Source organism: Quercus lobata, chromosome 6, assembly GCF_001633185.2.
Source record: "Quercus lobata isolate SW786 chromosome 6, ValleyOak3.0 Primary Assembly, whole genome shotgun sequence".
Lineage (NCBI taxonomy): Eukaryota > Viridiplantae > Streptophyta > Magnoliopsida > Fagales > Fagaceae > Quercus > Quercus lobata.
Genome location: NC_044909.1, coordinates 816,017 through 957,923, shown reverse-complemented (window position 1 = coordinate 957,923; position 141,907 = coordinate 816,017). Strand labels below are relative to the sequence as shown.

The window sequence follows — 141,907 nt, the reverse complement described above, 5'->3', positions numbered from 1 at the left end:
CTAGAAGCTGAGACAAGGGTATGATGCTAACGTCAAACCACGGCCTCTGGGGCCAGGTGATCTTGTAATGAGGAAGATTCTTGGCAGCGCAAAGAACCCCTCATGGGGCAAGTTGGGGCCCAATTGGGAGGGACCATACCGTGTCACATCCGTGGCCGGAATAGGCGCCTACTACCTAGAAGATTTAGATGAAAAAGCTGTACCTCGACCATGGAATGTAAATAACCTCAGAAGATATTATTATTAATGAGAATGGCTTAGCATACGTTTTCTTTCATGATTATCCGCTGCTTGCTGGGCTACTGACAACTATTCATAGTTTTAAACAGAACCCAAGTCCTGCATGGCTCCTCGGACCACAGACTTGGGGGAAATTATTACTCATAAGTTTTAAACAGAACCTAGTCCTGCATGGCTCCACGGACCACAGACTAAGGGGAAATTAATACTTAAGGCAACTATTCATAGTTTTAAACAGAACCCAAGTCCTGCATGGCTCCTCGGACCACAGACTTGGGGGAAATTATTACTCATAAGTTTTAAACAGAACCTAGTCCTGCATGGCTCCACGGACCACAGACTAAGGGGAAATTAATACTTAAGGCAACTATTCATAGTTTTAAACAGAACCCAAGTCCTGCATGGCTCCTCGGACCACAGACTTGGGGGAAATTATTACTCATAAGTTTTAAACAGAACCTAGTCCTGCATGGCTCCACGGACCACAGACTAAGGGGAAATTAATACTTAAGGCAACTATTCATAGTTTTAAACAGAACCCAAGTCCTGCATGGCTCCTCGGACTTGGGGGAAATTATTACTCATAAGAAACTAGTCCTGGGGACCACAGACTAATTATACTTAAGGCAACTATTCATAAGTCCTGCATGGCTCCTCGGACCACAGACTTGGGGGAAATTATTACTCATAAGTTTTAAACAGAACCTAGTCCTGCATGGCTCCACGGACCACAGACTAAGGGGAAATTAATACTTAAGGCAACTATTCATAGTTTTAAACAGAACCCAAGTCCTGCATGGCTCCTCGGACCACAGACTTGGGGGAAATTATTACTCATAAGTTTTAAACAGAACCTAGTCCTGCATGGCTCCACGGACCACAGACTAAGGGGAAATTAATACTTAAGGCAACTATTCATAGTTTTAAACAGAACCCAAGTCCTGCATGGCTCCTCGGACCACAGACTTGGGGGAAATTATTACTTATAAGTTTTAAACAGAACCTAGTCCTGCATGGCTCCACGGACCACAGACTAAGGGGAAATTAATACTTAAGGCAACTATTCATAGTTTTAAACAGAACCCAAGTCCTGCATGGCTCCTCGGACCACAGACTTGGGGGAAATTATTACTTATAAGTTTTAAACAGAACCTAGTCCTGCATGGCTCCACGGACCACAGACTAAGGGGAAATTAATACTTAAGGCAACTATTCATAGTTTTAAACAGAACCCAAGTCCTGCATGGCTCCTCGGACCACAGACTTGGGGGAAATTATTACTTATAAGTTTTAAACAGAACCTAGTCCTGCATGGCTCCACGGACCACAGACTAAGGGGAAATTAATACTTAAGGCAACTATTCATAGTTTTAAACAGAACCCAAGTCCTGCATGGCTCCTCGGACCACAGTTTTACTTGGGGACCACAGAAATTATACTTACTATATAGTTTTAAACAGTTGCATGGCTCCTCGGACCACAGACTTGGGGAAATTATTACTTATAAGTTTTAAACAGAACCTAGTCCTGCATGGCTCCACGGACCACAGACTAAGGGGAAATTAATACTTAAGGCAACTATTCATAGTTTTAAACAGAACCCAAGTCCTGCATGGCTCCTCGGACCACAGACTTGGGGGAAATTATTACTCATAAGTTTTAAACAGAACCTAGTCCTGCATGGCTCCACGGACCACAGACTAAGGGGAAATTAATACTTAAGGCAACTATTCATAGTTTTAAACAGAACCCAAGTCCTGCATGGCTCCTCGGACCACAGACTTGGGGGAAATTATTACTCATAAGTTTTAAACAGAACCTAGTCCTGCATGGCTCCACGGACCACAGACTAAGGGGAAATTAATACTTAAGGCAACTATTCATAGTTTTAAACAGAACCCAAGTCCTGCATGGCTTCTCGGACCACAGACTTGGGGGAAATTATTACTCATAAGTTTTAAACAGAACCTAGTCCTGCATGGCTCCACGGACCACAGACTAAGGGGAAATTAATACTTAAGGCAACTATTCATAGTTTTAAACAGAACCCAAGTCCTGCATGGCTCCTCGGACCACAGACTTGGGGGAAATTATTACTCATAAGTTTTAAACAGAACCTAGTCCTGCATGGCTCCACGGACCACAGACTAAGGGGAAATTAATACTTAAGGCAACTATTCATAGTTTTAAACAGAACCCAAGTCCTGCATGGCTCCTCGGACCACAGACTTGGGGGAAATTATTACTCATAAGTTTTAAACAGAACCTAGTCCTGCATGGCTCCACGGACCACAGACTAAGGGGAAATTAATACTTAAGGCAACTATTCATAGTTTTAAACAGAACCCAAGTCCTGCATGGCTCCTCGGACCACAGACTTGGGGGAAATTATTGCTCATGATAGATTGGGAGATTATTACTTAAAGGAAATCATTTTGATACGTGCGCGCAGTCTGGCACCATCGCAACTCTCAGGTGCGCAGCCCAAAAACCCATTTTATTTTGACCGTTTATCTGTATCTACATAGTTGCAAATGTTTAAATAAGAGCGCTACTAACGTGCATCCATAGTAAGCAAAACGAACATTTTATAATTAATATTCCGAGTACATTAGAAAGAGAGGTCCTTACAAAAGAACGGGAAAATAGGACGACTCTCGATCAAAAAAAAAAAAAAAAAAAAAAGATCAAAAGCCTAAAAGGCTAAGCCTCAGCAGGAGGATCTTCTTTCTGCTCGGGCTGAGGAGGCGGAACCTCGGTGGTAGAGTCTGCGACGGGATCCTTCGCCATATCGGGCACAAGGACAGCATCAGGCGTCGCCAGATCCTGCTCTGAAGCCATTTGGGCGTCATCAAGCTTCTCTCGGATCTCCGGAGGATAGAAGATGTTCTCGGGCAGTCTTAGCGCTGAATCCGCAGGAACTCCTGCAGCATCGAGAGCATGAGCCCATGAAATACTGCAGTAATCCCTGCACACCTCGGGGATCTCCTCGGATAGCCTCGCCTCTGTCTCTTCGGCCCCGAGCTGGCGAGCGACACTCTTCTCAGCCTCTGTGGCCTCCCGGATCAGCTGGGCCTCCTCTTTGACCCGCCGCAGCTCATCCTCGACCTTTTGCAGAGCAGTCTTGAGGTCCTGCACTGCCTGTTTCTCGGTGGCGAGGTTGATCTGGGTCGCGAACAGCTCCTTGCGTTGGTCCTCCGCCTGGGCCTCAACAGTCTTCAAACCAGCGTCTGCAGATTTGCGCCGGTTCTCCGACTCCTTGAACTTGTCTGTGAGTTCAGCATAATCGTGCTGGAGGGACCCCAAGGTTTTCTCCATCTCCGCCCGCGCCTGGATCTCGACCTCAGCCCGACTACTGTTACCGCGGCAAAATTCCTCAGCCACGAATACCTGCTGAGTAATCTACAAACGAAGCAAGATTGCTTTAATCTAACAAGGCCAAATAAATCAATGAAACAGTAAAATGATTACTTACCATCGCGAGATCCCTTTTAAGGGATAGGAAAATCTCGGGCTGAGAGAACCGCCTGTAAGCCTCCATATCCCGAGGAAGGAGTAGGGGCTGCTCTAAGGCCTCGGCCACGTATCCCGCCCGGCCTCGGTTGTACTCCCGGATCGAAGCATTGTAGGGGATGGCCACCCCATCCAGCTCCAACCTGGGGCCCCATACACGCGGGGCAGCGCGTACCTCTGCAAAATTCTCCTCGTCCCGACTCTCCGAGGAGTTGCCCCTTCTGCTCCTTGGCGCGCAAGTGGTTTTTTGCTGCTTGGTCGGCTGGGCAACCACCTCACCCTCCTCAGGAGTGTCGGCCAGCCTTTTCTTCTTTAGGTCTGGATTAACCTTAAGGCCAAGGTCCGAGGTGTCCGTAGGGGCCACAGGAGGGAGGGTCTTGCCCTGTGGTGGAGTTGGTGCCTTCAGGGACTGCCCTTTTGATGACTGTCCTTTCGACGACTTGCCTTTCCCTCGGGAGGCCATCAGCTCCTTTAGAGTTTTGCCTTTTCCTGCCATGGGCTCTATCTCCTCGTCCGAAGTATCGTCCGAGCAGATAACAATGGAAGGAACGCCAACTGCAGAATGTCGGTCCCGCTCTCCTTCGGGATCAGAAAATTCCACCAGGGGGGTCTGTTGAACTTCCTCCTCAAAATAAAACTCGTCTATCTCTGCCTTAAGGGAAAGACGAGATGATTCAGCTTCCTCTTCAACCTGAACGGCAGCACCAGGCTCGTTTGGCGGAGGTAGCTGCTCTGCCAAGTAGAGATCTCTAACACCGGGCAACACAACTGGCGGCAAATCGTGTTCAGCTAGGAACCCGTCCCTGGACACGTCAATCCTAGCCAACCTCGGACTACCAGCTCTTATGGCGTGACCGATAGCCTGGAAAGAGGTTGATAGCCCAGAACCAGATGGGCAGCACGCAACTGCCCGTCCTCGGAAACGTAGATCTCCGACCTAAGAAGGTAGTTCAGCGCTGGCACGTTCACAAAGTTTAGCCGAGGGGCGACGTGAATTTTATCTGCAAACAATCAAGGAAAAGGGGATTAGTCCACGAAATCTTCCAATTATAAAGAAAGCAAAAAATGTAACCCCTCAATGCTAAATCCTATCCCAAAAGGGACCGATCCTAGAGACGCCGCACTTGGGTTTCCTGCCCGAGTTGGACAATGAATACCGTCGAACCACTCCCCAGAAGTAATAAGGAAATCATTCTTCACTGTCTTATTGGATATTGGGAGACAAGAGATCAACCTAACGTCCTCGTTCCGAGATTTAAGATAATACCCCTCATCCCCGAGGCGATGACACTCGTACAGATAAGCCACATTGTGCCAAGTAAGGCCTAGATTCATCCGCTCGTTTAAGACATCTACACAGCCTAGTATCTTGAACATATTCGGGGCACACTGGTACGGCGTCAACCTATGGTTGAACAAGTACTCCCTTGTAATCCTACGCATGGGAAGTGTCATCCCTCCCTCTATGAAAGCAATCATGGGGATAACGACTTCTCCCTCACGCCTATCTGTCAATATTCCTTCAAGAGGACAGTACCGCAGCCCAACCCTCGGGGGAATGTGATATTTAGCCCTAAAGGCCTCCATAGCGGCTGGGGTGTTTACTAATTTCTCAAATCTACCCATCTGGACTGAACCGGGGAACAAAAGTAAAGACTCAAAAAAAAAAGTAGAGTCCGACGAGGAAATTGAAACAGCAAGATGAACGAAATGTACTGGTACCTTTACAAAACGTTCAATGAGACGCCTGGGAATCTCTCGTGGACGAAACGCTTCACAAAAACGGCTATGATGGCGTAACGGACGCAAATGTTCGTGTATCTCTGGGATTCGATGGAGTTCTCTGGAAGCCTCTAAGGTTTATGAAACGCAGATAAAAAGAAGGAACTGAACCCCTCTGACGTCTTAAATAGCCAGGAGGAGAGAGAAAAAATCACTCCTGCCTAAAAATACGAGAAAAAACGATGGCCGTTCGATCTACGCCACACCGTTGGATGAGGGAACATAACGCCTCCAGATGTTAATGGCCGCGCCTCGTAAATTGTAGCGCGTCAAAAAGTAACGGTTCGCACGCGCACCATACGCTCTCCTTATTTCCACCCTCTCCCAAATATCAAAACCCCGTTTTTTCCTCCTCGGAGGGAGATATAAACCGGAGTTTTGAGAGGCTAATGTGGGGCCCGGCCCAGAAATAATGGGCTATACCAAATTCAGGCCCGTCCGAGGAGCGTACTGTCCGAAGAGAAACCACGTATGAAGCATTACTCAATCCCAATAAACGCCAAGGAAACCTGTCCGAGGAGTAACTCCTCCTCGGACATCACGAAACCCAGACGAGGAACTCTCCCCAGCCACTTCAGTTCATCCTCCCAACATATAAAATGAATAAAATCCAAAATATCCCATGGAGAGCTACCGCCACATTAATTGCGCCCCAACCACCCTCTTGGCCGCATTAATGAGGAAATGACCCCTGAACAGTACCGCCTTGGCCTCTGCAACTCACATGGGGAGAGATGAAGGCGTCTGATGGGACAGCCACTCAAGTAGGTGCTTAGATGGTCAACAAGTGTAGGGTTGAGATGAGAGAAGGGAACTATATAATGTAGTGGAGTCCCTCAGAGAAGGGGACGAAAAATTCTGTATGAGGAACTAAAGAAATAAACTTATACGTGAGAGATCCATTCTGGTGTTTTTATTTTCTACAACAATGTTGTCCATGTATTAGACTGAATAGACTCACTGAGACCAAGTTCTTTGACCCATCCTCTACAAATATTTATTGTGGGTTGCGCTTTGGGCCAGGGCCTGATCAATCAAATTTAGGCCAGGAAAATCGTGCAACTACAGTAACTATCATATTATTATTAAAAAAAAAAGAAAAAAAAGAAAATGGGATTAGCTAATAGCTAGTAGGCCAAGTTTGTAATAATCTTATTTAATTTATTTGATTTATATAAAAATATCATATTTAAGTATAATTTATTTTTATCCACAATATTTTTTCACTAAATAATCCAATGAAACTAAACACATCATCCAAATAAACTCTAAGATCTTAAATATTAGAAATATTAGTAACCTTGAAATAATCCAATGATGCTGAGATCCTCCAATGGTTAGAGATTTCAATTAATAGTTTCTAGGGTAGTTGATGTTTTAATATTTTATTAATTCAAGACTTTCATTGTATTTTTAGATAAATTTAATTTATTTATTTCTTTTGCTATATATATATGTGTGTGTATATATATATATATATATATATTCAAGTGAATATTCAATCAAAATTTATCAAAATTTGTTTCTAATTGCACTTTGATTTTATGTCAAGTGCTATTTCAATTAGATTTTACATGCTCTAATTTTTTTGTTATGTATTATGCTAATCAAAACTTAATTATTTTAGCACATTATATTTCAAAATTATTTAATACTACTTCTAATCTATTTGAAACTAAACACGATGTTCTTATCAAAACTTATTATCAATTCATCAAGTATAAACTTAATCAAAAAAATTTATACTTAATTTTAGCTTGTTCTAAAAAATTAGCTATTCCTTTTTAACATATTGCCATAATAAGTCATCTTAATAATTTATTTGAGAAAAAATAATAAATTCATTGAAGTAAAAACTAAGTGTGATAGTTTTATATATATTACTTAATGTTTCTAATACTCGGACAACCCAACAAACACTTTGCTCAAAAAAAGAAATCTCAATTCGGACTTGAGCAAACTGGGTTAGCCAAGGAAACTAGTTAAGTAAGTAAACTATGGTAGGAGAAGAAGAAATGAAAATGGTATGAGTCTTAAAATGTGAGGTTGCATACCTTATTCAACATAACGGAGGAGTAATTTTGAGCATATATGATGTGATTTATTTGTTGGGAAATTGCCTTAAAATATGATAATTGACCTATTTGTTGAGATTCTTAATATTGGTTTGGATGAACTTGTGTTCGTCTCAAAATAGAAGGTACAATCTTGTAAAATATCATCTTTCAAAATGCTCTCATTCAATAAACAAATATGTGATGTTAGGGGTACTATAACTTTTATTACATAAGGTAGTCTTAGAGGCTAATGTATCACAAATCATTTTTAAAAAAAGCCCTCAAATATTCATATATCAAGTTATTGAATTAACACCAATTATATTTATTATCCGATCTAATTATTTTGTTAAAAAAATTTGTAATATATTTTTAAAGCAAAATAAATGGATGAAAATAAACTTTCTTCCAAATACACAGTTATTACGTGCAAGGACACTCTACAACCTTTTTGTCCTTGAGGTTGGACACTTGGACTAAATAAATGTGATAGTGTCACTGCCCAAATGGCTTTCCCAAAGGGGAAAGAAAGCAACACCTTCTCATCTAATCTTAGCCTCCATAAGCTATTCCTTACCCTTCTTCTTTCCAGGCTTTGTTCTACAAGGTCAGTTCATATTTATTGCTTCTCCTTCATATGTCGTTTGATATAGTGCTATATATTCTGATGCCTCCGTATATATAAATCAAATCTTTCTTTTTTCTAGCTGTTACTATCATTCTCAACCTTCATTCCAAGAACCCCATTTGGTAGAAACACAATTTTGTGATCTATAAATAGCTAACATTGAGAAGTAGAGGTTCAACTGCATTGTTCTTGTTCCACCTGCATATATAGTGATTAGGCACCAAAAATCATATCAAACCCAGATCACAGTTTATCCTCTTTGTGGGTAAATCATGAATCCTCAGGGCCGAGTGAAGGTAGCGTTTAGAGGAGCAAGCTCATCTTTTTCGGGCACGCCGTCCTCATCCATGGTTCAGCCTCCTCAACCGCTGGAGGGAATTCATGAAACGGGCCCTCCTCCTTTTCTTACCAAAACCTATGATATCGTTGAGGACTCGACCACAAATCATGTTGTTTCATGGAGTAGAGGGAACAACAGCTTTGTTGTGTGGGATCCTCAGGCATTTGCCATGATTCTTCTTCCCAGATACTTCAAGCACAACAATTTCTCTAGCTTTGTCAGGCAGCTCAACACTTATGTAAGAGTTTTTTTTTTTTTTTACCAAGAATGAATGATAAAGTTATCTTTTTTGAGAAGTGTTACAATAATTTTACTTTTTCATTTATCTTCACAAAAAACTAGAATGAATCTGCTATTTTTGTTAACTTTTTTTTTTTGGGTGATATTGTGATAGATTTGAATCATTTGATTGGTCTCTCTTTTTCTCTTTGTTTAATGGGTTACTTATTTTGGATATTTTGGTTGTTTAATGACTTTAAAAGCAAAGTATTATCAAGCTGATTTAGCATATGGTCATTGCTGCCTCAAAGAAGTTGTTAAAAACTTAGATGTTTCAGTCTTATTATGTCTAACTCTTGAAGGCTCTTAGATTTAGTACAACTCGCCATTGAATGTTACAATGAGCTTCTCGATGAATGTGACCATGAAGGACTTTGATTTATGTAGGGCTTTAGGAAGGTTGATCCAGATAGATGGGAGTTTGCTAATGAAGGGTTTCTTAGAGGACAAAAGCATCTTTTAAAGAATATTAGGAGAAGGAAGACGTTTCAACTTCAGGCTTCGCAGCAGGCTCTGGACTCTTGTGTTGAAGTTGGAAGGTTTGGATTAGATGGAGAAGTTGATCGGTTGAAGCGTGACAGGCAGGTTCTAATGGTGGAACTGGTGAAGCTTAGACAGCAACAACAAAATACTAGAACTTACATCCAATCAATGGAGGATAGACTGAGAAAGACAGAAGGGAAACAGCAACAGATAATGAATTTCTTGGCAAGAGCAATTCAGACTCCCAACTTTTTACAACAATTAGTTCAGCAGAAGGAAAGAAGAAAGGAACTCCAAGATGCAATAACGAAGAAGAGAAGGCGACCTATTGATCAAGGGCCTAGTGACCTTGAAATTGGCGTTTTAGGCCAAGGTGGAGAAGGAAACTTTGTTAAAGTTGAGCCTCATGATTTTGATGATATTTCTGAATTTGAAGTTTCAGAGCTGGACAGACTTCCTATGGACATGCATGGACTAAGTGGAAGCCAAAAAAACCCAGAGGAAGAACATATAGAGAAAGGAGTGGAACATGAAAGTAGAGATATGTTTAAGGACCTTGATGAGGGGTTTTGGGAAAATTTGTTCAACGAGAGTATTGAAGAAGAAATTGGTATAATGGGTGTTGATCAAGAAGATGATGAAGATACAGGTGTGTTGGCTGAGCATATGGGCTACTTGGCGTCTAGTCCTAAATAATAGAAGATATCTCATATGTAAGATATTTACCATCTTCCTTTTACAATATTTGAGTCTCATATATTTGTAGAGTCACATATTTTGAAAGGAAAAAATATATATATATTATATATGAGATATATTATATATGAGATAACTATTGCCTAATTACATATTTTGAAAAGAAAAAATATATATATATATATATTATATATGAGATAACTATTGCCTAATTACTAAATAGGAGAATGTACCTCATGCTTCAGATATTTGTATTCTTCCTTTTATGATGTGTCTCATACATTTGTAGAGTCACACACATTAAGATAAGGAATGCATATATCTTATGCAAGAGATAATTATTTCCTAATTACTAAATAGGAGAGGGTATCTCGTATATTAAATATATGCATTTTTTCTCTTACAATGTGTGGGTTTCATATAATTATAAAGTCACATGTTTGGAAAAGGAAAGCGTATATATCTTATGTATGAGATAAATATTGCCTACCCAGAGAATCAATATTTGTGCTGTTTTTATTTGTTGCTCCAATGAGCTAGGTGTCGTAGAAGTCCTCCCTAGCTATCTAATCTCACTATCCATTTTCTTCTTTGTTGTTTATTTAGGTATTGATTGCAAAATCCATGATAAATTCGATATGGAACGCCAATTCATTTACAGTTTGTAGAATGTTCTCCAATGGAGTAAGCAGAAACAATGCCATTCAACCATTGCTTGTTTTATGGAATTATCCACAATTTAATATCATTTAGGTTCCTTTGACCATCATGTCTATTTGTCTCCTTTCTCTCTTTTTTCCTAAAATAATAATTATTTTTTTGCTGGTGGTGATTAGTATGTTCGAATTGCTTGCTATCTTGATTTGTCATTCTTGTTCTCAATATAGATTAATTACTTTTTTTTTTTTTTTGGAGGGTGAATATAGATTAATTACTTGATTACATATGATATGACACTCAAATAACAGATTATAATTACTTCTATGCAAGCGATTTGTTAAGAGTATTACCCGTACTAAATTGTATTGGTATTACCTGTATTACACGTGTACAGTACTTATTACCATTACAGGTGTTATTCGTGCTTTCTATTTATATTATCTATATAAATGGGACAAAAGATTTCCATTTATATTAATATTACACCAGTAATTTTCTAAAGCTTCACTATGTATGCTTCGTCTTATTTCCTATATATAAGCCTTTAGTATGTATATATGTTGCAAAAATATAAGTAAATGTTAAAGACGTAGTCATTTATGCTTTATACATCACATGGATATAAGCCACCATAATCAAACCATATTAATCTTTATTCTTTAATGTGTTTCCTTTTCACTCCTTCCCTTTTTTTTTTCTTTTTTTTTGTCTATATTAGTTCTTGTAACTTTGTTATGGAGCAATCCTATGATTTGATATCATGAAAAACTACTATTAATTAATAATTACTACTCCAAAAAGTTTATACTATTAGAAATTTTAATTTAATAATTATTCTAACATTATCTCTTTATTTATTTATTATTTATTATTTATTGATTTATTTATTATTATAAACTTTTCAATGAGCATAACGTAAACTTATAGAAATGAATATTTAAATATGTAGTCATTTGAACTTTGCATGCAATAAATATAATGTTGTAATATAGTAGGATATTATTATTTAAGGTATATTCTCATAAATAAGTAACTATGATTTTGTAGAATACAAAGGACTATCATAATTTGTATTACAATATAGTTTTAGGGTTACCATATTAAACCTAATATATTCTTATATATACCATATATTGAGTTACTTATAAGACACGTACAATTTGTAATAATAATGATATAGTCGTCAAAAATATCTTTCTCTATGATCATTGGTTGTTAAGCCAAACCATGTTAATTCTTATTTCACTTAATCTTGTATTTCTTTTACTCAAAATCCAACAATTACTATTCTAATATGATATTAAAACCAAAATCTTTGCTCTTCATCAACCTTCATTTTTTTGTCACTTTTACTGCCAACATCAAAGCCCACACCCAAGCTCTAGGTCCATGAAAATCCCATCTAAATCTAGACTTTTCGGATTTGTATTTGTCCATCCCTTTAGAATTGTCGTTCAAGAGTTGTATGTCTTTAAGCATTGTGTCAATCCCAATTATGTGATTCATTGTGGTTACACACATATCGTTTCTTGCTCTGAAGACACCTCATGTGTCTCAAATGCACATAGAGCCCTCGCATGTCTGTTTTATCTTAGAGATGCATTGATTTTCCTTAATATTTGAATTCCATAGATTCTTGCTCCACACTTTACATGTGTTGGAGACGTGCCATATTAATTTCTACCGTTGTGTAGAGTCTCTATATTCAAGTGTTTTCTACATGTTTTTCTTTACCTAAGCAATATAAAATAAACACTCTTTAAGATTGTTTTTGCACATATTTGGCAAGACGGAGTCTTTTACATGTATCATGCGTTTCACAAACATCTTCATATTCGACGATGATCGTTTCTTCAAGCATTTCTTGGTGCTTCCCGGTTAATTCAACTATGATTTTGTATAATATTGTGGGTTAGCATAGTTATATCTAGTGTAGTTTTGAAGTTAGTATACTAAACCGAATGTATTTTTATATATACCTTTTATTAGTTTTCTTGTAACATACAATTCAAAATAATAAAAATATATTGGTCAAAATTTTTTTGTTGTATAGGTAAGCCGTCTCCCTCTGTCCTTTTTTTTTTTCATTCACTCACAATGATATCACATTTATTATGTGGTTTTCTTTTTCTTGAATTAGTTTGTATAATAGCAGGAAATCAACCTCTCTGAAAGAGGGTTAAAGCTACGTATGAACTACTTCTATTAAAATACACAAAGCTTTCAAATAATCAAATAGGATATCGATTTGACGAGATCTTTATGAGGATGAAAGTAGATAAGTACGCAGGCTAGAGTTGTCAACTTGAGGAGGGTTGGTTTGAAAGTTGAAACGGTACATTAAAACCATAGGCGCTCGGACGACACGTTTCAGATCATGCGGAAATTTTTGTCTCAGCTGACGGTTTTGTCGGTAATATTTTACTTTCTTTTTTTGCACTTTACGCTTTTCTAATAATGCAAAAATCACTTTTCTAATAACCAGTTTCCTGAAGGTTGTGGATTATGGATTGCTGGGTCTCGATCAGCAAAATGATTAAAAGCAAATTTTAATTAGTTGCGTTTCAAAACACGTTGTAGAGAAGTCGCTAGAAGTGTTTGGACTTTATTAAGTGCGTGTTTTTTATGTAATATAAAATCATTATTCTCGTGAGCTGTGTAGGATTATTAATTTTGTGTTTATCAACCTTCACAATCTAGGACATTCCGGGGGTCACAATGGACTCAAAAAGTGTTGACAGCGTTAATTTCTATTTTGAAAAGACCCAGTGACCAGCCAATTAGTGACAAATTAGGGTTACAACTTACACCGATGGAGAGAGAGAACCTAATTCCAGTGTGAACGTGTAAATTTATCCCCACTTGAGTCTATCTATCTGAATATTTTATACATTTGTACGACAGCTGAACTAACTAATGGTTTCTGTACATGTATCCCTTTTAGTTAAATTGTCAACTTAAGCCATGAAAGATATTCAAGTGTTTCAAAATAGTTTATTAAAAAAAAAAGAAAATCGTCCAACACTCTATGGGTTAGTTTGGATTGAGCTTATTTTTGCTGAAACTGAAAACTGAAACTGAAAATACTGTAGCAAAATAATTTTTAAATATGTGAATAGTATCGTGGGATCCATTTTTAATGAAAAAGTTGATAAAAAGTAAAATTTGTGGGTCCGTAAACAGTGCACGAATGCACTGTTCACAGTTAATTTAGTCCAAATGTGCGGTTAAAGTAAAAAAAAAAAAAAAAAAAAAATTTCAGAAAACGCAGCTTGGATTCAGCGAAAAACGCTGAATCCAAACGGCCTCTTAGTATCACTTGTTTGCGGTTGGGACCAACGACACAGCATAACACAAATGGAGCATATTATTGTGCTTAAAGAAGGTTTGGTAATCTTTTTCACCTTTTTATGGGCAAAAGAGAAAAGGTGGAATAATAGCTTCCTTTAAGTCGCATAGATTTTCATGGTGCTACTGTCACAGTCACCCTGCCTGAAATTGAGTTAAATGGCATATATATATAGAATGCTGCAATGTCTGCTCATCAGCTGAACCGATAAGGTTGCACATGCTGTGCTTGAGCATTGTGTAAATATCTGCCAGAGTTTTTTCTTTCCATTGTGTAAAAAAAAAAAAACTTGTACTCGAGCCAGTAACTTAAAAATTTTATTTAGTCTTACAAACTATGTTTTTTTTTGCTGGGTAGTTAGTCTTACAATCTATCAAAAAAGAAGTTAGGCTTACAAACTAATCTGTGAGAGAGAGAGAGAGAGACCTTTTAATTCCCTTAAACTCTTCTCTTTGTATAATAAAAAGAATAATTAAAAAGAAGAATGTTATAGTTATTATCAATTTTACTAAAAAATAAAAATAAAAAAAATAAAACTTAGAAACATAATAATGAATGTGGTAATTAGTGCAGCATACAACAACAACAAAGTCTTTTTTCAAAAATTTGGGATCGGCTATAGATTTTTGATAAATTAGATTAATGTCAACATAATAAATATAATTTTTAAAATACTTTTGGCATGTTGTGTTTAAAATTTGACACTTTATAAGACTAATGTAATAAAATTTCTAATATTTCTAATATCACTAAACATTTTGATTAAAAAAAACTTATTATTTAATTTATTTTCAATATAACATCAATTACATCTATTATAATGTCAACTTGCAAACTTTTTATATTAAAATTTGATAATATAACTTAAGCATTATCTTGTATAAATAGTTGTAATGTAAATTTAACAGTCAACTAATTAAGGCAAAGTTGTAATGTAAAATTTTAAATAATAATTTTTCATATTTGTATTCATAAATATTGTGGATTTCAGTTAACTCAATTAATAAAATCTAATAGTTGAATAAGAAATCTCTACTTATACTAAAAAAATTAAGTTTAATAATAAATAGCACAATCATTACAAACAATCGTCATAGGTTTAAATCCTATAAAAAAATAAAAAATAAAAAAAAATAAAAAGAAAATGTCGGTGTTCTACTTCTGCGTGTGGAATCATTTATACCTCCCCACAAAGTAGGCAAATGATTTAAATGTAGCAAATGGGCTGCTTGCATTATCATAGGAACCTTTTGAAGCGCAGCTGGACTAGGAAGACAAATTAGGATGAGCCCAATTGAATCCTATGAACCCAAGTTTAGATGTAAGACTGGCCCAACCATTTAATCAGCTGCAGGTCCAAGCTCAACAAAGTGAGTTGAAAACGTAATCAATATCAATAAGTTTATTTACAGTATCAAATTTCACAATTTGTTGAAGTAATCGACTGCAAGTAGTGGGTTCATGTAAAAATAGTTATGAATCACTTCAAAAAGTTTTGAAATTGAATATTAAATAAGGTTTGTTAATTGTTACTAGATTTATTGAATTGGCATCGGCTAATATTATAGTTACAAATTAGAAACTTAACAACATTATTTACATTTGTCACTTTGAAATGTAAGTCAAATAGTGTAAACAACACTAAAGTAGATTCTCAAAAAAAAAAAAAAAAAAAAAAAAAAAAAAAAAAAAAAAAAAAAAAACACTAAAGTAGGACTCTTCCGCATCAGTCATTTCTTCTTTCGTAAACTTCTGCACTATTCATTTATAAGCTTGTTAAATTTTCTTTCCAGCAACAGGGACTTAATTGTATTTATTTTCGGTTTATTTATCTTGAAGATCAGGGCAACAATTCAAGATCATTGATTGAGTAACCAAATGAATGTATAGAATATTTTCTTAAGAATATTAAATTCTTGCAATGTTTACTTGAATATATTAAATTCGTGCAAAGTTTTATAATTTTCAAAGGCCCATTAGCATTGCAACAAAGACTAGGAGTTGAATTTTGTCTCCATCTCATCATCTGAGTTAAGAACATTGAGTCTTAGGGAGAATAATCTGAGTCATGGCCCAACTTTTGAAACCTTTCACCATCTTTCTCCAACCAAAAACCCAATATACCAAATCAATTTGGCCAAAACAATTGAAAAATTCAGCTATAAGCTTAAAAATAATTTGTCTTGTACCAAATGTGGAGGTGATTGGTGAGTAAGGTTGGGAGTAACGGTGGGGTTGGAAAACGATATGAATTTTTGTTCTTTATATGTATATAGTCCAACCTTTGATCAAAGAGGTTGAATAAAATGTTCCTTATTAAATTAGCATATTCTTCATTTTCCACTGGATTATGTACATTGATATATTTAAAAAATGTCAGTTAAATTAGCATTATCAAATTAAAAATAATAATTGAGATTTTCCCCTGGATTATGTACATTGATATATTAAAAAAATGTCAGTTAAATCAGCATTATCAAATTAAAAATAATAATTGAGATGGTTGATAGTGAGCTTTCCAAAGTCCAACAGCCCATAAAAAGGGCTAAAAAGGACCCAGCATTAGATCAGCCTCAAAGTCTTATCTCTATCCACCGACAGCCCAACTCCAATCTCAATCCACTCGGAAAGGCTACTCTGTCCCGCGAAGTATCCAAAAATTTTGAATCGCTCAGCTATGCCCTTCATCAAGCTTTCTTCCTAGACTGTCAAAATGGCACCATAGCACTATTTATCGAAATATATATTAATTTATCATTGTTTCAAAAATACGTAGGGATCTACCACTTTTTGAGTACTCGAGTTCTGCAAAATCAAGTACCCAAAAAATGGTAGATCCCTACATATTTCCGAAACAGTGGTAGATTGATATATATTTTGGTAAACAATAGTATTGGGCCATTTTGGCCATTTATAAACACCATGAATTTGGTTTTATATATATATAAATATATATATATATAATTTTAATTGTGGCATTTTGTGTCTTTTGCTCTCTCTCTCTCTCTCATTAATTTCATAGGTAGAGCTTTCTCTCTCCAAAAAAAATCATAGGTAGGAGTACAACATTAACAAAAAAAAAAAAAAAGTACAAAGTTTGATAAAACCCATAAAACCATTAAATAGTAGAATAGAATATTGTATAAGAACATTAGGATTATGAATACATCAAAAGGCACGTATATGTAGAAGTTAATTTCTCTTTTTTGTTATTTTTTATAGGCTCTTTGTTGCTGTTTTTTAATAGACTAGATTCCCTTTTAACTTGATTTAAATGGTTTTGAATATGGTAAAAAAAATTTTGAGTAAACAGTAATACTTATTAGAACACACACGAAAATAGTAATAATAGTATTTTGAACCGGGTTTATAATACATTACATAACCAAAGAACAACTACAAAAGGACCTAATTTTTGTAGTTGTAGATTGGGGTTATAAACGACACTAGACACACACAATCAATGTGGGATAAACATCCTTATTTTTTTTGAGTAAATAGTAATACTTATTAGAACACATACGAAAATAGTAATAATAGTATTTTAAACTGGGTTTATAATACATTACATAACCAGAGTACAACTACAAAATGGCCTAACATTTGTAGTTGTAGACTGAGATTATAAACAGTGGACACTAGACACTAGAGCCTAACCTTTAATTAGTTTCTCTATTCATTGGCAACATATTATATGAGAACTTCTAAAATCATCACCTAAAAGAAGGGAAAATGTTATTTACACAATAATTTTATACAAAATTTCATGTATATAATTAATATTATATGTCCTTTTTTTTTCCTATAAATTTTATGATTATTATGATATAATTATAAAGAATATATCTTAGTAACTAAGCAAATAGAACGCACAAAACGTGTGAAATCCGTGTAAACAAAGAGTTGTCATTAGGAAGATAAAGCAAGTTGCACAGGATGGTGGGAAGACCTTAAATTTATTGGCAAAGGCTGAGGATAAGCCCTGCCAAGGACAATGAATCTTTTATGTTGGAACTGTCGTGGGCTTGGGAACCCATAGACAAAGCAAGAGCTTGGTGATATGATTCGGGCACAAGATCCCTCAGTCGTGGTCTTAACCGAAACATGGCTTGATAAAGCTAGGCTAGAAATAATCAAGGTTCGATATAAATTTGGTGGTTTGGTGGAGGTGTCAAGAGAAAATAGAGGAGGTGGAGTGGCTGTCTTGTGGAAAAAGGAGTGTGATTTTACTATGGATTCATATTCCCCTAACCACATAGACGCCATGGTGAATAAAGGAAAAGAAGATGAATGGAGATTTACAGGATTCTATGGCGAACCAGACACGAATATTCGTCATGAATCATAGGCTAAGTTAAGATGATTGAAGAATAAGCATTCACTCCCGTGGGTGTGTGCAGGGGACTTCAACGAAATTGCAAAGGCACATGAGAAACTTGGAGGAAGGCCAAGACTAGTAAGACAAATGGAAGCATTTAGAGAGGTTCTTGATGAGTGTGGGTTCAAAGACTTGGGTTTTGTTGGGGGCAAATACACGTGGTTCAGAGGCCAAGGTGATAACAACACAATATGGGAAAGGCTTGATAGGGCAATAGCTACTGTGGAGTGGATTGAGATGTTCCTAGCCACAAAGGTGTTACATTTGGGGTGTGGGTCTTTAGATCATTAGCCTATACTCATTCTGTCGAAGGGTATTCCAAGGAGATGAAGAAAACCATGGAGATTCGAGCAAATGTGGTTGGAGGATCCGAGGTGTAAAGAAGTGGTTGCTTTGGCTTGGGAGAGATCTGTTGGTGGGAGCCCAATTGATCAAGTGGAAGGGAAGATTAAAGAGTGTCAGGCAAAGCTTAAACAATGGAGTTGTATACACTTTGGGAACATTACTCGGGCTTTAAAAAAAAAAAAGGAGCAACTAAGAAGGGCTGAGGAGGAGGCAATTAGGAGTGGGTCAATGGATAGAGTAAACAGATTGAAATGGGAGATTAATGGATTGTTGATAAAAGAAGAAAAAATGTGGAAGCAAAGGTTAAGGGCATTGTGGTTACATGAGGGGGACCAAAATACACATTTCTTTCATAACCAAGCTTCACACAAATTTAGGAGGAACCGGATTGAAGAATTACAGAATGGTGAAGGCGTGATGTGCTCGGATGAGGAGGAGATTGCATAGATCCTAGTCATCCATTATCAAGAGCTCTTCCATTCGGCCAATCCCTCTAATTTGGAGTATGTTCTAGAAGCAATTCCCACATTAATCACACCGGATTTGAATGAGATGTTAATGGCAGAATTTGTGAGGGATGAAGTGGATGAAGCTCTGAAACAAATGGACTTGTTGAAAGCTCTAAGACCTGACGGACTACCTCCACTTTTCTTCCAACAATTATGGGCAACCACTGGGGAGGATGTCTCGCAAACAGTCATTAATTGTCTAAATACAACTTCTATTCCATCCACAATAAGCCGTACTTTTTATAACTTTAATTCCAAAAGTCAAGAAACCATCTAGAATTTTAGATTTTCGCCCTATTGCTTTGTGTAATATTATTTATAAATTGGTTTCAAAAGTTGTTGCTAATAGACTCAAAAAAGTTTTACCTTACATTATCTCTGACTCACAAAGTGCCTTTCAGTCAAATAAGGCTATTTCAGATAACATTTTGGTGGCCTTTGAGATGTTACATCAGATGAAGAATCAAAAATAAAAAAATGCAGATTTTATGACTCTGAAGCTGGATATGAGCAAGGCATACGATAGAGTGGAGTGGAAGTTCCTGATTGAAGTCATGAGAAATATGGGTTTTTGTGAAACATGGATAGTCATTATCTTTCAATGCATCAGCACAGTCTCTTACTCTATTATGGTAAATGATGAGCCGAAAGGAGATATTTATCCTACACGGGGAATCAGACAAGGAGATCCACTCTCCCCTTATCTCTTTCTCTTATGTTCTGAAGGATTGAATAGAATGCTTCAAAAGGCAGCAAGGGAAAACTTAATAAGAGACTACTTATTATGCAAGAATGGACCTCGGATTACCCACTTATTCTTTGCAGATAACAATTTGCTATTTTGCCGGGCAAGAATGGAGGACTTACAGGTCATTCAACACATTCTTGGTAGGTATGAGCAAGCATCAGGACAACAAATCAATCGAACCAAGACTACATTGTTTTTCAGCAAAGCTGTAGTCGAAGAGAAGAAAAGGGAGATTTTAAACTTCCTTGGAGTACCGAAGATCAAGAAATATGAAAAATACCTTGGCTTGCCAGTAGTTGTGGGGAGGAAAAAAAAGGCAAGCCTGAATTACATCAAAGAAAGAGTGTGGACAAAATTACAAGGATGAAAGGAAAAGCTTTTGTCACAAGCAGGTAGAGAGGTGTTGTTAAAAGCGGTGGTCCAAGCTATCCCAAATTTTGCAATGAGTTGTTTCATGTTGCCGGTGGGACTTTGTAATGATATTGAGATGCTAATAAGAAAGTTTTGGTGGGGAGAGTGGGGTGGTCAAAGGAGAATTCATTGGAAAAATTGGAAAACATTATGTAAGCCAAAATATGATGGAGGTATGGGTTTCAAAGATTTGGCTAAGTTTAACAAAGCTATGTTGGCGAAACAAGTATGGAGGTTGCTAACTGACAAAACATCCTTGTTCTATAAGGTGTTTAGCACGAAAAACTTCCCATTTGGTTCTGATTTTGACGCAAAGAGTTCTAAAGGATCCTATGTGTGGCGAAGCATTCTCAAAGCAAGACCGCTGGTGAAAGAAGGGATGCTTTGGAGGATTGGGGATGGAAGTAAAGTCCGTGTTTTTCATGACAATTGGATTCCAGGAGTATTTCCTTTGAAGGCAACAGCTCAAAACCTGGAGTTTGTTGATGATAGTACAGTGTCTAGCCTCATTGATTTGGAGACAGGGGGGTGGAATGGGCAGCTAATAGATCAGTTAATTTCCCCTTGGCTGGCTCAGCGTATAAAAGCCATTCCACTTTGTCAGACATTGCAAGAAGATTGCATTGTCTGGCCAAGGAGCAAGGATGGCAATTATTCGGTGAAGACAGGGTATTAGGTACTTGAAAAAATAGAAAGAAGAGAGGAAGCATCAGGTTCAAATTAGGCAACTCAGAGGAGTTTTTGGAAGGGTATTTGGAAGTTAAATATTCCAAACAAAGTACGAACCTTCTGTTGGCGAGCATGCACGGATTCATTACCAACAATGAAGAATTTGCATCTCAGGAAAGTTATGGCCTCTCCATTATGCACCGCATGTGGTAAGTCAGAAGAGACAAAGATCCACGCTTTATGGGAGTGCGAGAAAACACAGATCAGCTGGGGTTCGGAGTTTAATGGGCGGCGAAACCTTCACCACCGTCCTTGCTCTGTCTCGGACCTGATGTGCAAAGTAAAACACAAAGTAAAAAGTTTGGAGAAATTCTCAATCTTGGCTTGGTTTATTTGGTGCAGGAGGAATAAAAGTCATTTCTATGAACCTTGTCTTGCGCCTGAGAAATTGTTTGAAGCTACATCAAAATCACTTGCTGAATTCCAGGTGAAGAAGGCCGAAAGTGTACCAAAATAGAAACCAGCAATTTTGAAATGGCATCCACCATCGATAGATACCTATAAAATAAATTATGATGGCACCGTCTTTACTGAGTCAAATGAAGTCGGGCTAGGAATTATGGTGAGGAATGAAAAGGGGGAGGTAATGGCGTCACTAGAAGAAAAGATTGGGATGCCATTGGGAGGAGTCGAAGTGATTGAGGCCATGGCAACAAGGAGGGCAATTTTGTTAGCCGTGGAGTTGGGATTCTAGCAGTGCATTATTGAAGGTGATTCAGAAATTGTGTTCAAGACTTTAACTTAAGATGTTTCTAAACGTTCTTGTATTGGTCACATAATAAAAGATTGTAAGTCTATAATGGTTTCGCTACGAACATGTTCTTTCTCTCATGTTAGGCGGCAAGGAAATGAGGTTGTCCATGCTTTAGCTAGACGAGCAAAGAATTCTTACCCTCTCTTGGTGTGGATGGAAGCTGTCCCACCAAATATTTATTTTTTATTTCACATTGATGTAATTCCTTAATCTTTAATAAAATTTTATGCAGTTTTTGCTTCTCAAAAAAAAAAAAAAGTTTTTCCTTTTTCGAGAAACATTAATGACATAAAAAATTGTTTACAGAAATTCTTTTGCTACAGCTTTACTCTCTCTTTTATTGGTAAGTTAGAAAGTCTAAACGCGGCTGCTTATTTACAAAGCAAGTAATGGTTGTAAATGACAACAAAACTAGGATTCCCTTTCTAGCTAGTTGAAAGTTGATATTGCTTAGAAATTCTATTCTCTCTTTAGCAAATTCTAATTCTTATTGATGATTGCAATATTTTATTTTTAACAGTTTTACTGTAACAAGATCAAACGTGCTTTTAGATAAGTGTCAACATTTTGCGATGATGCATATGAGTGCAGAAGGTAAATGGTAGAAAACCAGCATTAATGGTAAAAATAAGGTGTGAACAAACTCTAAAAATTTTGTTGTCCAGTCTTATTTTCTTCTTGTAGTTAAATCTTTTGTCGACTTTGATGTATAATGTATTGAAGGTGTTAACCAGAACTGTTTCTGTTCTTTCAACTTCTTAATTTTATCCATTCTCAAAAAAAAAAAAAAAAATCTTAATTTTATTAATTTCATTTTATTTACCAAACAAAAATAATCCCAAGAATTTGCTTGATTTAAACATATGAAAAATAGTAAAATAACAAAACACCAAATTAATGCCACATCTATAGAAAGTAGAGCTGTAAATAGATTTTGCGATAAAGAGATTTTATTAAAAAGGGTTTTTTTTTTTTTTTTTTTTTTTTTTTTTTTTGTAACAAAATATTTCGAAGTTGTTACATCCAATTAGTAATGAAATTAATAAAGAGCTTTTAGATGTGAAAAGTGAAAAAAAAAATGACATAATAAAAGTGCTTTGTATTTTTATATTGGTTTATGATTAATTTAATTAACGATCAATGTTTATTTAATAATTATTATTATTTATAGTTAATATTAGTCTATATAATCATTGTTGTTGTTGTTATTGTTATTATTATCATTATTTTTAGGTTTTTTTTTTTTTTTTGAAAATTAGGTTTTCATTCTTGAAATTAATGGACATTAAGCGTTATTTTGAAAAACAAGTATCCGTATTTGTGAAAAAAAGAGATTTATGATTCATTTAAGAGGGGAAAAGGAGTGGAAATGAAGAATGTTTAAAAGTATGCACTTTCAATCTCTTATTTGTAAATTTAAGTTGGAGGGACTGACATTATCACAAAAAAAGATATATATATATATATATATATATATGAGGGAATGACCTGAGTAATAGAAACTCTTATTCCTAACTTTCCCTAAAAATTATATCACTCAAAAGTACGAGGAATTAGACCGAATGAAATGTTTTGTAATTTTTCTCACTTTTTTTTTTTTTGGTCTCATTTTACTCATTTCACATTTAGGCTCTCTCTCTCTCTCTCTCTCATCAGTTTCTTGTTGTGGCTTAGCACTCTTATTTGTCTTTAGCTTTGCCTACTTATGTAATTTTATGTATCTATTTGTTCTGTTCTCCCAAACAAAACCTTAAAACCCCTAAACTATGAGCCAACCAGCACAACAAACGTACAAAGGTATGATGGCCATGCCATTGGTTTTTAATGCCTATTTTTGTTTTTGTTTTTTACTTTCTTTTCTATTGGCCGGCTGGAGGTGGTTGGTCAAATTCTCATGGGATGACATTTTATTTTTTATTTCTTTCCATGAATATATTTATATATATATATACACACATATATTCAAATTGGTCTATTAAATCTCCCTGGTCACTGGTGACAAAAACGTAGTGCAGGTTTTTATTTTTAATTTTTTTTAAGGGTAAAATACTATAAAATCGACTCTATTTATTTCAAGTAGAATAGAGATGAACTGGGGTAGGGTTGTCAGTTGTGTATAAAAAAGCTTTTAAAATCATCCATACCAAATTCTTTCATGTGAAGTCTGTGGAGAAATGTTTTTTTTTTTTCCACTTGACATTTTGGAGTGATATTATGATATTACAAATTATATAATATAAATATTACAAATTGATATGTTAACTTGTTAAACAAAACAAAAATACAACTAACAAATTATTTATTAAGTATATTTTTTATTGTGCATATTTTAAAATTTATTGACATGTTAATTTGTTTTTTTTTTTTTTTTTTTGAGGAGATATTGACGTGTTAGTTTGTAAAGTTAACAATGTTTTAATATTTTTGGGGGGCATAACTAACATGTTAATTAGTTTTTAAAGTAACTTTAACATTTACCTTCTAAAATTGTTTAAGCTAATAACGTCATTGGCTGATGATCTATAATTTATTAAACAGGGTATGCTTGATTGAAACTCATACTTTTTTCTTTTTCATTTTTTGAGAAAAAAAAAAAAAAAAAAAAAAAAACTCATACTTTTGTTATTGCTCAAGCGCACTTGAAGTTTTAATAAATTTAAAAATGTTTAGTGTATGTACTATGTAACATGTATTCTTGAGTTTTTCTCCTCCTAGCAAATTCAATTCCTCCTTTCTGTTTGCCTCAATATTTGAGAAGTAGAAGTTTTATGTTCAATTTTTAATAATATATGATTACTTATTAAAAATATTCAAACAAAATCACCAAAACGAGACCTTTACTATAAAAGAGAATGAATTATACATTAAGTTCATCTTGGATAATTGCATATTTCTCATAACTAAGTATATAACTATATGATTCTTAAAAAAAAAAAAAAAAGTATATAACTATATATTTTTTTTCCAAAAAAGTATATAATTATATCAAATATATACATTAATGAATACACACACTCCTTTTTCTCATATGATAGTATAATGGATTTAATTTTTTTTTTTACTACTTTCCCCTATCATTTTTTTTCCTAAATAACACTTTCATTCTAATTATAAAAGTCATTTGCACAAAAAAAAAAAAAAAAAGACTTTTATAAATATAGGTATAGAGATTTTCCCGTCATACCAATCATCTTTATTTTACGCTGTATTCTATTAATTTTAATTATTTTATGATTTGGATTTTATTTTTTTGGATTTAGTAGAATAAAAAAATGCCACAATATTTAATATTTTAAATAAAGTTACAATTTGTAAGAGTTTATATTTATAAAATAAAATTTGAATTAAAAAAAGAAAAAGAAAAAAAAGAATGAAATGGACAAGAGTTTTGACATGGTGAGGAGAGAGATATTGAAGTGAAGGACAAATTGGTCTAAATCGTGGCATAATTAGGGACGGACGATCATATCCATATCGTGCCCGACACAAAAATTACTCAAAAAAAAGTCCTCTTCCATTCCTCCTCCTCCCCTCAACACTGTGTAATTCTAAAGTCTCCTTTATAAACCTTCATTCCCAAGCTCTCTCTTCTATCTTTTTTTAAATTAAAAAAAAAAAAACTCTCTCTCTCATATACACACAGAATTTCATTTTCAGTCTCTGTCAAAGCCAACCGATCCAAACTCTCTGAACCTCTTATCTTTCTCTCTCCGTGTGTGTAAATAATGCCATAAACGCCATTCAATTCCGAGTCGGAGATCAGAGACTGGAACAGAGTGCACACAGAGTGCGAGCGGAGTTAAAATTCAAAGGAATTGATTTTGGTTATAGTGACTGTCTTTGAATGGGGGCCGTGCCGTCAACACCTCGCGGCAGCGGTAGCAGCGAGCGTCCGCCAGACACGGCGGAGTACCTCATCGGAACCTTCGTCGCCGAGAAATCCTTCCCTATCTCCTCCGATTTCTGGAACAAACTCCTCCAGCTCCCTCTCAATCTTCACTGGCCCTCTCACCGTGTCAACCACGCTTGCCAACTCTTCGGTCTGTCTCATTTCTTCTCTTTAATTTTGCTTTCATAGCGTTTACGTATTCCTCAATTGTTCATTACTCTCACTGTTACCTTAGAATTTCATGCCTAATGTGTTAGCTATATATGACATTGTGTTTTTGTGTGTTGTGAATCTATGAATTAACGGAATTCACTGATTTATGTGCTATTTTGATTTGTGTGTATGTGTTTTTGGTCTGTGCAGCACAAAACAATTCATACACAAGGCATCTTGCAAAGATTTTGATCCACCTCTCATGGTGTTTACAAGAGTGTATATCGACATCTGATGCTTCCAATGATGTATATGACAAGGCTGTGAATGCCATCTACATCTCCTCGGTTTTCTTAAAATACTTAATCGAAAATGCGAAAGAAGGCAACCTTGAGGAGTTGTATTTGTCTCTAGATGAAAACGAACCTATTCCAAAGGATTTTGTCCTAGGTAATTGTATTGTAATTCACTCTTATATTTTATTTATTAGTTATTATGTAATTGCTAGTGTTAACAGTGACCTTGAGCTCAATTGGCACCTCCTCCCTTATAAGAATTAGCTTATGAGAATTCAGTGAGGGGGAGTATTGTTCTTTTGATCCTAGTTGGTTGGTAGTTAAGATGTTTGTATATTAATATATATTGTCACACCCCAACTCTTCACTGGCATGATGATATTGTACACTTTGTTCACAAAGACCTCACAGTTTTGTTTAGGGAGAAGGCCTCATGCCAATTAGAGTTCAAGGCCCCTCCATATAAGGCTTAGGACCTCCCCCTACCTAGGCAATGTGGTCAAGATTTGGTTCTCCCTCACCTCACCCCACTTAAGAGGTCTGTTGGCCTTTTGGGTCCCCACGATCTACCCACTTAAAAGGCAAAACGTCTCTGTGTGGGACCTATCCACCTTTCCGTCTCGAAGGCGTCGGCTCTGATACCATAGTCACCCCAACTCTTCATTGGCATATTATTTTCAGCTTTGGTCTGGCATAATATTTTCTGCTTTGTTCACAAAGACTTCAGCTTTGTTTCTCCCTTGAGGCTTGGTGTCACAAGGGGGAAACAAAACCGTGAGGTCATTGTGAACAAAGTGGACAATATCATGCCTATGTAGAGTTGGGGTGTGACATATATAATTATATATCCTTATCCATTTTGGTGGCACTATTAATGAGAGAGAGAGATAGAACTTTTCGTTCTCAATTTCAGTGTGCTGTGGCCTAAAGAATAGCCTTCCCAAGAAGAACAGTTGGCCGTGTGACATCATAGTGTTTTCTTTTTGAATCTCATTTGTTTTCCTTTTTTGGGGTTTTGAAATGTCATTGGGGGATTTTTGGTGAGCCGGAGTGGCAAATTGTTGAAAAAAAAAGCTGCTTTTCTATTCCTTTCCTCTGGGTTTGATGGCTATAATTTTCAGCCCTTGACAAAGAAGCAAAAAAGGACCTCAAGTCTAATGAATGTTTGAAGGAAACTTTGGACTGTGACGACCTTACTACATGATAGATCTTGGTTTACTTGAACATATCCCCTCATTTGGGTTGGTACTTTCCTAGCTTTTTTGGTGATTGGCACATGTCTTCTGGATAGGCTTTGTTTTATCATTTATGTTCTTCGGTGTTTTGGTTTGAGCCTTATCTGTGTAGTTTAGCTGCTTTTTTGATGGCTGTGTTTTTAGCTCTCAGTAAAAAGCGTTATCGGCCTCACATTAGTGTTTTTTATATGCAGATGAAAACATTGAGAATCTGGTTATGCATAGTATGCTTAGCTTTATCAGCTCAGTGGATGTGAGGTACATGTTAGGCCTCTCTTCTGGTTTGTGATTGTTGATAATATATTCTTTGTTACTTTTTTCTTTTTTTTTTACTCTTTGTTCACTATCGTGAACCCTATGTATTTTTCCTGCTATTCCATCTTCAATAATATTTTTTCTTACCTATCCCAAAAAAGATAATATATTCTTTGTTACCCTGATTATTTGATTATTTTTTCGCAAGTTCCAAGACTTACCTCCTACATTTGGAGCTGCTTAATTTCATGCTGATTGCAATGTCGACTCAGCTTCTTTGTGGGCCATCTCCAGGACCAAAAGATGTGAACCCATTCATTGATGCAGCAATGGTTCAGGTTGCAAGATTAAACTTTGGCTTTATGAGTTCACTTCAAATCTTCAGATCTTTTAAATTTGTTTTTAGTGTCTTAGATTGCCACTCCAATTTTCAGGAAAGCTCTTTGGTTAGTTTGGTTGTGCGGAAACTGCTGCTCAATTACATCACACGACCTGGTGTCCCCTTAGGAAGTGCATCTTATTCCATATTTTCTGAAGGAAGTCAACCTAGTGTTCTGCAAAGAGTTGGTTCTGCAGCTGGTATGTCAGCTCATATTCTGTCTATTTTGCTCCTATGTGCTTTCACTGGGTGTGTTATTGGTAACAGACGAAATTGCATTATGTTATGCTTTGCCATCCACCAATTGTCCTAATGATTCACATCTTATGCTTCTTTAGAATGTTATTAAGCTCTTTTCAGAAATGCAAGATAGCTTTTTGACAATGCTCAACTTACATAATTTACTGAAGCTTCTGTGGATGTTGTATTCTTTTTCCCTGCAGCAAATATTGTCTTGTTGCCATTCAGTTATTTGGTCAGCTCAAGTGGTGGAGGCTCAAGAAGTCCACTGTCAGACTGCAGTCTCCTTGTGCTTCTTGTTCTCATTCATTTTCATAAATGTGTTGTGAACAATGAGTCCATGACAGATAGAAGTATTGATAATGCTACTTCAGATTCTCTTCTGAAAGAAAATACATATTTTTCTGACAACCCTTACTGCAAGGCCTTGCAAAATGCAACAGATTTTGAATGTAAGATGCTACCTCTCATTATTATTATTTTTTGAATGCCAAGGTTGGCGTTGGTAAATCAGTGCCCTGCTTGCAGTTGACCGTATAGATGTTGAGGGGAATGCACATAGTGGTCCGCTTGTGAGGTTACCTTTTGCTGCTCTGTTCGATACTCTTGGCATGTGAGTATGAATTTTTTGTTTTGTATCAGTATTTAAAGTTTACACTTTTACTTAAGTTATTTGATCATGTGAGGGCACATTGATTCTACTCTCTAGGATTTATTTTTGGATTGAAATTGGATGCAAGCTTTGCTATATAAGTTTCACTTGTTTCTATATGTTAAGATTTAGATGATATAGCATGCAGTATGATAAAAAGGGAATATTCTTACATTTGAATGTGGTGTACTGTGATGCACCTATCATTTAGGCTGATCAGCTGAGTATATTTGACTAAATTAGATCAATTTCCTTTGTTTTCTTTATTAGTACTTATTACTAAATGAATGTTTAATTATATTTTACCCTGTGCAATATGTCTGCCGATCTATTTGATTTGTCTTTTATGCTTAGCAATTAGCAATGTAATTCAGCATTCTTCTTGGTTTTAGTAATCATCCCTATCTTATTAGTAATTTAAACTCTTTTACGCGTCCGTTTGGGATTCGCTTATTTTGTTGAAATTGAAAACTTTTTGTTGAAAGTACTATAGATAAAGCTAAAAATTAGCTGAAATAGTACGGGGGAACTCTTGAATAATACCAAAAAGTGTAGTGGAACTCTTGAATAGTAACAAAAATAATTCATGCCAAATGCACACTATATCCTTGTTTTCCTGCATCTAGGGGGTCAAAATTTTAAGTATGAGTATTTTTTATAGGGTCAAAGCCAAACATATGAGATCCAGGGTTCAGGAAGGAACGAGGATTTCTTCTTTGGGCCAAAGAATTAACCAAAAAAATTTCACTATTCAAGAATGAGAAACAAATTAAGATTAAAATCTAAATTAATAGGTGAAAAAAAAAAACCATTATTATTAACTAAATACGACAAAAGAAAAGACACAAAAAATTGTTTATCAATACATTTAATCACGTTGATCAACATGATAATCCCATATTTGTGGACAAAATCTGGGATCATGCTTCAACAAACTAATATCAATCTCATTGATTTCAGTTTTTTGAGATTTTTTATGAAGATTTTTTTAGAAATTGGGATATCAATTTTAGAGGTTGCCAATGCTTCATCAGCAACATTGACTTGTTTTATTTTCATTTTTTATTTAATTCGAAAATGTCAAATATCGTAGTTGGCTTTGCCATAATTTACAAATGGAATAAAAGTCATATTAATGGAAAATTATTAGGTTTTCCTAGAATACGGCGACATGGTGCTCCCTCCTCTCATATTCATAGTGGATTTCACCATGAATATAATTAGTTTGAACCCCCATGAATGAAGAGGAGGGAGCATCATTTCACCATATTATGAGAGTAGGAATAATTAATCCATATTAATTATCTAGTTAACATTCAATATCCTTTTTAGTAAAAAGCCAATTAGTATTTCCAAGTAAAAATAAATGGAGAAACACCCAAACACAATCAAAACAGCATTATAACATAGATATTGAGACAGTTTTATGTCCAAAATTCTTTTAAGTAAAAAGCCAAGAGCCTTGTAACTCAATTGGCAACTTCTGATGTTTCTAACGGAAATGTCTAGGGTTCAAATCCCCACTCCTAACTATCGAATTATCAAAAATATCCTTTCAAATAAAAAAACCAATTTGTAATTACCAAGTAAAAATAATAAAAAACAACGTTGCACCCAAACAAAATAACATACGTAGATATTGAGACAAATTTATGTGCAATATTTGAAAATTCGAAACTATTCAAGCTCAGCCTTTTGTTCTATAATATATCCAATATTCTTCGAACGAAACAACAAAAAAACTTGTTTAATTTATTAGCATCTAGAAGGGTAAACTATGTTTTTTATTTATTTTTTACTTGGCTGCTTTTACTGCTAGTAGTACCTGGATATATTGTGGCCATAACAATGAAGCTCAAATTATTTGGTACGTGCCAATGAGCTCTAGTTCAATTGCTACCTCCTTTGCTGATAAGTTCTAGGTGGAGGGTGAGGTTTTGGAATCAAGATTCACTAGGTGTGTGTGGTTTACCAATAAAAAAAAACGATTAAGTAGTTACTGGATGAAAGGAAAAATGTGTCATAACTTGTAGGGATAAGAATTTTGTTGTATGTGTTGTAATGAGTTACACGTTTCACTGCATTTTGGTAGCTCCTAAGAGTCATATTGGCTCTCTCCCCCCCCCCCCCCCTCCCCCTTTCCTTTTGGGGCTATATACTAACTGACTGAAAGTATAACAATGATAATCGTCTCTCTATCTCTATAATAATTTAGCTCCTGCATCACCCTCCTTCCTTTTTCCTTTCGGTGCAGGTGCTTGGCTGATGAGTCTGCTGTCCTATTGCTTTATTCATTGCTGCAGGGAAACTCTAACTTTTTGGAGTATGTTTTGGTGCGAACTGATTTGGATACATTGGTATGAAGCAGCAGCTTATGTTTTTTCTTTTTAGTCATTATGAAATAAAGAATGCCATATATCTATTGTATATAATTGGTGCAAAAATCTTATTGTAAAAATAGTTTTGTGACTTTGAATTTCTTGAAACATCAATTTAAGATATACCATATGTGTAATTTTCTCATCATTGAGCACAATTAATTTCTTAAATTGTTTTAATCAAGCAAGCTGGTGCATATTAACTACCAATGTGGCATAGCTGCACCACAGCCCAATTCTGATCTGTGTTTTTGCTATGAAATTAACAGTTGATGCCCATTTTGGAAGCTTTATATAATGCTCCTAGGAGGTCAGCTAATCAAATCTACATGTTGCTGATTATACTTCTGATACTAAGCCAGGATTCTTCCTTCAATGCAAGCATTCATAAGATGGTAAGAATTACATCTGTTTGCCGTTTGAATTTTACATTAAGATTGTATTTGACATAGATTGTGCGGACAGATACTGCCTGGTGTTCCATGGTACAAAGAACGCCTCCTTCATCAGACATCCCTCGGTTCCCTGATGGTCATTATTCTCATAAGGACTGTGCAATATAATCTGTCTAAGTTACGGGTATGACTTCATTGAACCATCGTAATTTTCTGCATATGTTCTACATTTATGGTTACTTTGTTGAAATTTTTATGCAAAAGTGCTATAGCATGCTGCTATCTAACTTGAAAATTGATGATGCCAATTATGATAAATTCCTTTTATAAAAATTTCCGCCATTTAAAGCCTCAGATCTTCCGATGAATTTTAATTTCTTTATTGTGAAAATGTAATATATCAACAGCCCATTCCACCCAACCTATCTTTGTTGGTCAGTGGTCTTTAAACCAAACACCCACCCCTAAAAATAAGGGTTGATGGGTTCAGTACCTTAATGGTGTGTGTGTTTTTTTGTTTTACTTACCTTTTCTTAAAGGTAAAGGTGAAAATAAATAACCGCTGATATATGTAAAGGTAAAGGTGAAAATAGATAACCACTGATATATGTCAGTTAATTGACAATTTGATGTTTCACAAAAGTAGCTGAAAATATAGCTTTTCATTGATGATTTTCTTATGAGCATTACGTTAAGATTTTGTTGATACGCAGGATACCTACTTTTAGCAAATTCTTACCGTTATCATTTTTATTAAATGCTTAAATGTACAGGATGTTTATCTCCACACAACTTGTTTGGCAACATTGGCAAACATGGCACCTCATGTCCACCGTTTAAGTGCATATGCATCACAGAGGCTGGTCAGCCTTTTCTTTATGCTCTCACGCAAGTAGGTCACCCATGTTCATTTTATTTTTTCCAACCTTTATATCTTGTTGCTTCATATTCATGCATAATGATCCTGTACTTGTTGCCCCTAATGTAACACTGTATTTAGGTATAACAAATTGGCAGAGCTAAGAGAGAACAAGGTGCAACTAGCCAAAAGCAACTCAATAGAAGGAAACAGTCTCTCAGACGATGTGGTCTGAAACACTTACAACTCACAATTTATGCTATTTGGATGGCACCCCTCTTTATATTTTACATCGCTAATTTAGATTATTTTTGTTGCAGTCAACTGAGTTGCATATATACACCGACTTCCTGAGACTTGTTCTTGAAATTTTAAATGCAATTCTGTCATATGCCTTGCCACGGAATCCTGAGGTATCATCTTTTGGTTTAGAAAGGATTTAAGTGACATAGATTTTTTTTCTTTAATTTCTCATTATCGCCTTTCATGTTTTCTGAATATCTATGAAATTGGGCAGGTTGTATATGCAATAATGCATAGGCAGGAGGTCTTTCAGCCATTCAAGAATCATCCACGCTTCAATGAACTGCTTGAAAACATTTATACTGTATGCTCCAGAGTCTTTATTATAAATTCTTTTTTTTTTTTTTTTTTTTTTTTTTTTCTTTTGCTTAGCAATTCTGCAAATTGTTATAGGCAAGGTTAGGTGGCTGCTAAATTATATGTAAGAGTCTCTATATATCTGATTCATACTATGTGTTTTGTGTGTGTTTGACTTCTATGGTCTCTTTGGTCTTTTGTAGGTATTAGATTTTTTTAATAGTCGCATGGATGCCCAAAGAATGGATGGTGAATGGTCGGTAGAGAAAGTACTACAAGTCATTATTATTAACTGCCGATCTTGGCGGGGTGATGGGTTGAAGGTAGAAGAAATGGAAAAAAAATCATAAAATAAGTAGTCCACTTTACATTGTGAATATTCTCTAGAGGATTAATATTCATTGTTTTCACGGTCTACTATTTTGATCTGTCAGATGTTTACGCAATTACGCTTCACTTATGAACAAGAGTCTCATCCTGAAGAGTTCTTTATTCCATATGTGTGGCAGCTAGTCTTATCCCGATGGTATTGTTCTTGCATTCCCCTTTCTCCTCAAGTATTATTTTATAGAACTCTACTCAACCAAAGCCAATGTCCCACTAATTTGCATTAGCTGAATTATCATGTTGGTTTTGAGCTTCTTAACCTTATGTGAATAATCATCACTGAGGTCATATCACATTGCTGATAAATTGAAGGTCACTTGCCTATTTTAATGATTTTTTTTTCTCCATTTGTCTGTGATATGCAGTTCCTATATGTATTACTGATTTCTTTGTTTTTTCTGATCCCCTTTATTCAGTGGATTCAGCTTCAATTCAGGAGCCATAAATTTGTTTCCAATTGATCCACCTGTAGAAGTAAGTATGTGATACATTTTATGAAGAAGATGCTTGATCAATCATAGCTAATCTAATAAAATACTTTCTTTTTTATGTGTTGGGTGAATGTATACATGTGTGTGTATGTAATATCATATTTTTGTTAAGTCGTTACTTCTTAATATAATTTTGGACATGGGCAGGACACTCTCTCCCCTGATTGCACTCCTGCCCTCAAATTGACTGTCCACTTTTCAACAATCACTTTCTCCTTCTCAACCACTCTGTATTTTTGGTTTTGTTTTCCTCTCTTGCTTGAAATTGTGAACTTTCCAAGCTTCCGAAGAAAGGAGGGAGGGAGGGTCCAAATAGTACTTATTAATAAGAATGAGGCTGTTGAGTCGCATGTTTATGGAGTTGTGGTTTGGTTGTGCACCTTTCTTAAATCAAGCTATTCAATTTCTGGTGAATTTCATGTAATACTGGTATTAAAACCAAACAGATCTTTCCGATTCAAGGTGAAAAAATACTAAAACATTATTTGTCCAGAGATTGTGCCTATTACTCATTTCATTATTCTTCTTTTCCATTATGGGGGCGTTAAACTGCCACAAAAGATGTATTTCTTGCCAGTCATATCTGATAAAATGCTCTTTATCTCCTAACCTTATATCATTAGAAGCTTCAAGTATAAGTGCAAAGAATTTTTTTCCCTCTTATTTTCTGATGCAGCATTTGTACCAGTTGGCACTTGCCTCCAAAGCATGTACCTCGAGCTATTAGTTATTTCTGTGAAACTTGTTAAATTAGTTTAGTCCAACCTTGCAGTTTTTAGTCATTAATTATTGACTAATGCTTTATGTCTGGTATTGCTGGTATTTAATGCATTATGTCTAACCAGTTGTTGCTGTGATTTATTTTCTTTAATGTAAGCTAATTTATTTCCTTCACTAATCAAGTGATTATAATTTCCAATAACACAATTCTTGGTTGCAGAAACAAGACACGGATGGAGGGGTAACCCATAAGCACCACAATGGTGACTTGAACATGCATGGACTTCTCCTTGATCCATGATGGGTGCAGCGCATAATGTTACAACTAGAGAGATCTATGTTCTTGGTGCATATGTAAATATATGAAAGAGTAAATGTATTCTTCTAATTCTTTCTGTTCATATGTTTGCTACACTGTAGAGTCCTTCCCATACATAAACTTGAAATATTCAATGTAATGAATAAGAGACGATGCTCAATTCCATTTTTATGCCATAATTTTCCTAGAAAAGCCACAACTTTACCATGTTCAGTAATTAATTTGGGTTGTCCTTTTATATTAAGTGATGATATATGGTTAATGAGGCACAAGTTGGACAAAGTCATTTGACAATGTAATACAGCAACGACAAGAGTAGACAAACATATTTAGAGAGGACCACTACTTTTGATAGACTCATTTGCATATAAGTTTCTATTCCTTTATAAAATTGAAATCTAATTTACTTAAAATAGATTACATGAGTTGCTTTCCAAATTTTATGGAAATTAAATATTCATTTACACAAGTTGGCTCGAGTTAGCACATCAAAAACCTTATTCCTAAATAAGGGTTCCACCCTTGACATACTCTGTAAAGGCTAGTGTAACCAAACCCAACATGGCAAACCTCCCATTCCACATCTCAGCATTTGAGGTGATTAACCCATCTGACTTGGACTCCATGCTTATTCCTTTAAACAGCGGAATTAGAGATGCAAGAGTGAGTACAATGCTAGTTCCTAAGAACCAAGGGATCCCACCATTGGATATCTGGACAAACACATCTTGGCCATTGGATAACTCCACTACTATTGCAGCAACAAAGCCAATTATTGCTAGCTTGTCGTTGATTCTCTTCGGTGCAGGCCCACTGAATGCTAACAAGTCAGAGAAGTTTGTGTTGACTTGTCAATCATAATGAAACACATGTAAAAAATTAATCTTAACTAATTTTATACGCATAACCGTCAACAACATTTTTTATAACTATTGTAGTTGTGCTTGGTGCTTAATAAAAGTAGGATCATTTAGTAGACCCAAGAATTATGCTACTTCCATATGAACAAGTCATGTTATTGGTTATAATTGTCTCTATAGTATTACTCAGAAAATAAAAAAAAATAAAAACTTAAAAAAAAAAAAAAGTTTTTCACAAAATCAAGGTGACATAATTTAAGTTGTGCATAATTAAATTTGGATTGATAATAAATTTATGTAAAAGTAATTTTGCTCTAGTTATAATTTGTTGAGCAAGTTGTGAAAAAAATTAATGAATAATTTTGTGTGCTTAAACTAATTGGTAAAAAAATGGATCTTCAAGAAATATTGTTATTGCATATTTAGGGTTACTGAGCGAAAAAAAGAGATGAAGTATCTCCTGGGTTAAGGGTAGCTACTTTGGGTGTTGGTTGAGGGGGTGAAGTTGTCACAGACTCTAGTTGCTCTTTCTGCAAAGTGCAAAGACAAAAAATCGTATGGTCATGAACTTTACTTAGAAATCATTCAGCATATCATAATAATATAAATGTTAAATTATTTCCATCAAACTTTGAATTTTCTACAAAAATAATAATAAAAATATCATGATGCATAGATTTCATTACCTTTGCCATGCAACGCACTTGGATGCTAGCATATCTTGGCAAATGTGGCTCAAACTAGTGGGAATAATTAGAAACTGGTTTACCCTTATAGACCTGTTTGAAACTACACGGGTCAAAGGGCTTGCCAAGATGGATTGCATTACAGATGAGGCTGCCATTATCAAAGAGCTTTTATAGGACTTACTAATAGGTTATGATTGATTCAAGTAGGTAGTAGAAAATGAAGTAGTAAGTGGTTGTGGCACGGAAGTACTGTTTACCGCGCATCAAGATTGTTTTTTGTTACAATAGGCAGCGTACGTTTGTTTAGACTCTAGACTTTAGATACAGTGTGTTTTCAAAAAGGTCATTGATTCACATGGTGGTGTCGGTACTTAAAGGATGTGGCACTTGGGCTCATCAGAATGAGTTTGCAAACAATGGTTTGAGGTTTTCACTCTTGATCTTTGAAGGGACTATACCATTCCACATTTCTGTGTTCTACTACTCACCTCTCACACTGTGCCACGGTTTTTAAATTTGACATCACTAGCAAAGTTTGATGCGCAATTGATTTGGTTAGACAAGCAACTTTTTTGTTTGATAGGAAAAGCTTGTAAGAACTCACTGTTTTCCTTTTCCTTTTTCTATTGGTTGCGTAACTCATAGTTTAAAATGTTAATGAATGTGCATTTTCTTTTATCATAGTGTCATCATTCTTAATTAGGCTTGAATTTGATTGTCTCAACCAATTTTGATTATGACGAGAATATGTTACAATTTTTAATTTTATTGATCAGGAGATATGTTATACATTTTGTGCATGGGGGAGTAGTGATTTGAATGTTATGGATTACTTAAGCAAACACATTTTAGATTAAATTACTGTGTTGGTCTCTAAAATTTGCACGAAGTTTAATTTTCTTCTTATAAGCTATTGAACCCGTTACAATTTTGTGGTAAATCAAAAGATGAGGCAGTCAAATCTTAACTCTATAATTCTAAAAGATTAGACTCTTCACATGCACTCTTTTGTAAAAAAGGAAAAACATTTGTAAGATTTTCGTAAAAATGTTGAAAAACATAAGGATGTATAGATATCTATCCAATATCTAAAAGTTGAGGCGTAACATTTATTGTTACTAAGCTCCTGTTAAGTTATATCCGTATAGTATTTTGGTCCATTTGGTCCATTTTAGTCCGTTCAGTCCACTTTGATGTTGCTTTGGGATGAGAGATTTGTGTAGAAAGATAAGTTGCTTCATTGACAATTATGTTATATTCTCGGTGTAATTTTGATAAATTCTTTATAAAATTATATTTTTCTTATGTTATTAAAATTTTGTATTTTTTTTTCCTAATATAAGTGATAGATATACTTATATATGCTTCATTTTTAGGTCATTCAAGAAATATAAAGGATGAATCATTTGTAAGGAGCACTAAAAAAAAAAAAAAAAAAAAAATTCCAACTACACATTTCATTATTTACAAAATATCTAACCTTATATAATAATTAAATATAAAATACATGATGTTCCTTTTTAAAAAATCTTACGAAATTTAAAACATTTTCTAGAAATAGCTTAATTTAACAAGTCTCAAGTCTTAGCATATATAAAACAACATTTACAATGTCCAGCAGACTACGAAGCATAATCAAAGATTCACATTGTTCACAATCCTTGCTCGAATCTCTCAAAACAATTAAAGGACCATACAACCATCAATAAAGGGGGCTAATAAGCAATTTCTTAGATTTGATATTTAGAAACCAAATGACTAGGGTTGTAAATGAATCAAGCAATTCATAAACAAACTTGGGCTTAACTCGATTAATTTGCTCATTCATGTTTGTTTGTTTATAAATAAGGCAAGTTTGAGCTTTGGTATTAGGCTTGTTTAATAAACAAGCTGAGCTTAAGTAAAAAAATTTGTTCATAAACAAACTCATGAGCTATAAGACTTGATATAAAACAAGTTGAGCGTAATTACCCATTACACGACTTAATAATGATATGGCTAACATGAGACCACTACCCATTACCTTAATTTTTCCCTTCACTCTAAACTAACCAAGCACCATTTTAGACTTTAGTTACATTTTTTTTCTTTAAATTTAAGTAGGCCACGTATGGTCCTTCCCCATCAATCATCTGATGCAAAGTTATGAAACATGTTAGTCCTTTCCCATTCATAATAGTACAAACAAGTATTTTTCTAGTTCTTCACCATCTAACGTGGATGTAAAAATTATATTTTGAACAATTGTTGAAATTATAAACAAGGAAGGATGAATGGATGCATTTAATTATGTAAAGTTGTAATTTGAACAATATCTAATTATATGTGGGACTACAAGCATGATAAAATGAATATGCTATTTTTTTAACTTTATTTTTGAAGATTTAAGAATTTGATAATGTGATTTTGTTAGATCTTAGGCTCAAAAGCTTGACCTAAGCTCGAGTTTGAGCTTGACCCAAGCCAAATTCAAATATTTTAGCTTTCCCACGAGCTTAAGCTCAAATATTATTTTAGGTTTGTTACGAGCTTAAGCCAAGCTTGAGTTTTTGACTTTTACTGGAGAACCAAGCTCAAACATGCATTATTCAACACAATTCAACTCATCTATAGCCCCTAAATGAAAACCTGTTTCCAATGTCTTCTATCAATGATAACCTATCTAACAAGGCTGAAAATTCTAACATGGTTCGTGAGGTGATTTATTATGCAACAGCTACATAGAATACATATAGGAATGATTCTCACACTTGTGAGGTCCATGCTCATATAAGAGGAGGACACTATCATATATGCAGCCGTTAAGTCCTTGTGTATTACATGGGTTGCACTTGTATTACTAAAAACAAGCCTATTACATATTACTAGTCGCAAACTCAAGTGATGTCTCGGAAAATGTAATATAATTATTTTATAAGAATATATTTTAAAATTAGTAGGTTAAATAGTGCATGTGTTATTTAAAAGTATTTTTTATTTTTATAAGTTTTATGTAATGGAACCTAAAATATATTTTGCATTAAAAAAAATATATAATTTAATAAAAAGATCTAAATTACATAATTATAATGTCGTTTTATATAAATGGAGAATATGTTATTAAAATGATTTTTTTATAAAAAAAATTATTATAATCAATTGACAAATTTGAACATATCCATATATATATATATATATATAGATATATATACACCCATATTCTATGAAACACATGTAACATGCAACATTATGTTTAAATTATTATATAAGTTTAGAATAGAAATTGTGATGTGCCTTTGTGTTAGAAACTCTTTCCCTTTTCCTTGTGTGTGTGTTTGTTTCTCAAAAATAAAAAAAATAAAAATTTAGAATTGCAACTTTCTTTTTTTTTTTTCTTTCAAAATATAGGTATAATGTCTATACTATTGAACTTGAACTTTAAGGTCATATTGTGAATGTTTGTCATTCTTATTGCTTTTTTAGTACTCAAATTTCTAATTTCTGACGCCTAAATGATTTGTTTTTTTAGTAAAAAACTAAAAAGTTTGCACTAAATAAAATAAAATTTCATATTTTTCAATTCAATAATTAAGAAAAATAATATTTTGAGCACACAAAAAGAAGCAACTTAGGGCTAAATTAGTTTGAAATGGACCAAAATAGATTAAATGGACTGAAATAGACCACATTAGACCATAGTACAATAGACTGAATGAACTGAACTGCTAAATTGATATGGCTTTGTAAAAACAACAAATGCTAGGATTCAAGTGGTTATTTCTTCACTCCGCTTTAAAATGGTTGTAAATATCTACCACGAAAGGTTTGCAAGTATCATCTAAAATACAATCTTATTCACTGTGTTAAATAAATGTGAACCGTCGAGCTTAAATCTTTCTAATCTTTCCACATGGTATGGCAATGTCGAGAGTAAACAAATGTAAGATTGAATTCAAAATGATCTTTCTAGCAAGGACCACTAGTTTTGATAGACACTTTTGCAGATAATTCTCTATTTCTTCTTGATAAAATTGAAATCAAATTCACTGAAAATTGGATTACATGAGTTACTCTTTCCAAATTACATGGAAATTAAAATTACCATTTATACAAGCTGGCCTGAGTTAGCACATCGGAGACCTAAATAAGGGTTCCACCCTTAACATACTCGGTGAAGGCTAGTGCAACCAAACCCAACATGGCAAACCTTCCATTCCACATCTCAGCATCTGAGGTCATCAACCCCTTTGACTTAGACTCCACACTAACTCCTTGGAACAAAGGAATTAGAGATGCAAAAGAGAGCACAATGCTAGTTCCTAAGAACCATGGGATCCCACCATTGGATATCTGTTCAAACACATTTTGGCCATTGGATAACTCCATTGCCAATGCAGCAACAAAGCCAATCATTGCTAGCCTACCGTTGATCCTCTCCGGTGCAGGCCCACCGAATGCCAATATGTCGGAGAACTTTGTGCTCACCTGCTAATAGTGTAACGTGTCAAAATACTCTTTAACAATTATGTAAAACATAGCTATAAGTAAAACAATATTTCTCACAACAATTACCACGACCTGTGCATAATAAAAGTACTATCTTTAGTGAACCAAGTAAAAATTATGTTACTTTGTGGTAAGATCTCATGTCAATAGCTAGAGAGGGCAGACATACTTTTTGTTCAAATACCTAAATTCTGTTTATACACAATTTTTTCCAAATACCTAAATTCTGTTTATACTCAATTCTTTCCAATCCCCCATGGTTGATGATGAACACTTATCTAGCTATTTTTTATTTATTATTCATATTTTACGGCTCAAATTAAATTACACTTAACCATATATTATATTAAAATATATTTAATAATTAATTAATACACACATTATTGTATTTGTTTTTAGGGAACGCTGTATTGTATCTTAGTTTTTAAAGTATTCCGCATATTGTAGTTTACCCATTCCTTTTGACATATCTCTACTTTTTAGTCGAAGAGATACCTTTACCTCTTTTTGATACTATTTATGTCCTTAATATACTATTTGCACTAATTTTTATTTTTTTATTTTTTATTTTTTTTTACGGAACTTTTAACAATAAATTTTTAATTTAAACAAAATAAACCGTATCCAAACAAAATTAATTTTGTGTGCTTAAACTATTTGGTAAAAAACTGGATCTTCAAGAAAATATAGTCATATATTTAGGGTTTCTAACTCAAAAAAAAAAAAACACACACACACACACACACTCAACAACAACAACAAAGAAGTATCTTTTGGGTTAAGGGTAGGTATACCTTGGGTGCAGGACGAGGGGTTTGTTGGGGCTGAGGTGGTGAAGTTGAAGTTGTTACAGGCTTTGGCTGCTCCTGCTGGTCCTCCTGCAAAGTGAAATGCCATGGAATCATACAGTCAAAATCTATAAATAGAAATCAATTAGCAGATCATGTTTATTAAATAATTTCTATCTAACTTCTGAGATTTCCACAAAAAGAAAAACAAACTAGACTTTTCATTACCTCTGCCATGCAACGGACTCGCATACTACTAGCATATCTGGGCAAATGTGGCACGTAACTAGTGGGAATTAGAAACTGGTTCACCCTATTAGTAGATCTGTTTGAAACTACACGATTCAAAGGTGGTCTGGCTAAGATGGATTGCATTGCAGATGAGGCTGCCATTGCCAATTAGAGCTAGCTTAATGGAGGAGGCTATGGATGAACAAGTACTAGGAAATGAGGTACAAAAAGTGGTTGTTGTGGCATTAATGTTAGGCCTGGAAGTGACATTATATAGAGAGTGTGTTGGGAGGGGCAAGCACTAAGCAGAGCAGTGGATATTTAGGGAGCCACGTCGTTCCATATATATTTTCAAAAGGACAATGGTTCACGTGGGTTCATTTGTCCACACATGGTGTCAGCAATAGACGTGGCACTCGCCTTCACCAAAACTTTCTACCACTGAGTTTGAGGCCCATATTGCTTCCCAGGTTTTCACTTTGAACTTTGAAAGGGAAGGGAAGGGACTAGACCATTCCACATTTCTCCATGTACCTCACCTCTCACACTGTGCCACGGTTCTGTACTCTTTCACTACCAAACTTTCATACTCAAAAGGTATATACTATTTGATTCTGTTAAACAAGCAACGTGGACTATTCGTATCTTTCTCTAATAAAGTAAAAAAAAAAGATAATTATATTTTCTTGAGTAAGTTTGTTTGGTAGGAAAAACTCGTAGGAACTCAACTTTTTTTTTTTTTTTTTTAATTGTGGCTAGACTCAGATCAAAATTTTAATTAGTGTCATTTCCTTTTTACCATAATGCGGCATCATCTCAAATTAGGGTCAAATTTGATTGTCCAAGCTAGTGGGTTGGGTTGGGTCACAATTTTTTTTTTTTTTTTTTAATATAGTGAGTCGGGTTGTATTTGGATCATGAGATTTACAAATCTGCCTAACCTGACTAGACCCAACTATATTTAATATATTTTCAAATTTAAAAAATATATTATATAATTTTGTTATTTATTTTTTTGCCTCTTCCTAAGTAAAACTCAAACCCTACATTTTTCTCATATAATTTGTGTTTGTTTGGTATTATGCTTATAATTATTTGGTTATAAATTTGCTCTTATTTGTGATGGTGTTATTCTAATGCTCAATTTAATAATAATAGTAATTAAAAAAATTGTCCAACTCGATCTACATGGGTTGGGTTAGATTGGGTTACATTTTTTTTAACTCACCATGATGAATTGGGTTGAAAAAACTCTTTAATCCAACCCAACCCAACCCAACCCAACCCAACCCATGTACACCCCTAGTTTGAACCTATAATAATCACAAAGAGACATTTTTCATTTTTGTGTGTGGGGGGAGTAGAGGTTTGAATGTTATGGGTTACTAAACTATTGTTTTCCTCTCAAAAATTTGCAATAAATTTATTTTTCTTTCTCAATATATAAAAACCAGCCCAATAAATCAAAATTAGATTAAAACCCATCAAAATTTGAAGCCCACCAAAGAAGGTATTCCAATACAACGAAAAAAGGAAGAAAAGAGGATCTAGAATGACTAGCTATCATCTGCTCGAACATGCAACTTGTAAATTAAACATTCCCACCATAATATCATAATTCACAACATATGATCGTGTAAATGCACATTAAATCACCTGTAAAAAAATGCACATTAAATCCAAAAAATCTTTTCTAAGAAAAATTGATCATTTACAGCAGAGTTTAGACATAGAAAAATCAAAACATTGCCAAGTTCTCTATGCAGAAGCCCCCGAGCCATACATTGAGAGATTGCAGCATCTCAATCAAAGGTTGGACAACACTCCTCTATGCATTGCAAAACTGAAGAATTCTAAAGACGACAGAGATGGAGCAAAAAGCATGGAATCATAAAAGTATAAAACAACTATCACAAATTAGAAAAAAAAGAGAAAGATGTGGCAGTTCCCACCATCCAGAGGGGATAATGATAATAAAGCATGCAACTATTAATAACAACTATTTCATATGGAAAAAATAGAAAAAATGATGTTGCCACAGGTATTAACTATGAATCTCACACTAAATGCTAGCATAATAACTTATTCATCATGCATGTGCAATTCCTTTATAAGGAGATTTCTTTCTCCTACCCATTCATTAGCAAGATATAGTTATACTCTTTTCTCACTTATTTTTCCTACAATGCAACAGCAGAGAAGAAATGTTTCACTTCAAAGGTTGCACTTTAGTTTCTAAATCTATAACTTGCAATTACTTTGATGGGGTATTTGCAACCTCCCAGGCATATTTAGATATTGCAGCTGTATTTCTTTCACCAGCCACTTCACTGATGGGCATAGCATCACAAATTTCTTTCAAATCCTCTTGTGTAAGCTTCACTGCCAAGGATCCAATGTTGTTATCAAGATTTTTTATGTTGGTTGTCCCTGTAAACCATCCTATCAATAAGTTTCACATCATGCTCTACTAACAAAACAAGAATTGTCAATTAAGTGCATAATTCTTAAGTTATATATTAGTAGGAAGTAGGTACAGAATTGAAAAGTAGAATTTCATTTTTCATGGAAATCAGAAAAGCTATTGATTGATGTGAACAAGCAGTTGCATAAAGAATTCAATCATATATGTGTGTGTGTGTGTGTGAATATAGCACAAGAAAGCCTAATATACCAGGGATTGGGATTATATCATCTCCCTGATGGAGAAGCCAAGCCAGAGCTAGCTGAGGGGGAGAGCAGGCATGCTTTGCAGCCAAGGTGGCAAATCGGGCATATAGAAGTTTGTTCTTTTCTAAATTCTCCCCTGAGAACCTTGGGTGCATAGCCTGCCAGGAATATTAACATCAACATAAATTCCAAATTTTGTTGTAAGAATTGATTTAAAACATTGTTAATACATGGAATTACTTAAGACGTTTGTGTTCGGTAGGGGGTGGGGGAGTCAGAAACCTGTTTCAAGAAAAGAATCATATGGGTTTGTAATAGAAAGCATGAAATTACTTAATATTTATTCATAGCAACATACCAACCTACTACCGGTAGGCAAGCTCTCAACAACTGCCTTCCCACCAAAGAACCCTCGACCAAGAGGGCTATATGCCACTAAACCAATACCAAGCTCCCTGTTCCAAAATGGTGGCAGCTTGATGAACTAATATGGTTTAACAATGCGTTCAGATTTTGAAATATTCTCAATGTATCTAATTCAAAATATTCTAAGATTGCAAAGGCAACATGCTTCACGTATGAATCTTGATAACACAGTTTAACAATGCAAAGACTAGAAATTTAGGACTATATATAACAAACCGGCAAAGTGGAATTATCTCATCTTCAATTTCACAGGTCCACAAAGAATATTCCATTTGTAAGGCAGTGATGGGCTGAATTGCATGGGCTCTCCTTATTGTGTCTACACTGGCCTCTGATAAGCCAATGTATTTTATCTTTCCTTCTTCCACTAGCTTCTTGAGCTCCCCAATCTATAAAGAACAAAGTAAACAGCCATGACTTGAATGTAGTCTTGTGCATTTTAAATAATAGATTGAAAGGTAACAAAACATTTGAGAGGAGGACAAAGTCTCTCGATCCTTACAGTATCCTCAATGGGCACTGAGAGGTCAACACGGTGCTGATAGTAAAGATCAATGTAGTTGATGTCAAGCCTCTTAAGACTAGCTTCACAGCATTCCCTTACATAATCAGGGGTTCCCTTTACCCCGTATTTACCATCCTCTAATCTGATAATGCCAAATTTTGTAGCCACTTGAACTTTTTCCCTAGGAAGCTGTTTTAAAGCCTGAGAAAACAAACGGTGATAATAATAATACCAATGATATATTTGTCAATCCATGCAAGGATGTGAATTTTCCACCACATCATTTCTAGAAATGTTGCAAATCTCAGGAAAAAAGAAAGAAAAAGAAAAGAAAGAAAGAGGGAGATAGAGAGAGAGAGAGAGAGAGAGAGGAGAGATTATCTGTGTTCAATTGTACTCAATTTGTCACAAAACTACAGTTAATTCTTGTCAGATAATTGAAGCATATGCTCAACTAGTCTTATTATTTTTGTTCTTCAGAGCCTCCTATTGTCATATTGTCACTCAATAGCCAATGTCATGTATTTCCTCTTATTAAATTAAATTAAGTAAGAAAGAAAGACGTTCCCACAAACCTTGACGGGAATAACCAAACAAACTTGGGTATTCGTTTGATCCTACACTAATTCAACTTGGTAATACATATGCTCAACTCAGGTTTAAACTTCAAAATAAACAGAAAACAGTACCTTGCCAACCATGATTTCATTATCATGATTATTTCCATAGAGATCTGATGTGTCAAAGAAGGTGATACCCCTATTGAATACTTCCTTAAGAACTGAACAACCAACTTCATTAGAGTGAGTAGAGTTGTATGATAGTCCGGCGCATCCATAGCCTAATCTAGAAACCTGCAGTCCAGAAAAGGATGCATAAGGAGAACACAATAGTTTCTCAATGAAGTTAACACCTTAACGAGAAGTTATGAAACCAAAAATTTGGATTTCCACTTAGTCCCCAAGATCTTCTCAATTTATCATCAGAACCTGTCAATTTCTCTAGTTCTTACACACGGAGTTATTTTCAAGATGGCGGTCTTTTTCCACAGTTACTTTTATTCAGAATGATCCTAAATTCCAATCCAATGGGACACTGCTAACATAATGTTCTAATACTAATTAAATAAAAAGAGATTAATTTTGCTAGTAGGAGTAGGACTTGCAATTATATTCTTAAAAAATTTATATACTCCATGCTTCTGAAGGCCTTGTCTGAATTACAAAACCTAGTCTTGCAATTTGAGTGGAAATTAGGGGCTCTAATTTGCCTTTGTGATTGTAGAAACAGAACCTGCAGCTTCTGATTTAAAAGACTTGACAACTACAGTGTAGTACTGAGATTATCACCATTGATATCTCTTCATATGTATCTTTGTTCATATATTTATGTAGGTAAGATGTTCCTCTGTATCATGAAGAAGAATCTCACCCATGTCATTCAACTTCATGATTCCAAATGACTCACTATATGCTTGCCTTCCTTTCAAAAGCCTACCAGGGTGAGGACTGATTTTGATTAACATTGAAAGCATTGTAAAGATATGAGCATGGACAAAATGAATACATCTAATCTAACACACAGCAAGAAAAGACAAAGCCCTATGGTTCATAATCTATAGCAAAATTGGGTAAAAAAAGATTTGTGTGTCAGATCCCAAAGAATTAAAATCTGAGACTACTAAACCAGTAAATAAAATGTCATCTAATTTATCTTACTATTATCATTATGTAACATAGGAGTAAAATTTCTAGTAACCCAATAAAACCTGAAAAATCAAACCTTAATAAAAACAAAATAAAATTGCACTCCTGCGCAGTCCATAGATGAGAAACTAAAAAGAATGACTTTACAACATGGAAAACATATAATGTTATTGACAATTAATCAAATATCAGACAACCACTGTTGTAACTAGGAAAGAAAGCCCAAGAAATCTAAATTAGTGAAGAATACATATGTGGTGACTGGTGAATGATACTGAGAGGAGAGACAGATGGAAGTGAGAAAGAAAGAAGCTGACCTCCAACCCCTGACTGCCAAGTTTGACTCTTGGGATTTGCATCTCTTCCTCCATTTTCGACAACACAGGAACTGGAACTTCAATGAAAAATATTCTCTTGTAAATACTTGGGAGTAGGGACCAATGACCATTCCTCTTTTTCCCACTACCAAAATTATGTCTCGCTCCTTTTTTGATACCTGTTTGAGAAGTCTGAATTGAGTGGACATTTTTGTCTAATTCGCTTATATAGTGTGTCTCGCTCCTAATATATATTCGTGACAGTTAATGCAGAGTTTTTAATTTTTTATTTTTATGGAACTCGACTTTATGTATGTAAATTTTTTGGTACGGAATTCGAATATATATATGGATCAGTTACTGCAGTGTACTGTGTACATATTGGATTGAATTGCACCTATGTTTTCTTGATATTTGTATTTTGGACCAGAAAGTTTAAAAACAAAGAAAAAGACTCAATGCTTCCCTATTGGGTGTCCTTACGAGGGTCTTATGAACTTCAGTTTCCCACACATGGTTTGTAAAGAATTGCTTTTGTGTTTGCATTGTTAGCGACGTAGAACAAACCACTATGGACAGACGTAGTCAGAAATTTTTGGTTGAGAGGTTGAGGTAATATTATCATATTGATTTGCAATTTAAGAAAAATACAAAGTATAACATATAAACATATATACATGCCTTCCTACATTAATTTTAGAAAAATATATTATATCTAACCAAAATTAGACTACATTTACAAGAAATAATATTTATAGAAATTAAATATAATAAAGTCACAATAAGTAACCATAAAATAAATAGCAATTAAATTCAACCAAATTAGACTATATGGTCAAAAATAAATTCAAAATCAATTTCATTCATCCCAACTAAATTCAAAATCAATTTCATTCCTACTAATAGTCTAATACTGTACCCTCATAGTCTCTCTACGTACTCTCTAATGATAATTCCTACACTAGGACAACATAGGTCTTTGAATAGCTGAGATTTGGCTTCACTCAAGAAAAAAAATGTGTGATATGGCAGACATGTCTTAGAGAAGGAAAGGAAAAGTCAAAAAGTTGAAAAGCAGGAATTTGGAGTGGGGCATTTTTATGGCTACGTATTGGAGGGGCCAAATTTTTCTCATAGGGAAGCCAGCTCTTAAATGAAAAAGTGTGAGACCAATAGAAATCATGTGGGTGACTGAGTAGGAATTGCATGAAATTTGGCCGGCTGAAAGGAAACGGTTTTCTGATTAATAGTCGTTGCTTTGTCATGAGATGCACCTGATTTTGGCGAATTCTTTTATTTAGCCCATGAAAACAGTGATTTTGCCTTTTTAGTAATTTTTGTTTCCTTGATAACTTTTTGCTCAAAAATCAGAATAAGGTCCTACTTATTTTGGAACGATCCTTAACGTTAGTAGTTTATGATTTTGCATTTAGCTTAATTTTACCATTTTTTTGTTAAATTTGAAATTTTGCCAACTAATCTTGTAATAGTGCAAATTAGGGTTTTAGACGTTTCCTAATCGTCTTAGGGTTTTACTTTGTCAGTATTTATATGTTTTGTAACCTCCAAAGGCAAATCAACTTATTATCAATAAAAATACAAACTTTTTGTCAATTGTTTTCTTTGGTGGATTCTAGATTTATCACCTTGTGGATTCAAGGACTACTCGTAGATTTGAGGTTCATCAGTTAGGGGCTTTAGGTATTTACACTATAATGATAGTATACAGTATTTATGACAATCATCCATTTGCATAATAGTCTTAAAGGAAAATGACAATTTTAGTACTGCTTGAGTTTTAAATTCCAATTCCTTGAGGTTTGCACGTAAGTCCATTTTTGGGCTTTAGAGAAGGTTTATCATCCTTCCTTTTGACAAGGGAAATTGTGAAGCTTGCAAAGATATGCTTATCTATGGTAGAACCCTAATGATTTCATTTTAATCCAAATCTAGGGTGTCAAATGTAGTAATTAAGAACTTGTTAATACACCCACAGAGGAGCAAACCACAGAGAGTAGCCATAGATGGTTATTCCTTTACTTTTAGTACTGAGTGTGGGTGTCATAGAGTAAACCACAAGTATCTCCATGTTCTAAAGCAAACCAGGGGTCGCAAAAAAGCCGTCAAATAGAGAAATTGGACAACTTTAGTGATTTAGCATAAGACTCCTACGGAAAACTTGTTAATCTAATGTGAGATGGACTGTTGTTTCTGTTATGAGAATTGCGAAAACAGATGGAATTTTGTAATTCAAACAAAGCCTTCAGAGTTTGTTGTGAACTTTTGATTGTATGAGCTTCACGATAGCATCTTCATCTGTAAGAAGCATAGAAACAGACCAATTGTATCAATAAAATGAACACACCTCCAACTTGGACACTAAATTGAATCCCAAATTATTGGTTTGGCACTAGTTTTATTTGTCTGAAACCACCTCAATGTTCTTATTCTGGTTTACTTTTCTGAGTTTAGGTTTCTAGACTGGGCTTTGGATGCCTCAGACTTTCTGGAATACTAAATGCTCTTTTTCGCATGAAGCTGAATGCTCAGTTATAATGGAAGATTTTCAAAGGCGTATAACCTTCTTTGAAACTGCAAATGTCTATGATAATCATGATAATGAGATCATGGTTGGCAAGGTACTGTTACTCTCTAATCACATTGAAAGGAAAATGATGTTGAGTTCACACCTTGGTTGCATGTGCTTGCATGCCAAGTAATTAATTGAGTATGTTTGGTTTCAGTTTGCATCCTGTTGAACAAAGTAGCCCTAGGAACATCTATATTCTGCCATTGATGGACAGAATTAATTGTCTTTTGTCTTGTTTTAGGCTCTGAAGCAGCTTCCTAGGGAGAAAATTCAATTAGCTACAAAATTCGGTGTTACTATGTCAAAAGAAGCTCAATTTATTGTCAAGGATACCCTTGAGTATGTGCGGCAATGGTGTGAAGCTAGTCTTTAAGTATCTTGAGGTTGACTATATTGACCTGTACTATCAACACCGTGTGGACACTTCAATGCCAATAGAGGATACCATGAGTGTCAAGATATTTACTTTTAATTTTAAATTGATAAAAACTATTTTTATTTATTTTTATATATCAATGTACCGCACTACATTTAAACTTCATGTCCTTCTGCATTAGTAGTTATAACCAATTTGGCATGGTAGATGGAGGAGCTCAAGAAGCTGGTGGAGGAAGGAAAAATAAAATACATTGGGTTATCGGAGCCTAATATAGACACAATATGAAGAGCTCATGTAGTTCATCCCATCACTGCCTTACAAATGCTGTATTCTCTGTGGACCCGTGATATCGAGGAAGATGAGATAATTCCACGTTGTAGGTTTTTTGATATCTAGCCTTTTTTGCATTTCAAAGCCACTTGAGTTATTTACATTGGTGAAAACTTGTCTTTGTGCCCTTTAAATTGGTTATGAATCAGATATTTTGATAACAATAGAACTTCATGAAATTTTAACATAATTAAAAAGTTTTTGTTAATCTCACAGGGAGATTGGAATTGGGATAGTGACATATGGCCCTCTTGGTCATGGGTTCTTAGGTGGGAAAGCAGTAATGGAGAGCTTGCATAATGAGAGTATGCTGGTATTCGACTACAAATAAATAATGCAGTAACTCCATGTTTCCCAAGCACGCACGCACGCACGCACACACCTAACCGACCCATCGATGCAGCCATTTAAGTATAAATGTTTTAATTAATATATATATATATATTTATGTGTGTGCACGCGCTCTCTTTTTAACTATGTATACTTATATTGATGTTTCTGGCATAGGCTATTCATCCAAGGTTCATGGGGGAGAACTTAGATGAACAAACTTCTATATGCGCAACTTGCCAAACTGGCTGAAAAGCTTGTGTGACTGTGTCTCGCTTTTTTGTAGACAACATGACATCAAAGCTTGTGTCTCGCTTTTTCTAACATTTCCCACTTTTTGGAGGCGATAATGATAACACAAAGCATAGTGATTAATTAATCCACTGATGAGGAAGTTTGTGATGTGTTACCTCAGCATAGGACAAGGTTATTCATAATAAGGATATATTTACATCCTCTACTCATTATTTCTCCCAAGCAAACATAGACAACAGGACAACAGAGAATTGATGTTTCCCTTCAGTGGTTTGTGCTTTAGTTTTCATATCTACAATTTGCAATCACTTTGATGGGGTATTTGCATTCTTCCAGTTATACTTTGATAAAATGGCCAGATCTCTTTCACCACCGACTTCATTAATGGGCACAGCATCACCAATTTCTTTCAAATCCTCTTGTGTAAGTTTCACTGCCAAGGATCCAATGTTGTTATCAAGATTCTTAACTTTAGTTGTCCCTGTAAATCATCCAATCAATGAATTTTACATCATGTTCAAATCCAAGTTCATGAAACAGAAATTTTCAATTAAGGAAAGTCTAACAAGAAAGGGTCAAAGTTCGTAAGTTGTAGATGTAGTAGGAACATAATTCTCTAACCATACAATTAAAAAGTAGACTTTCATTTCTCATGGAAATAAGAAAGAGCTATTGGTAGAAGTGAGCAAGCAACCACATAAAGAATTTAATCATATATTTGTGAAGATAGCAAAAGAAATTAAGAGACTAATATACCAGGGATTGGGATTATATCATCTCCCAGATGGAGAAGCCAGGCCAGAGCTAGCTGAGGCAGAGTGCAAGCATGCTTTGCAGCCAGGTTGGCAAGCCGTGCATATAGAAGTTTGTTCTTCTCTAAGTTCTCCCCCATGAACCTTGGATGTATAGCCTATGCCATAAAAATCAATGTGTATAGTATACATAACAATATATATACACTGTTATCTTGAAGGGTATAAAGAGATAATGTAATCCAATGGTGGATTTGACAATAAGCACTTCAAATCAAAAGTAATTGAGTGGTGTAGCATTATTAAAAGCTACATTCAAGTGTAACTTGAACACAGTCATATAAATATATATGTTTGCATTCAGAAACCATGGAATCACTTTATTATTTATTAGTAGTCACGTACCAGAAAACTCTCACTAGGCAAGCTCTCAACGATTGCTTTCCCAGCAAAGAATCCATGTCCAAGAGGGCTATATGCCACTATCCCAATGCCAAGCTCTCTGTGAGATTAACAAAAACTTTTAATGATGATGTGAAAATTTCCTGATAGTCTATTGTCCTAAAAATATCTGATTCATAACTGATTCTATGGTCACAAAGACAAACTTTCAATTATGTTAAGAATTCAATTGCCTTTAAAATTCAGACAACAAAGATAAATTTTTTTTTTTTTTTAGACCTGCAGAGTGGAACTATCTCATCTTCGATATCACGGGTCCAAAGAGAATACTCCATTTGTAAGGCAGTGATGGGATGAATTGCATGAGCTCTTCTTATTGTGTCTACACTAGGTTCTGATAACCCAATGTATTTTATTTTTCCTTCCTCCACCAGCTTCTTCAGCTCCTCCATCTACCATGCCAAAATAAGTTATAACTTCTAATGCAAAAGGAAATGAAGTTTAAAACCAGTACAGTCCATCCATCAAATATATGAAAATAAATAGTTTGTATAAATTTAAAAGTACAAATATCTTATCACTCACGGTTTCCTCTATTGGCACTGACGTGTCCACACGGTGCTGATAGTACAGATCAATATAGTCCACATCAAGATACTTAAGACTGGCTTCACAGCATTGCCGCACATATTCAGGGGTGCCCTTGACACCAAATTGACCTTCCTCTAATTTAGTAATACCAAATTTTGTAGCTAGTTGAATTTTCTCCCTACCAAGCAGCTTCAGAGCCTAAAAAGACAATATAATTAATTTTTTTTAATCAATGTTCGAATATGGATGTTCCTAGGGCTGCTTTGTTCAATTGGATGCAAATCGAAATTAAACATACATAATCGATAACTCAGCATGCAAGCAAGGTGTGAGCTAAAATGACATTTTTCCTTTCAATATGATTAGAAAGTAGAGGTACCTTGCCAACCATGATCTCGTTATCATGGTTATCTCCGTACATATCTGCAGTATCAAAGAAGGTTATACCCCTTTGAAAAGCTTCCTTTATAACAGAGCATCCAGCATCATGCGATAAAGGAGCATTTAGCATTCCAGAAAGTCCACCACATCCAAAGCCTAATCTTGAAACCTACACCCAAAAAAGGAAACCACAAGAAGAACATTGAGGCGGTTTCTTGCAAGTAAAATTCATACCAATCCAATAACTTGTGTTTCTATGTAGTCTTCAGGTTGGAGGTGTGTTCAATTGATCAAAACAATTGGTCTGTTTTTATGCTTCTTACAGATGAGATGAAGATGCTATCATGAAGCGAATATAATCTAAAAGAATGTTTACTTTGTCTTGCTAAATATTAATCTGTTATCTGTATAAACCTTACCTCTATAAGTTCACATATATTACAACAAACTCTGAAGGCTTTGTCTGAATGACAAAACTTCATCTATTTCCACAATTCTCATAACAGAAACAGCAGTCCATCTCACATGAGATTCACAAGTGCGGTGTAGAGGTCTTATGCTAAATCATTTCAATTGTCCGATTTCTCTATTCAAAGGCTTTTTTGCCACCCCCAGTTTAATTTAGGACAAGATGATACTTGTGGTTTACTCCATGACACTCCCACCCACACCCACTGTACTATAAAGAATAGTCATCTGTGGTTATTCTCTGTGGGAGTATTACAATTTAGGGTAATATAATTTAGTTTACAGAATTTCCATTGCCACATTTGTCCAAACTAAGCGCTTCTTTACACACTTCACAATTTCCTATGTCAAAAAGTAGGATGAGAATCCTGTTCTAAGGCCCCAAAAAAATGGATTTATGAGGCAAATCTCAAGGAGCTAGAATTTAAAACTGAAGCAGTACTTAAATTGTCATTTTTCTTAAGAAAATATGTCATATTACATCTATATGCATGCAGATGGTTTTCATATATACTATTATTCTGGTGTAAATATCTAAAGCCCCTAAAAATGCAAACACAAAAACAATTCTTTACAAACCATGGGTGAGAAATTGAAGATCGTAAGAACCTGATAAGGAAACCCAACAGGGAAGCATTGAGACTTATTCTTTGTTTTTAAGCTTTCTGGTTCAAAATACAAACAACAAGTAGATATAGAGATGTAATTCAACCCAAAATGTACACAACAGTAACTAATCCAATATATATATATATATATATATATATCTTGGATTGGTGAAAAGGGGTTTTGATGACTAGTGCCTATTAATTTTTGCAGGTAGTCCAATTATTATAATACTGGAATACCCATCAATCGGAGAAAAAGAAGCATACCTCCAGTCCCTGACTGCCAAGTCGTACTCTTGGAATTTGGATATGGGGCTTCTCCTCCATTCTCAACAAACCACTGCACAGCTTACTTTGCTCTCTACTTGAAAAGATACTACTTTGGAAAAAGAAATGTTCCACTTCACAATTTTGATCACTTGTAAAAGTTGAGACTTTTATGTTCTCGTTCCCCCACCAACAAATGTTAAAAAAATATTTTGACTCCGGATTAGTTCCTGAATAAATATTTCAATGTAACAAATTTATTTTATAATATATATACCGGATTTGATTCCATATGTTTTTTTTTTTAACAACTTTACTTTTATATTATCATTACCAAACAAAATTGGTTGATGGGTATATTCTACACAATGAATGATTTCAGGCGAAAATGGGTAAATACCCATTAAAAACAAACTATTTAGTTAATAGGGTCTGTTTACAAACTATTTATAATTTTAGCAACTCGAGTCTCAGAGACTCGATTTTGGGCCCTTAAATCGACTCTTAAAGGCTCGATTTTCATGGGTTGTTCCTGTCTGATGTGGCAGTTTATCCAGGTGGCGTCTACATGGAAATCGAGTCTCTAAGACTCGATTTCCAACCCAAAAATAAAATATTAATGACCACAACCCAAAATGCAGAACCAGCGGAAAAAAAAGCAGAAAGAAAGAAAAAAAAAAAAAAAAGAGAAGAAGAAGAAGGAATGGCGACACAGACAGATCCAGGTCGCACCGCGACCCAGGTCGCCGCGCGACCCAGGTCGCACCGCGAGACCCAGGTCGCCGCGCGACCCAGGTCGCGCCGCGAGACCCAGGTCGCCGCGCGACCCAGGTCGCGCCGCGAGACCCAGGTCGCGCCGCGAGACCCAGGTCGCCGCGCGACCCAGGTCGCGCCGCGAGACCCAGGTCGCCGCGAGACCCAGGTCGCCGCGCGACCCAGGTCGCACCGCGATCTGGGTTTTTTTTTTTTTTTTCCTTTCTTCTCTTCGCGATGCGATCTGGGTTTTTTTTTTTTTTTCTTTCTTCTCTTCGCGGTGCGATCTGGTTTTTTCTTCTCTGATGAACATTCTTCTCTGGTTTTTTTTTTTTTTTTTTCTTTCTTCTCTGATGAACGCGTTGCTGTGGATTTCCTGCTGCCCTTGTGGTTTTTTTTTGTTTTCATTTTAAATGTAAATCGAGTCTCTAAGACTCGATTTTCATGTAGGCGCCACGTGGGAAAAGTGCCACATCAGACAGGAACAACCCATGAAAATCGAGCCTTTAAGAGTCGATTTAGGGGCCCAAAATCGAGTTTCTGAGACTCGAGTTGCTAAAATTATAAATAGTTTGTAAACGGATCCTATTAACTAAATAGTTTGTTTTTAACGGGTATTTACCCATTTTCGCCATGATTTCAATACTTTCTTTCTTTTTTCTTTTTTTCTTTTTTCTTTTTTTTAAATAAAGAGAATGATGTGATGCCTTTTGTAAAACTTACCATCAAGGTTCTTTATAAATAAATTTACCTAATGTGTGCTTGATGTAGGATTGGGACATAGCACCCTTCTTGCAACACACTCATCCAAGTCCAATCCAATACAATCCCAAAATTTAGGAGACAACATTTTTTTCTTGCAACATCTCAAGGGTCACCTTGTGTTGACTGTGCATGGGACAGTAGAAATCCCCCTTGGTGAAAAATAAAAAATTTGAATAATTAATATAACATAAATGAATCCAAGTCTATAGGTTTAATCTTTTTTTGTAAGTGGTGCCCCTTAAGCATCAATTGGAGTTTCACCAAGGTATTATCTCCCTAGCATTGACCTCGATCTTAGTCTTCCCGAACATATTATCTTCCTGATGAATTGGGCATAAAAGTAGTTCAAATATCCCAAACCATATGCCTTGGTTTGATTTCCATACCTTCAGTTCTACATTTTCTGTGTGTCCTGTTACCAAGTCATTAATTAATACTCTCGAATAGTTTCTGTTGATGCCTAATTAAGGATGACAGAAGCTGAAGCTGCTATACCTGTATAACTAATCCCTTAACAATTATTTTTAAGGGTTAATTCCAGTGTTAGTGACATACACAGGCCTAAAAAAAGTTCTTGCACAAAACCATCATCATCGATTATTTGCAGGTAAATACTAAATATAAATGAGGTTATACTGTCGACCAACATCATTGATTATTTTCATAGATAAAAGAGGGAAAAGAAGAGCTACCTAAAAATAAAAGTATTCCTTGAGGTAAGCTTGAGATTATTTCCCTTCTTGTTAAAAATACTGAGTAAAGAAGAAGAAGAATAGTTTCCACGGGTATCCATTTTGACTCCTCACCCCACAAGATAAGGGTTGTCTAATAAAAACTGATTAATTATGCATTCACAGTTCCATTATCAGGAGATTCTTTCTCCCATCATACATAATAAGGATATCCTTACATCCTTTGCTCATTATTTTTCCCAAGCAATTGACATAGACAACAGGACAACAGAGAATCAGTGTTTCTTTGTGCTTTGTTTTCATATCTATAATTTGCAATCACTTTGATGGGGTATTTGCAACTTTCCAGGTATACTTAGATAAGGTGGCTGGAAATCTTTCACCACCTACTTCATTAATGGGCACAGCATCACAAATTTCTTTCAAATCCTCTTGTGTAAGCTTCACTGCCAAGGATCCAATGTTGTTATCAAGATTCTTAACTTTAGTTGTCCCTGTAAATCATCCAATCAATGATTTTAACACCATGTTCAAATCAAATTTCATGAAACAGAATTTGTCAATTAAGCAAAGTCTAACATAAAGGGGTCAAAGTACTTTAGTTGTAGATGTTGTAGGAATATAATTGTCTAACCATACAATTGAAAAGCAGACTTCAATTTTTTATGGAAAGAAGAAAGAGCTATTGCTAGAAGTGAGCAAGCAGCCATATAAATAATTTGATCACATATTTGTGAAGATAGCAAAAGAATTTAAGAGATTAATATACCGGGGATTGGGATTATATCATCTCCCTGATGAAGAAGCCAGGCCAGAGCTAGCTGAGGCGGAGTGCATGCTTTGCAGCCAGGTTGGCAAGTCGGGCATATAGAAGTTTGTTCTTCTCTAAGTTCTCCCCCATGAACCTTGGATGCATGGCCTATGCCAGTAATATCAATATAAGTACCAATATATAAGTATACATTGTCATCTTGCAGGGTATAAGGAGACAATGAAATTTAATGGTGGATTTGACATAAACACATCAAATAAAAAGATATTGAGTGGCGTGGCGTTGTCAAAAGTTACACCAAGTAGCCACATACCAGCATACTCTCGTTATGCAAGCTCTCCACGACTGCTTTCCCACCAAAGAACCCATGACCAAGAGGGCTATATGCCACAATCCCAATGCCAAGCTCTCTGTGAGATTAACAAAAGCTTCTAATGATGATGTGAAATTTCGTGATATTCTATTTGTTCTAAAAATATCTGATACATAACCTAAGGTCACGATGACAAACTTTCACCAATGTTAACATTCAATTGGCTTTGAAATACAAACAATAGAGCAATATAAAAAAACCTGCAAAGTGGAATTATCTCATCTTCAATATCACGGGTCCACAGAGAATACTCCATTTGTAAGGAAGTGATGGGATGAACTGCATGAGCTCTTCTTATTGTGTCTACACTAGCTTCTGATAACCCAATGATGAAGTAAGCTGCCAAGAACCAGGTACATCTTCTCCGAAGGGATTCCAACAGGTTTAGAAGGGCATTTGGAAGATTCGGACACCAAATAAGATTCGCCACTTTATATGGCGTACTGCTAGAGATTCATTGCCTAGCTACAAAACTGAACTTGAAGGCTCGGCACTTGCCTATGGAGGATACATGTGAGCTGTGTGGGGATTATCAAGAGACATCTTTGCATAGTCTGTGGCTGTGTAAGCATGCTCAAGCGGTGTGGAAGTCAGACATCAATTTTGTCCCGTACTATAGAAAGGGTTGTAGGAGGAGTTTCTTTGATCTTTTGGAAGAAGTGCTGTGTAAAGGGTCAGTGTATCATGTGGCTTTATTTTATACAACGGCATGGTGCTTATGACAGAGACGAAATCGGTTGCGCATGAATGAATCAGCAGTGTGGCCTCTACATGAGCTCGGTGACAGAGCATAGCCTCTGGTAGTTGAATTTTTTGATGCTAACTAACAAGAGGCTAGGCCGAGAACTAGAAGTGTTTCTGCTTGCTGGGTTCCACCTAAGGTTGATTTTTATAAAGTAAATTATGATGCAGCAATCTTTGATTCGTTGGGTTATGCAGGTCTGGGAGTGGTGATAAGGGACTGTACTGGTAATGTTATCGCTGCCTTAAGTCAGAAAATTGGGCTACCTCATTCTATTGAAACAGCTGAAAGCTAAGGAGAGTTGCAATACTTTGTATGGGACTGTTATTAAGGATCCGCGCAGCCAAGGGATTTCTTTACAAGCTTGTCAGTTTCAGCATGTTAGAAGAGAGGGTAATAAGTTGGCTCATGCCTTAGTTAGGAGAGTGGTTTCATTCGCAAATTTTGATGTATAGGTAGAAGAACTACCTAGTGATTTAGAGGATGTATTCCTTTCTGATTTTTCTGCTTTAGCTTAATAATATGGACTTACCTATTTCTCAAAAAAAAAAAAAAAAAGTAACAATGGGCCCAGGCATGATGCGCATATAATACTATAAGTTGCCATGTGAGAATTTTTATATAGAATATTCAAAATATTTTAAAGTAATAACATGATAAAGAAATGTTGCAATAACATGAAGAAGTTTTTGTTAAATTAATGATGTAATTTAAAATTAAGGGGACGAATTAGACTATAGAGTAAATGTCATAAAATTAGAAATTAGTTATTATGTGGTGTAATAAGTTGATTATTTTTTTAATCATAGTTTTTGTTTCTTCAATGCATTAGAGTCAACATAATTTTTTATAATATAATGTTAATGTTTAGTTGGCTTATGAAAATATCATAGAAAATTTATAATATCATGTTTACATTATTGAAGTATGAAAGTGGTAGGTGAAACATTTAGTAAAAATAGTAATATCCTACTAATAGAATTTTTTTAATAATCCAAATTAAAATATGTAAAAAGATGTGAGATGGAAAGCTAAATGAAAAATTATTCTAACAAAACGCCGCATGGTAGAGCTACATGGTCTCCCACATGAGGTTTTTAATTTCTTAGATAAACTTATAAAAATAATAAATAAAAAAAAAAAAAAAAAACAACCATATAAAATTAGTGCGCACCTATAGATAATTAATATGTGCAATTACTCCATTGGCTTATTCAATGAAATAAAAATTTGACATAAATACAAATTTTGATAAGGTGGAAGTCTAAATGAGAGAGACTCAAGAAATGTGCCACTTAACAAAATCTCATACTCAAGAAATGAGTGAGACTCATGGAATGTCCCACATGAGATCTCTACTTACTGATGTAATACAAAATTAAAGGGACAAAGAATTTAGACTATAAAGTAAATGTCATAAAATTAGAAATTAGTTATTATGTGATGTAATAAGTTGATTATTTGTTTAATCATTGTTTTTGTTTCTTCAATGCATTGGGGTTAGCATAATTTTTTTTATATAATATAATGTTAATGTATAGTTGACTTATGAAAATATTATAGAAAATTTATGATGTTATGTTTACATTATTGAAGTATGATAGTGGTCAGTTAAACACTCAGTTAAAATAGTAATATCCTATGAATAGAATTTTATTATAATCCAAAATATGTAAAACATGTGAGGTGGAAAGCTAAATGAAATTTTACTTTTACAAAGTGCCACATGGTAGAACTACATGGTCTTCCACATGAGGTTTTTACTTTCTCATATAATTTTTTTTTTAAACCATATAAATTTCTTTTATATATATATATATATATATATATATAATTAGTGCACACCTATAGTAATTAATATGTGCATTTACTCCATTGACACATTCAACAAACTAAAAATTTGTCATAAATGCAAACTTTGATGAGATAAAAGCCTAAATGAGAGAGACTCAAAGAATGTGCCACTTGGTAAAACCGCATACTCTCCCACATAAGGTTTATATATATATATATATATATATATTGATGATTGATATTGATTGATTGATGACTAGTCGTAGATCTACGCAATACATGAGAATAAATAATCATTTTGTAATTGTAATATAATGTATAATTTGTTCTCTAAAATTTGTTGAAAAGAATCTTGTTCTGCCTAAAAATTAATCAATTTATAAAATTATTTTTCATCTTTCTATCTCTACCAATATATCATTCTATTATTTTTGATGTGTTTGATTGATAGTATTCTTGTATAAGGTGGTCCATATTGTTCGAAATTATGTTATATTATGCTATGTTTTCTTTTTCTTTTTCTTTTTTGGTACAACTAAACTTTTTAAGTTTCAAATAAATAATTCAAATTCTTCATTCTCTTAATAAAGGAGATTATTATGATAATCGAAATTCATAACAAACTTATACTAAATCTGTATAATTTATTCTCTAAATTTTATTGTATATAACTTGTTCTTCCTGTAAATTAAACAATTTCAAAAAGTAATTTTCATCAATCTATTTTTACAAATATATAATTTTTTTATTTTTTTATCGAATTTATTATTCTTTTTGAAATGGTCCATATTCTTCTAACTATTGTTATTATGCAATATATTTATCTAATTTCTTTTGGTACAACTAAAATTTTTAAGTTTTAAAGTTATTATTCAAATTCTCATTCTCTTAAAGAGATTATTATGATAACCAAAACTTTTCCTATAATTACAATAATTGATATTACTCAAATAATTGATAACACTCTCAACCAAAATTTGTCGTTTTCCATTCTTAAGTAAGTACACCAAATTGGACCGAATGAACCAAGGTGAATTGAAATTGAACAAATTAGACAAAATGGACCAAAGCGGATAGAATGGATGAAATTGGACCGAATAAACCAAATTGGATAGATGTGGACCAAATGGACTAAATAGATCAAAGTGGACTGAATTGGACCGAAGTAGACTAATTTGGACCAAAGAGAAGAAAGTAGATCGAATTGACAGAATTGGATTGAATTTGACTGAAATGGATCGTAGTAGACTGGATGGACTGAAGTGAACCAAACTAGACCGATTTGATATGTTTCCTTTTTTCTTTTCTTTACAACTAAAGCTTTTAAGTTTTAAATATATTATTCAAATTTCTCATTCTTTTAAAGAAGATCATTATGATAATCAAAACTCATCAAAAAATTATACTTGATATTACTCAAATAATTGATTGGCACAATCAAATACATAGCCAAGATTGTGTTTTAATATATATTCAAATTCTCACTTACAAAATGACTAAATATTAACTCAAACAAAAATTAAACCAAAGCAATAAGAGGGAGAGAGAGGAGTTGTAATAGAGAACTCAAAAAACACAATACTAAAAAGTATTAACCCAAAATAGAGTTATAAGAAACACAATGATTCATCAACCTAAAGTAGGGTTGCAAGAAATAATGAAAAACAAAACAATATTAATCAAGAACTTAAAAGGTGAAGCATAAAAATATCATTTCCCATATAATATTTACTAACAAAATTTTGTACATAACCTATGTTAGAAATTTGACAAAGTTTCTCAATAGCCAAACTTTCTCTCCCTCATATCAAATGCATAGAAAACATATATAAAAAATATATAAGCCAAAGAAAGAAATGAAACAACTACTTTAAGAACCCAAAGCCATATTTCTAGAGAAAAAAAAAAGTTACCTTTAATATGTTAAACATTTTATTAAACTATTTCATCATTCTATCTCTACCAATATATCATGCAATTATTTTGGGAGTGTTTGATTGGTATTATTCCTTTATGAGGTGGTACAGATTCTTCAAAATTATGTTATACTTTTTAAGTTTCAAATAAATTATTCAAATTCATCATCCTCTTAAAGGATATTATCATGATAATAAAAAATCTTAACAAAATTGCACTTAATATTACACAAATATAGGCACACTCAAATGCATAATCAATATTGTGTTTTGATATAAATTCAATTATCACTTCCAAAATAACTAAGTATTAACTCAAACAAAAATCAAACTAAAGTTATAAGAGGGAGAGAGACTACTTGTGATGGGGAATTCAAAAATACAACACCAATACATATTAACCCAAAATAGAGTTTTAAAAAAACACAATGATTCATCAACCTAAAGTAAAATTGCAAGGAAGAATATAAAATCAAGAGAGAGAATAATCACCTTTTCAAGAGAGAATAACAAATTTATAGAAAATTAGATGAGAAGAAAAAAAAGTAAAACTACAAGATATAGTAATAAACATTAAATTATCTAAGTCATGCTATGTAATAGAATAGCATTATATTTCTTATATAGTATCTTATAATTCAATAAGATAACATCTATGAAATCAAAGAAAAGAAAAAATATAACAACTTTAAAATACAAAACTAAATCACATCAACCTAAAGTAGAGTTATAAAGAACACAAAAATTCATCAACCTAAAGTAGAGATGCAAGAAAAATAATAAAATCCACCAAAAAATGATAAGAGAGAGAGAGAGAGATAACTTTTTGTGTGTGGGAAGACTATGCATATAAAATGAGAGTGGATTGCAAATTTAAAGTAAGAGGACAGGTCCCTCATCAAAAAAAAAAAAAAAAAGTAAGAGGACAGGAATAAGAATAGCCAAAAATAAAAGGAAGATAAGGAAATAGAGGAAGATTGATATTAAGGTAGATAATAGTAGGGATATAAAAAGGCAAAAGAGATGGGAAAGATTAGAGAATGTGTAAAAATAAGTTGGGAAATTAATGATGGGAAGATCATGAATTGAGAAAGAGAAAAGATGATTAATTATAGAGAATGTGTGAAATGGGAAACCCAAAATATATATATATATATATATTACTACCAAACAAAATTAGTTGATGGGTATATTCTATATGACATTGAATGATTTCAATACTTTTCTTTTCTTTTTTTAATCAAGAAAGAGAAATTTATAAAGAACTGGCAAAGGAATCCGGTCAAATTGGGCTCGGCAATTCATGAATGTAGTGTTGGTAGCTATGGAAATGGTTGTGGTGCTGGCCACGGTGGTGACTTGGAATTTTGCTTTGGGGAAGATGGTCTTCTCGTTTCAAAAGCAAATTAATAAAATGACATGAAGCTTTTTGAAAAATCCACTATCAACGTTCTCTATAAATAGATTAACCTTCACAGCACGCGCTCATCCAAATCAAATCCAATACAATCCCAAAAGTTAAGAGAACATTTTTTCCTGCAATATCTAAAGGGTCACCTTGTGTTGAGTATACACGTTGTAGAAGTCCCACTTGGAGAAAAGTAAATAATTTGAGTAATCTATATATATTTATATATATATATATAGCCAAAACTCAAAGAAAATCCAATTAAATTTTGATTGGATTCTTAAGTTTGGGACACATGTCCCATTTAATTTTTAATTTTGTCCCAAGTGAATTATTGATCATAAAAATCGAAGAGTCTAAATCCAATTAGATTCTAAATTGGATTTCAAATGGAGTCCAATTTTCCGCCACGTATCCATCTAAATTTTTAATTTTTGTGTTAAGTAAATTTTTGGGTGTAAAAACTGAAAAATCTAAAACCAATTAAATTCTAAATCATATATATATTAGAAATGTAAGATTTAAAAAAAGTATAAGCTAATACCCAAGTATGATTTGAACATCTTCTAAAAAAATACTAATTTGAACCGTATAATATCATTGTGATTGTTTTTAATTGTATTCATGCATATACATAAGGCTGCACACTAATTAATATAACATAATCGAGTCTTAAGTCCTTAGGTTTAATCCTTTTTTTTGTAAGTGGTATCCCTCAGGTTTTAATTGGAGTTCCACCAAGGTACTATCTCCCTAGCATTGACCTCGATCGTAAGTCTCCCCCAACATATTATCTTCCTGATCAATTGGACATTAAAGTAGTTCAAATATCCCAAACTATTTGCCTTGGTTTGATTACCATACCTTCAGTTCTACTTTTTCTGTGTCCTGTTACCAAGTCATAAATACTCTCGAATAGTTTCTGTTGGTGCCTAATTAAGCATGACAGAAGCTAAAGCTGCTATACCTGTATAACTAATCCCTTAACAATTATTTCCCAAAGTGAAAGTTCTGGAGAGGCTACAAATGTTCCACAAGATTTACGTCACAGGAAGATATTATAGTCCCAGAAACATTAGACTATGAAAAGCATATTGAAGGGATTACTATACACCAAAAAATCATTCACAGAGAAGAAATTTACCTCAAAGTTGTCATTAATTTACAGAACAAGAATTTTAAAAAGTGGAAGCAAAAAATATAAGGCAGCTTAGATAAGAAAACAGATAGGAAACTTTCCTACAAAGTACACGCCAAGATTTCAACATGAAAATGATAATACGTACATAATTCGTTCATCACTCATCCACAATTCTCTGAAGAAAATTCCTTCTCTCATCATATCAGCAAGACATTTACATTTTCACCCAATCATTATTCCAGAAAAAGCAATATAGTAAGAAAATAAATAAAGAACATTTACATAGAAGGATCCACTTCATTTGTTCATAATTTGCAATTACTTTGGTGGGGTATTTGCAGACTTCCAAACATATTGAGAAAACATGTCATATTCTCGTTGTCCACTAACGTCACCAATGGGCACAGCATCATGAATTTCTTTCAAATCGTCTTTTGTAAGCTTTACAGCCAATGAACCAATGTTGTTATCAAGGTTCCTAACTTTAGTTGTCCCTGCAAAATATCAAGAACGAAACAAGAATCATCCATGTGATAAAAATCTTATGACATGCTCAAGACCATGTACATCAATCAAGATTTAGGCATAGGTTAACGAAGGAAAAGTATAGTTTCCATAACAAATGAAGATTAGGATTTCTTGTTGCATAGTTGTGAAGAAACCAAACAAGCATTTACCAAATTAATTCAATCACATATATCAAAATGATGGCATTTATAATGGAAAGAGATGACTATACCAGGGATAGGGATTATGTCAATTCCCTGATGGAGAAGCCATGCCAAAGCTAGTTGAGGAGTGGTGCAGGCATGCTTTGCAGCCAGATTAGAAAATTTGCTATAAAGAAGTTTGTTTCTATCCAAATTCTCATCATTGAACCTTGGATGATAAACCTGTGATAGGAACAAGAATTTGAGTTTAAAATGCAAATTCCTCTGCCAAACAAGAAATCATTCACCCATATGTGTAATTCATAATCTGGTAGGACAGCTTCAAGGTTAGGATCTGCAGGGAATTTCTTGCATAATCTAACCCATTCAAATTAATAAATCAAAAGACCATAATACAAAAATTAATATTGCTCATTATTAATTCGTAGTCACATACCAACAAACTACCAGTGGGTAAGCTCTCAACAGCTCCCTTGCCACCAAAGAACCCACGACCAAGAGGACTATATGCCACTATCCCAATACCAAGCTCCCTGTAATAAAGTGGTGAAGCTTCATGAAGTAGATGATAAATTCTTCATTCAGATTTTGAAATACTCTTGAGTGTATCTAATTCAGAACCAATCCCAAGATTGCAAAGGCTACAACTTTCACCTATGTACCTTACAAATTTGGTTTAACAATGCAAAAATTAAATAGAGCTATATATCAACAAACCGGCAAAGTGGAATTATCTCATCTTCAATTTCACGGGTCCACACGGAATACTCCATCTGTAAGGCAGTGATGGGATGAACTGCATGAGCTCTCCTTATTGTGTCTACACTAGCTTCTGATAACCCAATGTACTTTATCTTTCCTTCATCCACCAGCTTCTTGAGCTCTCCCATCTTCCTTACAGAATGCAAGTCAGACGTAAACAGAAATCACAATTTTGAATATAGTCTTGTGCGTTCAAATAATAGATCAAGAGTTAGAAAAACATTTAAGAGGAGAAAAAAGAAATCTCTTTATGCTTACAGTATCCTCAATTGGCACTGAAAGGTCAACACGATGCTGATAGAAAAGATCAATGTAGCCTACATCAAGCCGTTTAAGACTCGCTTCACAGCATTTCCTGACATATTCAGGAGTGCCCTTTGCCCCATATTTACCCTCCCCTAATACAGTGACTCCAAATTTTGTAGCCAGTTGAATTTTATCCCGAGGAAGCTGCTTCAAAGCCTGCGAATAACAACAATACTGCAATCATTTTGGGGATATAAAATTTCCACTAGATAATTCCAACAAAAGATTCATATCTGAAAAAAAAAAGTATTCTGGTTAAACCGTATTGCATATACTGTGCACAAACAATCGCATTCTTGCCATGTTTGAAGCATAAGTCAACTGGTCATATCATTTTTTGTGCCTTACTGCATTTATCTTAATTCATATTTTCACTCAATTTCCATGTTTGAATATTTCTCATTTAATTAAGAAAGAAAGGAGTTCCCACAACCCCCAATGGGAATAGTGGGGCTGGGGGAAGGTAAATAGAATAAAAATTGAATAATCAAAAAAATGAAACATGATCATTTGTATGCTCAATTTATCAGCTTCAAACTTCAAAATAAAAATAAAACAATACCTTGCCAACCATAATTTCATTATCATGATTATCTCCATAGAGATCTGATGTGTCAAAGAGGGTGATACCCCTATTGAATACTTCCTTGATAACTGAACAACCATATTCATGAGAGTGAGGAGTGTTGTATACTCCTGACAGCCCCGCACATCCAAAGCCCAATCTAGAAATCTACAAACCAGAGAAGAACCCATTAAGAGAAAACATTAGTCTTATTCAAATGCAGTGAAAATAGTGATGAGAAGCTACAAAACCAAAACATTGGATTTCTTTATTCTTGGTAGGTCAAGTTAACACTTAGTCCCCAAGCCAAGGTCAGCTCTATTTATCTATTAATTTCTCTAGATCTTACACAAGGAGTTACTTTCATGATGCTTGTAACGCGTTCAAGATTACTCACATGATCTTTTTGTAATTAATAGAAAAAAAAAAAAAAAAAAAAAAAAAAACCTCGCTAGATGTGACTTTGTAATTATTTCTTTATCAAATTTCTTAGGCTGGATGACTCTGAAAGGCCTTGATTGAATTACAAAACCTATTATTGGAAGTCGTAGGAAAATAGTGAAGATTTGCATCTGCTTTTGCGATCATAGAAATGCAAAAGGTACCTCTTGGTGTTTCCTAATAGAGAAGTCTACAGTTTAAATCCCCTCACCCCCATTATAACTTTCAAATTGTAAAAATAAAAAAATGGCAGCGGATGAAGAATCAATTTTTAAATTAATTGTCATGTAATATTGTTCTTTCTGGCTGATATATTATTGGAATAAGATTCTAGCATCCCAATAAATCCTAGAAAGCAAATCTTACACACTGTGATTGAAAAAGTTAAAATAAGATAGACTCTACAAAGTGCACACCTATATAATAAAATTTGCAACTTGAGAACATGTGATGTTAGTGTTGTTCCATTAAACACTTGGCAGTATAGTAGTATACACACCACAGTAAATATCAGACAGGCAGCTATTGTCGAAACTAGATAGAAAGCCCAAGAAATGGATGCGAATCACAGTTGCAGTTGGTTTAACACTTACTTAATGCATGAGCAAAATAAATGACTTCTCCAAAATGTTAGGAGAGAAGGAAATGACAAACAAAGTTACCTCCAATCCCTGACTGCCAAGTTTCACTCTTGGGATCTGGATTTGGGGCTTCTCCTCCATTCTTGACAAACATGAGCTTTGCAACGCTAGCCAAGATGTTTCAATGAAAAGTACTTCTCTTTCAAATCTGACAAGGTGCCGTAGTTTAGTTTTTTCCCACCAATACAATTATTGCTCCTAAATCCTAATACGGTTTGGTGGCTAGGGACTACTAGCAGAGTGCAGACGTTGACTTTTTTTTTCTTCTTTTTTTTCGATCCCTGGTTTTTTACCTGAAGCATATTGTAGTCGGTGAGAGGAGAGGCACACGGTACACATGTAACACTTGAGCAAAGGATTTTTGAAGTCGGTCATGGATTTTTGACTGAATAGTAATGAATACAAAATATTAACTGGAACCAGTCCGCCACACACCCAAATTCACACCTAATAATTTAATTTAATATGTTTAGTAGTCAACTTGTGATTAAATTATAATTCTTACATTTGGGATCACCACCAGAGGTACCTAATCAAAAATTGAAATTATTGTACACTAATCACTAGTTCATGCTTAAATATGCTGTGAAATTAGATGTGGGTTTAGCTGAGTCCCTATAGTTGTACATTTTGTGTTTTGGCTGTTTGGGTTTTTAAATAGAGTTCTTTTGCTACTGTTATTATCTCCTAATTTCATATATAGTTAAACTGAGAGTACTTGTGCTATTGTTATTATCTCCTGATTTTATATATAGTTAAACTGTGATCTTATTGTTGTTAGTGGATGTAGGCTTGTCAAATCATGTAAATTTTGGTGTTTTTGGTTTTTGGAAGTGTGCTGATTAATTATTTTTGTCTTTACTATTAAGTCATTAACCCAAAAAAAAAAAAGGGGCCTTTAATATGACTAGTTTGAATTTTGTGGGCGCTAGTTGCACAACAAGTGCTATCAAAGCAAGGTTAAGATTAAATCTTTTAGATAGTTAGATTATAGTAAAGATGATAAGTATCAAGCGTAAAGTAGAGAAATTTTGTGGTAAGGAAAAATTTTCTTTTTGGCAAAGGTGAATAAAGAACCCCTTAATCTAACAAGGAGTTATAAATACCTTAAAACTCAAAAAAAAATGAGTGACGAAGTCCAAGAAGAGATGAATGAGAATGCAACCAATGCAATTTGTCTCAACGCAAGTGATGTGCTCATTCATAACATCCTATAAGCATAAAAAGCACCTCCTATAAGCATAAAAAGCATAACGGATTTGGAAGAAATTACAAGGTCTCTATATGAAAAAGAATCAAACAAACAAATTGTACGTGATAAAGCACTTTATGACTTGCAAATTAAGGAATGATAGTATCTATTGGAGCATTTCAACATGTTGAATTTTGGGGTAAAGCTTGAGGATAAAATGACACTTCTATTAGCATGGCTTCCCACATCTTTTGATTACCTAGTGAATATGTTGATGTTTGAGAAAGAGACACTAGAACTCTAAGAGCTGGAATTCTTGTGAAGCAAAGTCAAACAATCGTAGTAGAAGCAAGTATATAAACAAAGAGCTCTAACAAGACAATATCTCTATCAAGATCACGTGCAAAGAATGATATAGAATGATTTTGTTGTCACAAGAAATGAAACTACAAATATCAGTGCACAGTTGAAATAACACTTGGAGGAGAGAAAGAAGATGTTTTTATAAATTATAATAGACCGCTTGCCTCAAGTATATATCCTTAAAAGCCATCCATCTATAAACAAAATTCTAACACATGGGTAAGCTTTACACCATTCCAGATCCAGACTTGTCCAGGCCTATAAATCCAAAACACCAAAACATGATAAGAGAATGATGCTACCCAAGCTGCTTATCTCATCACCCTTTAAATTACCAATAATTAATAATGTAATTGCTATAACTAATAATGCAAATATTGTGGATTACCTAATACGTTTACTACATGTAAATGAATTTGAAACTTGTATTAATGGTCTTTAGATATTTTATTACTTGCTTAAAACCTCTTTCCCTCTCTCTTGTATGTGTGGGTTTGTTTCTCAAAAAAAAAATTAGTAAGTAATATCAATTAAACGTTTGGTGGTGATTGACACTTATAAATTCCTATGATTGGTGGCTATTCTACAATCCAACACACAAGAAAAACCTCACCGACCAAAATTTGGTATTGACAACTTGATGACTCCAGTGGGTACACCAAAGGATTCAAACCCAAATATTACTATTATTTTGCATATTATAATGTAGATAATATGTAATATAATATGCACAACATATAAAATAAAATAACATAATAAAGGAATAATAACGCAAACAAGAATGTTCTGTCCTTTTAAATCATGTAGGTTTTAAAGATGCGTAACAATTACTTCCGCTAGAAAAAGTTTTGGAGAGGATACACAGCAATGTGCATTTCAAAATTGTTTTAACACCCAAGAAATTAAGATGTGATAGCTTCATGAAGTGATAAAATAATGTCTAGCATAGTAACTGAATCAGCAGCATACACCAAAATTCATTTATGGATGAGTTCTCTCTCTTGTGCTGTTATGCATCAGTTACTTGGAACAGAAAAGAATTACAAAACGATCGAAGCTGGCAATATGAGCATAACAACTGTTTGATTAAACATGCATAAGTTTTCTTCAAGAAAATTCCCTTGGGAATGACTTTTTTTTTTTCATGAACAATCTCAACTCAACTACACACAGCTTTATTAGTCCTAGCTAATTGAATAAGAGCCGGCTCCATTGATCTTTTTTCACTCATCAGCGTAGGCTACGTGTCTTTATCTGCAGTTTTCCTGAAAATAAAAAATAGAGGAAGCAAAAAGAAGTTAGAAAGGGAAACACTTTAAAGTTAAAAAGGATCTTAATATTGTTCTGCCTTTATGAATATAGTTTGTGATTACTTTGGTGGGGTATTTGCAAACTTCCAAGCATACTGAGGAAGGGAAATTAGTCTATGGCCAACAACTTCATCAATGGGCACAGCGTCACAAATTTCTTTCAAATCATCTTCAGAGAGCTTTACAGCCAAAGAACCAATGTTTGTATCAAGGTTTCTAACTTTAGTTGTACCTGTATAACATCAACAAGAGAGAGAGAGAGAGAGAGAGAGAGAGAGAAGAAAAATCATCCATGGGATAAAAATCTCAAAACATGCCTAAAAACAATGCTTATCAATCAAGATAATATATAAGTACTGGTTGATAAAGAAAAATTGTAGTTTCTTTCCCATAAATTAAAACAGAAATGCATCAAACCAGATAAATAATTATTAATAACTCAGTTTTGCATGGTAATGAATAAAACTATTATTAAGTTAATTACATGAAAAAAAAAAAAAATTGAAAGAGTCAATTATACCAGGTATTGGGATGATGTCGTCACCCTGATGGAGAAGCCATGCTAAAGCCAGTTGAGGAGTAGCACAGGCATGCTTTTCAGCCAGGTTGGCAAGTTTGCTATAAAGAATTTTGTTCTTCTCTAAATTCTCCCCAGTGAACCTTGGAAATTTATTCTGTGACAAGAACATAGATATGACTTTTAAAAGCACATTCTAGTATTTATATTACAAACAAAAAAAAACAGGAAGTCATTGACTAATATTTTCATGTTAGTAAGATAGTCTGTCTTTAGCAAAAATTAAGATAACTTCCTATTCATTTGCATTATGCAGTAGATTCTCAAAAATATATATAAATATATATATATATATATATATTTATATGCATTATGCAGTATATATATACACGACAAAGTGATTCCCCGAAAGCAGAAAGTTAAGACAACATTTTATTTCATGTAACATACCAATACACTCTCAGTGGGCAAGCTCTCAAGAACTGCCTTCCCAGCAAAGAACCCACGGCCAAGAGGACTGTATGCAACAATTCCAATACCAAGCTCCCTACAAGTAAATAGGTGGCAGATCACTTGAATCATGCAGCACAAATTCTTTAAGGGGTTTGAGAATATAATCAAGAACAGAAAAATATAAATAAACTTTGGAGGAATCAGCATTAAAATGGGATAAAAACCTAAGAATCATCGCTAAGGGTTAATTAGCTGAACTCAGTATCAAACTATTGGAAAAATTCCAACTGAAATTTTACAAATCAAACAAGCTGTAAATATTACTGAACTCTAAACTCTTTGAATATAGTTCCAAACTTATCAGATCAGTTAGGAAAGGAAACAATACTAACAAATGATATTTATTTTATTATTTAGTAAGAAAAAATAAATAAATCCAACTAGGAAAAGGAAATGACGTTTAGCAAATTACATAACAAAGTGGATAAAATAAACTAAATCATATAAATTAATTGATTGAGCTTAAACCCAATTGGTATTAGGCCATGTCCATAAAATCACTTGTTGGACCAACTTTTTGGGTCAATGTTCATGTGTATGTGTAATTGAAGCCATGAAGGCTTGCATTGTTGTATCTAGTGCCTGCTCAGCTGCTCCCCAACTTGATAAAATACATGACATCCTAAATTCCTTTTTTACTATTAAAAAAATTCCTAATTTTGTTTAGTCCGATTTTGTAATATTCCTCATGTAGCAAATGTAGCAGACAGGGGTGACTTGATGCATTTGAAGGCCTAAGAAAAAAATTAGTTATCTTGTTTCATATATAAAATTACTATTAATCAACATGAACCACATAGGATTTTTTTTTTTTTTTTTTTAAGTTTATAAACACAAAGAAATTTGACAAAACTTTGATGTGGCAAATTGATAGTAGTGAGTAAAAGAGTAATGTCAGTGGTGAATCTAATTGAAAACTAATAAAAATTTGCTAACTTGACTATTGTGAAAAATGTTGTGAATTTTTTTGTGAATTGCTTTCTTTCTTTTCTTTTTTTCTTTTAGAAATGCTACATTCAAAATATTTTTCATGACAAATCTTAGGTGTTAAGTTACTTCTTGTTTTCTAGTTGAACCTACTACTAAATTATTTTTTTGCTATCGATAACAACCTTTAACAATCCGCTATTAAGATTTTTTGTAAAAATGTTGTGGACATAGTATTTCTTTCTCTTTTTTATTTGTTTTTAATTTGATAAGAAAATATTATTTTATTTATTGGTTAATGTAAGGACTCAATTTGTAACGACCCCAAAATGATATTGGGTTCGCACGTTGAAGGCCCAAACAATATGATTTGTAAAGCGTGGGCTTAGAAGGTTAGACCTTGGTCACCGGACGATGGTTAGTCATGGTACTCATACAGAAATGAACTATGTTCGTTCGAGAAGTCTTTCTCCTCGGCACGGCCTGGGAGGCTCTGGTTCTTGGCCTTTTTTCCCAGCCCCTTTTCTGGATTGCTTACTTCTCTTTTTATATTAGTCTTTACCCTTCCTCCAACATCCACATGTAGGTTCAGCTTTCCAGGGTTGATACTTGTCCCATCAGCCCATACCCAAAGTGGTTGGGGGTGGTTGTAAAAACTGAAAAACATTGCTCTGTCAGGTGCAGAGTATTTAATTGCAGTAATGGCAGTCTTTCCTTTGTCCTTTGTCGCCAAATTGTCCAGGGGCCCTTTCTCCATCAATGTGGATATGTTCGGCTTTTCCCTAAACTGTTCCTATACCGTACTTGCCCTTTCCTTCAAGAGCGCGTTGGGATGCTGATGACAGAATCATCATCGGCTATATCTCTAGGCCATTTGGACTTTCACTGTATGTCCTCAGCAATATCCCTCCTCGGTTCGGGCCTTGGGCCCTAAAGTAAAGTGGGTCGGGGTCACAAGTTCTCTGGCCCCACAATAGCCTCTCAAAATCCTGCTGTCCGGCCCTTCAAACGGAGAGGAGGGTTTTGGTGACGTCGGGTCTATGTCACGACTTGCCAAGTTTTGTCCTTCATTAATGTTGGTGTCTCTTCATTTGCCTGGGAAATGCTCTTGATTATGAGACATTCCTTAAGTTTTACTCACGTCGTGCTTTTGCTGTTTCAGTACACGAGGCGCGTCTTTAATAAGTTCCTTTTACGAGGCAACGCCAATCCAACGGTTGTAGACGGCGTTGAGAGTTGAGTGGGAATTATCTCGTTTGTAGTTTTTCTTGGAAATCTGTACATATTAAATGCCACCAGACTTACCTTCCATATAAAAAGTAAGGTAGGAGGTCATTTCCTTGGCGTACAGACCCCTCAATCTTTTCAAATTCCTAAATCACCTGCTGTACTCAAAGTCCTCACTGCCAGTGGGATTAAGCCTTAGGGAGTGATATGGTTGGGGCAAAGATGGGGGTGAAGGGACCACACCCTCTCCAAAAGCACTGGGTCTCTCCGAGACTCAAGATGGCCCGGTCAGGACAATGGAGACAGAGACTCAAAACATTTCTCCCCATTGACAAGGCGGGAAAGAAGCCTCTTCTTCCTTTAGCCAAAATCCGAAACAGGTGCTGGTCGCATCAGATTTTTGGTGCGATAGCACTGGAGTTGCTCATCGTCGGTACCATCCGCTCTCTCTCAAGCGCTGCTAATATGGCACTGGCCTGAGGGGAGTCAGAGCTGGCATGGGGACTAGGCGTCCCCACTTCCTCCTCTCCTCTTTCTCCGGTGCCTCCTTTTGCCTTCACTTCTTCTTCTCTTCCATCACTAGGGACATCCTGGTGCTTCTGCTTCTTCTTCTGCCTCTTCTCCCCTTCCACCAAAGGGGCCATCCTGAAGCGCTTAGTCGCCACTAAAGCAGAATTTTGAAGGATTTATCATTCCCTTGTATCTTTTTACTTTTTGCTTTTGTAGTTAGCTTCTGGTATAGGCTTGCTTAAGCCCTTCATTGTACGTTGTACTATTTCTTTGTATTAATAAAAGATGGCTTTATTTGATTCTAAGTATTCTTTCTCTTCTGCAATAGTTATATTGTGAATGGATATGCTTTTTTTATTTATTCTGAACGATACTTAGGGCCGAAACTCTTGTTAACAAAAGCTATTATTTTGAATTCATTGAGACTAACAAGCACAATAATGCCGACCTGAAAAAGGTTATACATACAAGACTAACCGAGATAACAGTTGAATGCTCTGTATTGCATATGAGGTGATCATCTGAGGATGGGTAACCCAAAATGAACTATCCGAGAAGGTCGCCGAGCGCTAAGGTGCTTTGCCACGTTCCTGACAACATTCATAACCTTAACCATTTTTGGCATCCGGTCCGAGGACTGAGGTATGATTGTACCGGGCCTAAATACTCGTTTACATTAGTTTCCCTAGAGCTGGGGATTCAAGGACAGGACGGGATTTCCATTCTGTCTAAGACTTAATCCATTATCTAATGACTAATCTCCCCATAGGTTTGAGTCCGAGGACCATGCAATACCTTGGTTCTGTCCAAAACTTGGATTTTAAGTAGTTGGTTTTCCCTATAGGTTTGAGTCTGAGGACCATACAATACCTTGGTTCTGTCCAAAACTTAGATTTTAAGTAGTTGGTTTCCCCATAAGTTTGAGTTCGAGGACCATGCAATATCTTGATTCTGTCCAAAACTTGGATTTTAAGTAGTTGGTTTCCCCATAGGTTTGAGTCCGAGGACCATGCAATACCTTGGTTCTGTCTAAAACTTGGATTTTAAGTAGTTGGTTTCCCCATAGGTTTGAGTTCGAGGACCATGCAATACCTTAGTTCTGTCCAAAACTTGGATTTTAAGTAGTTGGTTTCCCCATAGGTTTAAATTCGAGGACAATGCAATACCTTGATTCTGTCCAAAACTTGGATTTTAAATAGTTGGTTTCCCCATAGGTTTGAGTCCAAGAACCATGCAATACCTTGGTTCTATCCAAAACTTAGATTTCTCTTAAGTAGTTGGTTTCCCCATAGGTTTGAGTCCGAGAACTATGCAATACCTTGGTTCTGTCCAAAATTTAGAATTTTCTTTAAGTAGTTGGTTTCCCCATAAGTTTGAGTTCGAGGACCATGCAATACTTTAGTTCTGTCCAAAATTTAGAATTTTCTTTAAGTTTGGGGGGATTAGCCCCTCGGCCAGGGTGTGGGACGTTGATCTGATATTGGAAGCCCCTAGAATTGCTCGTGCCACTGGTGCTTCGAAGCGCAGCCCCTAGTGGAACTTTATATTGGGGCAACAATAACAGGTTGCTGGAAGTGATGGAGGGACTTTCTCGATCCACCGCTTGTGCCAACGCACAAGCTTTTCCCACAGACGGCGCCAATTGTAAGGACTCAATTTGTAACGACCCTAAAATGATGTTGGGTTCGCACGTTGAAGGCCCAAACAATATGATTTATAGAGCGTGGGCTTGGAAGGCTAGGCCTTGGTCACCGGACGATGGTTAGTCATGGTACCCATACAGAAATGAACCATGTTCGTTCGAGAAGTCTTTCTCCTCGGCACGGCCTGGGAGGCTCTGGTTCTTGGCCTTTTTTCCCAACTCCTTTTCTAGATTGCTTACTTCTCTTTTTATATTAGTCTTTACCCTTCCTCCAACGTCCACGTGTAGGTTCAGCTTTCCAGGACTGATACTTGTCCCATCAGCCCATACCCAAAGTGGTTGGGGGTGGTTGTAAAAGCTAAAAAGTATTACTCTGTCAGGTGCAGAGTATTTAATTACAGTAATAGCAGCCTTTCCTTTGTTCTTTGTCGCCAAATTGTCCAGAGGTCATTTCTCCATCAACGTGGATGTGTTCAGTTTTTTCCAAAACTGTTTCCATACCGTTCTTGCCCTTTCTTTTAGGAGTGCCTTAGGGATGCTGAGGACAGAATCATCATCGGTTATGTCTCAATGCTATTTGGATTTTCATTGTATGTCCTCGGCAATTCCTCTCCTCGGCTCGGGCCTTAGGCCCTAATGTAAAGTGGGCCAGGATTACAAATTCTCTGGCCCCACAGTTAATATTTTGGCTTAATTAATACTATTGGTTAAAATTTATGGGCCTTTTTTTTTTCACTTGAGGCCTTAAGCAGCCGCATCAATGGCTTATACCATTGAGCCGGCCCTGGCAGCAGAATTTTAATATCACGAAGATTGAAGTATTTGACATATGTATACAAATTTATAAATTGGGATTAAAAATGTACACACTGGATAAGTAGATATGAACGAACCGGCAAACTGGAATGATCTCATCTTCAATGTCACGGACCCAAAGGGAATACTCTATTTGTAAGGCAGTGATGGGGTGAACTGCGTGGGCTCTCTTTATTGTGTCCACACTAGCTTCTGACAACCCAATAAATTTTATCTTTCCTTCCTCCACCAGCTTCTTAAGCTCCCCCATCTTCCTTACATAAAAGTTAAACAAAGCAGCATTAATCTAGATTGAACATTAGGTACATTAAATTAATGGATAGAGCCTAGGAACAAAACTAATTTAGTAACATTTATCACAGATTATTGAGCTGGAAAGGTGTCGTTAAAGTAATATCACATAGGCTTATTAATGACATCTCTTTTATTATGCATCAATTATAACATATTATGTTAGTAGTTGGGAAAAACATTAGTATATAAATTTCTGTCACTAGATTCTAAGAGGATAAAAAAAAAAGGATGCTTACAGTATCCTCAATTGGCACTGTAATGTCAATGCGATGTGGATAGTAGAGATCAATGTAGTCGGTGTCGAGTCGCTTAAGACTAGCTTCACAACATTGCCGTACATATTCAGGGGTGCCCCTTACGCCATAGTGACCATATTGATCCCCCTCTATGACCACACCAAATTTGGTAGCCAATTGAACTTTTTCTCGCGGAAGTTGTTTCAAAGCCTAACAACACAAAATATATATAATGATTACAAAAGTGAATCGCTTGATCAATGTGAGAATGTAAATTTTCCATCAGATATTTGCTACAAGAGATGCATTTCTCAACAAAACTAATCATGTTTATGTAGTATCGTGTTTGTTTTAATTCTACAATCAAATATTGTAAGTAAGCATAAACTTAACCAGTCACTGATTTTAATAATATTATGATTATTGTCCTTGCTGTGTTTTAATTATCTACATGCATATTCTCATTCAATTGCCACATCATCAATATTTCCCTATAAATTAAACCTATTTAGAACACCCACCTAAAAAGCAAAATCCGGTCTAGTACATTCCATAGCAAAGATCAAGCATCCCACAAGGCTCACATAACGAACTTGATCCATCATCTTCTTTTCCTCTTCCAATTTTGGGATTGTTCAGAAAACAACAAGAAGCGATGTGTGAATGATGTTTTTACCGGCTTTGCCTTGCTCATGCCCAACAACTCAAGCAACTTCTCCATAAACCTCCTTTGGGAGAAGGATGCATTTTGAATATAACAATAAACATTTGAATAATCAAAACATTTGGTATTGGTTTGATCCACACTGATGTAGAATTAGTAACCCAAGCCTTCATTAATCAAGGAGACTATCATTAATCCCAATACAAGTGTGGGTCATGAAAGGTAGTAATAGTCCAAATACTAATGGTAGAATTGCATGAAATTTGGCGGCCTAAAAAGAAATGATGTAAGAACAAAATTCATGGCTTTTTGCCATGATTTTGGTTGTTTTTACACAAATTCCTTCATTAGATCTCAATTTTAGCAAATTTGTAATTTATGAAATTTTTATTCTTTTTTTTTTTTGTATCATTTTTGTTTTAGAACTCAAATATTGTGGATTTTATAATGCTTCTTAGGGTAAGTGGTATCAATTTATGTAATTTTCTCAAATTTACATTTTTTTCCTAAATTCGTACTTAACACGAATTAGGATTTATTTATATGTTCCTATACAAATATAAAGGTTATAACTCAAGCACTCTTATGCTATTCTTCTTGAAATAAAAGTATTTTATTTCTTGCGTTTAATCCGCTATGTCATACACTAATGAAAAATGGTCATTTAAAGTCATAATTCTGGTTAAAATTTCAAAATAAATACAGAAATATCAAATATTACCTTTCCAACCATGATTTCATTATCATGATTATGGCCATAAAGATCTGATGTATCAAAGAAAGTGATGCCCCTATCAAATGCTTCTTTAATAACTGAACATCCAGCTTCATGAGAAAGAGGAGCGTTATATAGTCCCGATAGTCCAACACATCCAAAGCCCAATTTAGAAACCTACTAAGCAGAAAGGACCCATTAGAAGAAATCTATCGGAAGTCGGAGGCTTATGTTATATATGTATACATTCAAAGATAGGAATGATAGCTGCAGTGTGATACTTTGATATTGTTGTAAACATTATTCCACTTTCAAATTAGTGTAAATTTTTAAAAAAATGAGGAACCAAACGAAAAAACTGAAAAGTAATAATGTTTAGAGACAATAATATGTAACGTAGGTGATAAATTGAAAATCAGAAGAGCATATGCAAATCTTTTGTGGGACGTGTATTGATTGTTGTTTCAATAATGCATTCAAAGTGTGCTGCTAGCTAGCTAGACTGGTAAGAAAACTAAGAAAGTGAAAAAAGAGAAGAGATTGACCTCTAGTCCCTGAGTGCCCAGTTTGACTAATGGTAATGGGATTAGGATCTGATCCTCCTGCTTCTCTTCCATTGTTAAGAACAAAACTCCTTTTCTCGGACTCGGATCTACAATTCTAGTACTACAGTCAGTCAAACACTGTTTTGTTTTGTTTAATACAGCAATAAATAAAGTCACAATCTCGTTGGTTCTGAGTTCTGACATTTGATGATTTTTTAACTTTTTATTCCTAAACATGTTTCAGTTTTTTTTGCTACTCCGTGACCCAACCTAAAACCATGTCGTATCCACCTGTGCGTTTACAGAAGATAAAACGACATCGTCTAATTAATTTAGACCAAAAAAAAAAAAAGGGCATCTTTTCAGGACCAAGTTACACGGTGTCGTATCGACGTGTAATGAGACATTTGATGATTTTTTAACTTTTTATTCTTAAACATGTTTCAGTTTTTTTGGCTACTCCGTGACCCAACCTAAAACCATGTCGTATCCACCTGTGCGTTTACAGAAGATAAAACGACATCGTCTAATTAATTTAGACCAAAAAAAAAAAACATCTTTTCAGGACCAAGTTACACGGTGTCGTATCGACGTGTAATGAACCCGAAACGCACTCTTTCTGTGTCTCCTTGTCCTTGAAATCTGAGAAGAAACCAAATTGAAGGAGAATCAGAAAATGAAGGTAAGGTGTCAGAAGGTGTGGATGATGATGGTAATGGTAATATTGAGCTTGAGTGCGTGTACGTTCTTTACGAAGGCGATACCATTTCAGGAAACTTCGTAGTGGTTGACCTTGACATCTTCTGGAGCTCCGATCACCTTGGCATCGATTTCACCGTATGCTAATCTCTTCTCTTCCATAACCACCTAAATTAGGGAAAACCATATCATAATTCACTTTTTAACCTCAATTTCAGTGTTTGATTTGTTTAGAAAAAGATTAAATTTTTTTTGTGTTAAATTTCTTTCATTTTGATTGGTTGCCTAGATTTATTATGATTTCTTGTCGGGAACAAGACAAATAGCTAGTGCTTTGTTTCCGTGGTAATATTTTCTAGAAAATGAATTATATTTTAAAATATATTTTTTATAAAATTATTTCATTTCTCTATGTTTGGTAGCAATTTTAAATAAGTTACAAAATAATTTTTTTAACTTTTCTTATTTAGCTTACTATGAAATAAAATTATTTTCTAAAAAAATTTAATAAAAAACAATCTCTAAAAATAAGTCAATACATTTTTTGTTGATCAAAGATAATTTTTCACAAGCAGCGATCTCAATCTTGCAACTATTACTTTCGACACAATCTTATACACCATGTTGCAGAGACTAATTGGGCAGTAGTTGTTAAGAGTTTCCAGGCCAGGAATTTTGGGAATGAGAGAAATAAGGGTACTGTTTAAGACCTCCGGAACTTCTTTCAACAGAAAAATCTTCTTAACTTCCTCCATAACAGACCTGCCTACTACGAGCCAAAACCGTTGGAAAAAACCAGCGTGGAGACCATCAGGCCCAGGAGCCTTGAAAGCTTTCAGGGACCAAAGACCTGCTCTAATTTCCTCATCGGTAACCTCTGCATCAAGATTGTCCCGGTCCTCATCAGTGATACAAGCATGCCAGGTGCTATCCGACTGAATATGACGAGGAGCAGAACAAAGAGACGTACTGTACAACTTAGCAAACCCATTACGGATCACCTCCTTCACCTCGCTCTCATCATGCACCCATTCTCCAGTGTTAGACATGATAGCACTTATAGTGTTTCTCTTCCTTTGAACCAAAGTTGAGATATAGTAGAAGGAAGTGTTATGATCACCAAACATCATCCAGTTCACTCTAGATTTCAAAGCCCAAAGTTCCTCTTCTTGGCTGAGAACACAATCCAGCTCAGCTTGGAGATGCCTTTCCAACATAACAAGATTATGAAACGGCCTAATAGCTAAACTTCTCTGAATTCCATCCAACCTGGCCATAATCCTTCTCTTTTTTGCAAAGATATTACCAAAATGGACTTTATTCCATTCTGAGGCATCCCGCGAAAATTTAGTAATAGCATCTTGAAGGTGAAGGCCTTGACTCCAAGCTTGCTGGACAACCCTAGGGAAGGAGGGGTTAGAAAGCCAAAAGCTCTTGAACTTGAAGGACACATTAGGTTTGGACCACTCAGAAGGCCTGGTTTCCAGAAGAACCGGACAGTGGTCTGAGTGACAACGAGTAGGTGGGTAACCTTAGCTTCAGGGTAGAGAGTGCACCAACTAGAATTTACAAAAAATCTATCTATTCTTTCTTGGATGAGAATGTGGGCATCTCTACGATTGGCCCAAGTAAACCTAGAACCTGAGAACCCCAGGTCTATCATATTACATCGGTCCAGACAGTCCTTTAGAAGGAGAGACCTCCTGATACTGACATCTCTTCCTCCTAACTTATCAGCACTAGAGAGAGGCTCATTAAAATCCCCTGCAATAATCCAAGGCATGCTATGCAACTCCGTAACATTTATAAGATTATTCCACAGAATAGACCTTTCAGCAAACCTAGGACTAACATAGATAACTGAAAATAACCAAGACAGATTGGAATTACGTACCTTAATGGTAACATGAATTTCCTGCTCTGTTTTTTCCATAAGAGTAACTTCTACTTTGTCTGAATTCCAAAGAAGCCATAATCCCCCCGTATGACCAATCGTATCCGTATGAATCGCTCCATTAAAAGGCAATCTATCTATAATGCCTTTTGCTCTCTCCCCTCCCAAACGAGTTTCCATAACCACAAAAACCGCCAGATCATGAACACGAGCCAACTCCTTCACATGACTTTGAAAATTAGGTTTTAACGCACCCCTGCTATTTCAAATGATGTAATTCATTAAAAACACGACAAAGAAAATCAGACCAGCACTAACTGGAGAGAGACACTTATCAACAAGAGGTAAAGGCATGACCTCCTTCCTCAAGCTCCATACCCTCTGTTTCAGCAACTCTATAATCCGCCCCTCCCATGAGCACCACATCACAAGCCGTTGAATCAATCCCAACCAGCTCTCTTGCCGACTCCCCAGTGACTTCACTACACACCATATGCCCATCGGCACCTCCATCAAGCTTGTTGGACCCACAAAACCCGGAGCCTCCACCCTCACACTCCTCCTCGCCATAATTCCCTTGAAACTCAAAGCTCACCTCCGGCCAAGGCGTGGTTGACAACAGCGAATTTCTTCCCTGAATTGGCTTGCTCGTGCTATCAGACTGATGCCGATTTGCCTGAGGAGGGTGACTAACAGACTGAATTGAAGGGGAAGGGGCTTGGCAGCTACCAGCTTTGGTCTGAGGATTAACTAAATGAGCCCTAGCTCGTGCAAAGGCTTTCTTACCTTTGACCGAAACTATGTGGTCCTCTTTACTCAAATGGCCATCCTTACACATGCCCGCTTCATGAAACTTTGGGCTTCTTTCCAAAGCAACATGGGCCTGATGAAAATCAAGGCTACTTACTTTTAGACCAGCATCAGATAAAGGGGCTTCAATGTTGGGCTTTGATGGCAAAAATTTCCTTTTGAACTCTCTGGCCGACCCATCACTGGCCTTAAAATTCTCCACCACGTTACTGAACCTTGCTTCATTCCCATTCTTTCTCAACTCATGCTTTAGGCGACCGTTTCCATACCATTGTAGGCCCCTCCACTACCCTGGCACTTAATCCCATTCTTCCTACGTGCTACAACAGTCCAAGGTCCGTATATACCTGCCTGAACCTCCTTGCACACACTCTCATGCATGATCTTGCTGGATTCAACCTCGGGCCCCACATTGTCAGGTACACGCTCATCGCATGGCTGGTCATTTAAGGTTCCATTCTCCTTCATTACAAACGCCGAGGGCGATGACTCAGCTCGAATTGTGTACAGGCAATTTTCTTTACGGTGTCCAATTCTTCCGCAAGAAAAGCATAGGCTCTGTAAGCCTTCGTAACAGATGGTTTACTCGCATTTCCCGATTAAAACTGCAGTGGGCAGTGGTTTATCCACATCCACTTGAACACATATCCTCGCATATCTACCTCTCGTTTCCATAGCAGTGTGTGAATCTACCCGCAAGACATTACCGATGGATTTACCAATATGAATGAAAGCCTCAAGATTATAGTATTCAATTGGTAGCCCTTTTAGCCGTATCCAAACAGCTATTGAAGTGACTTTCGCCGATGCCGGTCGAAAGTCTGGTTCCCAAGGTCTAATGGAAAGGAAGTTTTCCCCAATGAACCAAGGGCCTTTTCTAAGAACAGCTTCATAATCGTCTTTTAGAGAAAAACGAGTGAGATAAAACCCATGCTCCAAATCGACGCAGTCCAACCTCCCAGCCGGTTTCCATAAAGAAAGAAGCCTATTATGTAGAAAGTTAAGCCCCACCGATCTGCCATACACCTTAACAATAAGAGCTTTTGACCATGGCATTCGGATACGCTTCTTAAAATCACCTGAGAACTTGACAGTAACAAGCCCCTCATGCAGATTCTCCGCTTCTTCATCCGATTCCACTTCATCTTCCATGAGCTCACCAGAGCAAAAAGCCTACGTGAAAGCACTAGGAATCTCTCCTATAAGCTTGTCTCTAAATGTAGCCGATCTATTCCATGGCCCCTGACTGTGGTTAGGTGATGACGGACCTGACCCCATTTCCTCCTTGAATCCAGCATGCTTCACGTCTTTTACTTTTTTATTACTGCGAGCTAGCTCTTCTTGTTCTTCTTGTGAGAGTGACAGGGAAGGAGAGCTCATGTTCACCTGAGGGATGTGTTTTGCAATTCAAGGATTTGATACTACTTTTATGGACCACTAGCAAAGTGCAGAGGTTGACTTCTTCTTTTTTTCTTTTCTTTTTCAATTCCTAGTTTTTTACCTGAAAGCATATTGTAGTCCGTGAGAGGAGAGGCACACGGCACACATGTAACACATGAGCCAAGGATTTTTGAAGTCGCTCAGGTCATGGATTTTTTACTGAATAGTGAATACAAAATAGTAACTAGCTAGAACCGGTCCACTACACGCCCAAATCCACACTTAATAATTTAATATTTTTGAGTACTAACTTGTGATTAGATTATAATATTTATACTTGAAATCATCTAATGAAAAAGTGGAATTACAGTGCACTAATCATTAGTCTATGCTTAAATATGTTGTGAAATTAAATTGTGAAATTAGGTGTAAATTTAGATGCATCTTTAAAGTTGTACATTTAGTGCATTTGAGGTTTAGCAGTTTGGGTTTCTTTTTTTTCTTTTTCTTTTTTTGCTGAATGGCAGTTTGGGTTTCTAAAGAGGGTTTTTGTGCCACTGTTATTATCTCCTAATTTTATATACAGTTAAACTTTAACCTTTGATGCCCAAAAAAAGGAAAAAAATTTAACCTTATTATTGTCAGTGGACATAGGCTTGCCAAATCATGGAAACTTTGGTGTTTTTTTTTGTTTTGTTTTTGGAAGTGTGCTTAATAATTATTTTTGTCTTTACTATAAATATTGAGTCACTAACCCAAAAAAAAAAAAAAAAAGTCTTCACTATGACTAGTTTGAATTTTGTGGGTGCTAGTTGCACAACAATTACTATCAAAGCATGGATAAGATTAAATCTTTTAGATAATTAGATTATAGTAATGATGATAAGCATCAAGCATAGAGTAGAGAAATTTTGTGGTAAGGAAAATTTTTCTTTTTGGTAAAGGTGAATAAATGACCTCTTAATCTTACAAGGAGTTAGAAATACCTTAAGGCAGAAAAAATGAGTGACGAAGACCAAGAAGAGATGAATGAGAATGCAGCCAATACAATTTGTCTCAACGTACATGGTGTGCTCATTCATAACATCCTAAAAGTATAAAAAGCATAACGAACGGATTTGGAAGTGAAGAGGAAAAATTATGCATGACGAAGCTATCTAGATGGAGGTGGCACGAACAGACTTGGCATGTACAGACCGAATGGCCACGTGGCATCCAGCCCATTATTATGTGGTCTCCAAGGAACCTTAAATGGAAAATACTTGCGACACATGATTAGCCTTGGTTTGTAAAATCCCAACATGAATAGAATTCTAGAATATACACGCATTAATGAGTATCTTCCCCATAAGGAAAAAACTTGTTCCGCAAGCAAAAGAGTCTGGCCCTACGCGACTATAAAAACCCAAAGACCCTCAAGAAAAAGGTACGCACAATTTCTCTAAAGCTCATACTCTCTAACATTGTTGGAGCTCTCTTTTAACTTAACCTTCGGGGGGTCTTTGGCTGATACCACACCGGTACTCTTTGTAAGTTCTTTTTCTGTGTTGGCCAGGTCTGGTATCGAGCATGTTGGAACCGTGTGGCTAACTGGTGATTTTTTTGGCATCATCATTTGGCGCTGTCTGTGGGAAATACGAGTAATCAGTCATTGCTTTATCCCTGAGACAAAAGGTCGTACGGTCCAAACTCGGCTGCGATCGAGCGACTTACTCAACAAAATAAAACTCTTATGCTACAAAACCAAGCATTGGAAGTGCAAATTAAGCATCCGTAAGAACATCAAGTCTTATCGCACGATCAACGTAGAAGTGGTCATAATCACTATCCACCCCTTCGAAATATTACAGAAGGGAACAGCAAATAGAAGAGAAAACTGACGACTACAATACTGTAGGACGACGAACGATTGGCCAAAGAGAAGGAAAGACAAATTCTCCACGAAAAAGGCGCCTTTTAGACGACAACCACCCTACAAGAGAGACTTGAAGGGCAGAAGCTACGTCATCCTTAGAATACCGAATGCCTGAAGAATATTTACTCTACTTGCACTTAAAAAAAAAGGCGAACCAATACCGCCTACTCTTCTACAATATCTCCGAGGTAGTACCGATCATCAAAGTTGCCAAGGTGACGAACAATCTGAGAGATGATCAACTCAAGTAGCGAAGGCAAACATGGAAGGGGGGTAATAGACGAGGAATATTTGTACAACGCATCAGGTGGACAGTCACTATGCTAAGTCACCTATAGGTAGACGCATGACCAAAGTCGATTATGGGTGGACGGTCGCCACACTTAATCACCTCAACAAGTCCATTACCCCAAGTGGACAACCAACAAGGTGAAGAGGTAACACTTAAGTCACCTCAACAAGTCCACGACCCAAGGTGGACGTCCAACAAGGTGACAAGGTAACACTTAGTCACCTCAATAAGTCCACGACCCCATATGGACGACCAAAAAGGTGACAAGGTAACAATCACCTCAACAAATCCACGACCCAAGGTGGACGACTAACAAGGTGACGAGGTAACACTTAATCACCTCAACAAGTCCACGACCCAATGTGGACGTCCAACAAGGTGACGAGGTAACACTTAGTCACCTCAATAAGTCCATGACCCCAAGTGGACGGCCAAAAAGGTGATGAGGTAACACTTAATCACCTCAACAAATCCACGACCCAAGGTGGACGACTAACAAGGTGACGAGGTAACACTTAGTCACCTCAACAAGTCCATGACCCCAAGTGGACGACTAACAAGGTGACGAGGTAACACTTAGTTGCCGACCCAAGGTGGACGACAAATAAGGTGACGAGGTAATACTTAGTCACCTCAACAAGTCCACGACCAAAAAGGTGACGAGGTAACAATCACCTCAACAAACCCACGACCCAAGGTGGACGACTAACAAAATGACGAGGTAACACTTAGTCACCTCAACAAGTCCACAACCCAAGGTGGACGTCCAACAAGGTGACGAGGTAACACTCAGTCATCTCAATAAGTCCACGACCCCAAGTGGACGGCCAAAAAGGTGATAAGGTAACACTTAATCACCTCAACAAATCCACGACCCAAGTTGGACAACTAACATGGTGACGAGGTAACACTTAGTCACCTCAACAAGTCCATGACCCCAAGTGGACGACTAACAAGGTGACGAGGTAACACTTAGTCGCCGACCCAAGGTGGACGACAAACAAGGTGACGAGGTAATACTTAGTCACCTCAACAAGTCCACGACCCCAAGTGGACGACTAAAAAGGTGACGAGGTAACAATCACCTCAACAAATCCATGACCCAAGGTGGACGACTAACAAGTTGACGAGGTAACAGTCACCTCAACAAGTCCACGACCCAAGGTGGACGTCCAACAAGGTGACGAGGTAACACTTAGTCACCTTAATAAGTCCACGACCCTAAGTGGACGACCAAAAAGGTAACGAGGTAACACTTAATCACCTCAACAAATCCACAACCTAAGGTGGACGACTAAATATGTGACGAGTTAACACTTAGTCACCTCAACAAGTCCACGACCTAAGGTGGACGTCCAACAAGGTGATGAGGTAACACTTAGTCACCTCAATAAGTCCACGACCTTAAGTGGATGGCCAAAAAGGTGATGAGGTAACACTTAATCACTTCAACAAATCCACGACCTAAGGTGGACGACTAACAAGGTGACGAGGTAACACTTAGTCACCTCAACAAGTCCACGACCCCAAGTGGATGACCAAAAAGGTGACGATGTAACAATCACCTCAACAAATCCACGACCCAAGGTGGACGACTAACAAGGTGACGAGGTAACAGTCACCTCAACAAGTCCACGACCCAAGGTGGACATCGAACAAGGTGACGAAGTAACACTTAGTCACCTTAATAAGTCCACGACCCCAAGTGGACGGCCAAAAAGGTAATGAGGAAACACTTCATTACCTCAACAAATCCACGACCCAAGGTGGACGACTAACAAGGTGACGAGGTAACACTTAGTCACCTCAACAAGTCCATGACCCCAAGTGGACGACTAACAAGGTGATGAGGTAACACTTAGTCGCCGACCCAAGGTAGACGACAAACAAGGTGACGAGGTAACACTTAGTCACCTCAACAAGTCCATGACCCCAAGCGAACGACCAACAAGGTGAAGAGGTAACACTTAAGTCACCTCAACAAATCCGCGACCAAAAAATGACAACCCAAAAAGTGGATAGACACAAAAAAAAAAAAAAAAAAATGGACGGATGCATGTCCATGAAAAAAAAGTGTACGGACACAAAAAGGAAAAAAAAAAGGGGGGACGGATGCATATCGCTGAAAAAAAAATAAAAAAGCGGACGGACAAAAAAAAAAAAAAAAAGGGGACGGATGCATGTCCACGAAAAAAAGTGGACATGCATTTCCATGAAAAAAAAGTGGACGGATGCATGTCCATGAAAAAGAAATGGACGGATGCGTGTCCATGAAAAAGGTGGATGGACATAACAAAAAAAAATAAAAATGGACAGATACATATGTCCAAGAAAAAAATGGACAAACAAACAAAAAAAAAAAAAAGTGGATGGATGCATGCCTATGAAAAAGGTGGACGAACAAAAAAAAAAAAAAAGAAAAAAGGGGGACGGGCAAAAAAAAAAAAAAATGATGACAAGGTAACACTCAGTCATGTCGGCAAGTCCACGACCCAAAGTAGACGGACAAAATACCTTAAGAATGGGACACTAATAGAGGACTACAACACATCCCGAAGGTTGAAAGTTCGGGCATCACGCGTCCCGAGGGTAGTGTATCAATGGCCTACCGTGCAGAAGGATGCTCAATCCTACGTATAAGCATACGACAAATGCCAACGCTGCAGAAAGACCTCAGTGCTAAACACTATAAAAGGAAGTCGACGGACACCTAATCCTCATCCCAATGGGATGGATCGACAACCAAGGGTACCGACGATTAAGGATGCCAACAGCACCTGATTCTTATTCAAAATTTAAGTCTTACTACCAACGAGTGGAAGGACTAACCAAGCCACCAGTAAGTGCCTTGGTACAAAATTTAAGTCCTTCTACCTATGGGTGGAAGGACGAACCAAGTCACTCACGAGTATCTTGATCGAAATTTAAGTCCTTCTACCTACAGGTGAAAGGACGAACCAAGTCACTTACGGGTGCCTTGGTTGAAGTTTAAAGTCTTACTACCTACGAATGGAAGGACTAACCAAGCCACCAGTAAGTACCTTGGTACAAAATTTAAGTCCCTCTACCTATGGGTGGAAGGACGAACCAAGTCACTTACGGGTGCCTTGGTCGAAGTTTAAAGTCTTACTACCTACGGATGAAAGGACTAACCAAGCCACCAGCAAGTGTCTTGGTACAAAATTTAAGTCCTTCTACCTACGGTTGGAAGGATGAACCAAGTCACTTACGGGTGCCTTGGTCGAAATTTAAAGTCCTACTACCTATGGGTGGAAGGACTAACCAAGCCACCAGCAAGTGCCTTGGTACAAAATTTAAGTCCTTCTACCTACGGGTGGAAGGATGAACCAAGTCACTCATGAGTGTCTTGGTCGAAATTTAAGTCCTTCTACCTATGGGTGGAAGGACGAACCAAGTCACTCACGGGTGCCTTGGTCAAAATTTAAGTCTTCCTGCCTTCGGGTGGAAGGACGAACCAAGCCACCAGTAAATGCCTTGGTACGAAATTTAAGTCCTTCTACCTATAGGTTGAAGGACGAACTAAGTCACTCACGAGTTTCTTGGTCAAAATTTAAGTCCTTCTACCTACGGGTGGAAGGACGAACCAAGTCATTTACGGGTGCCTTGGTCGAAGTTTAAAGTCCTACTACCTACGAGTGGAAGGACTAAACAAGCCACCAGCAAGTGCCTTGGTACAAAATTTAAGTCCTTCTACCTATGGGTGGAAGGACGAACCAAGTCACTCACGAGTATCTCGGTTAAAATTTAAGTCCTTCTACCTACAGGTGGAAGGACGAACCAAGTCACTTACGGGTGCCTTAGTAGAAGTTTAAAGTTCTACTACCTACGAGTGAAAAGACTAACCAAGCCACCAGCAAGTACCTTGGTACAAAATTTAAGTCCTTCTACCTATGGGTGAAAGGACGAACCAAGTCACTCACGAGTTTCTTGGTCAAAATTTAAGTCCTTCTACCTACAGGTGGAAGGACGAACCAAGTCACTTACGGGTGCCTTGATCGAAATTTAAAATCCTACTACCTACAGGTGGAAGGACTAACCAAGCCACCAGCAAGTGTCTTGGTACAAAATTTAAGTCCTTCTACCTACGAGTGGAAGGATGAACCAAGTCACTCACGAGTGTCTTGGTCGAAATTTAAGTCCTTCTACCTATGGATGGAAAGACGAATCAAGTCACTCACGAATGCCTTGGTCAAAATTTAAGTCTTCCTATCTTTGGGTGGAAGGACGAACCAAGCCACAACAAGTGCCTTGGTACAAAATTTAAGTCCTTCTACCTACGAGTGAAAGGACGAACCAAGTCACTTAAGAGTGCCTTGGTTGAAATTTAAATCCTTCTGCCTATGAGTGGAAGGACGAACCAAGTCACTTACGAGTGCCTTAATCGAAATTTAAAATCCTACTACCTACGGGTGGAAGGACTAACCAAGCCACCAGCAAGTGTCTTGGTACAAAATTTAAATCCTTCTACCTACGGGTGGAAGGATGAACCAAGTCACTCACGAATGTCTTGGTCAAAATTTAAGTCCTTCTACCTTTGGGTGGAATGACGAACTAAGTCACTCATGAGTCCCTTGGTCAAAATTTAAGTCTTCCTACCTTCGGGTGGAAGGACGAACCAAGCCACAACAAGTGCCTTGGTACAAAATTTAAGTCCTTCTACCTACGGGTGAAAGGATGAACCAAGTCACTCACGAGTGCCTTAGTCAAAATTTAAGTCTTCCTACCTTCGGGTGGAAGGACGAACCAAGCCACCAGCAAGTGTCTTGGTACGAAATTTAAGTCCTTCTACCTACGGGTGGAAGGACGAACCAAGTCACTCACGAGTGTCTTGGTCAAAATTTAAGTCCTTCTACCTACGGGTGGAAGGATGAACTGAGTCACCTACAGGTGCCTTGGTCGAAATTTAAAGTCCTACTACCTACGTGTGGAAGGACTAACCAAGCCACCAGCAAGTGCCTTGGTTCCAAATTTAAGTCCTTCTACCTACGGGTGGAAGGACAAACCAAGTCACTCACGAATGTCTTGGTTGAAATTTAAGTCCTTCTACCTACGGGTGGACGAACAAACCAAGTCACTCACGAGTAGGGGTGTGCAGAAAACCCACTGACCCACCAAACCCGACCCGCCGGGTTGGATCGGTTTTTAAGGCTTGGTGGGTTGGGTTGGGTTACAAAAAAAAAAATTATGGCGGGTTGGGTTGGGTCTGGGTTATAAAATTACAAACCCGCCAAACCCAACCCGACCCACCCATATTTAATATATATTTAAAATATATTTTTATATTTAATAATTTTTTTTAAACCAATTGTAGGGAACTTTTTATATATATATGTGTGTGTGTGTGTGTGTGTGTGTGTGTATTTAAATATATATTATATATTTAATAATTAAAAAAAACAGTTGTAGAGCAGTATTTCCTCAGTTCCTCCTACTAATACTAATTTAATATATATAAAATATATTATATAATTAATAAATTTTTTTAAATAGTCAGTTCTTTCTATCCTATATAAAAGCCAATTAATTCACACAAATCCTAATAAATTAATATTGTTGTTTAGTCATTAGTGTTGTTTGCCTTTAAGGAGTTACATTAATACTAATTTTTAGGTTTTTTTAATATTTTAATTTTTTTTTTACTCAATTTAATAATAATAATAAAAAATTTCAAACCCATGGGTTCAACCTGACCCAACCCGACCCATGTGGGTTGGGTTGGGTTGGGTTGGACTTATGTGACGGGTTGGGTTGGGTTGGGTTTTTTTTGACCCACCATGGTGGGTTGGGTCAAAAAATCCCCTCAACCCGACCCAACCCGACCCATACACACCCCTACTCACGAGTGCCTTGGTGAAAATTTTAGGTCCTACTACCTACGGGTGGAAGGACCAACCAAGTCGCCCACGAGTGCCTTAATAAAAATTCAAAGTCTTCCTACCTACAGGAGGATAGACGAGCCATGTCACCTAAAAGGGTCTTGGTCAAAATTTAAGTCCCCTACGCCATAAATAATTTTACGCCAGCCTGTCAAAGACTGACAAGTCTCCCAGGATCCAAATCGAACTGTCACCCCACGAGTCCTTCCACTCTGAGATCACGGACCCATAGGGTGAAGGGGGCAACTGAAGAGGCAAAATTATGCATGACGAAGCTATCTGGATGGAGGTGGCACGGACAGACGTGGCATGTACAGATCGAATGGCCACGTGGCATCCAGCCCATTATTATGTGGTCTCCAAGGAATCTTAAATGGAAAATACTTGCGACACACGATTAGCCTTGGTTTGTAGAATCCCAACATGAATAGAATTCTAGAATATACATGCATTAATGAGTGTCTTCCCCATAAGGAAAAGACTTGTTTTGCAAGCAAAAGAGTTTGGCCCTACGCGACTATAAAACCCAAAGACCTTCAAGAAAAAGGTACGCACAATTTCTCTAAAGCTCATACTCTCTAACATTGTTGGAGCTCTCTTTTGACTTAACCTTCGGGGGGTCTTTGGCTGGTACCACACCGGTACTCTTTGTAAGGTCTTTTTCTGTATTGGGCAGGTCTGGTATCGAGCATGTTGGAACTGTGTGGCTAACTGGTGATTTTTTTGGCATCATCAGGAAGAAATTAAAAGGTCTCTATATGAGACAAAATCAAACAAATAAGTTTTTTTGTGAAAAAGCACTTTATGACTTGCAAATGAAGTAATGATCGTATCTATTGGAGCATTTCAACATGTTTACATGTTGAATACTTAGTTATCAAATTTTGGGGTAAAGCTTGAGGATAAAATGACACTTTTATTAGCATGGTTTCCCACATCCTTTGATCTCCTAGTGACTATATATGTTGATGTTTGAGAAAGAGACTCAAGAACTCTAATACTGTGTTTGGTTGGGGTGATTTTAGGGGGAATGGAAATCATAGAGTGGAAAACAGTGTTTTCCACTGTTTGGGAAAGAGAGGAAAATCCGAGAGAAAATTTTCTCCCCCAGACCCAAAAATTTCGTCTCCCCAAATCGGGAGGAAAAGCCTGGAAAACTGATGAAGAGCACTTTGTCCATAATGCCATCCCACCTACCCTCATTCAAGACCTTCTCACCTACCCACCTGATGCCTTTTGCCCACAATCACTTTTTTGCCTCTTCTCTCATCTTTACCTTCAAATCACACCCAACGTCCACAGGTTCTCTTCTCTTTTATTTATTTATTTTTTTTCAACGTGATCTATTGTTTCTTGCCCTCATTATATTCCTCATTCATCTATTGTTTCTTGTTGATTTTTTGGTTTTGTATGACATTCAAAAATTTTTTTTTTTTTCATTCGTTTTTCCAACGCCACTTTCACCATGAGTAAGGATTATATATATGATATGGTAAATTTTATATTATTTAATGAGTAAAAATAAATCTATTTCTTACATATTATGTAACAAGGGTATAATAGTCAATTTATATAAGGGATAAAACCAATTTTAGTCCATACATTTTCACGCGATTCCCACTTTGGTTCCTAACTTTTTTTTTCACCGATTTTAGTCCCTATTCTAAAAAACGCGTCTCGTTTTTGTCCCTGACGTTATATCAGAGATCAAGGATGCACGGACGCGGCTCCCAGGCCAGCGCACTCGCGTCCGACGCGGCGGGACGCGGCGACGCGGGAGGGACGCCGCAGACCGCGCGTCCGTCCCGCGTCGTGCCGCGTCGCGCCACGTGGCGGATCCCGACTCGGGCCGACGCGGGCCGACGCGGCCAAAATCGGCGCCGACGCGGCCGAAATCGGGACGACTCGGCCGAAATCGGGCCGAATCGGTCCGTATCGGCCGTATCGGCCATATCGGCCGGCGACCGATACGGCCGATACGGCCGAAACAGGCCGAATCGGCCGAAACAGGCCGAAATCGGCCGTGAAAATCGCCGGAGAGGCCGAAATTCTGGCCTCAGATGCGTTTCTTGCCTTATTCTTTCTTTGTTTTGTGAATCAAGTATATTAATGTGTTTTTTAAGAATATTTTAATAGTAAAAATATATAGAAAATATAAATAAAAATATTTTTAATAATTTTTTAATCGCCGAGTCCCGCCGCACCCGCACCCTACTTTTTCAAAAATTGCCGAGTCCCGCACCCGCACCCGCACCCGAGTCCCGAAACGCACCCGTGCTTCATAGTCAGAGATGAAAATTACACAGCTAGCAAACGGAATAAATTAAAAATATTAAAATAATACCCACAAATGTCACGTCATTTTTTATAAACAAAAAATTAATTTATAAATTTTAACTAAATGAAAAAAAAAAAAAAAAAAAAAAAAGAGGAAAAAACTGAAATAAAAATAAAAACCCAGAAAAGTAAGAAAATTCATAAACCAATTAGGCCAACTTAGAGTCCTTAGCCTCAAAGGAAACTCTCTCCACCCAATCCCAGACCTCTCTGGCCTCCTCAACCTCAAATCTCTCTTCCTCAACTTCAACAACTTCTTCGATAACTTCCCTGACTCAATCTCCAGTCTTCACCGCTTAAAAATCGTCGTCCTCGCCAGAAACCAGATCTTCGGTCAGATCCCGACCTCACTCCTTAGACTCCGGCGACTATACACATTGTATTTGTAGGACAATAATTTGACAGGTTCACTTCCTCCGTTTAACCAAACCAGTCTCCGGTTCTTCAATGTGTCCAATAACAATCTCTCCAGTGAGATCCCATTAGCTCCAGCTTTGGTTCGTTTCAATACGTCGTCATTTTCAGGTAACGTAAATCTGTGCGGAGAACAGATTAAAAATATTACTAATTATTTTCATCAAAGTCAAGGTCCAGCTGGTACACCTCCTTCGTCGCCAAACAAAACGGCGTTGTTGTCGTCGAAGTGTACGAAACTGATAAAGATAATCGGAGGAAGCGTGGGAGGGTTTGTGGTGTTGTTAATCTGTTTGGTTGTGTTGTTGATGATGTGTGGGAAGAATCGTACGAAACCGGAGGAGATTACAAGCAACAAAGCGTTGGAAGCTGTAGCTGAAATAAAAATAAAAATTTCTAGGTTTGTGTTATTTTTCTGGGTTTGTATTCTTTGGGTTTTGAAAATTTTGGGTGCTCAGAGTTTAATTTTCTGGGTTTGTATTCTTTGGGTTTTCTAGGTTTGTTCTTGTTCTTGTTCTTCTTTTGGTTTTTGAATTTTCTTACTTTTCTGGGTTTTTATTTTTATTTCAGTTTTTTCCTTTTTTTTCATTTAGTTAAAATTTATAAATTAATTTTTTGTTTATAAAAAATGACTTGGCATTTGTGGGCATTATTTTAATATTTTTAATTTATTTCACTTGTTGGACCGAATTTTTGGGTCAATGTTCATGTGTATGTGTAATTGAAGGCTTGCATAGTTGTATCTCGTGCCTGCTCAGCTGCTCCACAACTTAACAATATATTATGACATCCTAAATTCTTTCTTCTTCTTTTTTAAGAAAAATGTTTAGTCCGATTTTGTAATATTCCTCAGGTAGCTATATAATGCAGATGAATTGTAATATCATGAAGATTGAAGTATTTCACATATGTATACAAACTTATATATTGGGATTAAAAATGTGCACACTAAATAGGTAGATATTAACGAACCGGCAAACTGGAATGAATGATTTCATCTTCAATATCACGGACCCAAAGAGAATACTCAATTTGTAAGGCAGTAATGGGGTGAACTGCGTGGGCTCTCCTTATGGTGTCTACACTAGCTTCTGACAACCCAATATATTTTATCTTTCCCCCCTCCACCAGCTTCTTAAGCTCCCCGATCTTCCTTGCATAAAAGTTAAACAAAGAAGCATTAATCAGGATTGAACAATAGGTACGTTTAATTAATGGATAGTGCTTATCAGCCTAGCTAATAAGTAAAGAGCAATACTAGGAACACAATTAATTTCAACATTTATCACCGCACATATACACTTAGATTAGGCTAGAGTAGAATTTCTATCTTGTATAAAAAAAATAAAAAATAAAAAAATAAAATTTACATAGGCTCATTACTAACATCTCTTTTATTATGCATCAATTATAACATACCATGTTAGTAATTAGCAAAAATATTAGTATAAAAATTTTGTGTCACTAGATTTTAAGAGGACAAAAAAAAATGTTTGGATGCTTATAGTATCCTCAATTGGCTCTATAATGTCAATGCGATGTGGATAGTAGAGATCGATGTAGTCAATGTCAAGTCGCTTAAGACTAGCTTCACAGCATTGCCGTACATATTCAGGGGTGCCCCTAATGCCATAGTGGCCATATTGATCCCCCTCTAACTTGACCACACCAAATTTGGTTGCCACTTGAACTTTTTATTGAGAAAGCTGTTTCAAAGCCTAACAATGCAAAATATATATAATAATAACAAACGTGAATCGCTCGATCAATGTGAGAATGTAAATTTTCCATCAGATATTCGCTACAAGAGATGCATTTCTCACCAAAACTACTCATGTTTATGTAGTATTGCGTTTCTTTTGATTCTAAAATCAAATATTCTAGCAATAGAAATAAGCATAAACTTAACCAGTCACTGATTTTAATAATATTATGATTATTGTCCTTACAGAGTTTTAATTATCTTCGTCCATATTCTCGCTCGATTGCCACATCATTAGTACGTATTTCTCTGTAAATTAATATATGCCATAAACCTATTTAGAACACCAACCGATTAAGCAATATCCGGTCTAGTACACACCATAGCAAAGATTAAGTGCCCAACAAGGCTCACATAAGGAACTCGATCCATCATCTTCTTTTCCTTTTCCAACTTTGGGATTGTTCAGAAGACAACAACAAGCGATATGTGATTGATGTTTTTACCAGTTTTGCCTTGCTCATGCCCAACAACTCAAGCAACTTCTCCATAAACCTCCTTTGTGAAAGTGAGTAAAGGATGCATTGAATATAACAATAAGCATTTGAATAATCGAAACATTTGGTATTGGTTTGATCAAGGGGGCTATCATTAATCCCAATACAAGTGTGGGTCATGAAAGGTAGTAATAGAAACTCCAAACACTAACGATAGAATTGCATGGAATTTGGCAACCTGAAAAGAAATAATGTGAGAGCAAAACTCATGGAAATGATTTCAGTTTTTTTTTTCCCAAATTCCTTCATTAGATTTAACAAATTTGTAATTTATGAAATTTTTATTCCTTTTTTTTTTTTTTTATCATTTTTGTTTTAGAACTCAAAATTGAGTATTGTGGATTTTATAATGTTTCTTAGGGTAAGTGGTATCAATTTATGTGATTTTCTCAAATTTACATTTTTTTCCTAAATTCGTACTTAATACGAATTAGGATTTATCTATATGTTCTTATATAAAATTAGAGGTTATAACTCAAGCACTCATATGCTATTTTTCTTGGAATAAAAGTATTTTATTTTTTGTGTTTAATCCGCTGTCACAATCGCACACTAATGAAAAATGGTCATTTAATGTCATAATTCTGATTAAAATTTCAAAAAAAAAAATAAAGAAATATTAAATAATTACCTTTCCAACCATGATTTCATTATGATTATGATTATGGCCATAAAGATCTGATGTATCAAAGAAAGTGATGCCCCTATCAAATGCTTCCTCAATAACTGAACACCCATCTTCATGAGAGAGAGCAGTGTTATATAGTCCCGATAGTCTAGCACATCCAAAGCCCAATTTAGAAACCTACTTAGCAGAAAAGGATCCATGAGGATTTGGAAGTCGGAGACGTATGTTATATATATATATATATGCATATATATATATATTCACATATGTATCCAAACTGTGCAACTGCTAGCTAGCTAGAAATTTAAAGAAAAAGAAAGATCGAAGAGGCTGATCGAGTTCGAGGCTGCAACGCGCTTTATATATTGAGTATGACCAATGATTTGGTGGCCCCAACCTTAAAAGTTAAAACTATGTCGTATCAACGTCTGCATTTTCAGAAAATAAAAACGATACCGTCTAATTTAATTTAGACCCCCCAAAAAAAAAAAAAAAAAAGCGACATCGTTTGAGGAACCCAAGCTATACGGTGTCGTATCGACGCCACAACTCGCCACATGGCGTGTTTTGATTAGTGAAGGTGTGTGTCAGTGGAGACACACATTACTCTCCGAAACCGAAACCGAAACGCACTCTTTAAGAATGTGTCTCCTTCTCGTCCTTGAAATCTGAGAAGAAATAAAAAGTGAGAATTGAAACCCACCCACAAAATTGAAGGAAGGAGAATCAGGAAAATGGAGGTAAGGTCTGAGAAGAAGACGTGGATGGTGATGGTAATGGTACTATTGAGCTTGACTGGAAAAATATCCTCTTTATCGGTGACGGTGAACGAGGTCGAGTGCGTGTACGAGTACGTTCTCTACGAAGGCGACACCGTTTCAGGAAATTTCGTGGTGGTTGACCATGACATCTTCTGGAGCTCCGATCACCCCGGCATCGATTTCACCGTACGCTAATCTATTCTCTTCCTACGCTAATCTTTTCTTTTTAGCCTCAATTCACTTTTGATTTTTTAAATAAAGATTCAATTTTTTTTTTTTTCATTTTGATTGGTTGCCCTAGATTTATTATGATTTCTTGTCGGGAACAATACAAATCTAAGCTCAAATTCAGTTTAGGAAATCACCAAATAAAGAAATTTTGTAACTTTATTTTTTTGCTTTTTGATTTCAGTTGTTGCATAGATTTGTTCTAAGCGTGTAATTTGGGAATTGATGCTACTTTTATGTGAGGGATGTGTTTTGCAATTCAAGGATTTGAGTGCTATGTTATCTTTTGCATCAACAAATTTATAGCTTTGTTAGAAATAGAAGAAAGGGTTTTATGTTTTTCGATTCTATCCATAACAAAACTACAACTTGTAGTTGTAGTGTTTTGTATGCGTTTCAATCTGTATTGTGAGTTTATGATTCTAAGGTTTGCTTTAGACACAATATTGTTGATATCGTATTTGCTGCTATGGTCGTCACTATATAATCAATGGATCCAATACAAATACACAGGGTTTCCCCTACTAGCGATGCATTGCATCAAACCCCAGCTGCATTCAGAAGCGGGCAAGGGCTAGTTAGGGCATATAATATAGTGTATGACTTTGAATAGAATAGAACAGCAGAAAATAATACACTAGGTCAACCCTGACTAGACTGTTGAGGATTTGATTTGCTTCTATTGTCCCCAAATCCAAGATTAACACTGATATCTTTAATTAGATGTGTTTGGATGTCTTCTAATGATTAATTTGACTACTTGGTGTTGAATCATAAACTCTCGTAGTGACTTGAGAAATAAAGTTCTAGTGAATTTTTAATGATGCAAAAGATTTGGCCGATAATCCCTCTTGTAAGGTGCATTGGGTAGGACAAAAAAAGTGAGGACAGAAAAGGATGGAGACAAAATAGAAGATGGATTGGTATTTTCTCTTGTTTGGTAGAGTAGAAAAGTGAAAGGAAGGAAATAAGAAGAAATGATTATTTTCTCTTGTTTGGTATTTTCTCTTCTTTCCCTTTTTTTTTCCCATCCTCCTTACATCTTCTTTCCTCTCACTTTTCTATCCTCTCTATCAAACAATGCCTAAGAAGTTTGAATGATGTTCTGCCCACTTATAAATAACTTAATAATAAAATAAAAAAGGAGGAAAAGTTGAAAGAGTTCTTTGTGTGTGTGTGTGTGTGTGCATGTTTGTGTTTGCTAAGTGAAGATGGGGGGGGATCAAACACTGGAAGTATACCCACCATGGTGGTGGAAATGCCAATAGGCCAAAGGGACATTGGTAGTTGAAGGAGTTTTTATATTTAGTCTCAAATTAGTCATTTATGAATAATACATCCTAATTGTGGTGTTTGTGCAGGTGACATCTCCCGCAGGTAACGTGGTGCAAAGTTTAAAGGGTGTTTCTGGGGACAAGTTTGACTTCAAGGCCCCACGAAGCGGAATGTACAAATTCTGTTTTCATAATCCTTACTCAACACCAGAGACTGTTTCTTTCTACATTCATGTCGGTCATATTCCCAATGAGCATGACCTTGCCAAAGATGGTTTGTTAAAATCTCTGACAATTTGTTGTTATTAGATGATTCTGATAGTCTACCATCATCTATATATATTCAAATATGAAATTTTATAAGAAATAAAATTTACCGATTATTTTAATGAAGCGCTATTTGCCCAAACAACATGTTTGAGGCTGATACGCCCGCTTTTGTTTTGCCCTACCTTTTAACATTACCCAGTGGCTTTTTCAGAACATTTGGACCCAGTAAATGTTAAAATTGCTGAGCTGAGAGAGGCATTGGAGTCTGTTACAGCAGAGCAGAAGTACTTAAAAGCACGTGATACTCGGCATCGTCATAGTAAGTAGTTCTCTTTTCTATTAATTTAACTGATGATCATGGTTTGAAATAATCATGTCCTTTCGTGGTGTTTTACAAGCAATTCTAGATATATGCCTAATTCATGGACAGAATTTATTTCCCATCTGCTATGGTTGCACCCCTTTTGTCTTTTTTGTGTCTGACACTAGACAGCCATGTATTTGCTTTTGTGATTACTGCAGGGAAAATATAAACTCTCATTTTTGTGTGCAAGTTCAGGGAAATGTTCAGTAAATATGCATAACATGATGTTTTTAGCATCAGTAACATAAAGCTGTTAATAACATGGATAGATTCATTTCCTCGTTGTATCAAAAAATGCATGATGCATGCCCTCTACCGTAATTTACTGTTAATTCACTTGTAAGCCTTAAAATTGTTTGTTAAATCCATATATGTATATATATATATATATATATATAAAAGTAATGATATTTTGTTGAAAAAAGAACTGCCTCACATACACATGGGTATACAAAGTAGTCTTGAAGAGATACAAAAAGAGATAATTACATCTAAATGAAAGAGAATCAGGGAAATCTATGATGGAATGTATCTCAATTTGACCCAAAACACCACTTTTCAAACAAAGTTCTTAAGAAAGATGATTTTAGCTGAATAATTTAGATGCTGTTGGTGGGCATAATCTTTCTACAAACTATGGTCATTCCACAATCCATACAAGGGCAACAGAATTACATCTCTTAAGGAATGCAATATTTTCTTTATTTCTTTCCTTATTCCTCATATCTATCAAGAAAACCTAGATGGGTGATTGTATATTATGGTGGTAGAAACTCTTTGAGGAGCTTGATAGGGCGTCTGGTAGTAAACCATTAAGCAAAGAGCCTTTTCCATGTGGGAAGTGGCAATGCTACAATATCCTAACCTTGTTGCTTGTTCATTGTACCTGTCTAAAATGTCAAAGATGAATCACTAACTCATTATTTAGTTGGTCCTAGACATCTTTAATGTGCTTCTTGTTTGTTGTTTGCTGCTTCTGAATATATCTATTCCTATATTCCATCGATTCACAAGATCATTTTCAAGATTTTATGTTGGGCAAAATGACAACTTCTTACCAATTACTTACCACTGTGTTTCTGCTGCAGCAAACGAGAGCACCCGAAATCGTGTTATATTCTACACTGTTGGAGAGTATCTTTTGCTGGCTATTGCAAGTGGTCTGCAAGTTATCTATATACGGCAGCTCTTCAGCAAATCCGTGGGGTACAACCGAGTTTGAGCTGCCTGATTAATGTTTATGTCTGTTTAGCACTAGATGAGGCTTATAGATGAGTTTCTTTTGTGAAACAAAAATATGTTGGTTTATACTTTATACTATTAATTTATTGCGTCTGAACTACAATGTGAGTTTTAAGCAAAATGACTGATTTAGCTTACCTTAGGCTGTGTTTGTTTCATGTAAATGATTTTCCGGAAAATACTTATTTTCCGGAAATGTTATTTTCCGGAAAGGAAAATGTTTTCATGTGTTTGATTGCATTTCAAAAAAATTTTCGGAAAATATTTTCTGATGTTTGGTTGTGTTCTTGAAAATACCATAGAAAACACATTTTCTACTTGTTGCTCACATTTTCTCAGTTACCAAACAAACACATAATGTCATTCATTCCTAAAAACACAAATAAAACCCAGAAAATATCACATTTTCTCGGTGAGATCACGATCGCGATCGCGATCGGCGCAATCTCAATCAGCGAGATCGCGATCGCGATCGCAATCGGCGCAATCTCGATCGGCGAGATCGCGATCGCAATCTCGCCGATCTCGATCGTGAGATCGCGATCGCAATCTCGCCGATCTCGATCGTGATCGACGCTTCGCGCGAGATCGGTGAGATCGCGATCGACGCCGATCGACGCGATCGCGATCATGATCGTGGTGCGTTGGTGTGGATCATTCCGTTTGGCTCGGTGTGTGGGTCGGAGCAGTCAAGCTTTGAGAGAGGCAGTGCGTGTGTGAGAGAGGAGTGCGTGTGAGAGAGAGGAGGAAAACGTTTGAAGTGAAAATATGGGCTGAAAATGATTTCCGTCGTTTTTGGCTTAATTTTCGGTCAAACTGAAAATATTTTCAGTTTGACCGAATTTACCATACCAACCAAACACGTTATTTTCCGAAAAATGATTTCCGAATTTCATTTTCAGCCAAAACAAACGGAGCCTTAAATTCAGATTTTCGTGGTTTTAGAAAATGGGTGTGGATTGTGATGAATAGAAACAATAGTAGTTTTTTTTTTTTTTTTCTTGAAATAAAGAATATTCAAATCATGCATGGTGTGAGCTAATATTGGGTGCCAGAAATGATTTAATTTGAATAGCTATTGGATGGTACTTGTCAATGGATAGAGATGCATACCATTCAATGGGATCCAATGGCTATTGGGACATTCAAGGGACTCAACTCTGATAAATTGTGGTAACCTCAGTACCAGATTGAAGGTTGCCTTTTGGGCCATACCAGGAATGTCGAATATGTTTTGAACATTAGAAGCGTATGATTTAGTCCATCAGCGTATAGAAACCTGTCCAGGACGTTGACAAAATTGGGCCGGGGTTTTCCCTTTCATATATAATGCCTGGGCTTCCGATTCTTTTTTTTCTTTTTTTTGGCTAACGGCTTCCGATTTTATTTTAGGATAATATGCATGGGAGTTTGAATGCTCGGGAATGTTATTATGTTTACTTTGTTTTGATTAGTAATGTAATTAGAATTTTGAGAATATGAAACCCCATCTTTGGTTTATTGCTAATAATTATTTTTTCCTCCCAAAATATCTGAGGTTTATAAATACAATATTAAGTGTCTTGGTCTGATGACAAAAAGTTATTATCAGGAGCGGACGAAATAGGTTAAAACTTTCTTTAAAAAAAAAAAAAAATTATTGCCAATGATGTATAAGCTCAAGTCAAGTAAAAAAAAAAAAAAAAAAAATCTAAAACCTCTTCCTCTTATAAGTTCAAGAGTTAAAGGTGAGATCGGAGGGCCCAAAAACTTTACTCAATAAAAATTATTTTTTTAAAGTCATCTTCTCTTTGGACATTGTGCATTGTAATAATGTGTTTCTCTATTTGCAGTAATTTAAAAGCAAAAATTTTCAATCTCCCAAATACATGAAAGGTGAATGTGGATACCAACCTTATAAAAAAAGAATCTGAGATTTTATGAAAATGAAGATTTGGTGAGAATTCAAATACCATTCGTATTTAGATTCTTGTGAGTTTATTCATAGCTAAAAATCATAATATTTATAAATCCTATGAAAATTTCATGAATCTTAAAAGATTAGCTTGAATAAAATGTCTTGCTATATTATTCTATAGCTCAGATGTTGAAAACATATACTTTTATGTTGGTAAGATTTTTTTGTTTTGACATTAACATTGAGTTGGAAAACTATGTCTTAACTTCCCTTATTTAGTTTCGTGTAAAATAAAATTGTTTTCAAAAAAATTTAGTAAGAGATACCTCTATCTCATGTCAAGTTCAATAAGGAAAGTAAAAATATAGAACTGTTTTTCCTAATACTACCAAATACAAAAAAAAAAAAAAAAAAAGCAAGAAAACTATCTTCATTGAAATAAATGAAGCATAAACACCTTAAAGAAGGGAGCATTCAACCCATAGTTTTGCTCAAAGATGTTCGTTCACATTTGTGTGTGTGTGTGTGTAAATAATAGAAGGGCACATCTTAAAATTGTGCATCATTGATTACTCATGAACTATGGGCACATCGTTGGATAATGCATAACTTCGTACTTACCTATGGTTTGTAGCCCAAATTGACACCTAAAGCATAGATCCTATCATTCAAATTTCAAAGGCAAGGGAGAGTGAGAAATCACCAATAGTACTCCCCCTAAGCAAATCGCAACAAGCCCTATCAAATTCAAATAGAGCCAAAACCTTGCTTTGTCTTGAGGAGGATTTCAACTAGATTGATTTCACTCTAATACCATGTAATAAAAGTATAAACAAATAGAGAAACTAAGCAACATTTTTAATGTGATTTAGCTCTCAAGGCCTACATACACAAGTTTTTTTTTTTTTTTTTTTTGGTGTATCGCATCGCTATAGAGGTGGGTTTATACATATGTCTTTAACATATTCTTGCAATTATATTCAACAAAACATTCCAAGATTTTATGAATTGAACTAACTAGAATTACCTTCTTTTATACTATTGTGCGCGCCTGTTTCTCGGTTAATAGGCCAACTATGTGATTAGGCTCACAATTTACTTATTATCGTGGGTTTATGGGTATCTTACAATGGGAAGTTCCTCAGGATAAAGATTAAGGCCCACAAGGACTATTAATCAGGCTAACCGAACGCTTTTGATTTGGTGTTTCCTCACTCGCTCTCTCTCTATTCACTAGTTCTCTATTATCCAATGTCTAACCCCTTTCTCTCCTACGTTTCTCATATTTATAGTCTTCCTCAAGTGGGTCAACAATGATTGCCTTTAACATTTCTCGTGTGGGTGAGGCCCTTCAGGATTATTCCTGATGTATATGGGTCCCATCTTGGAAATGGGGGTTTCGGGCTTTAGGACTCTCAATAGACATCAAGTGTTGCTCGGTGGCAGTATTTTTAAAGGCATTATTGAGGTATTTCATGGACTGAACTCCGAACATAGTTGGACTCCGAGAAGCCTTTAATCGGGAATCTGCTCCCCGAGCAATATTGGTTGGGCTTACTATGGGAGTTGCGCCATCCCTATGGCCCATGGGCCTGTTGGTGGTGGGCCGACCACCATACAACTATATTTCTTCTTCTTGTTCTTCTTCTTCTTCTTTTAAAATCAATAGTTATAATGGGAGAGGGTGAGATTAAAACCATTATGTCTCCATTAGAAACACTAGAAGATACCAATTTGTTAAACTACAAGATTCTTAGGTTACCCTATAATTCATTTTGTTGTCTTTCCAAATGTAAACTATTATTAGACATGTCAAACAAGATTATACTTGTGCTGAGGCTAGTTTCAATCAGTTTTGTTGGCCTTAAAAAAAAAAATGGTATTCAATTGCTCACTGCATCTGTGTAAGATTGGAAAATAAATTCCCTTGCATATATTCGGGAAAAATAAAATAAACAACTAATAAAATTGTATTTGAAACTTTTAATCTTCTAATAAGATATATTCATTTAAAAATTTGGAAAGGGTATGCACATATAAGAGTATAGAAATCAGAAATTTATTGTTGAAATTTTATATATTTGTTTAACCTAATTGTTTACAAAATCTGATGAACGAGTAGAAGCATGCTTCCCATTAAAAAAGAAAAAAAGAAAAAGTAGAAGCATGCTTAGTTGAACACTTGGACTCCTGTTGAGTCTATTCAAAAATAACAGTAGCTTTTAACTTTATTGAAAGCCATGAACATTGCCATTGTGAATATTCTGAACATTCCAACTGCAACAGTACTATATAATGATAAGAGAAATTTAAAGGACACAATAAATTTTACAAATTTTAACCTAAAAAATTAGAATTGAAACAACATATTTTTTATATAAATGTCATTTTATTGATACCAATCACAGTTTAAGAGCATTAGCATTGGAAAATGCTAATGCTATTCTATTTTACCATTCTAAAAACTCACTTTATCATTATACCATCTTATTTTACAATACCTCCACATCCCAAACTTCTATTTTCCTCTTTTACTCATTAAAATAATATATTTATAAAATAAAATAATATATATCAAAATTATATCTTCTCTCCCATCTCTCTCTGCTCTCTCATTTTCAGCTCTCTTCCCTCTGTTTCTCCAAAAAAAAAAAAAAAAAGCTCTCTTCCCTCTGTAACTTCCGCCAGAGGCTTCCTTTCTGGAGAGGTGGTGAAATAGTCCAAAAATAACCATCAACTCAAACACCCAAAACTTCATAGATCAACCAAAAACGTATCAATCAACAAAACCCACAAACAAAAAATCCTGAATTTCACAACTCGGCTTCAATAAAACCCAAAACGTCATGGGTCGTGGATCGTGGCTCGTACTCGCACTACTCCGGTTGTGGATCGTGGGTCGTGGATCGCGAATTCGTGATATGGGTTATGGGTGGTTGTGCTCTATGGTGCTGGGTTGCGGGTGGCTGTGCTCTGTAGTCGTGGATTGTTGGTTGTGCTGGGTTGCGAATTCGTGATATGGGTTGCGGGTTGCAGGTGCTCGTGGATCGTTGGCTGTGTTGGGTTGCGAATTCGTGATATGGGTTGCGGGTTGCGGGTGGGGTGCTCGTGGATCGTTGGCTATGCTGGGTTGCGAATTCGTGATATGGGTTGCGGGTTGCAGGTGCTAGTAGATCGTTGGTTGTGCTGGGTTGCGAATTCGTGATATGGGTTGCGGGTGGGGTGCTCGTGGATCGTTGGCTGTGCTGGGTTGTGAATTCGTGATATGGGTTGCGGGTGGTCGTGGATCGTTGGCTGTGCTCTGTGGTGCTGGGTTGTGGGTGGCTGTTTCGATTTTTGGGTTGGCGTGATATGGTGCTGGGTGGCTGTTTCACCGTGGTGTTGGTTTTTGGTTCAGCGATGGAGAGACAGAGATGAGAGAGAGACGAGAGATGAGAGACAGAGGAGAGAGAGTCAGATAAAATATTATTATTTTTTTACAATACTTGCTACAGTGCAATTCTATGTTTAGAATTGCACTGTAGCAGTATTGCAAAAAAATTTGCAATTCTGCTGTTTAGCATTCTCCAATGCAAATGGTTTTGGAGCTTAAAATTTCAAATTTCTCTTAGATTTGGTATTAGCATTCTCCAATGCTAATGCTCTAACAGTTTAACATGTCACCAACCTTTAACAGTTTAACCCATGGGATTACTTACACTTTTTTTTTTTTAATTTATTATTTCGGCCACTTTTTCTTTATGCCTCTACTTTCTCAAACTACTATTCTTATTCTATATTAAACAGTGAGTTCTGTGACCACCGCCACATGACACGCCAGCTTCTTTTGATAGGATAAGCTCTATCTTTCTGTAATCAAACTTGCTGTATTTTTTTATTTTTTTTATTTATTTTTGAAACCAAACTGAAACTTGCTGTATTTTTTTTTTTTTTGAGACCAAACTGAATACTTTCATTCATAAGTAAATAGGATTATACACTGAAGAAAACAGAGCGCAGGCTACATAGAAACAGAGCATAACAAAAAACAAAGAAAAAGCAACAACATAGACCACGGTACACAGGCAAACATTACACCATTCCTTCAGCTCTTGCCATTTCTTCAATCCAGACCGGTAAATTTGAAATCCAGACCTGTTCCTCAGCAGAAAGTTTTGCAAGCTGTGCAAGCTCGTGGGCTATTTTGTTGCCCTCCCTACTAATATGTCTGATTCTTGCCTCCTGGAAGCTTGGAACAAATTGCAGACAGCTTTTCACAATGTGGCCAATCACACTTCTTACTTCCTTACCCTCAATAGCTTGAATTGTCTGCAATGAGTCCCCTTCAAAAATGGTTCTTTCCAACCCCATGTTTTTAGCTAAGATCATTCCTTGTTCCATAGCTATTGCTTCTGTTTCCTCCACAGCTGTTCGACCCGATAGAGGAAGGCTTTTTGCTGCTACCACCTTTCTTTCCCAATCTCTAATTACCACACCCACTCCAGAATGGCCATCAACAGAGGGAACAGCCCCATCTACATTTATTTTGAAGAAACCCACAGGAGGAGGAGTCCATTCTTTCTCACTTCTCTGAGGACTATTTAACTCCCAGCCCTTTTTTCCTTTTGACTCCTTTATCATTTGGATTGCTGTCTCCCAAATGTGATCCTCAAACACACCATTTCCTTCATGAACAATTTGGTTCCTATTATACCAAATCATCCAAGCAACACCAAAAAAGATCTCCAAATCCCTCTGTGTTCCCTTTTCTAGCAAACATAAGGCCAAGTCCACAATCTCCATTTTGGCATCATTCAAACAGATTGGGCATTCTTCCCATTTGCTCCACACTCTTTTAGCAGCTTCACAGTAGATGATTGCATGCTCAGTTGACTCAGGTTCCCCACAACAAACAGGGCAGGTAGGATCCACTTGAATTCCTCTATTACTCATATTTAACATAGATGGGATGGCCTTCATGCAAAGTCTCCAAGCAAAAACTCTCACTTTGGCCGGAATGTTTAAGTGCCACATCTTTTTCCAAAGTGGGCCACATACATCTCCCACTGAGGATTCACCTCTTTCATGCTTTTCTACAACTTCCTTAGCCAAAAAATAAGCACTTTTCACCGTGAAAATTCCTTTTTTATTTCCCACCCATATTAGTTGATCCTCCTGTGGGCAGTGAGGGATTGGGATGCTTAGGATTTTCTCCACTTCAAAACCAAGAAAGACTCTATCAAGAATGTCTTTTCTCCATCTTCTAGTATCTTGATCAATCAAGGCCGATACCATGGGGAAATCTCCAAAATCTTTCCTTGGGGAAATGACTTTATAAGTCGTTGGGGTTGGTAACCACCTATCATCCCATATATGGATTGTCTTCCCATTTCCTACTCTCCATCTTGTTCCTTTTTGTAGAATCTCTATGCTCTTATGAATGCTTCTCCAAGCATAAGATGGGTTGTTGCCTATGCTTGCATTTAAAACATCCCCATTGGGAAAATACCTTGCTTTATACATGCGCGCCATAAGCGATGTGGGATTTTCCAACATCCTTCATCCCTGCTTTGCCAACATAGCCAAATTGAATGCATAAAGATCCCGGAACCCCATTCCCCCTTCTGACTTTGAATTACACATTCTTGACTAGCTAACCCACGCCATTTTTGATTCTTGATTCTTCTGCCCCCACCAAAAGTTCCTCATCATCCCCTCAATGTCTTCACAAAGCCCTTTGGGAAGTAAAAAACACCACATTGTGTACGTGGGGACAGCCTGAGCAACCGCTTTAATAAGGATTTCTCTTCCTCCAATCGATAGCAATTTCTCCTTCCAACCGATCATCTTTTTCCCCACTCTCTCCCTGACTTCATTGAATATTTGTTTCTTTGATCTCCCAATCATCGAAGGTAGGCCCAAATACTTCTCTGGCTGTACATTCTGCATTGAACCCAGCACATTCTTCACCCTTTCTCTTGTTTCTTCCTTAGTATTTTTACTAAAAAAAACCAATGACTTTTCTGTATTTACTTTTTGGCCTGCTGCTTCCTCGTATTTATGCAGAATTGTGCATAGCTCTCTGCTTTCTTGCTCCGATGCCTTGCAATAGACCACACTATCATCGGCAAATAAGAGATGGGTAATTTTTGGGCTGCCCCTACATATAGAGATACCAGAGATCTGCCTTCTCTTTTCTGCCTCCACAATCAAAGCCGTTAGTCCTTTTGTACATAACAAAAACATGTAGGGAGTTAAGGGATCACCCTGGCGTAGCCCCCTTGTAGGGGTAATACAGCCATGAGCCTCACCATTTATGAGAATAGAATAGGAAACAGAGTTTATACAGCTCATAATCAAATTAATCCATTTATTATCAAAGCCCATTTTTGACATAATTTTTTCAAGAAAGCACCATTCCACTCTGTCATAGGCTTTACTCATATCTAATTTAATAGCCATATACCCCTCTTTCCCATCCTTTCTTTTCTTTAGATAATGCATTATTTCAAAAGCAACCAAGACATTGTCAGTAATGAGTCTACCAGGGACAAAAGCACTTTGGCTTTCAGAGATGATTGAGGGGAGAAATGGTTTCAGCCTATTTGCAAGAATCTTTGACACAATTTTATATGAAACATTACAAAGGCTTATCGGTCGGAATTCACTTATCTTTGTTGGATTTTTTATTTTAGGAATAAGAGCTATATTTGTCTTGTTAAGCTCAGCTATAGGGGCATTGAAGTTAAGAATATTAAGAGTAGTTTTTATCACATCATCCCCAATTATATCCCAATACTTTTGATAAAAGATAGCAGACATACCGTCCGGGCCCGGTGCTTTTGTTGGGTGCATTTGTCGGATAGCTTGAAGAACCTCCTCCTTCTAGAATTCTTTAGTTAAGTCTTCATTCATCTCCCTGGTCACTCTTCTCGGTATCAAATCTGCTACTTCCATTGCTCTGGTTGGGAATGAAGTAGAGTACAGCTCTTTGAAGTAACTCACAGCAATATTTGCTATGTCTGTTTTCTCTTCGCACCAATTCCCTTCTCCATTCAACAAGCCCCTGATTTCATTCTTCTTCCTTCTCTGAGATGCTTTGTAGTGGAAATATTTTGTGTTTCTATCACCAAGGGTCAGCCATTGGATTCTGGATCTTTGATTCCACTTGACTTCTTCATCATCTAACATTTCATTTATTTCCTTCCTTATTGCATTAATTTCTTCTCCCCTACTTCCATCCCTGTCAGTCTGGATTAGATCTTGCAATTTCTTTCTCTTCTCTTTTATCATTCTAGCATCATGCCTAAGGTCTGAATTGTTCCATCTTGTTAAGCCCCCAGCACACATTCTCAGACCCTCAGCAAAATCACTTGCTGTTTGAAAACCTGAATGAAACTTCCAGGCATCTTGAATTATCTCCTTGCATTTATCGTGTCTAACCCATGCTGCCTCAAATTGGAATCTTCTCTTTCCCCTTCCTTGGATATTTCTTTGGTTAGTTAAAACCAGAGCACAGTGATCTGAGGTTGAATCCACTACATGGAGGACCCTAGTATCTTTGTAATGATCTTTCCAATCTGTTGTAGCCAGCACCCTATCAAGTCTTAGTCGAATTCTTTCCCCAGCTGACCTTTGGTTACACCAAGTAAACTCTGGGCCCTCATATCCAAGGTCCATAAAACCACAATCATTTACTGCTCTTCTAAAACCCTCCATCTGCTGTTGGGGTCTCTTTGGACCTCCCCATTTCTCAAAATTTGATAAAATTTCGTTAAAATCCCCCAAACAAACCCATGGTATCTGAAATTGAGCATTTAGAAAATGTAGTAACTCCCAAGACTCCTTCCTTCGATTTGTATCCGGATTTCCATAGAACCCTGTGATTCTCCAATTGAAGCCAGATGTAGGATCAGTCACTACTGCATCTATATGATACCTAGTATAACTTTTTAACTCCACAGATAGTTCCCTTTCCCATAACATGGCTATTCCACCACTTCTTCCTTTGCTAGGAACAATTACTCCATTTAATAAGCCAGTCTTCACCATTATTCTCCTCATCCTACTTATTCCAGCTTTTGTCTCCATCAAGAATACCAACTTGGGGCACCATCGTTGCACCATATCGTGCAACGCTCGAACTGACCGAGGGTTCCCCAGCCCCCGGCAGTTCCAGCTTAAGGTATTCATGGCTCCCGGCGGTGCTGCTCTGCAGACACCGCCGATAGCTCAAGTGGGATTGTGTTACTACCACACAACTTTTTCTGCCTTCCTCCATCAACCATTTCCTCATCTGCCCAGAGAGTTCTCTTTACTCCTATTATATTACTAGCTGCATCCCTTCCCAATTCAAACTCTTTGTTCTGACCACGGGCTAGCTTCTTCAGTTTGCCCTTTTTTTTCTGTGTTTTATTTTCCACATCACTATTTTCCTTTTCTAGACTAAGCCCAATATCCATTTTAACTGGGCTATTAACTTCCTGAAACTCTATATTTTTTCCTTCTACCCGGCCCATGTGGGTTATCCCACTTACCCTATTTTCACATCCTACTGTTGACATAAAGGTTTGGGCCGGCCCCATATTTTGGTTATTTTCTTTACCCTTTTCACCGTGGATATATTCCTTTTTTTTCCTTGCTTCTGTCTCATCATGTCTACTATTTTGAATTTGAAATTGAAATTGACATACCTCTTGCGTGGCGTGCTCACCTTCCTCTGACGTCATTGAAACAGTACTTCCTCTTTTTGCATTTCCAAGGTTATCCCCGGATTGTGCACCGCCACGGGAATAGGAGTAGCCCCCGTCTTCCGCCCCAAACTGCATCCTTTCTTGCATTGCCGTGTCATCAACTTGCTGGTTTAGAGGACTCCTTCTTTGTTCTTCTTTTGCCGATTTTGCTTTTCCTCCACCTTGAGCCCTTAACCATTCACCATATTGCAGAGCTTGATTTTGTTGGCCACTTTTCTTGCAATGTCGCTCATCATGCCCCATTACTCCACATCTGAAGCAGAAAACCGACAGCCTTTCATACCGAAATTGGATGCAAAAACTTTCCCCCTCTGGACTAGCAACCTTTCCACATCTTCTTAGGGGTTTTTCCAACGGAAGATTCACCTTCACTCTCATGAACTTGGCTTGCTCTGACATCCATGATCTTGTATCTACTGTCATAAAAATCCCCAAATTACTGCCTATCTCCTTTCCTATCTTCTCTGTCATCATATCAAAAGGCAAACCCCAAATTTGTACCCAAAAAGGAGAGTGGGTAAAAGAAATATTACTTGCCGTCATTCCCCTCTCCCATCTTTTGAGCAATAGAAGGTTATTTTCAAAGTTCCATGGCCCGTTTGTTTCAACCCACCTTAGCTGATATTCATTGGCAAACTTGAATTGAAGGATATCACTTCCGACTTCCACAATCTTTAAATCCTGGCCAATCTTCCAAGCAGTCCTTAGAGTATTCTTCAGAGCACGAAGGTTTTGCTTTCTGTCCGTCAACAGCTTCCCCATCAAACTCTGAGAACACTCCTCTATTACCTGTGCTCTGCCTTCTTCCGAAACTGAGATCTGCAACTCTTCTTCTTTCGTTAGCTGCATGTTCTTCAAAACATCTATCAGCTCTTTCTCCATGATTCTGATCCTTACCGTGAAATTTGGATCCTTTTAAAGAATTTAGGCCACCTAATCAGAACTAAAAGTTCCGAAATAGGGCCTTAGAGATCGTTCCTATCAAGGAAAAGGAAAGAACACTCGAGAACAGTAAAAGAAAGCACTCGAGAGAGGAAGCACTCCAACGTGGGAGAGAGAAAAGTATTTTTAATGAAGACTTTTCACGAAACTTGCTGTATTTGTACGATTAAGACCATGGATTAAAAATACACAAAAAAAAGACCATAGGTAAACTCACTTCTACAACACCCCTTTCTTTCTTTCTTTCTTTCTTTTTTGGTGATTTAGTCAACTAATACATTGAATTACGTGTATTAGGATTAGGTTCATGTTCATGTAAGTATTTTTAAAGGGCAGCACACCGGAAACTGCAATGACGTGTGTTGATATCCAATTAATTAATGACTACTTACACTTAATTATTTTAAATTTTGCGTGTGCTATGTAATTATTCTTTTGTGTGATTTAAAATATTAAGTGAAAATTCATATAATTTGTTGTGCTGTGAACTTGCTAATTTATTGTACACGGTTGAATTATTTAATTATCTTTTGAACTCCGGGGCCTACACCATGTAATTTAAGGGTAGATAACATGGATTAGATTCCATCCATTTTGAATAAAAGAACAAAATTCATTTCATCATTCAAATTAAATCTTACATCATTCAATATTATATAGAGCGCTAAATATAAAAATCAAAATACAAAATAGGAACATTGGTGTTTTATATATTTAATAGCTTACAAATCAAGATTTAAAATATAGCGTAAAAAAAGAGAGAGAAAAAGAAAAAGAAAAAGGAAAAGAGAGAATAAAAACATACTATTTCTCTTTGATTAATACTCCAACAATTTCCCAAAACTAAATGAATGTGTCAAAGATAACTAATTTTTTAATAAGAATAGGTAAAGTGAGGAAATGAGGATGATAGCAGAGCGATACAAAGTTAGATTATAGATATTTATTCCTTGTAGGTTAGAAGTGAGACAAAACGGAAGCATTTTATTATATACATAATAAGAAGGTGGCATCACTTCCTTATATCCAAAAAAAAAATGATAAAATTTGTTTTTTTTTTTTTTTTAGAAGATAAAATTTGTTTTTTAATTACTCTAGTTCACTTCAAATTGTTGCTCCTATATTTTATTTTAAGATGTCTCAAAATTTTGTCAAATTTTTAAAATTAAAGGCTATTTATTAATTGAGTTTCTTATTATACACCTACCAAACACAAACATTTTGAACTATAAACTTTTTTATGAGAATTTTGTTTAATGGTAACTTTCGAAATTTTTATCTTTTTAATTAAGAGACAAGATAATATATAATGTTTATCTTAAAAAGTTGGGTTTTCTAAAAAGGCCAATAATTTGTAAGGAAGGTAGTATTTTTTTAGTTTGTGCTAAAGATTGACACTCAAGTGTATAAAATTTACTACATAGGGAAATTTATGTTATAAAAAAAGTATGAAAAATTATAATATCCCAAATATTACTCAAACTTAAATAAAAGCAATATTAGCATAGGAATAGTGTCCTAAGAAAGTATACCCAATTAACGCAACAAAATAATAGAGTATACTAATATTTATCGATAGAAGATGCTAGAGAGCTCTCTCAAAAAATGAAAATTAAAAAAAAAGAATGGCGGAGCGAAAAAATTACTATTTTACAAACCGACTTCAAAAATAAAAATAAAAATAAATTTTAGTGATGTTGGTCCGTGTGAAACCGCAGAGTCGGTATTACTATCATTCGTGGATAAGATAAGAATCTTCTATCAAAAAAGGAAAAAAAGAAAAAAAAAAAAAAAAAGATAAGAATCGAGGCCAAGGGCAAAATAGGGAACCAAAAGGTTTCGTTTCAGAAAAAGACAAAATGCTGTATTATAACCACTCAGTCACCAAGTCTTTTCTCTTGCCTCCTCCAATTGCAAAAACTAGAAACTGCAAAAGCACTCTCTTCTCTTCTTTTTCTGTGTGTGAACTCTGATCAAAGAAAGCGAAAATGCTGGCTGTTTTTGACAAATCTGTGGCCAAGAGTCCCGAGGCTCTTCAGAGTCCTCAATCGGGATCGGTCTCGACTTTGAAAGATGGGTTTTTGGCCAACCACTTTGGCTCTCTCCACCCTGGCTCAGTCACTGTCAACCTCGCCTCTTCGGGCCTCATTGCCTACTCGCTCCAAAATAAGAACCCACTCCTACCCAGGTATTCTACAATCCCATTTCTCTTACGCACCAAGAAACTGAAAATATGGTATATCCATCTTGTGTTTTTTCTTGGTTTTATGATTTTTGGGTTGTTCTGATCTTGGTGATTCTTGGGTCTGTTTGGTTTTTGGCGAGAAATGGTAGGAAAAAAGAAAGGAAAGTTGGGGGTTTTTTATCATAGGATCTTGGATTTTATGTTGGGTTTGTTTTACTTTGTTTGGTTTATCATTAGTTACAAAATGACAATTACCTTTTTTGACTGATGTTTGGTGATCTTTAAACTATTGTTTTTTAATTTTTGGATGGATTAGATAGGATTTGAACCTATGGCATCTATTCTATGATGATCGCTTGCTCTTTATAATTAGGCCAAGATATACCGATTGATTTTAGTGTAGGCAGGATTCGAACCAGGACTCTTATTCAATGACAAGGGATGAGATAACTGGAATCCACTTAGAAAAACCTAAGTTTTAGCCTTTTAGGTTATTACTTCATGGATCTAGGTGTCCTTGATCACTGTGAGTTGTGGCTGCAAGTGTTAATGCTTCGTTTGGTGTCTAAGAATATTAGGAAAGAATCACAATCTTGAGGGGTTTGCTTTGAATTTGCTGTTGTTAGATTTTGTGTCTAGAACTTTTGGCAAACAGGGCCCGCCTGCATTCTTTACAACATCAATCTCTTGTTTGATCAGTGTTTCTATCATCAGAGTTATTCAATCAAATTTTAATTCTGAATGTTTTGAGAGTTATATGTGTGTGTATTTTATGGGTCGTGTTTGTCTTAATGGCATATAATTCAAATGTAAAGATTTTATTTTGTGTTCAGTTTCATGTCTCAATAATGATTTTGATATGAGACAACGGATTGATTTAACTCTTAGGCTATAGTCATTTTTGTTTTTCTAATATGTTTGCAATTCTTTAGAACATTTTTGAATGTCCAATGGAATTAAATTATTCTATGAATGTTCTACACAACATTTAAATTGACAAACATTTCTTTTCTGGAGGTTTTAAGGGCTCCTTTTTTTCTTGCACAAGATATTATTTGCATATTGTGGTTTCTTGTTAACTATGCTTTTGTTGGTGTTGTGGCTTCTATGTTATTTTGTAATTTGGACATTCTAAAACAGTGTTTTGGTTTCACATCCCATTGAAGAACCACATGTATAATTTCTGCTGGACTTCTGTTGATCTTGTTTTCCAGTGTTATTTTTTCACTGCATCTAAGTTTTTGGTCTTTATCTTGACGATCTCTTTTTTCAGTTTTTTGTTGGCACATAAAATTAATTTCTGATATTAACAAATCATACTGTCAGATTGTTTGCAGTGGTCGACGACATTTTCTGCTTGTTTCAAGGTCACATTGAAAATGTTGCGCAGCTTAAGCAACAATATGGATTGAACAAAACCGCAAATGAGGTGGTCATTATTATAGAAGCTTACAGAACTCTGCGAGATAGAGGCCCTTATCCTGCCGACCAGGTTGTGAGAGATATCCATGGGAAGTTTGCATTTATTCTCTATGATAGCTCTTCAAAAACCGCATTTATAGCTACTGTGAGTATATTGTTCTTCCTAAAATGATTTGCTCCATGTTTTGGGCACCTCTTAATTCTATCTTGTTTCTTTGTAATGATCATCATTTGCTTTACTGGAGCTAATTCTACTTTCATCTTATGCAGGATGCTGATGTAAGTGTTCCCTTCTTCTGGGGTACTGATTCTGAAGGCCATCTTGTTCTTTCAGATGAGGCAGAAATTGTGAAGAAGGGCTGTGGGAAATCTTTTGCACCATTTCCTAAAGGTATATGTTTTAACATGTTAGGGAAATGGTTGCCCTCATGGAGTGGTTATTTAGGATGCTTTTTGCTTTTCTTAATGATCCAGATGTCAAATTTTTTGGTTTTAAAATATGGGGGATAAAAGCTTATGTGAGCTTTAGGTATGTGGGTGATATCAAATTGCTATAGCAAGAACAAGCTTCAAAATCTACTTTCTAATCGACTGATTTTCCCATTTATCGACCACATTGGTTTAAAAAAAATTAGGACTTGTTTTGATTTTGTGTAATTATTAGCATGAACTTCCAGATACTAATACTATAGTCTATCTGTTTGATATTACTTCATGAGCATGACTACTAGCTTGCTGATTTCTCTATTTCTGTTGTTTTCCAAAGGATGCTTCTTCACATCGTCTGGAGGCTTGAGGAGTTATGAACACCCCCTTAATGAGGTGAAGCCTGTGCCAAGGGTGGACAGTTCTGGTCAGGTGTGTGGTGTAACTTTCACCGTGGATGAAGAGTCGAAGAGGGAAACTGTCGGCATGCCAAGAGTTGGAAGTGCTGCCAACTGGTCATCTAACTACTGATATCGTTATAGTTTCCTTTTACAGCATGGCTGTCATTATTATTGGGCCGTGCTTTTGATCTCTTTTCCTCATCATACTACTCTCATCTTGAATGGCTTGAAAGCATTTTAATGGTGCTTAGCTTTATATCCTTTTTAGTACTACCAAAACTAAGACATGATTTTATGCTGCTGTACATGTTGCGTAATGTCAAACTAAGCCAGGATCTCATGTTTGATACAAGAAATAATATGATTGCTCTTTAAGACTGATATTGTGGTAGATTTCTATTTGATATATTTCTCTATTTTTATCGCTTCTTGAATCAGGCTGTGATGATGATAATAATTACGGTCACATTTGTTATGATAATAAAATCCATTTCTGAACATGGGGTCAGTTTCCTGTTCACGCAATAACCATTGCAAAGAAACAATGAAGTCCATTGATTTTTAATATGGCTACTATATTCACCAAAGAAGTTAAAGATGTTTCCGGAGCATAGTCCAGGGAAGCTAAAGCTCTTCAATGCTTTCATGAATCAGACCAACAGCTTGTTGGTCTGATTCATGATTTACAACTTTATTGCCACTTTTAGAGCCAACAGGTTATACCATTCATGATTTACAACTTTAAAGTAAACTATAGTAAGTAGATATTAGGAAAATGTATATTCCACTATATTGCCACTTTTAGAGCCAACAGGTTATAGCATTCATGATTTACAACTTTAAAGTAAACTACAGTAAGTAGATATTAGGAAAATGTATATTCCACCATATTGCCACTTTTAGAGCTGCAGAAGGGCCGTAAGCTTAGTCCTTCGCATCTGCAATGCCCCCTGGTGTTATCTGAAATACGTGTTTCTGTTAAGATAAACTTGTTGGCACTGAAAAGTAGTTTTTAACAATTGATGATATGGAAGACACGGAATTCCTGATTTAGGATCACTTATCATGATGTCAGTTTTTAATTGATCTTTTGGGATTCCACTTGTCTCTCTCATGACCAGAAAGGTCATGAAGGTTGATTCAGTCAATCGAAAATTTAAAAGGTTGAATTATAGCACTAGTGAAAAGGATATAGCTTCAGCCTCGGGCAGATTTGGGGCATCAAACACCTTGCAGACACGCTGTTCACCTTTGCCTTTCCTGAACATCAGTCTTATTGTAGCCGCATGAGCAAGCACATGCCCACCCGCTGGTTTCTTTGGATCCGATATGAACATTCCACCTCCTGGGTCAGCTATGACTGCAACCAACAGTCCAACAATACGGTTCAGGATTGTCATGTTAAATTCACTTAAGAGTTACTGTAAAAATATTATAAATCAATATTGCTCGCTGATGCTTCATTGCATATATTTTGGGCCAATACACTTACAATCTGAACTCAATTAGCCATATTCAAAAAAGAAAAGATCTTATTTATGTATTCCATTATTCTGAGTTTGCATTGAATATTATCTTGCTTTGCCTAGACAAGAATAACTAGAGACCAAATGAGCATACAGAAACTTGTGTCAGACTGGTTGGCGCTTACCTTGATTGGTCATGTAGACGGCAACATTAAATTCCTCGGCTATCTTTGTTAATCTGGAGAGCATCTGTGCCAACTTTTGCTGCAAATTTACAAATGACTTTGTCATTCAAGAGTAATGGTATATATATATGGACAGAAAGTTACATCAAAGGCATTGTAAGAATTTCTGAAGTTTAACCTGGCGCTCTGCAAGTTCTCCTCGTCCTGTGAAATCCACTCGAAAGAGTGCAATCACTGAATCCACAATCTGACATATAATGAATTCATGCAAACATCAAATCACTGAATCCACAATCTGACATAACGAATTCATGCAAACATCAACTCTCCAGGCCTCACAAAATTAGTAGTGTAGTTCTCTCAGTAAGACTCACCAGAAGTCTAAATGGTTCTTCAGCCATCTTTGCAGCCAAACCAAGAAGCAGGTTGTACTGATGCTCGTATGTATATGCACGTGCATAAATGATCTAACACATTCACAGAAATCACAAAGTTAGCTTATATATGTGCTGTTCCTATTTCCATTGATATCTAATGCAATAAATGAAGCTTACATTGTCCAGGACAGATCCTGGATCCATGCCAAATCTTTCAGCTATGGGTACAATTCGATCAGGTCGGCTGAAAATTGACATAGTTAAGAAGAAAACATACTAAAACACGCTTTTTATTTTTTATGATATTCTTGGTTAGATTTTTACTGAAAAGAAACTAAATATGCCAATCAGATGTCAAAGCAAAATAAAACAGATAAAAAGGATACAAAGTTCCCTCAGTATCAATGTAAGCAACCTTTCCATTTCCTCCCCTCATGTTGGTAGGAAGCTGCCAAATTCATCAGCAAATCATCAGGATGCACAATCAGAAAAGCTTAATATTATTGAATCAAGTTTGTTATTATTACACAAATTTAAGGGCGGTAACACAAGATTTTCTGTAATTGCTAATTTTTAATTGAGCAGCTTCAGGGGCTGTACATAATGTAGGCGTCAAATCAATAAACTTCACACATACTTGACATGCTGAAGTCTATAAACTATTATGTGCAAGTGCCCTCATTGTGTCCCACAGATTACTGATTTCTATTATAAAACATGTTTGAGATCATGCCTGAAAGATCATTAACATGAAGTTCGATTTCTTCAAAATAGAACACCTTTCACATAAAATATCACACTATCTCAGAGCTACTTTTAGGACCACTACATAGCATAGCCACTCTATTCACAATTGTATAAGAGTACATGCTAGCTGAGAAAAGGAACCTGGGTAGAAACGCATAGAGTATGTGCAAGCTGTGTTTTCCCAGACCTGAATAGAGAAGTGGCACAATATAGAAATTTAAATGTTGTGTAAAGCCAAATCAGTATCAAGTTTCAATTGGAACAAACAACAGTAATTCATATACGTAAAATGTGCAATGTTCTCACCGAAATTCTCCAAAAGATTCAGTAATCGCCATTGTTTCAATTCCACCTTTTCAAATTTTTACACACAAATCAATTATATATATATTTTTACACACAAAAACAATAATTCAGAGAATGAACATCTCAGAGCAAAGAATTACCGCCTAAGAGTTCATCTAAGGCTTGGCTTCCAGTTGTAATGCGGACCACTGCCTTTCTCTATAAGAAAAAATGAGAATCAGAATTTAGACTCACTGTCAAATATAATTAAAAGAATTGCTTAGATCTTATGGATCTAATTTCAATTCAAAAAAATTATAAATAAATTCAAACTTACTTTGAGAAGAGCATCGCTTCCAGTAATATAACCATAATTCTGAATAAAGAAACAAAGGAGCAATCAAAGTCACTGAATCCAAAGCTAAAACTGATGAAAAAACAAAGCAATTACAGAGACTATGGATGATCTAAACGCTAACCACAATCTTCTCAGCGGCTTCACAGATTTTGTCAACTTTGGCCTCAGATAAGCCTTTGATTCCAGTCAGGTGCTGCAAATTGGAGACAGATAGATCATAGAAACCAAACAGCACCAAAACCTTCACCGTCAAAAGGATTTTTACATAAAATTAAGATATATACCTTCTTTGTATGCATCATTAAGCCATTGCAGGTGTAGATCCCTGCATCTTGAAGCTTCTTCACATCTCCGGAATTGATTCCCTGAGCAATCACTGCAAAGAATGCACAGATTTTGAATGGAAACTAATAAGGAGTGACTTAAACCAATAAGAACTCAATGTTCTCGTCAATTCGGCTAAATTCGCTCATCTGATACGATAACAGAAGCAAAGAAACACAAAAAAATTAATAAGTAAATCCAGTGGCAACTTCAAATTCCTGAACAAGCTTGTAGGTGATTGAAGTGAGGCTACTCAAAATTTAGTCCAAACAGAGAGAAGGCAACTTCATATGCACTAGAAATTCAAGTTCTACCATCATAAACAAAACGATACACAGTGAATCAGACTTCTGCAATTCTCACAAAAGCAAAGCAAATTTCATTCAAAATCGAAACCAAACTATTAGAGGCATCAACACGCAAACAGAGCCAAACTGAGAATGAGATCATCCGAACTTTACAGAAAATTATAATTCAGAGCTTGAGAGAGAGAGAGAGAGTATATAATTCAGAGTTTGTGAAAAAATCGAATTTCTAGTAAAACAACACGAAATCAGTGCAAAGGCACTCGGAAATCGAGAATGAAAGAGAAAAGCGAAGATTGCAGATCATACATTTGTCGATCGCTTCAAACAAATCTTCTTCGTCATCGATTTCTTCGCGCTCCATGAGCTGTAACTGGCCTTGATCTTCGGCTCTGAGAAAACATGATTCAGAAACAGAAAATCATGGTGACGATCAATACCTAGCTAGAATGAAGTTCAAAAAATCAAAGAGAAACGAAGAGGAAGAAGTGTACGGCTCTGTGACTTACTTGAGTGTTGCAATCATCTTCGTTTCTGAGGAAGACTCTGGAGCAGATTTTGTGAGTTCTGAGTCTGAGAGAGAGAAAAAGAGAGAGATAGAGATTTGAAATGTAATGGACAGAGTGAGGAAATTAATTTAAAGGGCGGGAATCAGGATCGACTATTAGACGAAGTTCGTTAGGCTCTTTTTCTCTCCTGTTATTGGTTGGAACAGTAGCGGCTCTGATCTTGCCATGTCAGCTTCAGTCAAAATTTAGACCACCAAACCAATAGATGGGACCCTATATTGTTGGTTAATTGCATGCTTCTCAATTTTTTTATAAAAAGTCTATAAACTCTAAAAAGTTGACAACAAGTATCTAACGTGGCGGATTGATAGTAGTTATTAATAAGTAAAAAGTAATGTTGGTGGTGGATTCATATAAAACTCTATAAAAGATTATTAACTTAATTGTTGTGAAAAATATTATGAAAATTTTTGTGTATGTTATATTTTTTTTTTTTTTTTCTTCTCCTTTTAGTGATTTAATCATTTCAAACACAATTTTAAAAACAAAACTGCTCTATTCAAAAATAATTTTGTTTTAAATTGCTTAAAGAACTGGAAAAAGAAAGGATTCAAGGTTTTAAGGTTGGACCAAGGTTTAACCTAAAGGTTAAACTGTGATGACATAGTATTATTTTAATATTAATTAATATGAAAATAATAAAATAAACGGCAAATTACATTCCTAAAATTTGGGGGTGTTTAAATTTTACTCCTTGAAATTTCAAAATTTGAATTTTACCCCTTAAAATTTGGAGTGTTTGGATTTTACACCATAACATTTCATGATTTGAATTTTACTCCCTAAATTTTTAGGGGTATTTGGATTTTACTTTCTAAAATTTGGGTGTATTTGGATTTTATATCCTAAAGTTTCAGAATTTGGGATGTAAAATCCAACACTCTCAAACTTCAGGGGATAAAATCCAAATTTTAAAACGTTAAGGTGTAAAATCTAAACACTCCCAAATTTTATAGGATAAATTCTAAACTCTGAAACTTCAGGATTTAAAATTCAAATACCCCCAAACTTTAGAGCATTACCATTGGGGATGGCATAAAAGTTGTTGTAAGGACACGTTTCGTGACGAACCTAACAGTATTGGATTCGCACGTAAAAAGGCCCAGACAATGTCATTTGTAAAACGTAGATTTGAAAGGCTAGGCCTTAGTCACCAGGCGGTGGGTTTTTCGGGATGTTCGTATATAGTTAAGTTTCCTTCACCCCTGGAGTCTTTCTCCTGGAGGTGGGCTGGGAGGCTCTGGTTTTTGGCCATTTTTCCCAGCCCTTTCTTTAGGTTACTTATCTTTCCTTTTATACTCATCTGCGTCCACTATCCTTCATCCACGTATAGGGTCAACCTTTCCAAGGCTGATACTTGTCCCATCAGTCCATACCCAAAGTCGTTGGGGGTGGTTGTAAAAGCCAAAGAATGCGGCTCTGTCAGGTTCAGAGCATTAAATGGCAGTAAAAGCAGCTTTCCCTGGATATTTTAGATCTTTCTTCCAAGTTTCAGTCCTATACCGTTTTTACCCTTCTTTCTGGGGGGACTTTGGGTCTGCCGAGGACTGAACTGCCCTCGGCGGTATCCATAGGCTATCTTGTCAAGCTTGGGCCATAGCCTTCCTCGGCTTGGGCCTTTGGATTCTCCCCGGGTAGATGGGCCTGGCCCATAAATCATTTGGGCCCCACAGTTGTAAACCAACAACTGGGGGGGGGGGTTTACACCCCCCAATGCTAATGTTCTTAGAGGTATAATTTGCAATTTACCTAATAAAATATATAAACATTAGTAATCTTGACTAAAAAAATATTTAAAGCGGTTAATTATATATCGACTAATGATGAGATGATATTTTCAGAATTTATTACAATGACTAGATAGGATAAATTCTAAACTCTGAAACTTCAAGATGTAAAATTCAAACACCCCCAAACTTTAGAGCATTACCATTGGGGATGGCATAAAAGTTGTAAAACAACAACTGGGGGGGGGGGGTTTACACCCCCCAATGCTAATGTTCTTAGAGGTGTAATTTGCAATTTACCTAATAAAATATATAAAAATTAGTAATCTTGACTAAAAAATATTTAAAGCGGTTAATTATATATCGACTAATGATGGGATGATATTTTCAGAATTTATTACAATGACTAGATGATTATTATCTGATTATTTCAAATATTTTAACAGATTTATATGACAAAAAAAAAATAAAAAATAGAGTTCAGTATACTAATATAATTTTTAAAAAGTTCAATATACTTTAGGCTTAGATTGGTTGGAGGATGGAAAAGTGAGAAATAGAAAATATTTAATTTTCTTTCATACATGTTTGGTTGGGTGTGGAAAATTGATGAAAAACTATTTTATTTGGTTGAGAAGAAAAGTGATACAATATAAAATAAAAAAAAAAGTTTGTATAAATTTATTCTCATGCCCTATTACATAAATTATTTTTTAATAATTTACAATGGGGAAAATAAAATTAAAGTGGAGATTAAAAATTTAAAATAAAACATACATAATGGATTAAAAAAAAAGGTTCATAGTGGGTTAAAAAAAATCTCACATACAATGGAGGGAAGAGAGGGGTAGATGAATAATTTTCCTTCTACACTCTCTCCTCTCTCATTTTCTCCCCAAATTGGGAAAATGCAATTTTGTTGGGTGTAGAGATAAAACACTTGGGACCCACCAAAATTACCCCACATTCCACTTTTGAACAAAACAACCCCTCTATTCAAAATATCTCCTATTTTCTACTTCCTCTTTGTCAACCTCCCCCAAATCACCCCCTCCAACACACATATTTAAAATTAAAATATGATATTTTTTTTATTCATAAGGATATATGAATACTTAGCCTATATAAAAATACAAAGTAAAAAAAAGAAAAAGAAAAAGAAAAAGTCCACTCATTTAATATTACCTGAGAGAGATAGAGAGGTTTACAATTTTTTAATTATTTTATTTTAAATCCCATCCACAAACCTAGGGGTGTCCAACCCAACCCGTAACCCGACCAACCCGAGCAACCCGCCCGAACCCGAACCGGCAACCGTCCGACCCGACCATTCCGACGGTCGGTGACGGGTTTCTGACCCCAAGACCCGACGCCGGCGGGTCGAGTGGCGGGTTTTCTTCTCCAAAACCCGAGCCACCCGACCCGACCGACGTTATATATAAATCTGGCAATATCCGGCGACATTCAAGCGAGATTGGGTGAGATCCGGCGAATTCAAGCGAGATTTGGTGAGATCCGGCGACATTTGAGGAGATCCAAGCGAGATTTGGACCATATTTGGTGAGATCCGGCGAGATTCGAGGAGATCCAGGCTGATTTCGGCGATTTTTGGTGCAGATCTACTGGGTTTTTGCAGATTCCGGCGACATTCGAGCAGATTCCGGCGACGTTTGCAGGATCCGGCGACTCTCAACACCGACCGACCCACCCGAACCCAAAACCGACCCGACCGAGTGACGCCGGCGGTCGATTTCGGGTCCCTCCGCCTTCCACCCGAATCCGGCGGGTCGGGTCCGGGTTGGGTCCAAAACCGACCCGACCCGACCCGTGGACACCCCTACACAAACCACACCCATATCCCCAACGGGTTAGATGTTATTCCCATCCCCATTAAAAATATAAAATATCAGTTTCTTTTTCTTCTCTCTCTCTCTCCCTCTCAACAAATCAAACCCCTCCAAAAATAGCAAGATCTAGTGATAGTAAGCTATTGGTGACTAACAAATTAGAGTATTGGGCTTTTCGATGGTGAGCAGTGGGATATTGCTTCCTCTTATGAAGATGAGGTCCAACTAGTAAACCTGTGACTAGGTTACTAAACCAAGCAATTTGACCACAATTCACAACAAGAAATTATTTTTTTTGGTTTTATTAACTTTAAAAGCTAGACTAGTGGTTTGTTCTCGATTAACCTGATTCAATTCGGTTTTCAAAATCATTACTTAAAGGTTATGCAATATATTTGCTTAACTCATTTATTGATATCAACTTGCTTTGATCCATGCATTTATTATATGAGCGGTGCGGGTTGGGTGATTATGACCATTAAATTAGCGTGTCAGGTTGACTTGCAAGTTAAGATTTTTCTAAACCACCAAGAATTGATCCATATGCCTATTTATATAGGGTTAATATTTTTTCTTTTCTTTTTTATATGAGAAAATAAATAATTTTTAGAAGTAATACCAATTAAAAGCATTGGTATATTAGTGTCGCAACTTGGCCTCCAAACAAGAATTCCTGACTTCGCCTATGAATGTCAAGTATTTTATGGCCCAATTAGAGATAACCAAATGTAAGTAAGGCATATTGTATAAAATTTCCAACCCATCCAATCAAGAAGCTTTGTAAATTTTCAACCAACCCTTTAGGTTTTAAAAGTTGGTGGTTCGACATCAGTTTGAAAAGTGAATCCACCAATGACAGTCTAGTTAAAAATATTGGCATCAACTTGGCTAACTAGATCTGCGCATATTCCTAATGGTAGGATGCTATAAATTTTATTACATAATATCTAAAGAACGATGTGTAACCAACATCAAATTTTTTTTTTTTCAAATATTCATTTTTATGTTATTAAAATCCATAGCAACATGAATATGTATTTCAGGTTTATTTAGATACCGTTTATTGTTAAAAATTGAAAACTAAAAACTGAAAATAATGTAGCAAAATAATTTTTAAAAATATGTGAATAGTATCGTGGAATCTAGGTTAGAAGTTATATTTGCTGAAAGAGGTACTTGCGGGTCCTGTAAATAGTGCATAGGACCCATCCAAGGAAACGCAGACACGGATAGCAACGCGTTTGCGTTGCTATCCAAACCCAGACTTCACGTTTGAAAGAAAATTTGAACTTTGCATGATTTTGTTTCAAACACTAAACAATAACATTGAATACAAGGCTTTTCACAACAAAATGCTCAAGGCCCCGTTTGATAACTGTGTTAAAATAATGAAAATCATTATTTAAACATCACAATACGTATTTTCACACATTTTTTCATTTACATATAATTTTACAAAACTTAAGTAATATTATTAGGAATCTCTTATTAAATGGACCCAATTAATTGATATTTTGAAGTGCTATTTTTAATACCAAATTTTTTTTTATTCATAAGGATATATGAATACTTAGCCTATATAAAAATACAAAGTAAAAAAAAGAAAAAGAAAAAGAAAAAGTCCACTCATTTAATATTACCTGAGAGAGATAGAGAGGTTTACAATTTTTTAATTATTTTATTTTAAATCCCATCCACAAACCACACCCATATCCCCAACGGGTTAGATGTTATTCCCATCCCCATTAAAAATATAAAATATCAGTTTCTTTTTCTTCTCTCTCTCTCTCCCTCTCAACAAATCAAACCCCTCCAAAAATAGCAAGATCTAGTGATAGTAAGCTATTGGTGACTAACAAATTAGAGTATTGGGCTTTTCGATGGTGAGCAGTGGGATATTGCTTCCTCTTATGAAGATGAGGTCCAACTAGTAAACCTGTGACTAGGTTACTAAACCAAGCAATTTGACCACAATTCACAACAAGAAATTATTTTTTTTGGTTTTATTAACTTTAAAAGCTAGACTAGTGGTTTGTTCTCGATTAACCTGATTCAATTCGGTTTTCAAAATCATTACTTAAAGGTTATGCAATATATTTGCTTAACTCATTTATTGATATCAACTTGCTTTGATCCATGCATTTATTATATGAGCGGTGCGGGTTGGGTGATTATGACCATTAAATTAGCGTGTCAGGTTGACTTGCAAGTTAAGATTTTTCTAAACCACCAAGAATTGATCCATATGCCTATTTATATAGGGTTAATATTTTTTCTTTTCTTTTTTATATGAGAAAATAAATAATTTTTAGAAGTAATACCAATTAAAAGCATTGGTATATTAGTGTCGCAACTTGGCCTCCAAACAAGAATTCCTGACTTCGCCTATGAATGTCAAGTATTTTATGGCCCAATTAGAGATAACCAAATGTAAGTAAGGCATATTGTATAAAATTTCCAACCCATCCAATCAAGAAGCTTTGTAAATTTTCAACCAACCCTTTAGGTTTTAAAAGTTGGTGGTTCGACATCAGTTTGAAAAGTGAATCCACCAATGATAGTCTAGTTAAAAATATTGGCATCAACTTGGCTAACTAGATCTGCGCATATTCCTAATGGTAGGATGCTATAAATTTTATTACATAATATCTAAAGAACGATGTGTAACCAACATCAAAAATTTTTTTTTTTCAAATATTCATTTTTATGTTATTAAAATCCACAGCAACATGAATATGTATTTCAGGTTTATTTAGATACCGTTTATTGTTAAAAATTGAAAACTAAAAACTGAAAATAATGTAGCAAAATAATTTTTAAAATTATGTGAATAGTATCGTGGAATCTAGGTTAGAAGTTATATTTGCTGAAAGAGGTACTTGCGGGTCCCGTAAATAGTGCATAGGACCCATCCAAGGAAACGCAAACACGGATAGCAACGCGTTTGCGTTGCTATCCAAACCCAGACTTCACGTTTGAAAGAAAATTTGAACTTTGCATGATTTTGTTTCAAACACTAAACAATAACATTGAATACAAGGCTTTTCACAACAAAATGCTCAAGGCCCCGTTTGATAACTGTGTTAAAATAATGAAAATCATTATTTAAACATCACAATACGTATTTTCACACATTTTTTCATTTACATATAATTTTACAAAACTTAAGTAATATTATTAGGAACCTCTTATTAAATGGACCCAATTAATTGATATTTTGAAGTGCTATTTTTAATACCAAATCATTGCTTTTTAAAATTTGGCACAAGTAATTATGTACCATTGATCGGTTTACTCTTTTCCAAAACAAAGTAAAAACCACATTATTATGTACTTCAGGCAAATTATTACATATGATAGAAAACTCTCGGACCAAATTTGCCTGCAAGAGTACTGAAACTTGTTGGTAAGTGGCCACGAAGGAGGCAGGAAAAGAATAGTGGCCAAATTGTCAAATCAGTCAGTCCTCCACTGTTTTAAAATCAAAATTTATATATAAATTTAAATTCGTTCTCTCTCTCCTATTCTATTCTATTTATACCCCCCAAAATAAAAACGGTACAACCAGATTCTAGGGTTTCCCTCTCTCTTTAATCTTTATACGATATCTGTGTTTCGTAACTTTTTTAATTTTTCTAGGAGCGGTACTACTACGCTCCTCCCTTACTGACAAAAACCCTTTAGATTTTCGGTCATTCTTTCTTTCCATGATTTGTACTTTTTAATTTTCTTACCTTCCAAGCAGATCTTTACCCCCCAAAACCCATTGATTTTTCCTGCCAATTCCACAAAATTCGTTTCCTTCTCTGACAAATCCCTCGTTTATGCTCCGCTCCATCTTTGCCTCCAATTCCGATGCAGCTCGCCAATTCGGACCAACCCGCTTCCGAATCCCCCGAAAACTCGGAAAAGTCCGAAACTTCAAAGCCCCCAAAACCCTCTGTGGTTGACGATGGCGATGCTGATGCCGAGGATGGACCGGTTCTTGATGTTTCCGGGAAAAGTTTCGAGGTTTCGACGTTGGAGAACTCAAACGACGCCGTGGAGGGTTTGTATTTGTACAAAAACGTGTTCAATTTGATACCGAAATCGCTGGCCGGGCTCGGGCGGCTGAAGAGGTTGAAGTTCTTCGGGAATGAGATTAATTTGTTTCCTTCGGAGTTTGGGAGCTTGGTTGGATTGGAGTGCTTGCAGGTTAAGATATCGTCGCCCAGTTTTGGTGGGTTGCCACTGAATATGCTCGAGGATTTGAAGGAGCTTGAGCTTTCTAAAGTGCCGCCTCGGCCTTCGGCTTTCCCGATACTCGGCGAGATTGCTGGCCTCAAGTGCCTGACTAAGCTCTCTGTTTGCCATTTTTCCATAAGGTAAGTGTGTATGTTGCTCTGTATTTAGCTCTGCTCTGCTTGTCTGCTGAGATGGAACTTAAAATAGTTGAAAATTTTGAATTTTTGTGTGGGGTATTTGTGTAACTTGTTTGGTTTAGTTGAATTGAATTATTTATATTTGACTCTGTTTTGTTCAGCAGCTGTCATGCTTTATCTAATTGACACTGGGAAAGATTATTTGGAATCTGTCTCTGATTAGATAATTGGTGTAGTTGAAGCCAGCCCCAGTTGATTTGGCTTGCGTTGTATATATTTAGTGTGTGGAGGGATGTACTTTAGGCTTAGGTGAGGATGTAATAATACCTAGTAGAAGCATGTGTCTTGGTTTAGTCTTAATAATCATGTAACTGAATGCAAAATATTGTGATTTCTGCTGCAAGTGAATTATCCAGTATTATACCGATTCTGTATTTTTGACAAGAAAGAGTATTTCTATAATGTATCATACAAGATTGACTGGGAGACAATGAAGGCTGTGCATAGATAATTAGTAGAAAAGTTGCTAATGGCCTTTGGACCAAATGACTTCGCCTTCTCTTGTAAACAAGGGATGGAGGGTGAGCTCACATGTTCAAAAACCATACTCTGGTGTGTGAGTAGTTTTTGAATAATAATAAATAAGCAAAAGAGAATACTCTCAATTACATATACATCAGTATAATTTGTGTCATTATTCTGGATAGTACATGTAATATCAAACTCATAAATAGGCTGATCTATGCATGCCTAGGCTGCTGAGTGACTTTCAATGAGCTCTATAATGGCAAAGCTTGAGCTACCTGGATTGCTTAAAAATTTGTAGACTTTTCATCGCACAATATGGTTATGTGGTTGTCCTTTTTTAATTGTGCATGAACTGTTATGACACACAACAAACAAATGGTAATGCTATTAAAATTCAGGAAAAAATGAAAAGAGGAGAAATTTGAAATTATAGGGAGCATGGATTGAAGCCACAGGGTGAAAAACCTTGATGCAGATCCTATAACAGCTTGTCATGCTAGGACATAACACCTCAAAGGTATCCATTTATGTTTAATTTGAAGCCAAAGGGTGAAAATCCTTGTTGTAGATCCTGTAACAGCTTATAATGTTTAATTTGGTGTCTGTCCAAATTGTTTGGTCTTGATAGTGATGGTATAGCATGTTATAAACTAGGTGATTAAACCTCTCTCTCTCTCTCTCTCTCTCTCTCCCACACACACACATGACCATGAACCATGTGATGAAATCTCTAGCAGAATGCTTGTTCTCATAAGGTGAAGCCATTAAGTTACATTAATAATGCTCTAAACTTCTAAGCCTTGAGTATTTGTGGACCATTTGTCATTGTCATTTCAGTAACGAATAGAAAAATAGGATTGCTGTACTCACTTTACCAGCTGTTAACCCACTGAATTGTGGTGAAAATTTTCCTGCAGATACCTTCCTCCAGAAATTGGCTGCTTAAATAAGTTGGAGTTTCTAGATCTTTCATTCAATAAGATGAAGAGTTTGCCCACTGAAATAAGTAATTTGAATGCCTTGATATCATTTAAAGTTGCTAATAATAAATTGGTGGAACTCCCTTCGGGTTTGTCCGCTTTGCAAAGGCTGGAGAACTTGGACCTCTCAAATAATAGGCTGACATCAATAGGGTCTCTTGAACTTGACTCAATGCATAACCTTCAAAAGTTAAATCTCCAGGTACTTATATATGATGACTTATACTGACTTAGTGTCAGGCACTTAATGTCATTTTTCTTTGCTTGTTATGGTTCATTGCAGTTTTAGTTTCTTGTATGTTGTAAGTTATAATTTGTTTGGCAAAAGATTTTATTCTATTTATTTTCTATGGTTGCTACTCTTTCAAATAGGCCCATATCCTAATTTTATGTTCAGTTACTTGAATCCTTTAATTACTGTTTTTTTGCACTAGTCAAATCATAGGCCTCATCCACTCTTTTTCAATCTTAGCTTCCATTCTTTTGATCTATGTTCTTTTGATCATCGGCCTTGTCAACTTGTTGCGGTTGTTCACTTGACCTCTTTTCACAGGCTGCAACTTGAATGAAACCACTCATTTTTGCTGTTGTAGTAATCAGTCTTCATTGCACATGGCCATGTCATTTTAAGTTACTCTCCCTCATTTTTTCCTATGTAGGAGCCACCTCTACTTTTAAATGGATGACTTTATTCCTTATTTTCCTTGTATTTTCACTCTTTAATCTTTTTGTTCTAATTCAGTCATCCTCATTTTATGAACATGTGTGTGTGTGTGTGTATTGTAGGATTAGGATCAAGTTACACTTGGTGTAACTCTTTGCAATGTTACACTAGTCCTTAAATTTTTTATAGAATTAATATTCTGAAAATCTGACTATTGGATTATGTAATTTTGTTGCTTCTAATGTGCACTCCAATTTTAGCGTTAATCGGTTGTTATTTACCATTTGATTCACAAGCTCATTTTTTGTGTAAGTTTAAAGTTAATAAACTTGAAATATAAACATTTTATGAAGAGATAGTTATTGATCTCCAATAATCTTGATATTTTGCAAGTATGTAGGGTATAAGAAGATAATGTAATCCAACAATTTAATTGTCAAAATACCCTTTTCAATGAAAAGTTATAGAGTGGTGTAACCTCACATAGAGTTACACCTGGCCCCATATTGTATGTATTGGAATGTTTCTGTGTCACATACATATATATATACATTGTGTTTGATGCTCATGAATTTTGGATATCTCACTTATCAAAAAAAAGAATATCTCAACTTGTCTTGGAATTGGATTACTCAGTGGTTTTTAGCTTTATTCTGTATCAATGTTTGAAGCCTAGCATTTAATTTGTGTCCTGATTCTTCTTCATCTTTGAAGTACAATAAGCTCCTCAGCTATTGTCAAATACCTTCATGGATAAGCTGCAATTTGGAAGGGAATGGTAGAGATGCATCCAATGATGATTTCATCAGTTCTTCAGTTGAAATGGATGTGTATGACACTACCATGGAAAATGAGAGAAGTCTTTCCTGTAATGGTGAGGCCTGTGCAATCAGTTCTATTTGATTAAATCTGGATGGTTCCTTTCTTTATTTAAAATAAATATACTTTGTTTTGTATATGCTTTTGTTCGGATATGTGAAACCAGTTTCATCTTATGACTCATAGATGCAGGCTCTAGTCATACATCACCAACCTTATTAACTGTGACATCATCAAACAGTAGATGCTTCGCAGCCCGTAGGACAGGCAAGCGATGGAAACGACGGTATTATTTGCAGCAGAAAGCTCGTCAAGAACGCTTGAACAACAGTAGAAAGTGGAAAGGTATAGATTGTGACAAGGTGTTAACTATGAAAGCAGAAGAAAACATCAAATCCAGCAACCTCAATGTCCCTGCTACTGAAACTTGTGTAGAAGGTGCCTCAGACATTGTAGGTGTGGATGATGATGATAAGCAAATTGTTTCTGGAGAAGCTGAAAGTGAAAATTTGCCTAGTGTGGCCAAGGATAATGAAATTGGTTCCAGAAAGGGGTTTGGTGACTCTGCTCCAAAAAGAAAAGGGGGTGAAGATGAATGCTGTGAACCTGACTTATCTCTGATCTCCACACAGAATGGGGCTGGTGAGGAAGATGAAGGTTCGTCTTCAGAAACATTGAAAAGTATCTCCAAGTCAAAAAGGCATTGTGATAGGGATCTTGATAATCCCAAGCCATGCAAGTCTCGTAAACCAATTGGAGATAGCTCAAATTTGTCTCACAAATACAGTAATGACTCATTTTGTAGCGTTGAGGATCATCTACCAGATGGTTTCTATGATGCGGGGCGTGACCGACCCTTCATGTCACTGAGTGATTACGAGCAAAACTTGCATCTTAATTCACGTGAAGTCATTCTTGTGGACAGGTCATTTTATACATGAATGTTTTGTTGATTTAGATATTGATTGCACTTTTTTTGGTTTGTGGGTTGGTATATAGTAATGGTTCACTTGATGTAAACAACTGAGATTGTTTATTTTGATCTTCAGGAAGAGGGATGAAGAGTTAGATGCGATTACACTATCTGTTCAAGCATTGGTGTTTCATTTCAAGCAATTAAATGGTTTAAGCAGAAATAGGGATCAGGATGCTGTTGATGTCCTGCAGATTGCATCATTGCTTGCTCTTTTTGTATCAGATCATTTTGGAGGTAGTGATAGAGGTGCTCTTGTTGAAAGGACACGAAAAGCAGTCTCTGGTTCAAACTATCAAAAGCCCTTTGTTTGCACTTGCTCAACTGGAAACAGAGAGAGTATTGGTACAACCAACAAGGCAGTTGTGGACACTGTTGAAGATATTATTTTTTCTGATCTCTGTGAGAAATCCATCAGCTCTATTAAAGTAAGAAGAAATTCTGTAATAGTTCCTATAGGGGCCCTGCAGTTTGGTGTGTGCAGGCATAGAGCATTGCTCATGAAGGTGATTCTTCTACTGTGTTTATGTTTCAAGATCTATATGTTTTGGATGTGTTTATTATTTTTCCTTTTCCTTCTAGTTATTATCGTGATCTGATGAAGTATCATTTTCTCCAGTATTTATGTGACCAGATGGAGCCTCCTCTACCTTGTGAGCTTGTCAGGGGTTACCTGGATTTCATGCCACATGCCTGGAATGTTGTTCCCATCAAGAGGGGTGATTCTTGGGTTCGCATGGTTGTTGATGCATGTCGTCCACATGATATAAGAGAAGAGACAGACTCAGAATATTTTTACAGGTCAGCACCTTTAGATTTTTCTTTTTAATGGGTGATGCTTATGTTAAACCATAGAAAACCATGGCGAGTATTTGACTGCTCACACTTGGCACAGTTGGATTTAGGCCATGTTTTAGGTTGATCTCAACTTCTGATGCTATAAGAAGCTTGCTAAAGCTTAGCTCAAGCATCTTCACTATGGCATCTTTTTAATGGGTGATGCTTATGTTAAACCATAGAAAACCATGGTGAGTATTTGACTGCTCACACTTGGCACAGTTGGATTTAGGCCATGTTTTAGGTTGATCTCAACTTCTGATGCTATAAGAAGCTTGCTAAAGCTTGGCACAAGCATCCTTACTGTGGCATCTGAACTTAAACAAGCCCAAGTAGAAGTGTGGTGCCTTTGCTTGTAGCTAATAACCATTATCCTTTATGAAATGAAGCCATTTTAAATGTGTCAGCCCTTTGTTGATGTGAGTAACAATTGTATTTATAAGACTGTTCAAAAATTAGAGTGACTCTTTTCCTCTGTATTCTACATTTCCAGATAAGAATAAATTATAGATCCAGAGAGATACTTCCCCTTATGTTTGTCGTCAATGAATTGAGGCAAGGGCTACTAGAGCTATGCTTATTTAACATGAAAAGAATTAAAAGAAGTAGGCTTAGACTTGGCTTGTTTCTCATTTGAGCAAGCTTCTTATTAACTATCAAGGCCAGCCTGCGTTCATAGCCCAGCTCATATACATTATAATGACCTAAAGGAGCTTTATAGTTTTGGGCCTTTTGGCTTCTGTTATATTTTTTTTTAATGTTCTTAACCCCCTGAAGTGCTCGGCTTTATGCATGAAGTGTTTAATTAAGATATTCAGATCTCTGCTTTGTTTGGTATGTTTTAGCCATTTCTTTCCTCCTTTTCCTCTTTGAAACGGTATTGTTCTGCTGACTAGTGTGATTTCTTGTGTGAAGGGATTGGCTATCCTTTAGAACACATATCATGTACTGCAATGTAGCATGTTGATCAGTCCTGCTGCAGGTTGAATGTAAACCTTAATATATCGAAGTTTCTCAGTCTATCATTAATTTATGAGGTCTTGTCTAATTTTGATGTTCTGATCTTCCACTCATCATGATATTATCTTAGTCTCATCTGATATGTTTGGTTCAATAACATATTTCTGAAACTGTTATATTGTTCTGCCATAGAGTCGTTTCTATTTTTTTCCCCTTATGGATTTGCTTCTTGTAACAGATACATTCCTCTCAGGCGGACTCCAGTGCCCCTTTCAAGTGAAACTGGATTAGGTGCTGATTGTTCTTTTCCGTCTATATCTTGTTGTGATGAAATTGAGAAGGCGGGTTCTAGCTCTCTTGTTCGTTGCAAATTTGGATCTGTTGAGGCTGTAGCAAAGGTGTGTACCTCAGAAAATCTTGTCACGTTCACATTATCACTGAATGAAAAATGTGGTATCCATTTTTCTGCAATATTGCATTCAGTTATTGCTGATAATGATTGTGTGATGGGTCTTCTAAGACATTCATTGATTGCAGAGTTTGTGAAGGCTTAGTTTTTGTAGTTTGAATGCTATATTTTTCCTGTTTTAAGTTACAAGTAGCTGATTAAGTTTTTTGTTTATTTGTTCATGTTAGTTTATAATGGTTCATTATCTTGATTGTAAAATGCTTCAATATGAGTGCTAATATGCCTATCTTGTTGGATCTTGCAGGTGCGTACTTTGGAAGTATGTGGGACTTCAGCGGACAAATTAAGTAATTTTGAGTACAGTTGTTTAGGGGAAGTAAGAATTTTAGGTGCTTTGAGACATTCCTGCATAGTAGAAATGTATGGACATCAAATATCTTCTAAGTGGGTTTCTTCAGTGGAAGGAAATCCGGAGCGTCGTATATTAACTTCTGCAATTTTCTTAGAGTATATAGAAGGGGGATCTTTAAAGGTAATTTTGGTTAGTTTATCAAGCTTGCTTACCTTTCCTTGATCAGTTTTTATTCGTGTCTTAGCGATTGTCTTACCCATTATGTAACAGAGTTATGTAGAGAAGCTATCAAAAGCTGGCGAGAAGCATGTCCCAGTGGAGTTGACATTGTGCATCGCTAGAGATGTTGCTTGTGCATTGGCAGAGCTGCATTCGAAACACATTATTCATCGTGACATAAAAAGTGAAAACATTTTGATTGATTTGGATAGGAAGAGAGCTGATGGAATGCCAGTTGTGAAGCTCTGTGATTTTGATAGAGCAGTGCCTCTTCGCTCTCACTTACATACCTGTTGCCTTGCTCATATTGGAGTACCTCCTCCTGATGTTTGTGTTGGAACACCTCGTTGGATGGCTCCAGAGGTTCTGCGGGCAATGCATGAACGCAACACATATGGACTGGTAAGTTCTTTCTCCAATCAGTTAGAATCTTTGACTAATGGTTCAGAGCGTCTGATCTTTATGATTATTCTTAATTCTGTAATGCATTGCCATTACAAGCAGTGTTGTCATATACATAAACTCGCATATGTCTCTGTCCAAGCTGATATGTTTGGTACAAATGTTCATCTCTTATGTTGCAGAAATTGTCTGCAACACTGAAATCTTGTGAATTTGCCAAAGGTTTACTGAGGGAAAAATAAAACGTATTTAGGATCTAATGCAATGGGGGAAAAAGAAATTATGCATATTTGGTACAAATGTTCATCTCTTATGTTGCAGAAATTGTCTGCAACCCTGAAATTTTGTGAACTTGCCAAAGGTTTACTGAGGGAAAATAAAATGGATTTAGGATAGAAGATTGAATGCAATGGTGGGAAAAAGGAAGGATGCGTGTATAAAGATATACATTTCCTTGTCGAAGAGGAAAAAAAAGAAAAAAAGAAAAACATTTCCATCATCTAGAGTTAAGGAATATGGGAGAGGCATCAAAGAAAAAAGAAAAACATTTCCATCATCTAGAGTTAAGGAATATGGGAGAGGCATCAAAGTAGCATATAATCAGCCGATGATCTCTATGAAGTGGTGATATCTGATGGGCCCATACCAGGTGTTTGTGTAAAAATTCTTTTCGTTCAACTCAAGGATGGTAACTTTCTATGGGCGCCCAAACAGAACCTCCTCCTCCTCCATGGGAAAGGTTGGAGGGTAAGATTGTGGTTTTAAAATCCATTGGGTGTGTGTGTGTGTGTGTAAACTTAGGGTTTTAGGGGTTCACAGCTATTATGCACTTGCTACTTCTTATCCTTCATGTGATGTGTTTTTTATTGTAAAACTCTTATTTATTTGGTTACAGGAAGTTGATATTTGGTCATTTGGCTGTGTGCTTTCGGAATTATTAACTTTGCAAGTCCCGTATCTTGGATTATCTGACTCACATATATATGATCTCCTTCAGGTATGGTTCTCTGTCTGTCTCTGTCTCTGTGACTGTAAGTGTGGGAACTGTGAGTGTGTCCCACACTTCCCCTCCCCCCCACCCCCCCCTCCCCCACCACACAAACAAAAACAAAAAAACTAGAAATTTTTGAAAAGTTGAAGATTAGGTGAGCTCAGAGTAACAGAATCCAGGCATGAGAGATCTTTTGTGCTAGCAAATGGATTCTGTTTCTTATAGGATTGGTTTGTATCATAATATTTTATGTTAATAAAATAACCAAGAGATAATTTTCCTGTAACTGGAATGCCAGTATTTTCAGTTTCAGCATGAGTTCCTTTTTGACATATTCTCGATACTATTCACTTAATAGAAGTGAACCTGAGGCATTAATGTTACATTTATCTTGATATGCTGTTCATATTAGGTTGAAACTAGGTTTCTACCCTGTAATCTAATCAGTTTGTTGCCTCTGATATAAACAGATGAGCAAGCGACCACAATTGACAGATGAGCTGGAGGCTTTAAGCTCAATCAGTGAGCCAGCAATGGCTCAATCTGGTGCTGAGCTGGTGGAATCAGAGGCTGAATTAGAAACATTGAGCTTCCTTGTTGATTTATTCCGCCGGTGTACTGAGGAAAATCCAAAAAACCGTCCTAAAGCTGAAGAACTCTATGAAATGTTGCTTGCACGCACTAGCAATGTTACCGGTTCAAGATGTTAGGAACAGAAGTAGCTTTGCCTTGGGTAATAATCTCTCTCACACTTTTTAAGTTTTGTAGCACTAGTGACTAGGATGTCTTATTCTTATATTTTTATTTATAAATCTTGGGATCAAATATTTAGATTTGCCCAATAATTATTGTAGTTTCACTGGTTAGTTTAGCAGCCACAGTGAGTTATGTTTCTGTATCAGTAACATCTGAGGTTTAGGTACATTCGGGACATCAATTATCTGTAACCCGTTTTCCTCTCTTTGTTGGGTTAGTAATATGCATTCTGATTGAGATCTGTAAATTTTGTAGGTAGTTCTGTTTTTGGGTTGTGCAATTCTTAAGCGTCCTTGTAACTTTCCCAAATGTAAGTAGACTTTTATTAATTTATAAAAAGTAACTCCAATTTTGATTTGGCAGTTTGGAATTCGCTTTTGATTACATCGATGTTTAGACTGGATTGTTCTCTGGATGTCTGAATGAACATTATCCTCTTTGTTCAAGTAATTTCATCTGGATATATATTCATATTCAGTTGAAATATTCATTTTGAACTTCTGATGCTTAATCTATTGCAAGTAGATTGAATTACCAATTTACCATGGGTTTTTCATCAATGTAAAATTACCTTAGTTATCAATCTGAATTTTATATTGGACAGTCAATGGTGAATCATTCAACCCCCTTGCACCTTATTTCATCATCTTTTTACTTTCCTTACAACAGCTGATTGTGATTTGCGATTGATCAAATAATGGATTGGGTGTTACCATAGAAATGGGATAAAATAAAATCGTACCATCACGTGACCTTGAGGGGCGGTGGATGACGCTGATGGTCTAGAGTATCAGAAACAATATACTTACTTAAAAAAAAATAGGAACCAAAGGCTTAGATATAGTATCTTCGATTGAATTCAAATACTTGGTTGTATTAACCAATAAAACACACATCGTAATTATCTTTTTTAAGGAAAATTATATTCAAAATAACCAAGTATTTGAATTCAATTGAGGAACTTAATGTATTACATTTAAAGTATTGTGCTTAAGTTTTATCTTAGAACTAATATCAATACGTACTATTGCCAAAATGTTTTCAGAAACCATTTCTAGAATGGAGAAAAGGCAAGCAGGCAGGCAGTTCCTTTAGTGTAGTAAATTAGGTTTTCCAATTAAATTTAAATGCATAATTGCTTGCATTGATCAATAAACAAAATATTGTATATTTTCTAAGGTCAGTTAAATTAAAAGTAGTTGTGTTTGAATTTAATTGAGAATTTAATATGTTTCACTTAAAAGAATTCCTTTTCGAACAAGTAAAATTGTTGTTAATAGTTGACATGTTTTTGTAGCATTTGTCAAAAGATTTAATGGAATCGTGGGAATACGATCTTCTCTATTTTGTTCTCGGATTTAAGAGTATGTAGACCCATTATTTGATGATGATGTATTACTAAATA

The 141,907-nt window shown here is 35.9% G+C and overlaps 13 protein-coding genes and 3 pseudogenes across 20 annotated transcripts; 6 read left to right on the top strand and 10 right to left on the bottom strand.

The window, feature by feature from the left end:
• Positions 1-8,254: 8,254 nt before the first annotated feature.
• LOC115950864 (heat stress transcription factor A-6b-like) lies at positions 8,255-10,018 on the top strand. The gene is made up of 2 exons (XM_031068133.1): positions 8,255-8,798; positions 9,227-10,018. The coding sequence occupies exons 1-2, from the start codon at positions 8,493-8,495 to the stop codon at positions 10,016-10,018; spliced, it is 1,098 nt and encodes a 365-aa protein (XP_030923993.1). The 5' UTR covers positions 8,255-8,492.
• A 15,353-nt stretch (positions 10,019-25,371) lies between these two features.
• LOC115994839 (dymeclin) lies at positions 25,372-35,333 on the top strand. Its single transcript, XM_031119123.1, has 18 exons — positions 25,372-25,941; positions 26,154-26,393; positions 27,669-27,732; positions 27,938-28,067; positions 28,164-28,308; positions 28,552-28,800; positions 28,877-28,961; positions 31,255-31,357; positions 31,648-31,773; positions 31,844-31,957; positions 32,547-32,665; positions 32,774-32,861; positions 32,953-33,045; positions 33,150-33,239; positions 33,436-33,555; positions 33,667-33,758; positions 34,036-34,093; positions 35,051-35,333. The coding sequence occupies exons 1-18, from the start codon at positions 25,746-25,748 to the stop codon at positions 35,129-35,131; spliced, it is 2,193 nt and encodes a 730-aa protein (XP_030974983.1). The 5' UTR covers positions 25,372-25,745; the 3' UTR covers positions 35,132-35,333.
• Positions 35,334-35,652: 319 nt separating this feature from the next.
• LOC115994595 (early light-induced protein 1, chloroplastic-like) lies at positions 35,653-36,054 on the bottom strand. The gene is made up of 2 exons (XM_031118793.1): positions 36,051-36,054; positions 35,653-35,969 (listed from the first exon to the last, which is right to left on the bottom strand). The coding sequence occupies exons 1-2, from the start codon at positions 36,052-36,054 to the stop codon at positions 35,653-35,655; spliced, it is 321 nt and encodes a 106-aa protein (XP_030974653.1).
• Positions 36,055-40,608: 4,554 nt separating this feature from the next.
• On the bottom strand, positions 40,609-42,446 carry LOC115994932 (early light-induced protein, chloroplastic-like). 2 transcript variants are annotated; one of them, XM_031119275.1, is made up of 3 exons: positions 42,200-42,446; positions 41,978-42,061; positions 40,609-41,162 (listed from the first exon to the last, which is right to left on the bottom strand). In XM_031119275.1, the coding sequence occupies exons 1-3, from the start codon at positions 42,362-42,364 to the stop codon at positions 40,818-40,820; spliced, it is 594 nt and encodes a 197-aa protein (XP_030975135.1). In that variant the 5' UTR covers positions 42,365-42,446; the 3' UTR covers positions 40,609-40,817. The 2 variants fall into 2 exon arrangements, with proteins under 2 accessions (XP_030975135.1, XP_030975134.1); XM_031119274.1 differs by having other exon boundaries at positions 40,609-41,165; positions 42,200-42,422.
• A 1,730-nt stretch (positions 42,447-44,176) lies between these two features.
• On the bottom strand, positions 44,177-48,069 carry LOC115994245 (perakine reductase-like). The gene is made up of 7 exons (XM_031118312.1): positions 47,827-48,069; positions 46,493-46,657; positions 45,801-46,004; positions 45,515-45,687; positions 45,231-45,327; positions 44,877-45,030; positions 44,177-44,632 (listed from the first exon to the last, which is right to left on the bottom strand). The coding sequence occupies exons 1-7, from the start codon at positions 47,878-47,880 to the stop codon at positions 44,457-44,459; spliced, it is 1,023 nt and encodes a 340-aa protein (XP_030974172.1). The 5' UTR covers positions 47,881-48,069; the 3' UTR covers positions 44,177-44,456.
• Positions 48,070-50,061: 1,992 nt separating this feature from the next.
• LOC115994594 lies at positions 50,062-51,720 on the top strand (annotated as a pseudogene).
• An 85-nt stretch (positions 51,721-51,805) lies between these two features.
• Positions 51,806-55,446, bottom strand: LOC115994244 (perakine reductase-like). The gene is made up of 7 exons (XM_031118311.1): positions 55,180-55,446; positions 53,835-54,005; positions 53,450-53,653; positions 53,144-53,316; positions 52,868-52,964; positions 52,467-52,620; positions 51,806-52,191 (listed from the first exon to the last, which is right to left on the bottom strand). Exons 1-7 carry the CDS (start codon positions 55,237-55,239, stop codon positions 52,016-52,018), a joined length of 1,035 nt encoding a protein of 344 aa, XP_030974171.1. The 5' UTR covers positions 55,240-55,446; the 3' UTR covers positions 51,806-52,015.
• A 2,241-nt stretch (positions 55,447-57,687) lies between these two features.
• Positions 57,688-59,077, bottom strand: LOC115994593 (annotated as a pseudogene). Its single transcript, XR_004093235.1, has 5 exons — positions 59,046-59,077; positions 58,735-58,893; positions 58,475-58,571; positions 58,159-58,308; positions 57,688-57,883 (listed from the first exon to the last, which is right to left on the bottom strand). The product of XR_004093235.1 is annotated as a perakine reductase-like (transcript).
• A 6,463-nt stretch (positions 59,078-65,540) lies between these two features.
• On the bottom strand, positions 65,541-69,293 carry LOC115994243 (perakine reductase-like). Of its 2 annotated transcripts, none has more exons than XM_031118310.1 (7): positions 68,943-69,291; positions 67,837-68,007; positions 67,227-67,430; positions 66,924-67,096; positions 66,643-66,739; positions 66,275-66,428; positions 65,541-66,029 (listed from the first exon to the last, which is right to left on the bottom strand). In XM_031118310.1, exons 1-7 carry the CDS (start codon positions 69,000-69,002, stop codon positions 65,854-65,856), a joined length of 1,035 nt encoding a protein of 344 aa, XP_030974170.1. In that variant the 5' UTR covers positions 69,003-69,291; the 3' UTR covers positions 65,541-65,853. The 2 variants fall into 2 exon arrangements, with proteins under 2 accessions (XP_030974170.1, XP_030974169.1); XM_031118309.1 differs by having other exon boundaries at positions 65,582-66,029; positions 66,924-67,126; positions 68,943-69,293.
• Positions 69,294-71,384: 2,091 nt separating this feature from the next.
• LOC115995253 (perakine reductase-like) lies at positions 71,385-80,540 on the bottom strand. The gene is made up of 8 exons (XM_031119756.1): positions 80,393-80,540; positions 79,854-80,024; positions 78,469-78,678; positions 78,016-78,188; positions 72,754-72,850; positions 72,307-72,460; positions 71,850-72,018; positions 71,385-71,741 (listed from the first exon to the last, which is right to left on the bottom strand). Exons 1-8 carry the CDS (start codon positions 80,462-80,464, stop codon positions 71,717-71,719), a joined length of 1,071 nt encoding a protein of 356 aa, XP_030975616.1. The 5' UTR covers positions 80,465-80,540; the 3' UTR covers positions 71,385-71,716.
• Positions 80,541-84,968: 4,428 nt separating this feature from the next.
• Positions 84,969-99,476, bottom strand: LOC115994592 (annotated as a pseudogene).
• An 87-nt stretch (positions 99,477-99,563) lies between these two features.
• Positions 99,564-103,198, top strand: LOC115993578 (transmembrane emp24 domain-containing protein p24beta3). Its single transcript, XM_031117515.1, has 4 exons — positions 99,564-99,864; positions 101,268-101,454; positions 101,662-101,769; positions 102,903-103,198. The coding sequence occupies exons 1-4, from the start codon at positions 99,652-99,654 to the stop codon at positions 103,034-103,036; spliced, it is 642 nt and encodes a 213-aa protein (XP_030973375.1). The 5' UTR covers positions 99,564-99,651; the 3' UTR covers positions 103,037-103,198.
• A 9,923-nt stretch (positions 103,199-113,121) lies between these two features.
• On the bottom strand, positions 113,122-114,567 carry LOC115994587. Its single transcript, XM_031118788.1, has one exon. It carries the CDS (start codon positions 114,565-114,567, stop codon positions 113,122-113,124), a length of 1,446 nt encoding a protein of 481 aa, XP_030974648.1.
• A 1,892-nt stretch (positions 114,568-116,459) lies between these two features.
• On the top strand, positions 116,460-119,465 carry LOC115993933 (stem-specific protein TSJT1). The gene is made up of 4 exons (XM_031117936.1): positions 116,460-116,815; positions 118,139-118,379; positions 118,505-118,625; positions 119,001-119,465. The coding sequence occupies exons 1-4, from the start codon at positions 116,616-116,618 to the stop codon at positions 119,189-119,191; spliced, it is 753 nt and encodes a 250-aa protein (XP_030973796.1). The 5' UTR covers positions 116,460-116,615; the 3' UTR covers positions 119,192-119,465.
• A 326-nt stretch (positions 119,466-119,791) lies between these two features.
• Positions 119,792-123,702, bottom strand: LOC115993932 (meiotic recombination protein DMC1 homolog). Its single transcript, XM_031117935.1, has 15 exons — positions 123,618-123,702; positions 123,418-123,500; positions 122,764-122,855; positions 122,601-122,672; positions 122,459-122,497; positions 122,283-122,340; positions 122,143-122,188; positions 121,978-122,023; positions 121,476-121,537; positions 121,267-121,333; positions 121,087-121,179; positions 120,891-120,959; positions 120,713-120,791; positions 120,255-120,421; positions 119,792-120,030 (listed from the first exon to the last, which is right to left on the bottom strand). Exons 1-15 carry the CDS (start codon positions 123,632-123,634, stop codon positions 119,986-119,988), a joined length of 1,035 nt encoding a protein of 344 aa, XP_030973795.1. The 5' UTR covers positions 123,635-123,702; the 3' UTR covers positions 119,792-119,985.
• Positions 123,703-130,776: 7,074 nt separating this feature from the next.
• LOC115993930 lies at positions 130,777-141,062 on the top strand. Of its 5 annotated transcripts, none has more exons than XM_031117926.1 (12): positions 130,777-131,615; positions 133,058-133,322; positions 134,499-134,658; positions 134,790-135,528; positions 135,653-136,082; positions 136,196-136,377; positions 137,612-137,771; positions 138,087-138,314; positions 138,405-138,755; positions 139,651-139,752; positions 140,217-140,479; positions 140,866-141,062. In XM_031117926.1, exons 1-11 carry the CDS (start codon positions 131,107-131,109, stop codon positions 140,454-140,456), a joined length of 3,366 nt encoding a protein of 1,121 aa, XP_030973786.1. In that variant the 5' UTR covers positions 130,777-131,106; the 3' UTR covers positions 140,457-140,479; positions 140,866-141,062. The 5 variants fall into 5 exon arrangements, with proteins under 5 accessions (XP_030973786.1, XP_030973785.1, XP_030973789.1 ...); XM_031117925.1 differs by having other exon boundaries at positions 140,758-141,062; XM_031117930.1 differs by lacking the exon at positions 140,866-141,062 and adding an exon at positions 132,539-132,657 and having other exon boundaries at positions 131,557-131,615; positions 140,217-140,864.
• The last annotated feature ends 845 nt before the right edge of the window (positions 141,063-141,907 follow it).

What these genes read in the sequence shown, in the direction of transcription:
- LOC115950864 (XM_031068133.1), top strand. Translation starts at nt 8,493, where the DNA reads ATGAATCCTCAGGGCCGAGTGAAGGTAGCGTTTAGAGGAGCAAGCTCA. An exon ending in TCAGGCAGCTCAACACTTAT is followed by an intron (nt 8,799 to 9,226) that starts GTAAGAGTTTTT and finishes TGATTTATGTAG; the next exon opens with GGCTTTAGGAAGGTTGATCC.
- LOC115994839 (XM_031119123.1), top strand. Translation starts at nt 25,746, where the DNA reads ATGGGGGCCGTGCCGTCAACACCTCGCGGCAGCGGTAGCAGCGAGCGT. An exon ending in ATGCAAGCATTCATAAGATG is followed by an intron (nt 31,774 to 31,843) that starts GTAAGAATTACA and finishes TTGTGCGGACAG; the next exon opens with ATACTGCCTGGTGTTCCATG. An exon ending in TGCTTGAAAACATTTATACT is followed by an intron (nt 33,240 to 33,435) that starts GTATGCTCCAGA and finishes GGTCTTTTGTAG; the next exon opens with GTATTAGATTTTTTTAATAG.
- LOC115994932 (XM_031119274.1), bottom strand. Translation starts at nt 42,364, where the DNA reads ATGGCAGCCTCATCTGCAATGCAATCCATCTTAGCCAGACCACCTTTG. An exon ending in GAGTCCGTTGCATGGCAGAG is followed by an intron (nt 42,062 to 42,199) that starts GTAATGAAAAGT and finishes TTCACTTTGCAG; the next exon opens with GAGGACCAGCAGGAGCAGCC. An exon ending in CCCCTCGTCCTGCACCCAAG is followed by an intron (nt 41,166 to 41,977) that starts GTATACCTACCC and finishes TTACACTATTAG; the next exon opens with CAGGTGAGCACAAAGTTCTC.
- LOC115994245 (XM_031118312.1), bottom strand. Translation starts at nt 47,880, where the DNA reads ATGGAGGAAGAGATGCAAATCCCAAGAGTCAAACTTGGCAGTCAGGGG. An exon ending in ATGAAATCATGGTTGGCAAG is followed by an intron (nt 46,005 to 46,492) that starts GTACTGTTTTCT and finishes TTGTTTTCTCAG; the next exon opens with GCTTTAAAACAGCTTCCTAG. An exon ending in GAGATAATTCCACTTTGCCG is followed by an intron (nt 45,328 to 45,514) that starts GTTTGTTATATA and finishes ATTTTGGAACAG; the next exon opens with GGAGCTTGGTATTGGTTTAG.
- LOC115994244 (XM_031118311.1), bottom strand. Translation starts at nt 55,239, where the DNA reads ATGGAGGAGAAGCCCCATATCCAAATTCCAAGAGTACGACTTGGCAGT. An exon ending in ACGAGATCATGGTTGGCAAG is followed by an intron (nt 53,654 to 53,834) that starts GTACCTCTACTT and finishes TTGTCTTTTTAG; the next exon opens with GCTCTGAAGCTGCTTGGTAG. An exon ending in GAGATAGTTCCACTCTGCAG is followed by an intron (nt 52,965 to 53,143) that starts GTCTAAAAAAAA and finishes TTAATCTCACAG; the next exon opens with AGAGCTTGGCATTGGGATAG.
- LOC115994243 (XM_031118309.1), bottom strand. Translation starts at nt 69,002, where the DNA reads ATGGAGGAGAAGCCCCAAATCCAGATCCCAAGAGTGAAACTTGGCAGT. An exon ending in CAGTGCCAATTGAGGATACT is followed by an intron (nt 67,127 to 67,226) that starts GTAAGCATAAAG and finishes TTGTGATTTCTG; the next exon opens with TTTACGTCTGACTTGCATTC. An exon ending in GAGATAATTCCACTTTGCCG is followed by an intron (nt 66,740 to 66,923) that starts GTTTGTTGATAT and finishes ACTTTATTACAG; the next exon opens with GGAGCTTGGTATTGGGATAG.
- LOC115995253 (XM_031119756.1), bottom strand. Translation starts at nt 80,464, where the DNA reads ATGGAAGAGAAGCAGGAGGATCAGATCCTAATCCCATTACCATTAGTC. An exon ending in GAGATCATTCCAGTTTGCCG is followed by an intron (nt 72,851 to 78,015) that starts GTTCGTTCATAT and finishes ATTTACTTGTAG; the next exon opens with GGAGCTTGGTATTGGAATTG. An exon ending in CGACATCATCCCAATACCTG is followed by an intron (nt 72,019 to 72,306) that starts GTATAATTGACT and finishes GATGTTATACAG; the next exon opens with GTACAACTAAAGTTAGAAAC.
- LOC115993578 (XM_031117515.1), top strand. Translation starts at nt 99,652, where the DNA reads ATGGAGGTAAGGTCTGAGAAGAAGACGTGGATGGTGATGGTAATGGTA. An exon ending in ACCCCGGCATCGATTTCACC is followed by an intron (nt 99,865 to 101,267) that starts GTACGCTAATCT and finishes GTGTTTGTGCAG; the next exon opens with GTGACATCTCCCGCAGGTAA. An exon ending in GCATGACCTTGCCAAAGATG is followed by an intron (nt 101,455 to 101,661) that starts GTTTGTTAAAAT and finishes TGGCTTTTTCAG; the next exon opens with AACATTTGGACCCAGTAAAT.
- LOC115994587 (XM_031118788.1), bottom strand. Translation starts at nt 114,567, where the DNA reads ATGGAGAAAGAGCTGATAGATGTTTTGAAGAACATGCAGCTAACGAAA.
- LOC115993933 (XM_031117936.1), top strand. Translation starts at nt 116,616, where the DNA reads ATGCTGGCTGTTTTTGACAAATCTGTGGCCAAGAGTCCCGAGGCTCTT. An exon ending in AAGAACCCACTCCTACCCAG is followed by an intron (nt 116,816 to 118,138) that starts GTATTCTACAAT and finishes TCATACTGTCAG; the next exon opens with ATTGTTTGCAGTGGTCGACG. An exon ending in AAACCGCATTTATAGCTACT is followed by an intron (nt 118,380 to 118,504) that starts GTGAGTATATTG and finishes CATCTTATGCAG; the next exon opens with GATGCTGATGTAAGTGTTCC.
- LOC115993932 (XM_031117935.1), bottom strand. An exon ending in CTTAGATGAACTCTTAGGCG is followed by an intron (nt 122,189 to 122,282) that starts GTAATTCTTTGC and finishes AAATTTGAAAAG; the next exon opens with GTGGAATTGAAACAATGGCG. An exon ending in GAGAACTTGCAGAGCGCCAG is followed by an intron (nt 120,792 to 120,890) that starts GTTAAACTTCAG and finishes GTAAATTTGCAG; the next exon opens with CAAAAGTTGGCACAGATGCT.
- LOC115993930 (XM_031117926.1), top strand. Translation starts at nt 131,107, where the DNA reads ATGCAGCTCGCCAATTCGGACCAACCCGCTTCCGAATCCCCCGAAAAC. An exon ending in CTGTTGAGGCTGTAGCAAAG is followed by an intron (nt 137,772 to 138,086) that starts GTGTGTACCTCA and finishes TGGATCTTGCAG; the next exon opens with GTGCGTACTTTGGAAGTATG. An exon ending in TAGAAGGGGGATCTTTAAAG is followed by an intron (nt 138,315 to 138,404) that starts GTAATTTTGGTT and finishes ATTATGTAACAG; the next exon opens with AGTTATGTAGAGAAGCTATC.